The sequence below is a fragment of the Hevea brasiliensis genome, chromosome 11 (assembly GCF_030052815.1).
Source record: "Hevea brasiliensis isolate MT/VB/25A 57/8 chromosome 11, ASM3005281v1, whole genome shotgun sequence".
NCBI lineage: Eukaryota > Viridiplantae > Streptophyta > Magnoliopsida > Malpighiales > Euphorbiaceae > Hevea > Hevea brasiliensis.
Genome location: NC_079503.1, coordinates 6,097,349 through 6,198,841, shown reverse-complemented (window position 1 = coordinate 6,198,841; position 101,493 = coordinate 6,097,349). Strand labels below are relative to the sequence as shown.

At 32.5% G+C, this 101,493-nt stretch overlaps 5 protein-coding genes, 2 non-coding genes and 1 pseudogene across 8 annotated transcripts; 2 read left to right on the top strand and 6 right to left on the bottom strand.

The window, feature by feature from the left end:
* Positions 1-16,051: 16,051 nt before the first annotated feature.
* LOC131170799 (small nucleolar RNA R71) lies at positions 16,052-16,158 on the top strand. Its single transcript, XR_009141566.1, has one exon. It is a non-coding gene; the product is annotated as a small nucleolar RNA R71 (small nucleolar RNA).
* Positions 16,159-30,756: 14,598 nt separating this feature from the next.
* Positions 30,757-46,547, top strand: LOC110670269 (uncharacterized; annotated as a pseudogene).
* On the bottom strand, positions 34,133-34,239 carry LOC131170949 (small nucleolar RNA R71). Its single transcript, XR_009141712.1, has one exon. It is a non-coding gene; the product is annotated as a small nucleolar RNA R71 (small nucleolar RNA).
* Positions 46,548-47,442: 895 nt separating the features above from the next.
* On the bottom strand, positions 47,443-50,040 carry LOC110670013 (cytochrome P450 CYP72A616). Its single transcript, XM_021831937.2, has 5 exons — positions 49,378-50,040; positions 49,075-49,295; positions 48,683-48,927; positions 48,196-48,586; positions 47,443-48,029 (listed from the first exon to the last, which is right to left on the bottom strand). The coding sequence occupies exons 1-5, from the start codon at positions 49,652-49,654 to the stop codon at positions 47,604-47,606; spliced, it is 1,560 nt and encodes a 519-aa protein (XP_021687629.2). The 5' UTR covers positions 49,655-50,040; the 3' UTR covers positions 47,443-47,603.
* An 8,246-nt stretch (positions 50,041-58,286) lies between these two features.
* Positions 58,287-61,710, bottom strand: LOC110670022 (transcription factor MYB1-like). Its single transcript, XM_058129760.1, has 3 exons — positions 61,330-61,710; positions 61,079-61,208; positions 58,287-59,528 (listed from the first exon to the last, which is right to left on the bottom strand). Exons 1-3 carry the CDS (start codon positions 61,463-61,465, stop codon positions 58,850-58,852), a joined length of 945 nt encoding a protein of 314 aa, XP_057985743.1. The 5' UTR covers positions 61,466-61,710; the 3' UTR covers positions 58,287-58,849.
* Positions 61,711-67,005: 5,295 nt separating this feature from the next.
* Positions 67,006-68,434, bottom strand: LOC110670174 (transcription factor MYB1-like). The gene is made up of 3 exons (XM_021832141.2): positions 68,114-68,434; positions 67,886-68,015; positions 67,006-67,789 (listed from the first exon to the last, which is right to left on the bottom strand). Exons 1-3 carry the CDS (start codon positions 68,244-68,246, stop codon positions 67,297-67,299), a joined length of 756 nt encoding a protein of 251 aa, XP_021687833.2. The 5' UTR covers positions 68,247-68,434; the 3' UTR covers positions 67,006-67,296.
* A 3,029-nt stretch (positions 68,435-71,463) lies between these two features.
* On the bottom strand, positions 71,464-73,502 carry LOC110670028 (stress-response A/B barrel domain-containing protein UP3). 2 transcript variants are annotated; one of them, XM_021831965.2, is made up of 2 exons: positions 72,694-73,502; positions 71,464-72,178 (listed from the first exon to the last, which is right to left on the bottom strand). In XM_021831965.2, exons 1-2 carry the CDS (start codon positions 73,429-73,431, stop codon positions 72,143-72,145), a joined length of 774 nt encoding a protein of 257 aa, XP_021687657.2. In that variant the 5' UTR covers positions 73,432-73,502; the 3' UTR covers positions 71,464-72,142. The 2 variants fall into 2 exon arrangements, with proteins under 2 accessions (XP_021687657.2, XP_021687650.2); XM_021831958.2 differs by lacking the exon at positions 71,464-72,178 and having other exon boundaries at positions 72,502-73,502.
* Positions 73,503-89,264: 15,762 nt separating this feature from the next.
* LOC110670181 (uncharacterized) lies at positions 89,265-90,038 on the bottom strand. Its single transcript, XM_058129460.1, has 3 exons — positions 89,906-90,038; positions 89,691-89,822; positions 89,265-89,608 (listed from the first exon to the last, which is right to left on the bottom strand). The coding sequence occupies exons 1-3, from the start codon at positions 89,918-89,920 to the stop codon at positions 89,432-89,434; spliced, it is 324 nt and encodes a 107-aa protein (XP_057985443.1). The 5' UTR covers positions 89,921-90,038; the 3' UTR covers positions 89,265-89,431.
* Positions 90,039-101,493: the final 11,455 nt, after the last annotated feature.

Here is a 101,493-nt window from a genome sequence, read left to right as displayed (position 1 = left end):
TATGGAAGTAAGTAAGGAAATTCAAGCTTTCTAGTCCTTAAAAATGGTGGAACAAGTGAGTGAGAATGAAAGGGAGAGATGGGGCAGCATAAGGGTGAGGAAGATGACTTTTTCTCTTTTTTTTTTTCTTTTCCTTTATCTAATTTAATTTATGGAAGACCACAAAAAAAATCCCAATTAAATAATTCAATTTATTAATTTAGTTATGGCATCATCCATGATGTCATAACTTTTGACTTTTTCATTTTCATCTCTTTTTCTTTTTTTTTTAATTTTTTTTAGTTCTTTAATTTAATTCTCAATTCCGAAATTTTCTTTTCTCCGATTTTATTTGACAGTTAGGTCAGGAGTCAGCTCTCGGGGTCAATTGACCAAATTGCCCCTCGCCGGTTCATCCCGGTTTGCAAATAATTCCATATTTCTTTCGACTCCCTGACCTAATTATTTGGTAAGCTTAACGATTCTTTTCGTGATTTTCTTTTTTCCTGTGTTCATAAGGGTCCTAAGGATCATGCGGCATCACATTTTACGGTTGAAATTTGAGTTTAAAATGACTTCGCGATCGTTCAGAAAGGTCACCCATCGCTGTGACTCTCGGCTCGTTTAACTTCTTCTGTTCTGTTTTTCTTATTCATACTTAACTAATTGAACATTACTAATTATTAGTGTTTATGGCTTATCTAGTTATCTTAAGTGTGGTTCTAATCCCCTTAATTGTCCGGACCGACACCGGTCACCGGAACTGTGAAATCTACCAGGCTATGCAACCGGGGGTGTTACAAGCCAAGAAGGAGTCCTGCGCAGGTTATGCAATGAAAATAAACCAATCTTGGGAGAGTTAATGGATAAAATAGCAGATTAAGAGTTACTCCCCAGCAGTGCAATAACCTTCATCCATTGAAATACATCTACAAAGGACAAGATTTAACAATGTCAAAAATTGAATTTGGGGAGATTTAAGATAAAAACAAAAGTAATGCAATTAAAAGTAAATCAACAAAAGCAAAATAAAAGAACTTGGGGTGCCTCCCAAGAGTGCTAATTTATAGTCCTTAGCTAGACTCTTCATGCATCTCACTAAAAGGAGGTGAGGGATCAGAGAGCTTGTAACAGCTTGCTCCCTTTATTGGGTCTCCAGTCATGTAATGTTTCAATCTATGCCCATTGACCTTAAAATTCCCAGATTTTTCACTCCAAATTTCAATTGCTCCATAAGGGAAAACCTTAGAAACTCTATATGGACCAGTCCACCTTGATCTAAGTTTTCCAGGGAACAATTTCAATCTTGAGTTGAACAACAAAACTGAATCACCTTCTTTAAATTCCTTTTTCCTAAGATGCTTATCATGCCAAACTTTAGTTCTTTCTTTATAAATACGGGCACTTTCATAGGCATCCATCCTCAATTCTTCAAGCTCATTAAGTTGCAATAGCCTCTTTTCACCAGCTTGCTTGAGATCAAAATTCAAGGTCTGAATGGCCCAATATGCTCTATGTTCTAGCTCTATAGGTAAATGACAAGACTTACCATACACCAACCTAAAGGGAGTAGTTCCTATAAGGGTTTTGTAAGCAGTCCTATATGCCCATAAAGCATCATCTAGTTTGACAGACCAGTCTTTCCGACAATTGCTCACTGTTTTTTTCAAGACATGTTAGAGTTCTCTGTTAGAAATTTCAACTTGTCCTGAAGTTTGAGGATGGTATGGTGTAGCTATCTTGTGCACTACACCATACTTCCTCATTAAGCTCTCAAATTGCTTATTACAAAAATGTGAACCCCCATCACTAATTACAGCCCTTGGAGCTCCAAATCTACTCAAGACAAATTTCTTCAAGAATTTCACTACCACCTTAGCATCATTAGTTGGAGTTGCAATAGCTTCTACCCACTTTGACACATAGTCAACTCCAACTAGAATGTATTTATTACCATATAAAGGAAAAAATGGGCCCATAAAATCTATTCCTCAGACATTGAATAATTCCACTTCAAGAATATCATTTCGGGGCATTTGATCTCTCTTTGACAGATTTCCACTCCTTTGACATTTATCGCATTCTAACATAAATTTCCTCACATCCTTAAAAAGATTTGGCCAAAAGAAACTAGCCTGCAGAATTTTACTAGCTGTTTTAGAGATTCCAAAATGTCCTCCATAATCAGAAGCATGGCAATGATGCATAACACTCTGTGTCTCCTCATCAGGAATACATCTTCTTATTAAACCATCACAACATCTCCTAAAGACTAAAGGATCATCCCATCCATAAAATTTTGCCTCATGCAAAATTTTTTTCTTTTGTTGCCATGTCATTCCTAGAGGTAAAACTCTACAAGATAGATAATGTCACGACCCAACCTATGGGCCGGACCGGCACTAGGACCTGGGCCAGCTTAAAGCCCCCGAGGCCCGTAGTAAGCCTAACTGTTCATTAACCCAACTCTAAGGCCCATTTGGGCCCAATATCAAGAAAACAAACGGACAGAGTCCGGCCATAAAATGGACTTTCCAACGGGGAGTTTTCGACTCACCCGACCTGTAAACACAATATATAGTCAATTGGGGAGCTCAGCTCACCCTCCACATACTCATCAACATAATAATAAATGGGAGCTCAGCTCCCTCATCCCATCCATCAAACATGCATATCATTATACGTTTACAGGTCCAACATGATAATAATATTACAGACCATAATCAAATAAATACTTCTAACACATGCGGAAATTCTAGGAGTTAATAAAATTTCACAAACATTGATAAACAACCTGCGAGGGAGAAAAGCAGGTTAACCAAAATAAAATCCTCCTGTAACCTGAAAAAAATATTGAACAGGAGTGAGCGTTCGACTCAGAGAGTAAAATATCAATTTTAACCATAATCTCTATAACTATCTAAATCTAATGCACCCTGTAGAGTGAAATGCAACATCCACATCATTTTCACATCATAACATCAAAAAGGTAATTTGGAGCACTCACGCACCCTGTAACATCAATCATAATATATGGGAGCTGATCCCCTATACAGCTCTCTTAAATCCAACCTGGTGCCAGCGAAGAACTCAGCTCGGACTTCCACTTAAATACCAAATCGGGGTCCCAGCGAAGAACTCAAGCCGTGTCTACCCCGAAGGACCGGGTCCCAGCGAAGAACTCAAGCCGTGTCTACCCGTCCTATCCATAGTCCACACCACATCATACGCACGCCAACGCACGCACACTGCTCCAAATTACCACAACAACACACATGGCACTTTAACATTTATCAATGCATCATAAATCGTGCCTAGAGTTTAACTACATAAATATATGCATATAAGTGATGCATGGGCATGCTGAACATATAATAATATCGAAATTACAATTAAAATTAATATTTTACTCACAGACTTGACGACAATCACTGTGGCGGCTAGGCGGAGAAAGAAGGCTGTCCCGGCTCACCTGACAATTACATTACATCTATTTAATAAATTTGACTCAATACAAACAAAGAAAAAGATCAAGTACGTCCTAAGTCGTGCCGAAAATCCGGCAGAGTCTCCCCTATACCTAGGACCTACCCAACCTGCAAAAGGGCTAAAAAAACGCACTTCTATATTCACAATCCATATATCAACAGTTCAATCATATCACACAGCCCCTCCTGGGCCCATCAAATCAATCACCCATCACAATACGCAAAATTTCAATTTAGTCCTTATTATTGATCATTTTTGCAAAAACTGCCCAAACAAGCTCTAAAAATTATAAAACTTTGCCCCGCGGTCCTTAGCAATATTACTAAGCTATTGAAAAAAGAATCGTAATTTTCTAAGCTACCACGAATATTTTATGGTTTTTTAATCCTATTTAAGCACTAGAAAATTACGAAAAAGCAAGGTTCGGGTTTACCTTTGCCGATTCCGACTTCGGGAACGCGCTCGGGACATCTGACAATGGGGGGCTAGCCAAAACCTCGATCCAATTCGGGGACTTTTCCGGTAACGGGTCTGTCTGGCCCGAAATTTGCAGACCCGGTCAACTGTCGAATTTCCGTGAATCAAGGATACCTACACGAAGCCCATAACACGGGGGTTAGTACATAAATTTTTCAGAATTTTCTAAGCTCATTAAATGCTCGGAAAAACACTGCGAAATTCCAGGAGACCCACCGAAAAACGGTGTCGGAAAAATTCGAAATTTATGTCGTTGCGAAGCTCTCGACGAATGGAGCGTGCTGGTGGCCTCGGTTTTCTCGTGGGATTCACGGTTTTCGAGAAATCTAGCCCAAAAGTCGAAATGGGCTAAAATCTTCCCGAGCAAAAATCGGACAATTCGCTCGATGGATTTCGGCGTTCTTGGTGTCTATGGAAAGCTCTCGCCGAGTAGATGATTTTGGATACAAGACCCGGTCCAATTGGTGGCCGGATCGGCCGGATTTGGCCGAGGAAGGCGGCGGCGCGCAGGGGGTTTCAGCGTTTTCGGCCGGGTGGCGCACGGCCGCTGGTGCGGCGCTGGTGGCTGGCTGGCGGCGCGCTAGGGGAGAGAGAAACGAGGGAGAGAAGGGAGAGAGCCATCGCGCGCGGGAGAAGAAAAGGAAGAAGGAAAAAGGGCCGGTTCGATTCGACGGCCCGATCCGGCCCGGCTCGATTCGGCTGGCTCGATTCAGATACAAAATTTTGAATTTTTACTCGCCTCGACCGAAAATGAGGTCCAAAAATTCGAAAAAATTCCATAAAACTCGTAAAAATACGTAGACTCCAAATATTTTTTGTTTTGCCACGTGGTCTTTAAATTAATTTTTAAAAATCCTCAAAGTTTATATTTTTGGAAAATCGAACCCGATTTTTAAAATTCAAAAAATCTCAAAAAAATTCCTAAAATTTAAATAAAATTAAATACCAAAAATACTCATAAATAATAAAATTTAAAATCTTGGGGTGTTACATTCTTCCTCTTACGTAAAAATTCGTCCTCGAATTTTTACACAAGGCGTAATAAAGCACATGATTATACATTGAATGATAAGGGTACTTGCTACGCATGTCCCGCTCGACTCCAGTGCACTCTTCCACCGATCGACTCCTCCACAAAACCTTAACCATAGGGATCTGTTTGGATCTTAGCCGCCTTACTTGGTAGTCCACTATGGCTACAGTTGCTCCTCAAATGTCAAGTTCTCTTTAGCTCTATCACATCCTACGCATTACATGAGAAGGATCAAGAATGTATTTCTGAGCATGGAGATGTGAAACACGGATGAACGTGAGAAAGGTTGGGTGGTAGCTCCAACCGTAAGCAATCGCTCCAACTCTATCAAGAACCTCAAAAGGTCCAATATACCGAGGTGCCAACTTGCCCTTCTTTCCAAATCTCATGACTCTCTTCATTGGAGAAACCTTCAGAATACATAGTCGCCATCGCAAACTCCACATCCTCCGTCTGGGTCCGCATAACTCTTCCGCCATCTTAAAGTCTGTTTTCAATCGTTCCTCGATTAAAGGAACTACCTCAAGTGTACTTGCACTAGGTCTACATCATGCACCTTCGCTTCCCATTTCTCGCCCAACACAGAGGAGACCTACACTTTCTTCCATATAATGCCTCATAGGTGCCATCCCTATGCCTGGAGTGGTAATCGTTGTTGTAGGCAAACTCCACCAAAGCTAGTCGCTCATCCCATTGACGCCCAAAATCCAAGACACTCATGCAAAGCATGTCTTCCGATGTTTGGATTGTCCTTTCTGATCGTCCGTCTGTCGAGGGTGGAAAGCCATCAAGTTCAACTGTGTGCCAAGTGCTTCCTGCAACTTTCTCCAAAACCGAGAAGTGAATCAGGCCCTCTGCCGATATTATGGAAGCCGGAACTCCATGTAACTGACTATTTCGAATATAGAGGGCATACTGTGCCACAGTATGTAGTCTTTACTGTAAGAAGTGAGCTGATTTGGTCAAGCGGTCTACAATTACCCATATCGAATCATATCCTCGCGTGGTACGAGGCAACCTACCACAAAATCCATAGTAATCATTTCCCACTTCCATTCTCGGGATAGGAGCTCTTGCAGCCTTCCCCGATGGTCTCTCGTGTTCAAACTTCACCTTCTCGACAAGTCAAGCACTTGGACACAAAGTCTGCTATGTCTCTCTTCATGCCATTCCACCAATAGCTATCTTTCACATCATGGTACATCTTGGTGGAACTCAGGTGGACATCAGCAAAGGTGTAGTGTGCCTCTCGCATGATTTCATTCCTGAGGTTGTCCACATCGGGCACACATATCCTAGAACCTTGCACTAGGGCGCCATCATTGGCAAATCCAAACTCACCACCTTCACCTTGCAGTACTCTTTCTATGATCTTCATCGATTCTTTGGTCTCGTGGCTGGAAACTCTAACTCGCCCTCAAGTCCGCCTCACCGAAAAGTGAGCCAACAATACCCTCATCCGAAAGATCCGAGATTAAACCTTGATCCATCAACTCATGTATCTCTTGAATCGGTGGTCTCTTCTCTCTTGAAATGTGCGCTAAACCGCTGTAAGATTTTCTCGCTCAAGGCATCTACCACAACATTGGCCTTTCCAGGTGGTACCGATGGTGCAATCATAGTCTTTCGTAAGCTCCATCCATCTCCTCTGCCTCAAGTTTAAATCCCTCTGTTGGAAGATGTACTTCAAACTCTTATGGTCGGTGTATATCTCGCACACTTCACCATACAGGTAGTGTCTCTAGATTTTTAGTGCAAAGACTACAGCCGCCATTTCCAAATCATGGGTGGGGTTGTTCTGCCTCTTCAGCTGCCTTGAAGCATAAGCCACTACCTTTCCACTGCATCAAAACACACCCTAGGCCAACTCGAGGCGCTACAATACACCTGTATCCTTCACCACTCACGAGTAGTGTCAACACAGGCGTGGTTAGACACTCCTTAAGCTTCGGAAACTCACCTCACAATCATCCGTCCAAATGAATGGAACATTCTTCCCGGTCAACTTAGTTAGGGAGCCGCTATCCCGGAGAAATCTTGTACAAAACGCCTATAGTAGCTAAACCCGTAAAACTTCGCACCTCGGTGGATCATTGTAGGCCTAAGCCAATCGATTCATGACTTCAATTTTCTTGGGATCCACTTGAATACCGTCTCTAGAAACCACGTGTCCCAAGAATGAGATGCTTTCTAGCCAAAATTCACATTTTAAAAATTTGGCATATAACTGGTGCTCCCTCAAAGTCTGCAACACCATCCTCAAGTGCCACACGTGTTCTTCCTCGGTCCGAGAGTATACTGAATGTCATCTATGAATACGATGACAAACGGTCCAAAAATGGCTTGAACACCTGCTCATCAAGTCCATGAAGGTCTTTGGTGCATTAGTGAGTCCAAAAGACATCACCAGGAACTCATAATGACCATATCTTGTCCTGAAAGCCGTTTTGGACACGTCCTCATTCCTGATTCTCAATTGATGGTAGCCTGACCGCAGGTCTATCTTGGAAAAGAATCTAGCTCCTTGGAGCTGATCAAACAAATCATCGATCCGAGGAAGTGGATACTTGTTCTTCACAGTGACCTTGTTCAGCTGTCTGTAGTCGATACATAACCTCAATGACCCATCCTTCTTTCTCACAAATAGAACAGGAGCACCCCAGGGTGAAGTGCTCGGACGTATAAAACCCTTGTCCAAAAGCTCCTGTAGTTGCTCCTTCAGCTCTTTCAATTCTGCTGGTGCCATCCTGTAAGGTGGCATCGATATGGGGTTTGTACCCGGAATAACATCAATGCAGAACTCTATTCCCCTTTCTGGTGGCAACCCTGGAAGCTCTTCAGGGAAGACATCCATGAATTCTCTGACAACAGGAACATTTTCCATGCTGACACCTTCTGGATGTATCTCTCACCAATGCCAAATACCCTTGGCATCCACGCCTCAACATTTTTCTGGCACTAATTGCTGACACCAAATTATATGGAGCCACGCTCCTGTCACCATCAAAGCTAAACTCTTCCACACCAGGTATGTGGAAATACACCTTTTTGTTCCTGCAGTCTAAGGTGGCATAATGAGTTGCCAACCAATCCATCCCCAGGATTACATCGAAATCCATTACTGGTAGAGGAACCAAGTCTGCTGGGAGGATCTTTCCATCCACTACCACTGGGCTACCCGGAAAAACCATATCTACATCTATGTTGTCACTAAGTGGGGTAGCTACTGACAAAGGGCACTCTAAAGTTGTGGGGTTTCTACCCAACCTCATGGCAAACACAGGGGAGACAAATGAGTGCGTAGCACCCGGATCTATCAAAACACGAGCCTCATAAGAATGCACTGTAAGAATACTCGCCACAACCGCATTGGAAGCTCGAGCATCCTGGTGGGTCAGGTGAAAACCCAGCTTGACCCTACCCCGAGTGGCGTAACCTTGATATCGACTTCTACCTCCGACCGCCTCCAAATCCACGCCCCTCTTGTCCTCGCCTGTACATCGAATCGATCGCCGCCATGTTGGAAGTACCGGATACAATCGCGAGGAACATTAGCAATGTAACCCCGTGACTTATCCGTGGCTCATCAAAACGGGCATTCTCTCTAGCAAAGTGACTGGTTGGCCACACTGAAGCATACTCGACCCCATCAAACAAGGTCCTGAATGTGCTCTTCCACACTGCACACGGTACAAAGAGGATCTGAACTGCACCTAGAATCGCTGTACCACGAACTGTTACCACTGCTGGATCCGTACCCTGGTCTGAACCCTCGGGATTTGTGTCTAAAACCACTCCTCTTATTCCTGCTTCTTCCTCTGTAAGTAGTTTGGCCACCACTATCCGTAGTACCCATGTGGGGAACACCTGAAGAACCCTCTGCTCTGTTTTTCTTTGCTCTCCCGCTGTCATCCACAGCATAGCTAATCTCAATCTGTCTGGCTCGATCAACCACCACATCAAAAGACTGATCAGACATCATGGCCAGGTTCGCATACCTCCTGTCAAGCCCCTTTAAGAATCTCTTCACCTTCATAGCTTCTGTAGCTACTGCTGTAGGGGCATATCTGCTCAATTCCAGAAATTCTGTAGCATATTCATCTACAGACCTGCCATTCTGTCTTAAGGCCTCAAAGGCCCACTGTTTCTGATCTCTGAAGCTTTCTGGCACAAACCGATTGATAAAAAGTTCCACAAACTGAGCCCATGTCAATCCCTCCATCCGAGGTAACACGTAGTCATTCATCCATTGTCTAGGTATGGGCCCCATGACATGCTGCATACACTCTATCAATCTTCTATCGATCCACCACTCGTTCTCTGCCGTCATAGAATCCAAAACCGATATGCATCGCTCGACACATCATAGGTACCGTGCACCAACTTCTTGAAATTTATGATCTGCTTGTAAGATTTCTCTCTTGGTGCGGTGGATCTGCTTTGTGGAGGGTGGACTATGTATCGTGCCATCATGTCGATGGTTCTCTGCAGACCAGAGTAGCCGCCATGGGGTCCATGGGACCGTGCCATGAAAGACTGTTTCTGACCGTGGGTAGTCGCTTCTACTTGAGCAGCTCTAGGCCTCCTACCCCGCCTCCTGGCAAAGGCGCCTCATCTGTGCCGACACCTCGAGCACATCTGGTTCTGGTGCAGTGGCAGCTCTCCTGCTTCTACGCATTTTCCTGAAATTCAGCAGCATTAGCCCACAAAATTCAAAACTGCACATTACACAGCTCTATAGACTCATATTTACACACAATATATGGAGCAGAAACTAGAAGCAAAGATGACAATGCAAGACGAATATGGACCCTATTTTTCCGCATGTGACTCCTAGTAGACTCTTCCCAACACTTAGACAATTTTTCCCTAAGAATCTGGAGCCTAAGCTCTGATACCACATTTGTCACGACCCAACCTATGGGCCGGACCGGCACTAGGACCTGGGCCAGCTTAAAGCCCCCGAGGCCCGTAGTAAGCCTAACTGTTCATTAACCCAACTCTAAGGCCCATTTGGGCCCAATATCAAGAAAATAAACGGACAGAGTCCGGCCATAAAATGGACTTTCCAACGGGGAGTTTTCGACTCACCCGACCTGTAAACACAATATATAGTCAATTGGGGAGCTCAGCTCACCCTCCACATACTCATCAACATAATAATAAATGGGAGCTCAGCTCCCTCATCCCATCCATCAAACATGCATATCATTATACGTTTACAGGTCCAACATGATAATAATATTACAGACCATAATCAAATAAATACTTCTAACACATGCGGAAATTCTAGGAGTTAATAAAATTTCACAAACATTGATAAACAACCTGCGAGGGAGAAAAGCAGGTTAACCAAAATAAAATCCTCCAGAACTTTGAAAAATATTGAACAGAGTGAGCGTTCGACTCAGAGAGTAAAATATCAATTTTAACCATAATCTCTATAACTATCTAAATCTAATGCACCCTGTAGAGTGAAATGCAACATCCACATCATTTTCACATCATAACATCACAAAGGTAATTTGGAGCACTCACGCACCCTGTAACATCAATCATAATATATGGGAGCTGATCCCCTATACAGCTCTCTTAAATCCAACCTGGTGCCAGCGAAGAACTCAGCTCGGACTTCCACTTAAATACCAAATCGGGGTCCCAGCGAAGAACTCAAACATTGACTACCCCTCAAAGGATCGGGTTCCCAGCGAAGAACTCAAGCCGTGACTACCCGTCCTATCCATAGTCCACACCACATCATACGCACGCCAACGCACGCACACTGCTCCAAATTACCACAACAACACACATGGCACTTTAACATTTATCAATGCATCATAAATCGTGCCTAGAGTTTAACTACATAAATATATAAATATAAGTGATGCATGGACATGCTGAACATATAATAATATCGAAATTACAATTAAAATTAATATTTTACTCACAGACTTGACGACAATCACACCGTGGCGGAGGAAGAAGGCTGTCTCGGCTCACCTGACAATTACATTACATCTATTTAATAAATTTGACTCAATACAAACAAAGAAAAAGATCAAGTACGTCCTAAGTCGTGCCGAAAATCCGGCAGAGTCTCCCCTATACCTAGGACCTACCCAACCTGCAAAAGGGCTAAAAACGCACTTCTATATTCACAATCCATATATCAACAGTTCAATCATATCACACAGCCCCTCCTGGGCCCATCAAATCAATCACCCATCACAATACGCAAAATTTCAATTTAGTCCTTATTATTGATCATTTTTGCAAAAACTGCCCAAACAAGCTCTAAAAATTATAAAACTTTGCCCCGCGGTCCTTAGCAATATTACTAAGCTATTGCAAAAAGAATCGTAATTTTCTAAGCTACCACGAATATTTTATGGATTTTTAATCCTATTTAAGCACTAGAAAATTACGAAAAAGCAAGGTTCGGGTTTACCTTTGCCGATTCCGACTTCGAAAACGCGCTCGGGACGTCTGACAATGGGGGGCTAGCCAAAACCTCGATCCAATTCGGGGACTTTTCCGGTAACGGGTCTGTCTGGCCCGAAATTTGCAGACCCGGTCAACTGTCGAATTTCCGTGAATCGAGGATACCTACACGAAGCCCATAACACGGGGGTTAGTACATAAATTTTTCAGAATTTTCTAAGCTCATTAAATGCTCGGAAAAACACTGCGAAATTTCGGGGGACCCACCGAAAAACGGTGTCGAAAAAATTCGAAATTTATGTCGCGAAGCTCTCGACGAATGGAGCGTCCGTGGCCTCGGTTTTCTCGTGGGATTCACGGTTTTCGAGAAATCTAGCCCAAAAATCGAAATGGGCTAAAATCTTCCCGAGCAAAAATCGGACAATCCGCTCGATGGATTTCGGCGTTCTTGATGTCTATGGAAAGCTCTCGCCGAGTAGATGATTTTAGACACAGGACCCAATTGGTGGCTTGATCGGCGGATTTGGCCGAGGAAGCTAGCGCCAGCAGGGGTTTCAGCGCTGCGTTGCTCAGCGCGCACGGCTACCGGCTGGTCTGGTGGCGGGCCGGGTCACCGGGCTAGGCGCGCTAGGGGTGGAGAGGAGAGAGAAACGAGGGAGAGAAGGGAGAGAGCCATCGCGCGCGGGAGAAGAAAAGGAAGAAGGAAAAAGGGCAGGTCCGATTCGACCGGTCCGGTTCGATTCGGCCGGTTCGATTCAGGATACAAAATTTTGAATTTTTACTCTGCCTCGGGACCGAAAACGAGGTCCAAAAATTCTGAAAAAATTCCATAAAACTCAGAAAAATACGTAGACTCCAAATATATTTTTTGTTTTGCCACGTGGTCTTTAAATTAATTTTTAAAAATCCTCAAAGTTTATATTTTCGGAAAATCGAACCCGATTTTTAAAATCCGAAAAATCTCAAAAAAATTCCTAAAATTTAAATAAAATTAAAATACCAAAAATACTCATAAATAATAAAATTTAAAATCTTGGGGTGTTACAGATAATTCACCAAGTCTGTATACCAAGGTAGTTTAGCAACAAGAGAGAAAAGTTATTCATCCAAGAAAAACTCATTAATAGGGACTTCATCTATTTCTTCATCATCCAATTTCAACCTACTAAGATTATCCGCAACTACATTTTCAGCTCCCTTCTTATCTCTAATCTCCAAATCAAACTCTTGTAGCATCAGAATCCACCTAATGAGCCTAGGTTTAGCCTCCTTTTTACTGAGTAAATACCTGATAGCAGCATGATCTGAAAATATAACCACTTTTTAGTCAATAATGTAAGGTCTGAACTTTTCCAATGCAAAGACAATTGCTAAGAATTCCTTTTCAGTTGTTGCATAATTTGTTTGAGCCTCATCCAGTGTTCTACTAGCATAGTAAATAGTATAAGCCCTTTTGTCTTTTCTTTGACCAAGAACAGCTCCAATTGCATAGTTGCTAGCATCACACATAATTTCAAAAGGTAGGTTCCAATCGGGCGATTACATGATTGGTGCAGTGATAAGAGCTTGCTTTAACCTACAAAAGGCATTCAAACACTCTTGGTCAAATACAAATGGTATGTCATGACTTAACAAATTAGACAAAGGTTTGGCTATTTTAGAAAAATCCTTGATAAAGCATCTATAGAACCCGGCATGCCCTAGAAAACTTCGAATTCCTTTGACATTGGTAGGAGGAGCCATCTTCTCTATCACTTCAACCTTGGCTTTATCAACCTCTATTCCTCTGTCAGACACCAAATGTCCAAGCACTATCCCTTCCTAAACTATGAAATGACACTTTTCCCAGTTTAACACAAGGTTAGTATCTGCACATCGCTACAAACTTTAGAAAGGTTAGCCAAGCATATGTCAAATGAAGATCCATAAACAGAAAAGTCATTCATAAAAACCTCCATTATATCTTCAACGAAATTTGAGAAGATTACCATCATGCACCTTTGAAAAGTGGCCGGTGCATTACACAACCCAAATGGCATCTTCCTATAAGCAAAGGTTCCATATGGACAAGTAAAAGTGGTTTTCTCTTGATCATTTGGATGGATAGGGATTTGAAAAAATCCTGAATACCCATCTAAATAGCAAAAATAAGAATGCCTAGCTAGTCTTTCTAACATTTGATCAATGAAGGGAAGTGGAAAATGATCTTTTCTAGTGGCAATATTTAATTTTCTGTAATCTATGCACATTCGCCAACTAGTCACTGTTCTGGTGGGAATTAATTCATTATTTTCATTTTTGACCACTGTCATTCCTCCTTTTTTTGGGACAACATGTACTGGACTCACACAAGTACTGTCTGAGATAGGATATATGATCCCTGCATCAAGCAACTTCAAAATTTCCTTTTTAACAACCTCTTTCATATTTAGGTTCAACCTCCTCTGATGTTCAATAGATGGCTTACAATTTTCTTCCAAAATAATTCTGTGCATGCAAAAGTGTGGACTTATTCCCTTAATGTCATCTATGGTGTATCCTAAAACTTTCCTAAATTGCCTCAACACTCTTAACAACTTATCAACCTCTAAAGTACTCAAGTTTGCATTTACAATTACTGGATAAGTGTTATTGGTGCCAAGAAATTCATACCTGAGCTGAGAAGGAAGTTGCTTAAGTTCTACCTTAGGTGCATCTTCTTCCTTGAATGATGGTTGCTTAGATTCAACTATTTCCTTTTGTGTGAGTTGAAAAACTGGAGCAGAAATGAATGGTGGACTACCCTCTAAATGTTGAGCATATGCAGCCACATGAGGGTTGTCATAGTCTATGCTTCCTCCATGAACCAAGCAATTTTCAAGTGGATCTTCCGGATATCTCTTTCTGAAGTGTTCTTCAACCAGCTCATCAATGATATCAATTCTCAAACAAGTATCAGCTTCAGAATGATGCTTCTTCATAGTGTTATTAATATTAAAAACCAATTGATCTTCACCAACTCTAAGAGTCAATTTTTCTCCCTTAACATCAATCAATGCTCCTGTTGTAGCTAGAAAGGGTCTTCCCAAGATAATTGGGATATTATAATCCTCTTCCATGTCCAAGATGACAAGGTCAACAGGTATATAGAACTTCCCAGCCTTCAGAGGCACATTCTCTAAAATCCCTTCAGGATACTTAATTGATCTGTCAGCTAACTGCAGAGAAATGTGGGTTGGCTTAAGATCTCCCATATTGAGTTTCTCATAAATGGAGAGGGGCATAAGGCTAACACTAGCCCCTAAATCACATAAAGCTTTTGTAGAACATGATTCCCCAATGTGGCATAAAATTGAAAAACTCACTGGATCCTTGAGCTTTGGAGGAAGTTTCCTTTGGAGGATAGCACTGCATTCTTCTGTCAAAGCTACAGTTTCATGGTCTTCAAGTTTCCTCTTGTTTGAGAGAATTTCTTTTAAGAATTTTGCATAAGAGGGCATTTGTGAAAGAGCATCAATAAAAGGAATATTTATGTAAAGCTTCTTCAAAACCTCTAAGAACTTTCCAAATTGCTTATCAAGCTTGGCTTTTTGAAATCTTTGTGGAAAGGGGAGTTGTGGTTTGTAAGGCTCTGGAGGTATATACTTCTCTTCCTTCTCTTCAATTTTCTCTTTACATTTTTCTGCACTTTCTTTCTCACTTTCTTGTTTTTCTCTCTCATCAATTTCTTTCTCATTTTCTCTCTTCTCACTATTTTCACTTTTCTCATTTTTTTCACTCTTCTCATTATTTACAACTTTCCCACTTCTTAAAGTAATAGCTTGACACTGCTCTCTTGGGTTTTCTGGTTGACTTGGAAGTTTTCCAAAAGACTTGGTACCTGAGGAAGATGCTTATTCTGTAATCTGATTTTCCAATATTCTGTTATGTGTTTGCATCTGTTCTAACCTTGCTTTCATTTCTCTCATTTCTTCATCATGCTTAGTTTGGTTAGCAAGAATCTGTTGTAATAAAGCTTCTGTGGTGGAACTTTGTTCTTGTTGTTTTGGTGGAGGTGCAGGATTCATGTTTCTCTGCTGAAAATTAGGCAATGGTTGCCTATTTTGGTGATATGGAATTCCTTGTTGCTGTTGTGGCTGAAGATTCTGATTTGGGACTTGACTTTGCTGATTTCCCCATGAAAAGTTGGGATGGTTCCTCCAAGTTGGATTACAAGTTTGAGAGTAAGGATTCCCCATTTGTTTGTTTCCATAATTACCAACATATGCAGCTTACTCTCCATAGTCTACTCCACAGCTGGTAGTTCCCTCTGCATAAGCAACTTGTTGTGAACTTCCAGATGATGATGATGAACTAACCAACATACTTAAATCTTTCATCTTCTTAGCCAAAACATTTATAGGTGCATCAAACTTTGCATTAATCATGTTGAATGGATCAAGGTTATACATTCCAGCAGCTTGCCTCTTTTGAGTTGGAGCTGGTCCTCTTGGACTACTCCAAAGATGAGTATTCTTTGCAATTTTCTCTAATAGCTCATAAGATTCATCTTCATGCTTCATAATAAATTCTCCTCCTGTTTGAGCATCAATAATCCCTCTAATTGCAAGAGTAATATTGATGTAAAAATTCTAGTTTATCATCCATTTTGGAATGGCATGATGTGGGCATTGTCTCTCTAATTCCTTCCATCTCATCCATGATTTATAGAGAGTTTCATCTTCTCTTGGTCTAAAAGCTGTCATTTGATTCCTCAATTCTTGAGTTTTTCCAGGTGGAAAATATTGTGCAAGAAATGCATCAGTGAGTTGCTCCCAATTTGTAATGGAGTTATGAGGTAAAGAATCAAGCCAATCCAATGCTCTATCCTTCAAAATGAATGGGAATAGCTTCAATCTTGCTGCATCATCAGATACTCTAGGTTGTTTTTGCATATCACAAATCATAACGAACTTCTTTAGATGTGTGTGTGGATTTTCATAAGGATGTCCCCTAAATAAGGAATTTTGAATCATTTTCCCCAAAATTCATCTTGTAGCTATTTGCATCAATTCTTGGTCTTGCTATGCTCTCTCTCAAGTCATCAAAACGAGGAAAAGCATGATCCATCATACTTCCCCTAGGCACATTAGCATTTACAACCTCTTCACCTTAGGCTACATTTTCATTGTTTCGATCATTTCCAGCATTACCACCAACAATTCTAATTCTTTCATCAGCCATGTCTGCTTCAATTTCAGTTTCTCTCAAGGCTTCTTTCCTTTTTCTGGTTTCTTTCTTGTTGGCTCTACAAAATTTCTCAATTTCAGGATTAAACAATAAGGATATGTCACTTGTGCTTCTAGCTCTTCTCATAAAAGATTAAGAGTACCTAAAAAAAAAAAAAACAAACACAAAATGAAAAGATAACAAAGATAAAACTATAAACAACTAAAATAATCAAGAATTCAATCTTAAACAAACAACTCCCCGGCAATGGCGCCAAAAACTTGATGTGGCCCAACCGCAAGTGCACGGGTCGTACAAGTAATATAGACAAGATATCGTTCCCACGAGGAGTTGTGTTAATGATTGAATTTTTGATATAAAAATTCTGACTAATTTGAACTATTTTTGAAATTAAAGTAATAAATTGATAGATATTGAAGTGTGAATTCTATGTGTGTAAAATTAATAATCTATTCAACAATGTAGTGATTTAACTAAATTTACATCAAATTAAAATAAGCAAATTGAAATATGGCAAGATTTAAAATGGCAAGTAATTAAATTCAATTAGAAATTAACAATAATAAAAGAGGCGATTCAAGAGTTCGGGAGTTCATATTCAAGCTATTTTGGGATTTTTAAATTGGTTATCCAATCTTGTGGAACTTACGGGTTTTAAGGAGATTAATTCTTAAATCCTTTGAATACCCTTTCGAGTGAAACAAAGAGTGCCTTAATCAATCTAATCCTACTTTCGTAGAGTTAAAATTAATCAAGACCCATTAAGTTCCTTAATTAATCTGTAAATCCTCTTAATCCTTAGTCTATTTCTAGATCTAAGTTAATTAAGTCCAATTTCTTGATTATCTATCACAAGGCTTTCTCCTTTCGGTGCTTCAACCATGGATTAAGAACATCACTTAATGGGATCCTACACTAAGCATGTCATTGAGCACACAAGAAATGAATAAAACTCATTAAGACCACAAAATATGGATTACCCAATCAAAATCCACAAAATATCTCAAATATTACATCCCAACTCCAGAATTTAATGAAAACTACTCACTATCCATAATATTTACAAGATATTCCGAGTTAATATGGAAATAAAACCTTAATCTAAGCTAAGAACTAAGAAACCCAATACAAGAAAGGTAGGAAATATGCAATAAAGGAAAGAAAACTTCAAATCTGTCTGGAAATGGAGGAGGTGACGTTTTTGGCTCCCTTTTTTTACTCTTCAACTGCTGCTCTTTTTCTTTTCTTTTTCCTCCCTTTCTAAAATGGGATAAGGGCCTATTTTTATCTTTTTTTTTTTCTGACAAGGAGCCCTAAAATGGTGTGTTTGAGGTGTGTTTTTATGAGGGAATCTTCTGCCAGCTCATTATGAAGACTTTATGGAACTACATAAGTGGACTGCATAAGTTATGCAATCCCTTATGCAGTTTTCGGCTGGTTCCTGGGCTCTCTGTGCAAAGCTGCATGAGCAGGGTGCAAGACTGCATAAGTTATGCAGTTTTCCGTGAGGTCGCATAAGCAAGGCACGAATCTGCATAAGTTATGCGGCAACTTATGCACAATTTAGCCAATGCATACTTCAACTTTGAAACTTATTTTTGACATCTTTGGCTGTAGAAATCACTCTTCAATGGCAAAATTTCTTTTTAGTCCCTTAAAAACATCATTTTACCTACAAAACAAAGCAAAATTACAAATTAATCCAAAAATTGGCAATTATGAAAAACTATCTAAATAACTAATGAAATTAGCTAAAAGTGACTAATAATCAAATAAAATGGCTATGAAATTAAACCTAAATGACTATGCAAAATGTATGTATCAAATAGCCCCAAACTCAAGTTTTTGCTTGTCCTCAAGCAAACTTTAAAATATAATGCAATTTTTAGGGGTGCCTTGTCCAAAGAGCTATGAAAATCACTAATTAAAGTAACTTAACATACCTTTAGCCATACCAACATTTGCACCTGAGTCACATTTGCAGCCAATGATTCTATTGGTTCAACATTTGTTTGTTCTGATGAATTTTTCTTTCTGGGCAGGTTGTCTTCTTACGTCCATTTTGGTTGCAAATACTGCAATAGCTCTTGCTACCATGCTTAGACAACCTGCCTTGCTTTCTCATATTCTTTGGTTCATCTTTGCTCTTATTTCTATTTTTCTTCGGTCTTCTAAGCTAGCTTTTGTAATTGGTGGATCAACACTTTGGTATTCTTCAACCCTCAAAAATTGCTTTCCCCTCACAGGCTAAATTGCTAATTGATAGCTCTTCAAGTAAGTTTATTTACGGTATAAGTGATTTATATAGTTCATTGGATCCTTTTTTCATGATAAATGGCACAAATTGCATGAGGGCATGGAATACCAGTTAAGTCCCATGGATGGACACACCTTATTACCCAAGAAAACTATGTGTTTGTCTCCCCTGTGTGTTATCTCAAATCCATTATCTCCATTAAAGTAAAATATGCACTGACTTGTAATTTGTATGTTATCTTTAAACTTCCTCATACAATTTGGGCTCCAATCATTGATCCATTTATCTACACATTTCCTATTCTCAACAATCTTATTCATAACTTGTATTCTAATTTGCTCAAGCATTGAAATAATTGGCTTGTCCCTTGACTCTTTAATCCTAGAGTTGAATGTCTCTAACATGTTATTATCCACCATGTCTGACCTACACCTGCTGCTACAATATGCCCTTACCCAATTTTGAGGTGGGTAATGAAGCACGTTTTCAACACATTGCTTCCCATATGCAGCAAGTCTCTTTAAGTTATCTTTAAACTCCTCCTCACAATAACTCCATGCACCAAGAAAAAAAATTTTCTTTTTTAATTCTCCACCCCTCCATCTCTTGCACCAGTTTGCATAGATATGCCTAGCACAGTATCTATGCTCAACTTATGGCAATACTTTTTGTGTGGCTGCAATTAAACCCTGATCATCATAAAATATAAAAATTATACATAACTGTTTAATTTCCATGACAAAATAACTTAAAAAGAAAGAGAAAATGAAAGGCAATTTACCTTTTGCATGTTAGAAGCAACTGTAATTCTGGAACCATCCCCCAATTTAAGCTGAAGCATAAGCCATTACAGAAACCACCTCTAATTGTCTTTGTTTTCAGATTAACATATAGCCCATGTAATGGGAAACATATGATTATTGCCATCTTTTCCTACTGACATAAGACCTGTTCTCTACATAACCCTTTTTAAAAACTCCCATCCAATCCAATGATAGGCCTACACCCATTCATCCAACTTCTTTTACATGCATCAAAACAGATAAATATTTTGTCAAATATTCTCTAACCCTGTCTCAATCCTTCCTTGATTAACTTCACTCTACAAACAGATCCTGGGTTGGATCTTTCAATTTCAGTTACATATCTTTAATATGAGAATATTGTTCTTTGTAACTCCTATCCATCACTCTCAATAATAATTTTTTAGCTCTCTTGTACTTAAAGTATGTGACATGAACCCTTAATTCCACTTTTGCAAAATGCTTCAGCTCTCTTACCTTTGTGTTAACATTCTAATAAATTCTAGCCTTAAAGTGATTTGCAAGGTATTGAGAACTCACCCTTTGGTTTTTAAATACTCTGTAACACTTGTGTGAACCGTTAAATGTTCTAATAACTAAAGGCTCATCCTTATTATTTCTACTAACAAAAAAAAAAGGGGCACTTCTCCTTACATATAGCCCTAATTCTATTTACTTCATTCTTGCTATACCTAATCTTCACCCCTCTTACCATTGAGTATTTTGGCAATTGCATTCTTAAACTCAGTTGCATCTGAAAATTCCATTCCCAAACTAAAACATGGCAACTATGCATTACTATCATATTTAGCTCTCTTGCTCTTCCTTCTTACAAACTCATCTCTACCATTTTCATAATCTTCATCACTAGACTCAAAAAGACCCATGATCATCTAATGATAAATACTCACTTATATTACTTTCACTATCCTTACTACTGCCACTATACTCATCCTCTTTATACTCATTATTTATTTCTTCACTACTGATTTCTCACTCTTGCTGCTACTATAATCAACTTTTATTTTCTTCCCTTTCCTTATTATTGCTTTTTTCCTTTCAACTGCTCTCTTATCACATAAAGTAGCTTCATTATTGACTACTATATTATCCTCCACCCCCACGTACCTTTCCTCTACTCCTCACTTCCACTTACCTCAGTGGTATCTATGTCCTTAAATAAATTGCCATTACTTTTTTCAATGTTTACTCCACTGCCTTGTGTCCCACAAAAGGTATCAAAACCAACTGGATCCTCAGCTCTGTTACCCCATATCCTTACCCCTTCACTTTCACAAAATCCAAGATTCTCATTGTCCACACTAGATCCAGCATCTAAATTACTTATAATACTTGGCCAAACAAGGAATTCATAGCTTAAGTTTGGTTGGTCCACAGGATGCTTAGAATATATGTGGATTTCTTTAATATTTCCTATGTATTTCCTAATATGCATTATGGCAGTATCATCATTTAACAGAATTAAACCATCCTTTAATGACTTAAATGGCTTTGTTATCCATATCTTACTAACATTAGGATATTTTAGGCGCTCATTAAAAGTTTCCTTAATGTCCCAATAGGATATATAATATGTATCAAAATTATCAACTATAAATAAATCCCCTCCTTCTTACACAACTTCACCATTATTCTCAATAAATCTCCCCCCATGATGCAATATCATATCAATCAAAAAATCCATTTTCAATCTGCAACACATAAAATACAAACCAAACAAAATATATAAATCCCACAAATTCAATTATACTACCATTATTACTAAGGACTAATTTGTTATGTCATTATCATTTATTCACAAAAAGACAAAACTGGACCACTTCCTTCACTGTACCCCACAAACACAATAAAGAATTAAATATGTCACAACTACCTTTAACCCATTTTTGTCTAAACACCACACATTATTGTAAAAATCAAAATAGCAAAGCAAATTACCAATGCAAATGATAATCACAATATATGATTGGGATAAATGGGTTTACCCACATGCAAATGAAAACCAATAGTTGCTATACTATTTCACCTTCTATTGTTTCAACTTCTTCACCTGGGTATCATATTCTTCCTTCTCAGCAATCGATTGAAACACTCATTAATGGCAGATGCCTTGATAATTTTGGAGAGAAACGCTAGGATTTGGGGATTTTACTCAACGCAATAGGTTTTACAATGGGTGGGTAGGTTCCATTATGTTACTCGTGGGAAACGAATTAACGTGTGGGCCATTCTTCTAGATGGGCTTAACTTCTGTTAAATTTAAAGCTATTTATACCGTTTTAAGCACTTAAAGGGACACTTAAAAAACTTTAAGGGTTTAAATGACTATTGACCACAACTTTAAGGGCCAAAAATGGCCTTTTTGCCTAATATTTCCTTAGGATTCCAAAAGAAGCAATGATGTTTGTATAAATCGTTATTAGTTAATATTGCAAGATCCATTTTAAACTAAAGATTCATTTAAACTAATTATTTGAAAAAGCATATTTTTTATTTAATATTTTGTAAAATAACTATTTAAATACAAAATTAAAACATTGAAATTATTTTATTAATAACATAAAATTTTAAAATTTAAATTATTTTAAATTAAAGAATTGATTTGCCCTAAGCCTATGTTTGGTAACTTTATTAGAGAGGAAAGAAGATAAATGAAGGAAAATAAGGAAGGGAAATAAAAGGGATTAATTATTAAAAAAATGTGAAAAAAAAATGCAATATGAATCTCAAACTATTTACAAAAGAAGTGTTTACTTTAAAAAAAGCCATTGGGAAGAGAGGTTTCAAAGAAAGCCACTCCCAATAGAATTTTCATGTGCATCAAAGTTTATATCAAAGGCTCTGCAGAGAATTTTTCTTTGCTCCTAAAAACACCACTACGAATAAAGTTTTTTTTTTACAAGTCAAATCATTAGTTTTTTGGTAAAATGTGAAGTTAATACTCTTAAAAATGTCACTAGGAGTAGCATTTTTAAAGTCATATCACATCACTCTCTACAACTTCTGCACGCCTAGTATGACACAGTAATTAGAGAGAGAATGGCTTATGAAAACGCTATTGAGAGTGGCATTTTCATAAGCATACTCCCAATGGCGTTTTCAATTGCTCTTTCCTTCTATAAAAGACCAGTTGAATTTTACTGTTTTCTTTTACTACATTCATTCATTTCTTTAGTTAGTTCTTTTCTCTCTTTTTTTTTTTACTATTATGTACTAGTGCTCTTAACAATTTTATTATCTTCATGTCATTTGACTCTCCATCGATTGAAGAACACCGATAATTAATTTTATATTTTAATACTTTTTCTTAATAAATTTTAATATCATTGTGAAATATTTATAAGTTTGTAATTACTAAAATTAAGCTTATAAATATTTCACAATGACGTTAAAAATTATTAAGAAAATGTATTAAACTATAAACTAGGATATTAGTATTCTTATATTGATACAGAGCCAAATGACTTGAAGATAATAAAATTGTTAAGAGCACTGCTACATAATATTAGGGAAAAAAAATTCAGGAGAAGAGAACTAACCGAAAAAATGAATGAATATAGTCAAAGAAAATAGAAAAACTTGGCGAATCTTTTATAAATAGAAAGAGCCACTAAAAATATCATTGGGAGTGGCATTTTCCTATGCTTATGAAAATGTCACTTCCAATGGCATTTTCATAAGCCATGCTCTTTCCAATCACTCTTCAAGGATTGTGTCATAATAGGCATGTAGAAGTTGTAGGGAGTGATGTGACGTGACAATGAAAACAAGAGTGATGTGACATGACTCTGAAAACGCTACTCCTAATGGTGCTTTCAAGAGCATTAACCTTAAATTTTGTCAAAAAGCTAGTGATTTGACATATTAAAGAAAACTCTATTCGTAATGACGTTTTTAGGAGCAAAAAAATATTATTTGCAGAGCCTCTGATACAAGTATTAACGCACTTGAAAATTTTATTGGGAGTGTTGTTTTCTTTGTTATAAATCTTTCTTTGAAACCTCTCCTACCAATAACTTTTTTTTAAGTAAATACTATTTTTATAAATAGTTTCAAATTTATACTACAATTGTAAATAGTTTTCTCTTTTACATTTTTTTAATAATTAATCCAAATAAAAGTGATGGAAAATTTTATTTTTCTCTCTTTGTTTGGATATTAGGGATGAAAATAAGATGAAAGTATTTTTTTTAAATAGTAAAATATTCATTTTATCTTATTTATTTAAAATTATAATTAATAATTATAGAGGTAAAAAATAATTTATTTATTTTTCACTTACTTTCTTATCAAAATGGAGAGAAAATGAATAATAATTTTTATTTGATTTTGTTATTTTTATTTTTCTTCTTTCTGATATTCTCTCATTCCAAATAAGAGAAGAAGAAAAATATTTTTATTTTCTTTTGTAATTTTCCTCCTCTTTTTATTTTCCTCCAATCCAAACATAACTAGGTTTGATAACAACTTGCATTTTGGTTGGCCGTTTTATCATTTCTTTCCTTACAATTGCCTTCGGCTAGTCTCCTCCTCAAAAGAACAACCTTCTAACACTACATGTTTGAAAAGATGGTACTGCATACAGTGATTTAATAATATTATTTGTTTGATTAGATAACATGAAATGGAATGGTGAAATAACTATAAAAATTATTAAAATCGACGAGGGAGAAATCCCAACCTATTAATGATTGGAGAAGCTATAGTGGTAGAATGATGGTTAAAAACCATGATTTTGCAACCAAAAACCACATTGAGCAATCTTTCCAAGCAATTGTTTGAGAAATGATACGGCAAACCATGATCCAAATAGGGTAAGTAGAAAGACAGGTTCCGGTATTCTATCCTGCCTCTTTCAAGTCCTCTTCTCTTTCTCTCTTCTCTCTTCTTCTTCTTTCTCCTATCTGCATCTGATTTATCTCTCGTTACTATAGTCACCAAATCATCTATTGTATAATGAATGAAAGTGATCATTATGTGTTTCTGTATTGAATGATGCAACCTTTAATGGCATTTGGTATGTTCAATCTAGCTTCAGATAGTTTCTTGTGAATTAAAAATCAATGAGTAGAGTTGTTATTATTGTCATTCAAGTTTGTTTACCAACAAGCTATTAATTCCTTTCGCATAATTTACAAGCCATGAATTTACTGAAATATATTCTCATTTTTTATAGAAGTTGACAAGTTCAATTCTAATGGAGTCAAAACCTCCTCAAAATCCCCCTAGGAAGGTTTGTTTCAATGTTCATTTTTCTTTTGATAATACCCAATTGAAGAGCGTTTATATGAACTAGCATTGCGCTTGACATTGGTTGACTTTATTTCCTTCAACCTTCTTAACTTTAGGTTGAGAATGTTGATGCTCAGGCAATGAATTTGATGAAACAACTCCAGGTATGCTTGGCCATCAATTTTTCATTCTTTTTTTTTTTTATGAATCAGCGAAACATCTGATTCAATTTAATTGTTCTTTCATTTTCTGATATTTGGCTTTTCTACCTCTTAAACAGGAAAGGTCCATGAAGGCAAAGCCTAAAGCTGAAAAGAAAGGTAATACCATTGGATTGAGATTAGAATTAGTTTGTTCTTCCTTTTTATTTAATTGAATATACTTAGTTCATTCAGTTTGCAATTTGTTTTAGTTCATTCAGTTTGCAATTTTTTTATGCAGAAAATGTAGTTGGCTGATGTTCATGTTCTCTCTGTACTTGTCAAAAGAATAGAAAAATGATGAAAGAAAGAAAGCAATGCCTGTTGTTCTATTAGTCATCTTGTTGCTGCAATGATCTACAACTATACCTCAATCTCATAAGTGAGGTACCAAAGAAAATACAAATCTAAGAGAAATTATAGTTAAATATCACATTGAATTCAGCCAGAAGCCTAGAGATTTCTTCGTATGTTGTAGAATATTTTAAACTAATAAATTTTTCACAGAAGAGTCTTGTGATTATTTTAGTTGTAAGATACTCCTCATTTTTATTGTTTGACCTGGCATTGCGTATTGAAGCCTAATGCTAGTTTGATTTCTTTTTGGTTTGAATATCATGTTGATTTTGATATTTTATTGTTGGAAGTTGAAAGACAGATAAATTTGAAGTCTGCGCTTAAATCTGTTAAAAAAAAGGCTTCAGAATTATCTTTGTTTCTGATAACAAAACCTTGAAGTGGAAGTTTAGAATCAACAAAAACAAATTCGGTGCCATAAATACATATTGACATTCTATAATGTATTGAGAAAATGGACAACTGTTTATTTGTTTTTTATTCCATCTCCTCTCCCCGCCCCAGAGGTCCATGCTCTATCACTGCCTCTATTAAGTATTGGTTGAAAACCCTTCCATGGTGTCTCACATGTCTTTCTGCTTCATTCTTGTAATTTTTTAATCTAGGATTTCTTGATGTCATGTTACTAGATCAATCTATAGGCTATCACACTCCTCTTTATGTTGTGTTATTCCTTGCTAAATGTTGAAGCTTAACTCATATGCGTACATGCAAATATATAGAATATTGAAAGAAGACATGTGACACCCCTTACCAGTCTACTGTGTAGCCGAGCAAGATATGCCATACAGTGTATCGAAATACCATATTTTATCTCAATTATTTTTATTTTTCCTTAATTTATTTCTTTATGGTTATGAAGCGTAATTTGTGAAATTTAACTCATTTAAGTCATCTATTGAAATTATAAATTCATTTGAGGTTCCGAAAATTTTATAGAAAATCCAGCAGAGTATCGGCTAAAAATAGATAAAACAATTCTTTGGAATCTGTGAAAAAAACTTTCAACACATTTTCAATCATTCTCAAACTCTATTATATCAATATAATCTCAATATTTCTCAACCATTTCTCAATAATTCTTCTATTTATCATTCATTCATTTCACATGATAATCATATATAAATCATAAATAAATACTAAATTTTCATTTATAAACACAAATTACAAATATTTGCATTAATACCAAAATATATTATATGAGTTTCAACTATACATGAGAAAATAAAAGTTTAATTACAAAATATAACTAGTACAAAATACCCAAATGGGACCTAGTATCCTACCAGTACACTGAAGTCTGTGAGGTGACACGGACACTATGTAGATCTATATACAAGTCTCACCCAGTTTGTGGTTTGCTAGGCTCTCTGGCCAAATCTTCAGTACCTATGTGTTGCAAAAGCGACGCGCTAAGCATAAAGCTTAGTGGTGCCAATAATACAATAAAATATAATATGCAAATAAAAGTAAAAAAAAAAATTCCTAGTTATTGTGCTTATAAGAAATAAATAATTACTAACTTATTATTTAGTCGAAGGCTAATTATATCTTATGATATTAACTCTTTCTAGCATTTTCTTAATCGTTTTCTTGATTATTTTGAGCCTCTTTTTATTGTAATTATTCTTGTTCTTTATCTTGATATTAAATTTTCTTACTTCCTTTAATAATCAATTCAATTACATTTATACTTTTCCATGCCCAAGTAACTTATACAAATTGAACGGACTGGATAAATGGGTAAACTAGCACTGGGTACCAGGTACCACGGGCCATCACACCATCGGTCACAATGTGTCTCCTGGTGTGCAGATAGAATGGCTAATAAGCCATAAAAGCAATAAGACATAAAGCCAAGTATAACATCATAATCAGTATAGCCATAGGTATCATATCACAGAATGGCATGAAGCCATATGCAGTACTGCTATCAGAACGCTATTGGCATGCCAACCTATCCAAACCAATCACATCGGTGTACTAGGGCACATTACAAAGTTATTTCTTGAATATTTGTACTTAACATATAAGGTTACTATTTATTTAGTCATTTAAGTCAAAATATTGACTTTCTCATAAATAATAGTTACATGTGTTTTAATCATATAGATTTACCACATTTTGGTTCCCAAAAGTGTTGGCATTAGTTTCCAATCATTGCTTCTAACCAATGGAGAATAAATCAGAAATTTCAGTTTTGGGTGCTAGAGTTCATTATTCTATTAGGCCATTCTACAGTGAGAATTTGCTCAAATGTTCTTCATCAAAGTTGTTCCTTATTGTGTCTAGTTACATTTCACTTTTTGAATACCCATTTGGAGTTTTCTAGCTCATGTTATGGCCATTTCACTATAATTGGTCGGATTGCCTTTACCCAGTATTTCTGGTCAATTTTTGGTTCTGTCAGATTTGGTAGTTCAACTTTGGCTAGCAATTTCATTTAGTTAAGTCCAGAATTTGAGTTTTTGTTCTACATGAAAGTTGTTCTAATTTGTCTAAGCTTTCCATTGATATAAATTTCAAGTCAATTGGACCTTTCTACTCTGAGTTATGACCAAATGAATGAACATTATTCATTTGGTCATTTTGCCCAGGCAGAATGTGTGTTACCCGGATTTAGTTAATTTTTTGGGGCATCCTAAGTTTATTTTCTGGATAGGGTTCCTTCATCAAAGTTATGCCATTATATGTCTAATTTCATGTCCAATTAGCTTTGCACTAATTGAACCTACACAACTTAAGTTAAAGCTGTCTAACCTTACTGGACTCATACCTAACCCTGCAGGTCACTCAAGACAGCACACCCAACCTCAAATCCAAAGCTGCAATTCACTTCAATTCCTCTTTATACTCAGCCAAATAGTCACTAATTGACCATTTGAACTTCCATTTACCATCAATATGGCCAAACCCTAATATAGCTCAAAATCCTAATTTCCAATACCTCAATTCATGCATAAGACCTTATAATTCAACTTCTACCATGTACAACTCATCAAGAACATTACTAATCAAATTTAATTCCATCAAAATCATAATTTCCTCAAGGTTCCTCATGGCTGTCGAAATTTATGGCTTTCAATTCCTCAACATATTCTTTCAATTCTTTAAATTTCTAACTCATTTCATACTCCTAACATCAATTTTAAAGAGAAAAGGAAGAGATATGGCACTAACCTTGTGAGCAGAATTTTCCCTTAGCTAGCTTCAATTTTTCCTTCATTTTTTTGGCAACCAATCACCTTAGCAAGACTCTAGGACAATTTTTAGTGTTGGGACTTAGGGTTTTTATGGTGAAAACCTAAGGGAAATTGAGCTAAAGAAAAGAAAAATGGTCGATGGGAGAGAGGGATGAGTTTTGGCTGAAATGAGGAAGAAAACTGCTAGAATGTTTTTTATTTTTGTCTCATTTTATGTCATATTTATCCCTTTAATTTATTTATCAAGTGGTGATTGGGTGGAGGCATTGTAATGGCATAAGCATGAGGTCATAATTTCAAATTTAACTCATTTTCTCTTCTTTTCTTTTCTACTCAATTTCAGTTTAATTTATAACAATATTTATTCATATTTTATGTCATAATAATTATTTACTTAACTGGACAAGTCGGTCAAAAATTATCTCTGAAGACGAAATGACCAAAATGCCCTCCGTTTGGCTTATTGAACTAAAATCGTCTGAACCGATCGAAAATTTTTTTTAAGTATTTTCTTGGCATTCTAATACCATTGAAACCTCAATGACTCTTCTCTGGAGTCCCAAAAATTATTTCATGAATTTTCTCTCGAGTTTAGGGCTTCTAGCTGCGAAGACTGCAACTTCCCTCTAAGTTACCCATCGCTAGGGCACCGGCTCATTTAACTTGGTTGTATTGTATTTCTAAAATTTTCCTAAATTTTTCTTATTATTATTTGAGTTATTTATGACTCCTCACTCTAGTCTAAATATTTTTTCAGACGTTCTAGCTGTCTGAACTGACACCGATCACCGGAACAGTAGAATGTACGGAATAGCTACAGTGAGGGTGTTACAAGACATGTAGCTATATATTATGTAGAAAAATGTACAACATAAGTATGTGTAAGTTTCAACTAGGAATTGAATGCCCTTTCTAAACCCTAAACGGCTATGGAGCTAAAATGTAATTAATTGTAGTGCAATGCAAGCAAACTTCCATATACAAAATTATGTTAATATTTTGAAAATGTGTTGAACCATGATAGATTAACTGAGCTAAAATTTTTCTAGAGTTGCAAGTTCAATAAAAGCCGAACTGGTGATAGGGAAGGAGTTAGTTTGGATGGAGTGGTACTACCCCAAAGTAATCACTTTAAATATCTTGGCTCAATCCTTCAAGTAGATGGGGGATGTGAGGAGGATGTTAGTCATAGGATTAAAGCGGAATGGTTGAAGTGGAGAAATGCCACGGGAGTTTTATGTGATCGCAAAATTCCCAATAAGTTGAAAGGCAAATTTTACCGTACAGCCATACGATCGGTAATGTTATAAGGTAGTGAGTGTTGGGCACTGAAGGAGTCGAATGTGTCTAAGATAAGAGTTGCGGAGATGAGAATATTAAGGTGGAAGAGTGGTCATACTAGACTAGATAAAATCCGTAATGAGAGTATTAGAGAAAAGGTAGGAGTGGTGCCAATTAAAAATAAGTTGAGAGAAGGGAGATTGAGTTGGTTTGGTATGTGAAGCCTAGACATATGGGTAGACATAAACTGACTTAGTACAACATGACTTAGAAGCATTACACATTTCCGAGGATTTAACTCAAAATCGTTTAGAATGGAGAAAGAGAATCTATATAGCCGACCAAGAGAATCTATATAGCTTGACCCTAAACTCTTGAAATAAAGGCTTAGTTGAGTTGAATTGAGTTGTCACCTGATGCCAATAATGTTAGAAAAGAATTATTTTTTTGGATATAATTGTCGTTATACTGAAGACTGAGCATATCCAACACATATAAAGGTTAACAATTAGTTTCAACTGATTTTATCTATTGACACCAGGATAGTCCTGGCAAGCCGATTATGCCATTTTTGGAGGACTTGTGGATAACTTATTCTGTATGATGGATTGTGCTAAAATAGTGAAATTTCATATTAATCATGTATGTTCTTTACACAACAATGTTTAATTTGTAGTATTTTATGATATGAATTCTAACTTGTTGATCCATAAACACTGCATGATTCTCAAAATGCCTTTGGTTTTTGGAGCTGCGTCTACTGGCTTGAAATCATATGGCGTCCCCAATGGGGGGGACTGCAAGTAACCAAAATCAGGGTTCAGCTTTCAATGGTATGCCATATGTGGATTTAGTGATATATGATTTTCAACTAATGAAGTGTTCAAGTGATTTACACTGCCCTGTTTTTGCAAGTAGTGCTTATTCTTCAGGACTTGGAGAGAGAATACGCGGAACCATGGGTGCGCAAACCGTGAACCAAGCTTGAAGCTCTGTTACTCTTTGCAGTTATTGGTTTTCGTTTTCTGTGAGTATGAATGTGCGTATAGACGGCTTTCTTCTCAATTTTATTCATGATTTGTTGATTGTTGCAGTATTATTACAGTTATTATTCTGTTACCCTTCCTTTGAAGAGGCCATATGCAGGACATCCCTGTATCTTTTGAGGTCCACATTCTAAGAATAATAAATGCACTACTTTACACAAGGAGCATGGGATAATTGCAATGAAATTGTTGTGCCCAATTTAGAATGACCAAGGCCTGTATTTTCCTAATTAGAAGGCCTGTATTTCCCTAATTAGATTAAACTGCACTGGCTGTCAGCTTGAATCTCTGCTACTTCTTTCAAAAAGTTTATATATGCATATATGTTTTGTGGCTTGTAAATCTGTTTTGCATGATTACATTTTACTTTCATATTTATTGTAGCAATTCTTGATGTGGAGGAATTTGGGGAAGCTTATGATGAAAATTCTATAAATCCTGCAGCTGATCTTGGTTTAATGGTTAGTAGAAATTATGATTTGAATGGTTCTACTCCTTTCTCACATCTTTTAAGGTTTGGTTGGCAGGAGGAAAAGATTGAGCCAAGTATGTTCTTTCTTCAGTTACCACAAATAGTACCCATGATAAAGGGATTGGCTACTGCTGATGACCATGAAATCAAGGAAAGCTCAAAGCCTTCAGTAGAGAAGACCTGTAAATTAAAAGAGTTACCTGCTGGCCAAATGGGCAAAATGTTAATGAACAGGGAGTGGTGTAGTTAAGTTGAAGCTTAGTGGTACCCTTTATGATGTTAGCACTGGTGAAAATTATCATGCATAACCCCCTCCTCCTTCCTCAACAACCAAACCATCACCACCACCACCCACACCACAACCAACCACAACACCCCCCCCCCCCCCCACTCCCTCCCCCAAAAAAAAAAAATGTATGTGATGCATACATTTTGTATAGTCATTTAGGTCTAATTTTATAGCCATTTTATTCTATTATTAGTTATTTTTAGCTAATTTCATTAGTAAATTAGTTAGTTTTTCATAATTGTCGATTTTGGATTAATTTGTAATTTTTACTTTGTTTTGTAGGAAAAATGGTGTTTTTGAAGGACTGAAGAGAATTTTGCCATTGAGGAGTGTCTTCTACAGCCAAAGATGTCAAAAACAAGTTTTCAAGCTGAAATATGCATTGACCAAATTGTGCATAACCTGTGCACCAAGTCATGCAGTTTCGCATAAGTGACTCAGAACCAGCTAAAATCGCATAAGGGATCGCATAACTTATGCGATCCACTTATCTGATCCCATAAAGAGTTCATTAATGAGCTGGCAGAAGATTCCCTCAATTAATTCCTCCTAGAACATACCATTTTAGGGCTCCATGTCAGAAAAATGCTATAAATAGTCCCATTTTCCCATTTTAGAAGGGAGACAAGGAGCAGAAAAGGAAAGGAGAAGAGAGGCAGAATTTGAGGAGTCACTTTCACCTTCCACACCATTTTCAACCAAGATTTGCAGATTTCTTTCTTCCCTTACATTTTTCTACATTTCTAGTGTTTAATTTCTTACTTCTTAGCTTAGATTAAAGCTTTATTTCCATTTAAACTCATCATATATCTTGTAAGCATTATGGATAGTGAGTAGTTTTACTTTGATTCTGGAGTAAGGGTTGTAATATTTGAGATATTTTGTGGATTTTGATTGGGTAATCCATATTTTGTGGTCTTAATGAGTTTTATTCATTTCTTGTATGCTTAATGACATGCTTAGTGTAGGATCCCATTAAGTGATGTTCTTAATCCATGGTTGAAGCACCGAAAGGAGAAGGCCCTGTGATAGATAATCAAGAAATTGGACTTAATTAACTTAGATCTAGAAATAGGCTAAGGATTAAGAGGACTCACAGATTAATTAAAGAACTTAATGGGTCTTAATTAATTCTAACTCCACGAAAGTAGGATTAGTTTGATTAAGGCACTCTTTGTCTCACTCAAAAGGGAATTCAAAGGATTTAAGAATTAATCTCCTTAAAACCCATAAGTTTCATAAGATTGGATAACCAATTTAAAATCCCAAAATAGCTCGATTATGAAATCCCGAACTCCGGAATCGCCTTTTTACCATTGTTAATTTTCAATTGAATTTAATTGATTGCCATTTTCAATATTGCCATATTTGAACTTGCTTATTTCAATTTGATGCAATTTTAGTTTAATGCAATACATTGTTAAATAGAATATTGATTTTGCACATATAGATTTTACACTCCATTACTCATCAATTCACTTCTTTAATTTCATAGATACTTCGATTTAGTCAACTTTTATATAAAAAATTCAATCATTAACACGACTCCTCGTGGGATCGATATTTTTCTATACTACTTGTACGACCCGTGCACTTGCGGTAGGGACGCATCAAGTTTTTGGCGCCGTTGCCGGGGAGTTGTTTGTTTAATATTGAATTTTTGATTATTTTAGTTGTTTATAGTTTATCTTTGTTATCTTTTCATTTTGTGTTTGTTTGTTCTTTTTCAGGTACTTTTAATCTTTTATGAGAAGAGCTAGAAGCTCAAGTGATACATCCTTATTGTTCAATCCTGAAATTGAAAAGTTTTGTAAAGCCAACAAGAAAGAAACCAGAAAAAGGAAGGAAGCTTTGAGAGAGATTGAAATTGAAGCAGACATGGCTGATGAAAGAATTAGAATTGGTGTTGGTAATCTTTGAAATGGTCAAAACAATGAAAATGAAGCCCAAGGGGAAGAAGTTGTTAATGCAAACGTGCCTAGGGGAAGTATGATGGATCATGCTTTTCCACGTTTTGATGACTTGAGAGAGCATAGCAAGACCAAGGATTGATGCAAATAGTTACAAGATGGATTTTGGAGTTCTTCAAATGATTCAAAATTCTCAATTTGGAGGTCATCCTTCTGAAAATCCACACACACACCTGAAGAAGTTTGCTATGATTTGCGACATGCAAAAACAACCTGGAGTGTCTGATGATGCAGCAAGATTGAAGCTATTCCCATTCTCTTTGAAAGATAGAGCATTGGATTGGCTTGATTCTTTACCTCACAACTCCATTACAAATTGGGAGCAACTCACTGATGCATTTCTTGCACAATATTTTCCACCTGGAAAAACTCAAGAGCTGAGGAATCAAATGACAGCTTTCAGACCAAGAGAAGATGAAACTCTCTATGAGTCATGGATGAGATGGAAGGAATTAGAGAGATTATGCCTACATCATGCCATTCCAAAATGGATGATAAATCAGAATTTCTACACAAATGTGACTCCTGCAATCAGAGGAATTATTGATGCTCAAACAGGAGGAGAATTTATTATAAAGCATGAAGATGAAGCTTATGAGCTATTGGAGAAAATTGCAAAGAATACTCATCTTTGGAGTAGTCCAAGAGGACCAGCTCCAACTCAAAAGAGGCAAGCTGCTGGAATGTATGATCTTGATCCATTCAACATGATTAATGAAAAGTTTGATGCACTTACAAATGTCCTTGCTAAGAAGATGGAAGACCTGAGTATGTTGGTTAGTTCAACATCATCAGCTGGAAGTTCACAACAAGTAGCTTATGCAGAGGAAACTACCAGCTGTGGAGTAGACTATGGAGAACAAGCAGCATATGTTGGTAATTATGGAAACAAACAAATGGGGAATCCTTACTCTCAAACTTACAATCCAAATTGGAGGAATCATCCCAACTTTTCATGGGGAAATCAGCAAAATCAAGTTCAAAATCAGAATTTTCAACCACAACAGCAGAGTCAAGTTCCATATCAGCAAAATAGGCAACTACTGCCTAATTTTCAGCAGAAAAATATGAACCCTCCACCAAAACAGCAAGAACGAAATTCCATCACTGAAGCTTTATTGCAACAGATTCTTGCTAACCAAAATAAGCATGATGAGGAGATGAGAGAGATGAAAGCAAGGCTGGAACAGATGCAAACACATAACAGAATGCTGGAAAACCATATTGTACAACAAGCATCTTCCTCAAGTGCTAAATCTTTTGGAAAACTGCCAAGTCAACCAGAAAACCCAAGAGAGCAATGTCAAGCTATTACTTTAAGAAGTGGGAGAGTTGTAAATAATGATGAGAGTGAAAAACACGAGAAGAGTGAAAATGGTGAGAAGAGAGAAAATGAGAAAAATACTGATGAGAGTGAAAAACAAGAGAGTGCAGAAAAATGCAAAGAGGAAATTGAAGAGAAGGAAGAGAAGTATATACCTCCTGAGCCCTACAAGCCACAACTTCCCTTCTCACAAAGATTTCACAAAGCCAAGCTTGATAGGCAATTTGGGAAGTTCTTAGAGGTTTTGAAGAAACTTTACATAAATGTGCCTTTTGTTGATGCTCCTTCACAAATGCCCTATTATGCAAAATTCTTGAAAGAAATTCTCTCAAACAAGAGGAAACTTGAAGATGATGAAACTGTAGCTTTGACAGAAGAATGTAGTGCTATCCTCCAAAGGAAACTTCCTCCAAAGCTCAAGGATCCAGGGAGTTTTTCAATTCCATGCCACATTGGAGAATCATGTTCTACAAAAGCTTTATGCGATTTAGGGGCTAGTGTTAGCCTTATGCCCCTCTCTATTTATGAGAAGCTCAACATGGGAGATCTAAAGCCAACTCACATTTCTCTTCAATTAGCTGACAGGTCAATTAAGTATCCTGAAGGGATTTTGGAGAATGTGCCTCTGAAGGTTGGGAAGTTCTACATACCTGTTGACTTTGTCATCTTGGACATGGAGGAAGATTTTAATATTCCAATTATCTTGGGAAGGCCTTTTACAGCTCTGCAGGAGCATTGATTGATGTCAAGGAGAAAAATTAACTCTTAGGGTTGGTGAAGAGCAATTGGTTTTCAATATTAATAACACTATGAAAAAGCATCATTCAAGTCGATACACCTTGAGAGTTGATATCATTGATGAGCTGGTTGAAGAACACTTCAGAAAGAAATATCCAGAAGATCCACTTGAAAATTGTTTGGTTCATGGAGGAGGCATAGACTATGACAACCCTCTTGTAGCTGCATATGCTCAACACTTAGAGGAAGTCCACCATTCATACTGCTCCAGCTTTTCAACTCACACAAAAGGAAAAAGTTGAATTTAAGCAACCATCATTCAAGGAAGAAGATGCACCTAAGGTAGAACTTAAGCAACTTCCTTCTCATTTCAGTATGAATTTCTTGGCACTAATAACACTTATCCAAAGAATTGTATATGCAAACTTGAGTACCTTAGAGGCTGATAAGTTGTTAAGAGTATTGAGACAATTTAGAAAAGTCTTAGGATACACCATAGATGACATTAAGGGAATAAGCCCACACTTTTGCATGCATAGAATCATTTTGGAAGAAAATTGTAAACCATCTATTGAACATCAGAGAAGGTTGAACCCAAATATGAAAGAAGTTGTTAAAAAAGAAATTTTGAAGTTGCTTGATGCAGGGATCATATATCCCATCTCAGACAGTACTTGGGTGAGCCCAGTACATGTTGTCCCAAAAAAGGGTGGAATGACAGTGGTCAAAAATGAAAATAATGAATTAATTCCCACCAGAACAGTGACTAGTTGGCGAATGTGCATAGATTACAGAAAATTAAATGTTGCCACTAGAAAAGATCATTTTCCACTTCCCTTCATTGATCAGATGTTGGAAAGACTAGCTAGGCATTCTTACTTTTGCTATTTAGATGGATATTCAGGTTTTTTTCAAATCCCTATCCATCCAAATGATCAAGAGAAAATCACTTTTACTTGTCCATATGGAACATTTGTTTATAGAAGGATGCCATTTGGGTTGTGTAATGCACCAGCCACTTTTCAAAGGTGCATGATGGCAATCTTCTCGGATTTCATTGAAGACATAATGGAGGTTTTTATGGACGATTTCTCTGTTTATGGATCTTCATTTAATATATGCTTGGCTAACCTTTCTAAAATTTTGCAATGATGTGCGAATCGACCTTGTGTTAAACTGGGAAAAGTGTCATTTCATGGTTCAGGAAGGGATAGTGCTTGGACATTTGGTGTCTAACAGAGGAATAGAGGTTGATAAAGCCAAAGTTGAAGTGATAGAGAAGATGGCTCCTCCTACCAATGTCAAGGGAATTCGAAGTTTCCTAGGACACGCCGGGTTCTACAGACGCTTTATCAAGGATTTTTCTAAAATAGCTAAACCTTTGTCTAATTTGTTAAGTAATGATACACCATTTGTATTTGACCAAGAGTGTTTGGATGCCTTTTGCAGGTTGAAGCAAGCTCTTATCACTGCACCAATCATGCAACCACCTGATTGGAGCCTACCTTTTGAAATTATGTGTGATGCTAGCAACTATGCAATTGGGGCTGTTCTTGATCAAAGAAAGGACAAAAAGGCTTATGCTATTTATTATGCTAGTAGAACACTGGATGAGGCTCAAACAAATTATGCAACAACTGAAAAAGAATTTTTAGCAATTGTCTTTGCATTGAAAAAGTTCAGACCTTACATTATTGACTCAAAGGTGGTTATATTTTCAGATCATGCAGCCATCAGATATTTGCTCCGTAAAAAGGAGGCCAAACCTAGGCTCATTAGGTGGATTCTGATGTTACAAGAATTTGATTTGGAGATTAGAGATAAGAAAGGGAGCTGAAAATGTAGTTGCTGATAATCTTAGTAGGTTGAAATTGGATGGTGAAGAATTGGATGAAATCCCTATTGATGAGTTTTTCTTGGATGAACAACTTTTCTCTCTTGTTGCTAAACTACCTTGGTATGCAGACTTTGTGAATTATCTATCTTGTGGAGTTTTACCTCTAGGTATGACATGGCAACAAAAGAAAAAGTTTATGCATGAGGTGAAGTTTTATAGATGGGATGACCCTTTACTCTTTAGGAGATGTTGTGATGGTCTGATTAGAAGATGTATTCCTGAAGAGGAGGTACAGAGTATTATGCATCATTGCCATGCTTCTGATTATGGAGGTCATTTTGGAATCTCTAAGACAGCTAGTAAAATTTTGTAAGCTGGTTTCTTTTGGCCAAATCTTTTTAAGGATGTGAGGAAATTTGTGTTGGATTGTGATAAATGTCAAAGGAGTGGAAATTTGTCAAAAAGAGATCAAATGCCCCTAAATAATATTCTTGAAGTGGAATTGTTTGATGTTTGGGGAATAGATTTTATGGGGCCATTCCCTCCTTCATATGGTAATAGATACATCTTAGTTGGGGTTGACTATGTGTCAAAGTGGGTGGAAGCTATTGCAACTCCAACTAATGATGCTAGAGTGGTAGTGAAATTTTTGAAGAAATTTGTCTTGAGCAGATTTGGAGCTCCTAGGGCTATAATTAGTGATGGGGGTTCCCATTTTTGTAATAAGCAATTTGAGAGCTTAATGAGGAAGTATGGTGTAGTGCACAAGATAGCTACCCCATACCATCCTCAAACTTCAGGACAAGTTGAAATTTCTAACAGAGAGCTCAAGCATATTCTGGAGAAAACAGTGAACAATTCTCGGAAAGATTGGTCTATCAAACTAGATGATGCTTTATGGGCATATAGGACTGCCTACAAAACCCCTATAGGAACTACTCCCTTTAGGTTGGTGTATGGTAAGTCTTGTCATTTACCTGTGGAGCTAGAACATAGAGCATATTGGGCCATTCAAACCTTGAATTTTGATCTTAAGAAAGCTGGTGAGAAAAGGTTGTTACAACTTAATGAGCTTGAGGAATTGAGGATGGATGCTTATGAAAGTGCCCGTATTTACAAAGAAAGAACTAAAGTTTGGCATGATAAGCATCTGAGGAAAAAGGAATTCAAAGAAGGTGATTTAGTTTTGTTGTTTAACTCAAGATTGAAATTGTTCCCTGGAAAACTCAAGTCAAGGTGGACTGGTCCATATAGAGTTTCTAAGGTTTTCCCTTATGGAGCAATTGAAATTTGGAGTGAAAAATCTGGGAATTTCAAGGTCAATGGGCATAGATTGAAACATTACATAACTGGAGACCCAACAATAGGAGCAAGCTGTTACAAGCTCTCCAATCCCTCACCTCTTTTCAGTAAAATTCATGAAAAGTCCAGCTAAGGACTATAAAATAGCCCTCTTGGGAGGCATCCCAAGTCCTTTTATTTTGCTTTTGCTAATTTACTTTCATTTTCATTGATTTTGTTTTATCTTAAATCTCCCCAAATTCAATTTTTGACATTGTTAAATCTTGTCCCTTGTAGATGTAATTCATTGAAGAAAGGTCAGAACTGTTGGGAAGTAATTCTTAACTTGAAAAATTTTGTCCTTCAAAAGAATCGATAAGTTTTTCTTTGCATAATCTGTGCATGAGCTGCAATCTAGTTCATGCAGAGGAAAAATGAAATCTGCAGCAAAAAGGGTGTCTGCAGCAAATGGCTTGTATTTTTGGTGAGGTTGGATGTATATCAATGGAGGAAGGTTGGTGAACTGCTGAAGTTGCTATCTGGTTTATGCAGAGCAGAAAAATAAAATCTGCAGCAGATCACTCAAATTCTTGGTGAGGTTGGGTGTGTATTTTTTTTAATACTTGTGCTTATAATGTTAATATGGTGGTAAGTGAGTCATTTTTGCAGTTTTGAGCTTCTTTGGGTTATAGGATACAAGGTAGAAATGCTGCATTTTCTTGGCAAATCTTGGAAACTTCATTTCTCATTTGTGGTTAGATGCAACTTCATGCAGATTTTATGGAGTTTTATGTGCTAAATGTTGATTCGCAGAATTTGACTTAAAATGGCATAGTTCTCAAAGGTCTTTTATGTAGGATCCATTTTTACATGCTTGTGTGATGCCTTTTTGATACACTTTGTATATATTGATGTGTTTTTAGTGAAAATTTCTCATAGTTTATGCTTCATGGAATTATATTTCTTCATTTTAGGGTATTTTTCACACTTGCAAATCATGTTCCATTGCAATCTTAATTTTGTTGAATTGTGCATAAGCAACTGCATAGCTTATGCAATCCTGCATAACCACAATTCTTGCCATTTTCCACCTTTATTGCAAATGCATAAGGAGAGTGCATAGCTTATGCAACTCTGCATAACCTCATTTTGTCAAATTTCATATCTGTCAAAACTTGCATAAGGTGAGTGCATGACTTATGCACATTTGCACAACTTCAAATTCTGCATTTTCTCTCTCTGTAAAATGCATAAGCGAGTGCATAACCTATGCACTACGCATAACCAAAAACTCAATTTCCAGTGCCGAGGGTGCATAAGCGAGTGCATAACCTATGCACTACGCATGACCGAAAACCGAAAAATCAAACTTGCGAGGGTGCATAAGGAAGGTGCATAAGTTATGCACTTCCGCATAACCAAGAACTCCAAAAATTCAAACTTGCCGAGGGGTGCATAAGCAGAGTGCATAACCTATGCACTTCTGCATGACCAGAAACCCAGAAAAACCAAAGTTGCCGAGACCTGCATAAGCAATGTGCATAGCTTATGCACTTTTGCATAACTAAAGATTCTGAATTTCAAAACCCACCAAAGAGTGCATAAGCAGAGTGCATAGCTTATGCACATCTGCATGACCACCAACCCAAGTTCCAAAAATTGCCGAAGAGTGCATGAGCAGAGTGCATGACCTATGCACTTCTGCATGACCAGATTTTCTGAGAAACCAATTCTGCCGAGAGATGCATAAGGGGAGTGCATAACTTATGCACTCCCGCATGACTTCGCTCCTCAAAATTTCAAGGGTCACCGAAACATGCATAAGGAAGGTGCATGACTTATGCACAACTGCATGACCACCAACCTAAGATTTCAATACCAGCCGAACAGTGCATAAGGACAGTGCATAGGTTATGCATAAATCATTTTTCACTTATGCAGTCTTTTACATAACTCATTTAAATCAAAATTTTTTCCTTTTTCTTTCCCACCTTCACCCCGATAAACTCTGTTCACTTCCCTTCCTCTCTCACAATCCTCATTCCGGCATAACTCCTTCTCACACCTTCTCCTCCATTTCGATTCTCACTACATTTGCCCTAATTCTCATTCTTCCTCGATTTTCTTCTTTCCCCCTTATCTCTTCCATCTTCTCCATCGGAAATGGAGTCCCCTCCACATTCCCGCCCCGCTTCCCCTCTCCAAGTTTCACCATTGTCATCGATACACCCCACTCCCAATTCTCCTCCACAAACGACACCCCCACCACCTCCACCAACCACATACAAACGCAAAATCCGGTCCAAATCTGTGCGACCCATGTCCTCTGCCCCTCCTCTGTCCAAACGCAAAGACCCACCCACCCCATTGTCGGAACCGCCTCCCAAAAAGCCAAAAGCTCCAGCCTCTACACCCTCTTCCAGCAAAAAGACAATTTCGGCAACCTCATTCGTATCAAAGCTACCCTGGCCTCTCCCTGATACGATTCAAAAAGCAGCTTTTAAGCGACTTAAGGATAGGAAGGTACAACCCACTAGGTATATATCTGCTGATGCTTTACAATCTCTTGGTTTATTTGACAATGTAGTTGCATATCTTGATGGTATGGGTTGGGACAATTTGTGCATAAGCAGGAGATAGTTTATCCAATTCTAGTTTTGGAGTTTATTTCTTCATTCTCTGCTACCCTTAACTTGCATGATGTAGACCATAAGCCAATTATGAAATTTAGATGCTTGGGGCAAAATAGAGAGCTGTCATTAGACCAATTTCATAGCATTTTTGGTTTTGCAATTGATGGGTTATTTAGAGTACCACATCTTTGGAGTAGAGGTAGCCAGAAAGGCATTTGGAATCTGCCCAATTTTGGCGAATCATCACAAACCAACCTCAAACTTTCTCTGCTGGAAGATCAAAACATCCCAAATACTTGACCACACTTAGGTTTATTCATAGGTGATGGCTAGCACCATATTGGGCGGAGGGACTAGTTACAGTCTTTGTGGGCAAATCTGAACTATTTATGTTATGGTGTGCATTTCACAAAGTTAAGGTATCTCCTGGTTATTTCTTTTGTGAACATGTGCTGCATATTGCCACCAAATCCATAGGTGACATTGTTTTGGGTGGGCTCATCACTGTCATAGCCAAGCATTTTGGTTTTAATCCTGTAGAGCACTTAATACCAGCACTTGAGGACACTTCATATTTTGATACTGCACACTTAACCAAAACAGGGTTCAATTTGTCATGTTTTGATCATCCACCTGCAGTGGCCAGGCCCCTTGCACAACCGAGCAAGCTTTCCCATCCGTCCCACGGCACCCTACTACACCTACCCCACCCCTCGGCTGCTCGGGACATCCCAAAGACCTCTGCTCAGCCCATACCTCCTACAGCTGAACCTTCCTCATCCACAGCCCCTCCTACATTCAATACTAAAGCCTTATTCACCTATCTTGAAAGGCTTAGTGATGATATATTCTTTGTGGATAGGAAGCTTGACGCTGGTCTTGATACACTCAAGGATCGTCATGATCACCTATTTGACCTTGTCATGGAAACCAGGGACAAACAGAAAGAACTGAAGGAGATGGTGAAGCAACTCATGATCTTTTTGGGCATGCCACCCCCACCTCCATCACCTCCTCCAGCACCATCATTTCGACAGCCAGCAGCAGCCACCAGCCCCTTAGCAACATCCTTGGACAAAGGAAAAACAATAGACATAGATTAGCTTCTGTTTTACTTTTGTTCAATCTTGTAGGACCTTTTCTTTGTAAATATGTTCAAACATTTATAGTTTGTTTTGGATTATGTTTGTTTATTCTGAATTAGTTTGTTTTAAATTCTGTTTTTCTTGAAGTTTTATTAGATAGCTCTAACATTAGTCTTCTTTGATTTTCATTGCACTTATTGCCCTTTTGTACATATTTGCCCATACTATGTATATATTTCAATACTTCTACTGTTGGTTGTACATCCCCCTTGCCAATTCCCATGCAGCAGCTTTTGTATACACTGCACAGGTTGTATTCCCCTTATGCAACTGTCCTGCATAGCCTATGCAACATATATTGCCTCTTATGCAGCACCGCATGGCTTATGCACCTTACCTATGCACATGCTCTGGACAGCACTTAACTCTGCATAACCTGTGCAGTTTCTTATGCATCCCTTTATCTTGAATTCTCATCTGCTACATACCAGGTAACTCTTTCTTTTTGCTCTTAATCTTTATAATTCCTGGTAATTACCATTTCCTTTGACTTTTGATAACACATTGCATGAGACATTGAGGACAATGTCCAATTTTGAGTTTGAGGGTGCACATTCTGATTTTTGCTTAATTTTTGCTTCATTTTTCACATTTTGAGTATAGGAACATCTCATCCCATTTCATTTACATATATTATAAATATTTTACATATATTTCCACACATACATATACATAACACATTTACACACACATTATACATTACTTAGAAATTGTACACATTGCATACAAATAGACTCCCTCCATTTAGTTAATGCATTACTCATTTTAGGAATCATGCATCATGCATTAAAATCTTTTGCCAAATCCCTTGAGTGTTGAAAAGTTGCCTATGAGAGTGATTTGACTCACCCTTTAGTTGGGTTTGTGGATTGAAAGTTCCTAAGAGGTGCAAAGTTTTGAAGTGTTATCCCTTGCCTATATCTTCTTAGCCAAAAAGCCACCCAGCTAGTCATTTGGAGATGGAAGTGTTTAGAGGGAGTTATTGGATATAAGATAGTCAAATGATGTCTCACCAATCCTAGAACAAATTTTCTAAACCTTTCAAGGCGAAATACCAGCTTGTACTTGAAGAGAGAGATGATTAGGCATTCTTTGATTTAAAACCTTCTCATTTTAAACTTTTGGCCCTTTTTCCCAATTAAAATTTACCCTTGCAAACCCCTTTGAACCTTTTTATCCCTAATTTTTCTTGAAATCCTTATTACCACCTAGCCAATGAACCAAACACTCCAACCCTTTTCATGAGAATAATTATTCATAATATTAGGTATATAAAAAATAAAAAAAATAAAAAAAAGAAAAAAAAATATACAATAAAAGGGAGAAGAAGTGCTTGTCATCTTGTAAAAGTGCTACTATATGTGCTTTTCACTATTGTCATTCAAATTGAAAGAAATCCACTCAAAGTATTAAAAGGAATGAGTTTGGGGGTGGCAATTTTAGGGACAATCATAAAAAAGAAAATGCAAGATACAAGTTTAAAGTATCAAAATGTCCCTCCATTTTTATGTGTTTTGCTAGCACTTGACAATTCTCATTGTGTACTTCTCTCCTCCACATATACAAAAAAAAAAAAAAAAAGAAGAAAAAGAAAAAAATTATAATAAAATAAGAAGTGTACCTTATGTTGTTAAGATTTGAAATATTCTCATGCTTTGAATCTTTTTTTACCCATTCTTCTTCTTAGCCTCATTTTGAACCCCATGGCCCCATTACATCCCTAAAAAGACCTTTGATCTCTTGATAGTATTTGCTACATTAGTGGAGATAGGAGTAGGGAATTTGCCTATGGGATTGGAAAATTATCCATTCATTCATTTAATTCCATCATTCTATATAGAGACACTTTGACTATTGATTGTTCTAGAATTCCTTTTGAGCATGACTCTCTCTCTTTTGATTGGTTGGTTTGGGGATTTTGAATGATAATTGATTTGATGGCTAAGCGGTGAAAGCTTGGATAAGCATTAGATTCTTTGCATTTTGAAGGATGGGTATATGGATTGTTGGTATGGCTAAAGGTGTGTTTAGTTACTTCAATTGGTAATTTTCATAACTCTTTGGATAAGGCACCCCTAAAAACTTTGCACCACATTTTAAAGTTTGCTTGAGGACAAGCAAAAGCTTGAGTTTGGGGGTATTTGATGCATACATTTTGCATAGTCATTTAGGTCTAATTTTATAGCCATTTTATTCTATTATTAGTTATTTTTAGCTAATTTCATTAGTAAATTAGTTAGTTTTTCATAATTGTCGATTTTGGATTAATTTGTAATTTTTACTTTGTTTTGTAGGAAAAATGGTGTTTTTGAAGGACTGAAGAGAATTTTGCCATTGAGGAGTGTCTTCTACAGCCAAAGATGTCAAAAACAAGTTTTCAAGCTGAAATATGCATTGACCAAATTGTGCATAACCTATGCACCAAGTCATGCAGTTTCGCATAAGTGACTCAGAACCAGCCGAAAACTGCATAAGGGACTGCATAACTTATGCAGTCCACTTATGCAGTCCCATAAAGAGTTCATTAATGAGCTGGCAGAAGATTCCCTCAATTAATTCCTCCTAGAACATACCATTTTAGGGCTCCATGTCAGAAAAATGCTATAAATAGTCCCATTTTCCCATTTTAGAAGGGAGACAAGGAGCAGAAAAGGAAAGGAGAAGAGAGGCAGAATTTGAGGAGTCACTTTCACCTTCCACACCATTTTCAACCAAGATTTGCAGATTTCTTTCTTCCCTTACATTTTTCTACATTTCTAGTGTTTAATTTCTTACTTCTTAGCTTAGATTAAAGCTTTATTTCCATTTAAACTCATCATATATCTTGTAAGCATTATGGATAGTGAGTAGTTTTACTTTGATTCTGGAGTAAGGGTTGTAATATTTGAGATATTTTATGGATTTTGATTGGGTAATCCATATTTTGTGGTCTTAATGAGTTTTATTCATTTCTTGTATGCTTAATGACATGCTTAGTGTAGGATCCCATTAAGTGATGTTCTTAATCCATGGTTGAAGCACCGAAAGGAGAAGGCCCTGTGATAGATAATCAAGAAATTGGACTTAATTAACTTAGATCTAGAAATAGGCTAAGGATTAAGAGGACTCACAGATTAATTAAAGAACTTAATGGGTCTTAATTAATTCTAACTCCACGAAAGTAGGATTAGTTTGATTAAGGCACTCTTTGTCTCACTCGAAAGGGAATTCAAAGGATTTAAGAATTAATCTCCTTAAAACCCATAAGTTTCATAAGATTGGATAACCAATTTAAAATCCCAAAATAACTCGATTATGAAATCCCGAACTCCGGAATCGCCTTTTTACCATTGTTAATTTTCAATTGAATTTAATTGATTGCCATTTTCAATATTGCCATATTTGAACTTGCTTATTTCAATTTGATGCAATTTTAGTTTAATGCAATACATTGTTAAATAGAATATTGATTTTGCACATATAGATTTTACGCTCCATTACTCATCAATTCACTTCTTTAATTTCATAGATACTTCGATTTAGTCAACTTTTATATCAAAAATTCAATCATTAACACGACTCCTCGTGGGATCGATATTTTTCTATACTACTTGTACGACCCGTGCACTTGCAGTAGGGACGCATCAGTATGATAGCTGTAGTTACGTGGGGATATATCAGTTTTGTTGCATATCTAATTATTGGAATGGGTGGAGGCCTCCCCAGGCATGGATTGTGCGTTTGCCCAGGATGTTGCAAGAGAAGCATTGTTGTGTTGTTGCAGGGATCAACAAGCATGCCACAATAACCCCTGATGTGGATGCCATTATCAGTGGTATGGCTCATTTGTGACGACAATAATGGTCCGTCTATATAGATGAAAATGATAAATCTATAATTTTTTTTTCCTGAAAAAAAAGGTATAGAATTTTGTGTTCGTTTATTTTAACATTTCTTCATGAAAAATAAAATATGAAAAATTACTCTTTGGACTATCATTTGAATGAAAAATCAAGAAAAATATGAATTTATATTCTTCTCTATTTGGTTCGTGCTAAGTGCCTTAGCATGCTTTTCTCCTAGGCATATCCTTTCCCCACCCCAAACGCCAAACAGAAGTAAATTCCACTTACAATGATTGTATGCAAATGCAATTTTATTTTTTGCAAACATCATGATCTCAACACATGAAATTTGTAATTGAGAATCATGATTTGACTTGATGAGCCAGATTCTAATACAGAGAATTTCTTCTTTTGAGTTCTTGAACACATTTATGAATTTTGAAATTCATGTGTAATTGTGTGATAATCACTTATATGCTTGCAAGTAAATGGTTAATTATGTTTTGAGACAATTGATATTATACATGATATTCTTTACATGATAATGATAACAGAAAGCTCCCATTATTTCCTTGATCCTTTTGATCCATGTTACTTGATCTCCCATTCAGTGCGATTTTCTAAAGAAATCCCATTGTTTCACTGCAAAAAGTTCTTATTGTCAGTCAGGATAACATATCTATTAGTAGTTGGCACATAAGTTCTCCACTTTAGGAGTAGTTGATGGAGAACCTCATGTATTTCCCCTTTCTAAATCCAGAGCAAAAAGTTTCGATGGTGCCACCATTACGTTAGAAACTAGAAAGTGAAATAATGATGGTAGCACGTGTGCTTTGATTTATTGTACAGGAAGCATAGTGGGACTACAGAAGTATTAACAAACTAGGAAAATAATAGAACCGTTTAGCTGGGAACACTATCTTTGGGATTTATTTCTGAAATTCAATATTGGAAGTGATTACAACTCTACGGCAGCAATCTGACACGCGAGAAAATTAACTTTCTGCAAAGAAGACATTGTTCACGAGATGCAAATCATTATGTTTGTGAGAAAGCTTATAACTCATATTTGGTGTATTATGATTTGAGCTCCATGCTGTGGCTGCAGCAACGGAAAAGCATAAGGAGCATGCGCGTAGGAAGGTGAAAGCTCAAAAGAGAAATGCTGTAGAATTCTAGCCAAAACTGTCTTCGCTTCTAACATGGCAAAGTTTTGGCCAATACAGGTTCTTTGACCCCCACCAAAAGGGACGAATGCTAAATGATTTTTAGATGCCTTTGAAATTCCTTCGGAGAATCTCTCTGGTCTGAATTCTTCAGCATCATCACCCCATAACTCAGGATCACGGTGAAGGAGCATTGTGGTTAGCACAAGGTCAATTCCTGCTGGAATGGTCATGTCTCCTATCTTGCCTTCCTTGTAGGTATGTCTATGTTGAGCAATTCCTGGTGGATATAGCCTTAGGACTTCATTCAGGATCATGGTTACCTGCATGAAAATTTACATGGACATGTGATGAAATAAATCTTTCCTGCTCTACTTTTAGTATTTTAGAGAAACAAGAAGCAGCATCAAAACATTGCAAATTAATCTAAGACTGTACTGTGTCCTTGGAATACCTTACTGAAAATTATATGTAGAAATGGATACTCACAACTTTGAGATGACTCAAAGCTTCAAAATCAGGTTCACTCTTCCCACAAACTTGTAGAACTTCTTCCCTTGCCTTTTCTTGCCAGTCTGGGTGCATAGATAAGACTATCATTGTCCATGTCAACAGGCTAGAGGTTGTTTCTTGGCCAGCGAGATAGAAAACCTTGCATTCCTCTATTACCTCTTCAATTGTCAACCCATTAACTTTTTTGCCACTTGCATTTCCAAGAATGTTCTGTTCATTAGATTGCAAGAGTAAGCTTAGCAAGTCATCAACCCTTGATTGTCCAGTTCTCATAGCATTCTGTTTCCTCTCAACTAAATCTCTCAGCATTGATGTGGTCTCTGCGACCAATTTGTATCTCCTCCGATTCTTCTTTGTCGGAACAAATCTATAAAATTAGGAACAAATTATTTAGATAATTCCTTTTTAACAAGATTCAAAAGCTAAGTTATATATAAACATTGTTAGTTCTAATAGCCAGTACCTGAAACCAGGAATATACACCATCTGCATAGCTTCAAAAGTCAGCGTCAGCGACTCTTGCAGAAGTTTAAATATCTTCTTTCCTTCTTCATAATTACTTCCAAATGCAACCCGTGAAATGATATCCATAGCTATTTTCTGAAGCTCTGGCCAGACATCCACTTCACAAGTTTCTTGATCATTGACCATCTCCTGCCAATGTTCTATCATCCTGTTGCAACTGAGTGAGAATACTGGTATCATCCCCTTCAAAAGAAATTCCAGGTAATCATTGCAGAAGTTAATATACAAATTCCAATTCAGTTTCATCATCAATGATGAGAATATTATGAAGTGAGCTTAGTGTGGTCTGGTTCAATATGTATAGAAAATCAAAGCAGGGGAGAAACTAACCTTAAGTTTCTCTAATTGGAAAGCAGGATTGATCACTCTTCTGTGTTCAACCCACTTCTCCCCCTGTAATTCTGTTACCCCTTTAGCAATCGAGGGAACAAGCGGGTTTAATGGTGGCTTCTCAAAGTTACCTAGCTTATTAGACAGCACTTCTCTCATTAGTTCCGGATCAGAAATGATCAACCTCGGTGTTGTCCCATACCAATACATTGATATCTTCCCTGTCAAAGACATAACCACCAAACAATAATAAATCCACACAGTCGCATACTGAACTGATTTCATTCAAAAACTGATGCTTACCATATTTCCTAACAGTATTCAGAGTCAAGGGATCAACACGTTGCGCAATTTGATGGGTGAGATTAATGGGTTTGGACCAAGCCTCAGTTATCAGCCTTACGTGCTCCTTCATGTCCCCAACCCAGAGCTTGTAGGGTGTGCCTCTTATCCCCTGTTGCCTCAACTTCCTGGCTAGCCACTTGGGTTTCCACCAAATGGGGTAGGAAACTCTCCCAACCCCATAGAGTGCAAGAAGTAACAAAGAAAGCCCTAGGGAACATAAAACAAGGTCATCCATGGGCAAAAACAGAGTTTATCTTTTAAATTCTGTATCTGGGGTTTCTTGGACTTGTTCCTAGTTTGCTATAATAGAGAGCTCTAGCATTATCCGTAGGAGAGGGTAGTTAAACTTCTTTCCTTTGAAAATTAAAATTATATTTCTGGGATTTTACCTGATATTCCAAAACATGATGTAAGACTTAGAAGAAGCTGAGAGCCGGGTCATACTAGATAAGCAGGGAAGCTTCTCTGCTCATTCCTCTCGATCTATGTTGGCCAACCAAACGTTCATTGAACTGATTTTGACTTGCCAACTGTCCAGTTTTAGAAGGTCATTATTTTTAATGAAAATTTTAAAGAATTCAAATATCTAGTGTTCTTATAAAATTTTCTCATCCCTCTCAAACACGACAATAAAAAAAAATATATATATATATTTTTCATTATAAAAATTTGCACAGACCCATTTAACATTAAATATATATCACCCATCTAATAAAATATTAAATTTGAACCTACGCTCTTTCAGTCTCCCATAAGAATAAAAGTCGTATACCCTCAAAGTGATTAGAACAACTGAGAAGAAAAAAGCATTTGGCGTAATTTCAATTCTCATAGGCAGTTGGTTCCTTTGTTATCTTCTAATAATACAACACATTTAAGTTAGAAGCATAACGTCTACTATTATTTATTTTTGGAATTCAAAATTGGTACAGATTACAATTCTATTGCAGCAATCTGAGACACAAGGGAAAACTCTTCTCCTTATTCACAAGATGCAAGTCAAAACCCCTTTCTGAAAATTAGAATTAATAAAATTTTATTTTTTTATCAATTTTTATATTTAAAATGAAAAGAATTCAATTCTTTTTAATTAAAAAAATTTATTTAAAAAAAATAAAATTAAATATAATTATATAAAAATTCAATTGATTTTTTTTTTAAATAATTTGTTCTAAAAAACTCCGCCTAAGTAGTTTGCGCTTAGCCGGTCCCAAGCCCGGATAAAAGAGGAGGGTTGCGGTAGGTGACAACCAGCGTAAAAATTTCGTCACACCCTATGATATGGATTCAAATGATATAAACGTTGGGGCGTCCTCTACTAACGACGCGCTACATCGGAGCCTGGGTGTAGTGATAAATATGCAAGGGTGTAGGGCGTTCACCGAAAGCGACGCGCCATGCCGGCGCCCGGGTGTGGTGTTAAGTGAGCAAGGGTTCCCACATCATGGACGGGTGTGGGTAAAGAAGTTAGTCCATAGGACAGATAATAGAACAAATAGTGGAACAGAACACAAGATAGATATAGAAAACAATAAAAGATATCATAGAAGGAGACCAATTAGGAAGGAGCAGGATAGGAGGAGGATCAGGGTTGGTACTTGGAATGTTGGATCACTTACAGGAAAATTGATGGAGCTTGTGGATACCTTGGAAAGGAGAAGGGTGAATATTGCTTGCATTCAGGAGACTAAATGGGTAGGAGAGAAAAGTAAGGAAGTGGGTAATTCAGGGTACAAACTGTGGTTTACCGAAAAGGAGAGAAATAAGAACGGAGTGGGTATAATCATAGACAGAACATTGAAAGACGCATTAGTATCTGTGAAAAGAGTTGTAGATAGAATTATACTAGTAAAGCTAATACTAGATGGAGAAACAATAAATATAGTTAGTGCTTATGCCCCACAAATAGGACTAGATAGTGAGAGTAAACAAAGGTTTTGGGAAGATATGGATGATCTAATGCAAAGCATACCGAATGAAGAGAACGTTTTCATCGGTGGAGATTTGAATGGACATTTAGAAAGTGATAGGTAAGGTTATGAGAATGTTCATGGAAGTTTTGGTTTTGGCGGCCGAAATGAGGAGGAAAAAGCATCATGGATTTTACTATGGCATACGACCTAATACGAGCAAATACCTACTTTATAAAAAGAGAATCACATTTAGTGACTTTCAAAAGTGGGCAACATAGAAGCCAAATCGACTTCCTCTTAACCGGGAAGACAAATAGAGCTCTATGCAAGGATTGCAAGGTCATTCAGAGAGGCTTTAACAAGTCAACATAGGTTGGTGGTCTTGGATGTCAAGTTTAGGAACAATTCAAGTAAGGTTAGAAGAAATAGTGTAGCTCGAACAAAGTGGTGGGAGTTCAAAGGAGTAAAGCAAGTGAAGTTCAAAATGAGCTTCTCGAGTCCAAGTATGGAAGCTAGATATGGAGGCCAATGATATGTGGATACAGATGGCATCAAAGATTAGAGAAGTAGCTAGAAAAGTACTTGGAGAGTCTAAAGGACATGGACCACCCTCAAAGAGAGATGGTGGTAGAATGAGGAAGTACAAAAGGCGATGAAGAGAAAAAGGGAATGGTATAAGAAATTACCTAAATGTGATAATAATGAGGCATATGAACAGTACAAGATAGCAAAGAAAGAAGCAAAAAGGCGATTAGTCAAGCAAGAGCACGGGCCTTTGAAAAGTTATATAAGAAACTTGGAACTAAAGAAGGGGAGAAAGATATTTATAGATTAGCAAGGAGTAGAGAAAGGAAATGTCAAGATCTCAATCAAGTTAGGTGCATTAAGGATAATGAAGGAAAAGTGTTGGTAAAAGATGAGGACATTAAAGAAAGATGGAGAAATTATTTTAATGATCTCTTTAATAATAGTCAAAATGGTAATAGCGTGAATATAGATTATAGAACAATAGAAAAGAATGTAAATTATACGGAAGGATTCGATCTTTAGAAGTAAAGGAAGCACTTAAGAGAATGAAAGTGGGTAAAGCTCTGTGGACGATGAAATACCAATTGAAGTATGGAAGTATTTGGGAGATATGGGAGTGGCATGGTTAACTAAATTATTTAATAAGATTCTAAACTCAAAGAAAATGCCTGATGAATGGAGGAAGAGTAGTTTAGTACCTATTTTTAAAAATAAGGGAGACATACAGAGTTGCTCAAACTATAGGGGAATTAAACTCATAAGCCATACTATGAAGTTGTGGGAGAGAGTTTTGGAGCATCGACTACGTCATGATACTTCTATCTCTCTCAATCAATTTCATGTCCGATCGTTCAACTATGGAAGCGATCTTTCTCATTAGAAGCTTGATGGAGAAATATAGAGATGTGAAGAAAGATCTACACATGGTTTTTATTGATTTGGAGAAGGCTTATGATAGTGTTCCAAGAGAGGTCTTATGGAATGTGTTAGAACAAAAGAGGGTATCTATTAGGTACATACAAGTATTGAAAGATATGTATGAAGGAGCAACTACTATTGTGCGCCAGTGGGAGGGGACACAAGTGATTTTCCGATCTCAATTGGATTACACCAAGGATCAGCCATAAGCCCTTACCTTTTTACATTAGTTTTAGATGAACTGACGAAACATATACAAGAGAGTATTCCTTGGTGCATGATGTTTGCGGATGATATTGTTCTGATAGATGAGACACGAGAAGGAGTCAATAGGAAGCTAGAACTTTGGAGAAGTACTCTAGAGTCAAAGGGTTTTAAGTTAAGTAGAACGAAGACAGAATACATGCATTGCAAGTTCAGTGAAGGCCAAACTGGTGATAGGGAAGGAGTTAGTTTGAATGGAGTGGTACTGTCCCAAAGTAATCACTTTAAATATCTAGGCTCAGTCCTTCAAGTAGAAGGGGGAATGTGAGGAGGATATTAGTCATAGGATTAAAGCTGGATGGTTAAAGTGGAAACGTGCTACGGGAGTTTTATGTGATCGTATGATTTCCAATAAATTAAAAGGAAAATTTTACTGCATCTGACCATACCAGGCTATGTTATATGGTAGTGAGTGTTGGGCCTTTGAAAGAGTCGTATGCATCTAAGATAAGAGTTGCAGAGATGAGAATGTTAAGGTGGATGAGTGGCCATACTAGACTAGATAAAGTCCGTAATGAGAGTATTAGAGAAAAGGTAGGAGTGGTGCCAATTGAAGATAAGTTGAGAGAAGGGAGATTGAGGTGGTTTGGTCATGTGAAGCGTAGACATACGGAGGCTCCAGTTAGACAAGTAGAGCACATTAGGTTAGAGGATAGAAAGAAAAAAAGGAGTAGACCTAAATTAACTTGGAGGAGAGTAGTACAACATGACTTAGAAGCATTAAACATTTCTGAGGATTTAACCCAAAATCGTTCAGAGTGGAAAAAGCGAATCCATATAGCCGACCCCAAATTTTTGGGATAAAGGCTTAGTTGAGTTGAGTTGAGTTGAGTTGTTCTAAAAAAAATCATTACGTTTGCGATACAACTTGTAGCTTATATTTGGCATATGATATTTGCACAGTTATGAAATCCAGACTAATTGGATGACCCAGTAGTTGAAACGATGACTCATTGAACCCAATGACCTCACTAATTTAAATTTTTTTAAATTAAAATTTTTTAAGAATATCAATTATATTAATATTTTAACATTTAAATTTAAAGTTAATCGTTTAATAAGAGGTCATTTAGCTATTTTCTTTTTAATTAAAATAATATATAGCGGATTCTATTTAAAATTTAAATATTTTTAATATTTTCATATAAAATTTAAAAGTATTATTAAGATGTATATAAATATAATCTAATAAGTGTTAAAATATTAATTTTAAAAATAAATTTTAGTTAATTAAATTTATTTTATTATATTAAAAATTACATATTTAATTAATTTTTAATAAATTAGTGATTAAATCGTTAATTCCCTGATTGAATTAGTGACCTTCAACTTGATTTCGAGCCGATTTTAATAAATATTTATGATTTGAGTTCTGTGATGTAGCTGCAATATCTGAAGGAAATGGTTTTGAATCATTCATAATGAATTAGCTCTGATTTTATTTGCATAAATGTCAAAAACAATCTAAGCCTTTGTATCCATTTGCTATTAGACTTAAACTTTTTTTAAATAATTATATCTAATTTTAAAATTTTGTTATATTTTTTAATCTATTATTAAAATTGGAGAGAAAAAAAAAAATTATTATAGCATTTGATTTGGTTAGAATATTAGTTTTTATTTATTAGTCAAGCCAATCAATTGAGAGATATTACTTTTTATTTCCCACAATGCCCTCATCCCATTTCTATGCAAAAACCATATATTAATAAATTTATTATTATTAAAATTTTAAATTTCTCATCCATGATTTTATTAATAAAAAATTATGGTACTTTACTTTTTTTTTTTTTACTTAACAAACACTATAAAAGATTAAACTGACCTAATTTCATCATAAAAGCTAGTTTAAGGAGAAGTTATTTGCCTAAGTATTATATATAATACAAACACTAATTCTAAATCAATGTGGGATAATACACCATCTTATACTTAGTATGAATATTTTGACTGTAAAATTTACAGGTAAATACATTTGCAGGTGATCCAATACTAAAGCAAGGTATACTCTGACGATTGGTAGTTTCATATCTTTTATGAGCCATAGAAATAATAAATTTCTAAAAAGGTAATATTATAAAAATTTTCTTTAGTCATAAAAATTCAAAAAGAATCGATTATTACTTGAAATGTTATTTTATTCTATCTAAATCATCTCTAAATAGAATATTTTAATTATCTATATTTATATTTTTTTTTCTTATAAAAATATTATATTATACTTATTTTATTATTCTTATTAATGAAATATCAAATTTTCTACTAAAAAAATTTAAGTCGAGTTTCAAGGATTGTTTTGGAAAATCAATTATCCTTTTTAACCCAATGATAACAACATTCAATGTTTTTATATATGTATTTTTTTATATAAAAATAAAAATTATTTCATTAATATAAATTGTTTTAGCAACTCCGCCTAAGTAGTTTGCGCTTAGCCGGTCCCAAGCCCGGATAAAGGAGGAGGGTTGTGGTAGGTGACAACCAGCGTAAAAATTTCGTCACACCCTATGATATGGATTCAAATGATATAAACGTTGGGGCGTCCTCTACTAACGACGCGCTACATCGGAGCCCGGGTGTAGTGATAAATATGCAAGGGTGTAGGGCGTTCACCCGGGCGCTATGCCGGCGCCCGGGTGTGGTGTTAAGTGAGCAAGGGTTCCCACATCATGGACGGGTGTGGGTAAAGAAGTTAGTCCATAAGACAGATAATAGAACAAATAGTGGAACAGAACACAAGATAGACATAGAAAATAATAGAAGATATCATAGAAGGAGACCAATTAGGAAGGAGCAGGATAGGAGGAGGATCAGGGTTGGTACTTGGAATGTTGGATCACTTACATGAAAATTAATGGAGCTTGTGGATACCTTGGAAAGGAGAAGGGTGAATATTGCTTGCATTCAGGAGACTAAATGGGTAGGAGAGAAAAGTAAGGAAGTGGGTAATTCAGGGTACAAATTGTGGTTTACCGGAAAGGAGAGAAACAAGAACGGAGTGGGTATAATCATAGACAGGACATTGAAAGACGCAGAGTATTTGTGAAAAGAGTAGGAGATAGAATTATACTAGTAAAGCTAGTACTAGACGGAGAAACAATAAATATAGTTAGTGCTTATGCCCCACAAATAGGACTAGACAGTGAGAGTAAACAAAGGTTTTGGGAAGATATGGATGATTTAATGCAAAGCATACCGAATGAAGAGAATGTTTTCATTGGTGGAGATTTGAATGGACATGTAGGAAGTGATAGGCAAGGTTATGAGAATGTTCATGGAGGTTTTGGTTTTGGCGGCAATGAAATGAGGAGGGCAAAAGCATCATGGATTTTGCTATGGCATACGACCTAATACTAGCAAATACCTACTTTATAAAAAGAGAGTCACATTTAGTGACTTTCAAAAGTGGGCAACATAGAAGCCAAATCGACTTCCTCTTAACCAGAAGACAAATAGAGCTCTATGCAAGGATTGCAAGGTCATTCGGAGAAGCTTTAACAAGTCAACATAGGTTGGTGGTCTTGGATGTCAAGTTTAGGAACAATTCAAGTAAGGTCGGAAGAAATAGTGTAGCTCGAACAAAGTGGTGGGAGTTCAAAGGAGTAAAGCAAGTGAAGTTCAAAAATGAGCTTCTTGAGTCCAAGTATGGAAGCTAGATATGGAGGCCAATGATATGTGGATCTGGATGGCATCAAAGATTAGAGAAGTAGCTAGTAAAGTACTTGGGAGTCTAAAGGACATGGACCACCCTCAAAAGAGAGATGGTGGTGGAATGACGGTACAAAAGCGATGAAGAGAAAAAGGAATGGTATAAGAAATTACCTAAATGTGATAATAATGAGGCATATGAACAGTACAAGATAGCAAAGAAAGAGGCAAAAAAGGCAGTTAGCCAAGCAAGAGCACAGGCCTTTGAAAAGTTATATGAGAAACTTGGAACTAAAGAAGGGAGAAAGATATTTATAGATTAGCAAGGAGTAGAGAAAGGAAATGTCAAGATCTCAATCAAGTTAGGTGCATTAAGGATAAAGAAGGAAAAGTGTTGGTGAAAGATGAGGACATTAAAGAAAGATGGAGAAATTATTTTAATGATCTCTTTAATAATAGTCAAAATGGAAATAAGCGTGAATATAGATTATAGAACAATAGAAAAGAATGTAAATTATACTAGAAGGATTAGATCTTTAGAAGTAAAGGAAGCACTTAAGAGAATGAAAGTAGGTAAAGCTGTGGACCCGATGAAATACCAATTGAAGTGTGGAAGTATTTGGGAGATATGGGAGTGGCATGGTTAACTAAATTATTTAATAAGATTCTAAACTCAAAGAAAATGCGATGAATGGAGGAAGAGTATTTTAGTACCTATTTTTAAAAATAAGGGAGACATACTGAGTTGCTCAAACTATAGGAATTAAACTCATGAGCCATACTATGAAGTTGTGGGAGAGAGTTGTGGAGCATCGACTACGTCATGATACTTCTATCTCTCTCAATCAATTTGGTTTCATGCACTGGTCGTTCAACTATGGAAGCGATCTTTCTCATTAGAAGCTTGATGGAGAAATATAGAGATGGGAAGAAAGATCTACACATGGTTTTATTGATTTGGAGAAGGCTTATGATAGTGTTCCAAGAGAGGTCTTATGGAATGCGTTAGAACAAAGAGGGTATCTATTAGGTATATACAAGTATTGAAAGATATGTATGAAGGAGCAACTACTATTGTGCGCACGGTGGGAGGGGACACAAGAGATTTTCCGATCTCAATTGGATTACACCAAGGATCGACCATAAGCCCTTATCTTTTTACATTAGTTTTAGATGAACTGAAACATATACAAGAGAGTATTCCTTGGTGCATGATGTTTGCGGATGATATTGTTACGATAGATGAGACACGAGAAGGAGTCAATAGGAAGCTAGAACTTTGGAGAAGTACTCTAGAGTCAAAGGGTTTTAAGTTAAGTAGAACGAAGACAGAATACATGCATTGCAAGTTCGGTGAAGGCCAAAGCGGTGATAGGGAAGGAGTTAGTTTGAATGGAGTGGCACTGTCCCAAAGTAATCACTTTAAATATCTAGGCTCAGTCCTTCAAGTAGATGGGGGATGTGAGGAGGATGTTAGTCATAGGATTAAAGCCGGATGGTTGAAGTGGAGACGTGCCACGGGAGTTTTATGTGATCGTAAGATTCCCAATAAATTAAAAGGAAAATTTTTATCGTATACCATACGACAAGCTATGCTATATGGTAGTGAGTGTTGGGCACTGAAAGAGTCCTACGCATCTAAGATAAGAGTTGCAGAGATGAGAATGTTAAGGTGGATGAGTGGCCATACTAGACTAGATAAAGTCCGTAATGAAAGTATTAGAGAAAAGGTAGGAGTGGTGCCAATTGAAGATAAGTTGAGAGAAGGGAGATTGAGGTGGTTTGGTCATGTGAAGCGTAGACATACGGAGGCTCCAGTTAGACAAGTAGAGCACATTAGGCTAGAGGATAGAAAGAAAAAAAGGGGTAGACCTAAATTGACTTGGAGGAGAGTAGTACAGCATGACTTAGAAGCATTACACATTTCTGAGGATTTAACCCAAAATCGTTCAGAGTGGAAAAAGCGAATCCATATAGCCGACCCCAAATTTTTGGGATAAAGGCTTAGTTGAGTTGAGTTGAGTTGAAATTGTTTTAGCAAGATGAAAGCGTTAAATTTTCGTACAACGTTTATGAATATTGAAAACCACTAATAAAATCTAACATTTATTAAAAAAAAACAGAGAAAATAATTTATATACGAGATCATTGGTTATAACTCAATCCCCTAGCCATACCCTTCCAGAATCAAGAAATGAAGTGAAGGGACTAAGACAGGAAAACCCCTGAGGTTGAACATAATCGGTGGTCGTAGTCAAATCCTGCAGCATTTCCTCTGAGAAGAGCATAGGCGACGATGGTGAAAAATCATCCCCATTGTTGTTTTTGTTGCCATAATTTAAGTCGTAGGAAAATTCAAAATTGGCGAAAGCATGAGCATCTGCAGGTTCTAACATGAAAAGCTGATGATCTCCATCTCCCATTTCAAAGTTCATCAATAAATTCTTTGGATCATCATTATTTTCTCTGCTAGCAAGCGAAGGTACTTCCATGAAGGGCTGATGGTGCACATGAGTTTCTCCAACCATTACAGATGATGCTGGTGGTCTTGTCTTTACATTATTATCATTGTCGCTCTCAGTTCCATGATGTTGTGAGTCTTGGCGAACAAAATCCTTCGAACAATTAAATGCCTTGGGGCGGAACACGTGTGAGGCCATTTTTGGAGATGATGAAGGTGAGGCTCTGTTTGCAGATTGGATTTCACTATCAACTACTTTATCATGAGCCGAGGCTTTATTGTAATTTTTCAGTATTTTTTTTCCCAGTTTGGTGTTCCAGTAATTCTTTATTTCATTGTCTGTTCGTCCCGGAAGCCTCCCAGCTATCAGGGACCATCTGTTTAAAGATAAATAAATAAATAAAGCTTCGTATATCACAAAAAAATTACACAATAAAATCGATGTTTGTATAACCATTCAGCCAGATAAAAATTCTATGCATTACTCTCTCTAGACTCCATTACACACTCACCCAAAAATAAAATTTCACATAAAATAATATATAAATTTTTAAAATTCAATTTTTAAATAATTAAACAATTTTATAATTTTTTTTCAACAATTTAAATTTTTTTTTAAAAATAATTTGTAGCCTTTAAATCCCAATAACGAACAGAAATTTAATATATGAAAGTAATAAATTTTGTTTTTTTTTAATGTACATTTCACTAATATTTGGTTACTTATATTAATTACTCTTGATTATAATTGATTAATAATATATTTATTAACAAAAATATTCATTAGGTATAGATAAACTAATAAATAAATTAATTTTAAAATGGAAGTATATTATAATTTTATAGGAATTTTAAAAAAAAATTATAAAACTAAAAATATAAATATTTATTTATTAATTATTTTATTACTATTTATTAAATTTTATAAATAAAATATGTGTAGAAAATTTCACTATTAACTTTTTTTCCAGTCGTCCCTCAACTTTGAAGTTTGTTTTACTTCTGTCCTTTATTTTAATTTTGTTACTATAAAATCTCTCAACTTAAAAAATGTTACCTAAAAGTCACTTATGGCAGAATTTTTTATATCTTCAACCAATTTGATACGTGACAGTACTACGGTATAAAATAAAAAAAAATTAAAGAAATTAAAGCATCACATATGAAATTTATATTAGTGTCCCTCTTACAACCTCTAACTCATATCCATTAATCATATTGAAAAGTTCAAAAATTATATTTCTTGCCTAATTAAAGATTGGGTTATCATACCACTCGAAATACCCACAAAAATTAAAACTTTGTAATTTCATACTTAAACACACAAATAAGATATATTTAGTATAAAAAATTGTTCCATCGAAAAAACAAATTCTCGCTTTAAAATAAAAAAACTCATCTAATATACTTACTCTATATTTTTTGCCTTTAAAAAAAGTCTTTAAACCTGTTTGATATTGAGTTTCAGAAGCAAAAAAATATTTTTTTTTTAAAAATCACAATTTTAAATGCTATTGAAAAAAACAGTTTAAAAAAATATATCAAATTTATTTTTAAATCAAATTTTAATATTCTATAACTAATATATTTAAGAAAATATATTTTTTAACCGTAGTTCTAACAGTAATGTCAACACAAAATCGACCTTTTCATTTTACAGTATGACCCTGTCACATATTAAATTGATCAAAGATATAATGAGCATTAGGGATTTTTATGTAATATTTTTTAAATTGAGAGACTTTTAAGTAACATTTTTTCAGTTGAAAGATTTTATGATAATAAAATGAAAATAAATAATAAAAATGTAATAAACTCTAAAATTAAGGGACTTTTAATAAAAATTAGACAAAATTTCGCTGTGTGAAACTATATTTATACCTTGTAAATTAAATGCAAATAAAGAAAAATTTCCAAGTAAAAAAACCTGTTTCCCAAGAGCCTATGAAGCCTGACGATGAGATCTTCCTCGTCTGGAGAGATGTTTCCTCTCTTGATATCTGGCCTCAGATAATTCAACCACCGAAGCCTGCAACTCTTGCCACATCTTTTTAAACCTATATATACATGATCCGCGAGAAGTATATAAATATCTCAATCATATGTGAATTTTCTTCAGGAGAGAAACCCAAACAAGAAAAGTAAATGAATTGGTTGATACACGCATGGAAAGCTCACCTGCTTTTTGCGGTAGGTCTCTCCATTTGCCATCACCATGGACTTGAATGTAATCTGCAAGAAGTTTGTCTTCATGGGCAGTCCATGCACCTCTGTTCAACCCAGCATCCTTAGCACAACAAGGCCTCCGCCCCATCTGTATGTGTATACTTCCCCCCTCTCAGAACTGAACAAAAACTATTTCCCAGTGTCTTATGTTTCCTTTAACCTAGGAGAAGACATGATATGATACTTATAGGACCAGAACTTTATGAAGGGGTCCAATCAACCTTCAAATTATTACATGATTACAAAAAAAGAACAAGCTGTAAGTTAAAAACCAGGAAAGAGAAAAGAAAAGAACATTTTTTGTTTTGGTTGTACGCAAGGACTTGAGAGTTGGGACCATTTGTTCTGGGGACGAGGGGCAGCCAGAATCCGCACGTGATTTTTAATCATTTAAATATTAGATTTTTCTATGGGATGCCATTTTTGTCCTTGAATATTTTTATTGATGTCCAATCTTACTCATTTTTAAATTTCTTGATCTAATTTACTCAAATCTTTTAAGTCTATTCTCTATAGAAATAGTGCATAAGATATTTTTTTAAATATTTTTTAATATTCATAAATAAAAATATGGGTTAATTACTTTCATAGAAAAGAGGAATTAATTTAAACTTAAATATAAAAATTTAAATTAATGACAAAAGTTTAAAAATAGACAAAATTAAACATAAACAAAAAAATTTAAGGGCAAAAATGAACTTTCCTCCCCTTCCTAAGCCATCACCCCAAGCAAGTTGCACCACTTGTAACATTGTCACTTTCTAACATTATTTAAGTAATGCAAACAAACAAAAATTATGATATTTTTTTTAAATTCTGTTATATATAATTAAATTCAAATATGAAATTTTATAATTTTAAAAATAAAATTAATATTAATAAAATAATTATTGCTGTCATTATCTATTTTCATTTCTTTAAAAGTTACATATAATTGTTTGTCATAGCAGTGTCTCTCAATTTTGCCTCTTTGGATCAACTGCAAAACAAAATGTCAAATGAAACGAACGGCTATACAAGTTTTTTAAAAACATTAGAACTGTTAAGGTATGATTTAATTTTTTTGTGGAATTTGGAAAAGATTTTTTTTAATTTAAATAGTAGAAATTTTTTTAATAAAATAAAAAATTATTTTTTATGTAGAATATAAACTTTATTTCAGTGTTAATTTTATTTGTGTATGATTTCTATGAGAATAAAATTGAGACTAAGACTTCGTTCGATAATATTAATTATTCTAATAACTGTTAACTGTTTTAGTAACTGTCAGCTATTTTATTAGCTGTTATATCAAACACAATATATAGTCATTTCCTCCACATACTCATCAACATAAAAATAAATCATCCAATCCATCAAACATGTCCCAAAATAATAATTTAGTTTAAATCAAATAAACATTTCTAACACATAGATTTAACAAGTTTATACAAATAATTGACTGTTAACCTCAAAAATATCCTGTAAAATATCAATTTTAACCATAATCCTTATAACTATCTAAAACTAATGCAAGTGAAATGCAACATCAACAACATTTTCACATCATAGCATCAAAAAGGTAATTTGGAGCACTGTATCAATCATAACATATGGGTCCATAGTCCACACCACATCACCAAATTACCACAACAACATCCATGGCACATCAATAGTTATGAATGCAACATAAATGTTTAACTACATAAATATATGCATATAAGTGATGCATGGGCATGCTTGAACATATAATAATATCGAAATTACAATTAAAATTAATATTCTACTTTTATTACAATCATTTAATAAATTTGACTCAATACAAACAAAGATATCCACAATCCATATATCCACAACTCAATCCATCAAATCAATCATTCATCACAATATGTAAAATTTCAATTTAGTCCTTATAATTGATCACAAATAAGCTCTAAAAATTATAAAACTGAAATATTACTAAAGAATCGTAATTTTCTATATTTTATGGATTTTCAATCCTATTTAAGCAAATCCATAGTGATCATTTTTTTGGTATTGTTGGTATCATTTCAATTTATTTCTTAGTCTTATCTTGAATACTAGATTTACTCTTGCAACTAGTCCAAACCTCTGCAGTGTGCAAAACATAGTTAGATATTAATGATTTGTGATTAGTTATTAAAATATAAGTTTTCGATAAAAATTAATGTTAAATTAGCTATTAAATATAAAAATAGTAATATAATCTTATTCATTTTAATCAAAATGCTCAAACATATAAAAGTTAAGAGAAGTAACTTTTTATGAATCACTCTCTCAGTCTTTAAACACTAATATAAATATTATGCCACTGAATAATATAAATAATATAAATAAGAGAGTTAACATTTCGACTTTAATCAAAATACTAAATGCTGCTTTAAAAATTATTGTTAAAGAGAGCATAATATTAAAAATAAAAAAATTATTTATATTTAATTTATATTTATTTTATTTTTTATTTTTTGATTTAACATATTTATAGTCATAACAATTAACAAGTCAATGCTCATTAAATAAAAATACATGTATTTCAAACCTAGTAACTATCACACCAATTGTAAAACAATTTAGACCAATCAATATCTTAACATAAAATTTGTATCATTGAAAAAATAAACATGGAAGAAATTTTAATTAAAATTAAAAGAATATAAAATTTTAATTTCTTATAAAAATTAAAGAAACAAATATATATATAAAAAATCTATAATGCAAATATAGATATATCTAAAAGACAATTGGTTGTTAGCTAGCTAGAAAATGTGAAAAAGTGAATTTTTTATTAGAAAAAATTACTATTTAATTTTTTTATTTTAATAAAATTAATAATTTAATTTTTATATTTTAAAAATATATATTTAGTGTCTATATTTTTATTCTGTTTATTATATAGTCATTTTAGGCAGTGTAAATTTTATTTAGCTACTATATTTTGAAAAACATAATTATATAGTCTCTTTATTTTGAAACCTTAAACTATTTAGTTTCTATAAAAATAATTTATCTCTAATTTGAATAAATTTGATTTAAGTAGAATAAAAAAAATTAGAAGCAAATAGAATAAAAAAACCTAACTAATATATTTTTTAAAATAAAATACTAAATATTAATTTCATTAATATAAAAGAATTAAATAATAATTTTTAATTTTAATTAATATTTTAATTAAAAAATTAGTATGATTTAGGGCTCCTTTAACATTAAATTTTAAAGATTAAAATTATTTTTTAATAAAAAAATTATTTTAGATATTATTAAAAAATAATTAAAAATAATTTATTTTTGTTATTTTAATTTTTTATAATTAAATTTATTAAATTTAATTTTAAATTATTTTTTAATAATTTCAGTAATAATAACAAATAAACCTTTGCAAATAACATGATAATGTGATATTGGTGCATTAAAGAAGTTGACCTGGACAGTTGTGCATCAAAATCACTCCGACTGGCAGGAGAACCGCCAGCCGGCAGCTGCCCCAGCTTGCATCATGTAAAACGACTAAACGTTTAGCCGCCTCAACTTTGGCTTTTCTACATAAATTGTGTTGATTTTAATTAATTCCGATATCAATTTATGTGGACATGGTAATTAAGTAATTATATTAAAAGAGAAAATTTATTTTTTTTGTTATTTTCATAAAATATTTAAATAATAAAAAATTAAATTTTCTTTTTTTAATATATCTTCATTTATCTATTTTAATTTCTCCTATTTTTTCTGCACAATTAAGGATTTAAAACAAAAGGTAAGTGATTCTCATCCAGTTTTAGATCGATTTTAATTTTGATTTGTAATTTTTTTTTATTCCAATTACATAGTTTGGTTTGATTCTAAAATAAACTAGAAAAATAAATTATTTTGAGAATTAAATAATTTTGATTCATAATTTAACTAAAAAATAAAAGTAAAGTTTTTAAATAATATTTTCATGATTTTGGAAAATACAATTCTTAACCAAAAATGGGTTAGATAAGAAGAAAGTGCTTTTCTCGCGTAGCTGATAAAGGTTCATAGAATTGGATGTTGATTTTTCTGTGCAATAAGATGATCATTATGAGTTTTAAAAAATAAAGATTTGAAATTGTTTTCTGAAAAATATTAAATTCAAATTCTATTCGGCTGATAAATCATTTACGATAAAAGAATTCTCTCATAATAATGCATACATTTTATTTTTTTTTTAAATTAAAAAAAAATTATTTTAAATATTAAAATTAACCAAAAAAAATCAATTGAATTAAAATTTTGTAAAATTCTGCATCAATTGAATTCTTGCAAAATTCTCCATTGCAAACAAGGAGATTAAGATCAGAGCTATTAAGCTAACGAGAAATAAAGAACAAGAGAATTTTTTCATTTTACTTTTAAATTTACTTAAATTTATTTTTTTAAAATAAATATTTTTATTAATAAAATTCATGAAAATTTTGACATATTAAATTCAAACTAAATCCAAACTAGCAGGTTTTCTCGATACGATTAATTTAGAACCTAAAATGTTAACCGAAAAAACTTCGAATGACATTAGACAAAAAAATAGAATAAAAAGAGGTTCATACCAAAAAATGGACTTGCATGAAAGTAATTAAAAAAGTTTTTTTATTCCACTTTAAAATTTACTCAAATTTATTAATTTATTTGGTTTTGGCTATTATAAAATTATTCTGATGGGATTTAATTAAGTTTTAATTGTTTTCTTATTCTAAAGTAATTAAAGAAATATGACTTTTTGTAAACTCAAATCCTTACTTTTAAACTATTATTAGTAGATTTTTTTTTATTTTTTTTAGGTATGAACTAGCTATTAATCTTTGTTAGTTAATAATATATGTGATGTGAATGAACAAAATAATATATTAATTTTTAAAGATCAACCTTTTATTTAGTAATAGTAATAATTTTTTTGTTAAAAAGGAAATCCATATAGAGAAAAGGATATATTAATGCCTTTAATTTCTTCATTTCTTTTCCATGTTCAATTAGTAGAATTTTAAGAGAATTTGGTAAGTAATAAAATATGTTCCAAAATTCTTTTTATTCTCTTTTATTCAGATACTTATTTTGTAGTAGATTCTATATATGAGTTATTATTTTGTTTAAAAAAAATAAAATTATATTAATTTGTATAATAAAAAGAATATAATTTTACGAAATTTATATTTTATTTTACAAAATTATGTAAAGTAATCATTTCAAAAAACACATATTTGATATATAATTTTAATATTTTTAATTTATAAGTTATTATAATAAATATTATTTTTAAATTAATATCAATAATAATTTGAATTGTTTAAATTTAAAGAAAAATATAAATAATATTTTTATATTTAAAATAATATTTTTTATATTAATTTTATAAATATCATATATATATATAATTATGTTTATTTTTTAAGTATCATAATTTTATGTTAATCTAATATATATTTTTCATGAAATAATTACTTTAAAAAAATATTATTTTACATAAAATTTATAAGATAATATATTTTTTTTGTGAACATATTAATATTTATTTTAAATATTCTTTTACTTCTCATAATTTTTCTTTTATTATAAGGGCTATGTGAAAGAAGTGTTCTAATTTGATATTCACATGCTATATTTTAATTAGTAGAATAACAAAAAATAATTATAGTGTAATTTTATTGATTGTGTATATGGAGAATACTACATGTTAATTTCAAAAAAAAAAAAAATGCTACATGTTAAACCATTTATATGTCTAAGATGAATTGTACTAATATTTTCTTATTCTTAAAATAATTCTATATGATTTTTCTTGCCTAAACTCAATTTATTATAAATATAAGATATGTTGGGGTCTTGAATTGACGATATACCAGTTTAAGCAAGAATTTCTACAAGTAAATATTCTTCTAAGCTTGCAGAAGTCTATCCATGCATCCATCAATAGTAAAAGCTATCGACTGTTGAGACTGGAAATTCTGGCCAACATGATGACAAGTTATTGAGGCCATAGTCTCCAGGACCCAAAGCATTTCCATTAATATTCAGTTTAGCTTGGTCCAGCTCTGAATTGGGAGCCTCCAGTAAAAGGAAGTCATCAATGTCAAAATCCAGGTCCAATGAACTGTCTTCCTGCTGTAAAGCTGAACAAGATGGAGTCCTCTTGCTCTCTGCTTTCTTCTGAATCACTTGTTCCTTTTCTAGAGCTTGAGGAATTATGACGACTTTGCTGCATGTTACTGGTTTGGTTTGCACTGCTCCTGGTGGTGGCGGGGGTGGAGAGTTCTTCTTTTTGCTTAAATTATCGAACCGCAGTTTGCTGGAACATCGACTACCCTTTTCACCTTTAACTCTCTTTCTCAGATTGGAGTTCCAGTAGTTCTTGATTTCGTTGTCGGTTCTCCCAGGAAGCCTCCCAGCAATAAGCGACCACCTGCAACAGCACAGCGTCAATTTGTTTTTAATGGAAATTTTTTAAGGGAAAGAAGAGCTTTTAGGGTTTAATTCCATGTACCATATATATACATACCTATTACCAAGAAGCTTATGGAGTCTGATAATGAGATCTTCTTCATCAACAGAAATGTTGCCTCTCTTAATATCGGGCCTCAGATAGTTGAGCCATCGGAGTCTGCAACTTTTTCCACATCGCTTCAACCCTAATAATAATTAAGTACACAATCACTTTGATAGTTTCTGCAGCAGAAAGCTAAAGATATTAAAATTGAAGCAAATCAAGAAAGGTATTTGTATATACCAGCTCTTCGAGGAAGGTCTCTCCACTTCCCTTCTCCATGGAGTTCAACATAATTAATGAGGACTTTATCTTCCGAAGCAGACCAAGCTCCTCTTTTGACACCTTCTTTAGCACAGCAAGGTCTCCTTCCCATTTTGTCTAATCGATCGATCCTATCTCTCTGCTACTTGTGTTAAGTGTTACTATTAGAGGCCCTTAACCATCCTTTATATATATATTCCACCTTTATGAAAGGGAATTGAAAAATCTTGAATTTGAGTCATTTCATCTATATATTTTAAGATTATTTACTTAATAATGAAAAATAGAGATGAATACTACTTCTCATTGTACAATTAATAATATACGTTCATTAAATTTTTTATGAAAAAAAAAGTCAAATAATTCTAAAATCTGAAGTTTGATATTATAATTTGGAATATATTACAAAAACATAAACGAATTGAGTACTATGAGCAAAAATTTACTTGTAATATGAAAAAAATAAAATAAAATAAATATATATGCAAGCAAATCAATTTAATTATTAGCATGTCATGTCATTTGATTTAGCTCATTACTTGAATTGAATCAATTATTTTAAATTTTTGTTTTATACGAATCCATTTAAAATAATTCATTTATTATGTAGATAAACAAGGGTTTAAAATAGAAAGGTATTTATCAATCAAATTACACTTGGAGTTTTATGTAAACTAAGCATCAATCTATTTATGTGGGCAAACTTTAAAAGGGCACCGTTCATGCACTTCCCATGAATGTAAAAGACCAACTCAATTCTGAATTGTTTGCGTGAACTAAATGATATCAATCAATGGCTACCAAAGGAAAGAAACCACCAAGAGACGAATGCTTTTATGCTGTACATTCTAGGATGGCAATGGTATCTAAATTTTAATTTTATTTAATAATTTTAATATATTAAAATTCAAACATACTCTAAATAGCCCCCTTTAAAAAAAAAAAAGAAGGAATCGAAGAGTCAGTCGCCATCGTTTCAAGGCCAGCCTTTGAATATCCTCTTCTAGAGTTGAAGCCGTCATCAACAATCTTGATTTGGAGGTTTGTTATTGATATAGCTTATGGTCCTCAGATACTTAATTTAGTTTATGGCCTGCTTTGCTCTATCATTATATCATTGTCTGTAGTTTGCTTAGGTGATGTGAAAATAAGGGTTTAAGGGATGTATTTGTAGAGGAATTATTAGGTGCACCCGGTGCACATACACCTTCTCTAATAATAACGTGGGATTCATTTCTTATATAATAGGAAGGATTCATTTCTTATATAATAGGAAGGACTCACTTTCTGTGAGAGAGGGAGCACTATTTTTTAGTGCTCCTGGTGTACCTAATAATTACCCGTATTTGTAAGTGATAGATAATGGTGAGTTTGAGTTTCAAAATACTGAGAAGTTTTTATGATCTCAACCTTTTTAATATGATAAAAACTTACTATAGTCTTGTTTAACATTACTGTTAAAATTGCTATTGAAAAAATTATTATTTTTTAAATATACTAATTAGAGAGTGTTAAAAAATAATTAAAAATTAAATTTGATCAGTTTTAATCATACAAATATTAAAATAACAAAATAGTTTTTTCCATACTGTTTTTCTAAACAACATTTAAAATGATACTTTTATTTAGAAAAATAGTTTCAGGCTCTGATACTCAATGTCAAAGGAATTTATTTTTGTTATCGTTTCTAAGAATGTGGGCCTTGTTATAGTTTTCTCGTCATGTTCATGAACCTGCTTGTTAATGTTACGTCCTTGATATGTTTTCAATTAATTATAAAAAAAAAAAAATTGACGTCCAGACGCCATTTGTTTAGCTTACATTTGAAAAATATTTTTTCTGAAAATTATTTAAAAAATATTTTTTTATTATTTAATTATAATATTATAGTAACGATATGTGTATTGTTAATTTATTTCTTAAATATTTTAAATATTAAAAATATAAAAAATATATATATTATTTTAAAAAATATTTTTAAATAAATAACCGTAACCCTAATTTGCATTTCATTTTCCTGTGATATTGTTGCAGGGAACTTTGAAAGTAATGGAAATACCAAGTCATAGTGAAAGAATATGTCCAACACAAATACCTGCTTGTTTTGATCATTATCTCTGCTTTTATTTTTTTGTTTTTCTAGTGTTTATCCTTTTCTTTTCATTAACCCAAATCACTTTGTTTGGGAGGAGTGTAAGAAAATAAAATAAGATAAAAATTTTTAAAGATGAGATAAAATAATAAAAGGTAAAATTTTTTAATATTATATTTGTTGAGAGAAAAGCCAAGTAAATAATGATTTATTAAACTTATGTTGCATGAATTATATAAAGATAAAAATTGATAATAATTAATATTCAATTTATAAAAATCTTTTGAATGCTCTAATTTTTGGTGGACTGAGAAGTGGAGGATTTTTGAGATTTTTAAAACCTCCAAAAGCACTTAAAAACTTTACTTTTCCCGTAAAACCTTCCTCTCAAATAAATTCACACGTCTTAATTGCATAATAAAACTTTACCTCACCGCTAAAAACTTGCCCCAAACGAAGTGTTACTAGCAAGTTTCATTGATAGGCAAAAACTTGCTTTCTTCCCTGCTTGTTCCATTAATTGTGACCTTGCAAGTGGCTAACGCTTATATACTCGATACATAAAATTCAGAATATTATACAAGAATTATTTTCTAAATTCAAATATATCTCAAATTTATTTATATATTACTCGAACACGTTTCAATAGCTAAAATTCGTTCAGATTGAATACTCAAAAATATATATATCTGATTCGTTGCCATGATTACCATCCTGCCGAGAGTAGAAAAATGGCAAATCATATGGACTATATATTATTTAATTATTTTATAAATTAGAGTCTCTCTTTATCCATAAATATCTCAACAACACTAGCACTGTAGTACTCCTGTTATCTTTCAAAGTGCAAAATTTGGTAAAGGTTCAGTTATAGAACAATTTTGCGCTGACCCCAGTCTAATGTGGGAAGTAGAGTAGAGCTTCCTTGACCAACAGAGTAGCTAAGCATGGATGAATTAGGATACCAGAACACAAGCATCCATGATATTGGCTTCTCATAAGCATCTCAACATTTACTTGCAGATAAGCATCACAATTTGGGCAATATCCTCTTTAGAATTTATGAGAACTACAAAACTCGCTGCAATTTGCTTCCTCCTAGCTTCCCAGATCTTTAGGCAGTTTTGCTAACCACTGTTCCGACTATGGATCGAACTTATTGAATGACTAGATGCTATATGAAAATCTGTTTACTTCTGAAAACTAGTGTATTAAAAAAAAAATCAATGACATTTATAAAATTGTAATTTTTTACTCAACTCAGCAAAGCATTTGGCCTATATTGAAGGGCTGCATGAGTCCTTTTTCTTTTCTCACAATCTCAACATCAAGGATAAAACATCAGAGTATCTGATGCAAAAAACGTAAGAAATAATACTATCTTCAGGAACTTTCAAAAGTTCACAGACATATTCATTATCAACAAGCAAATGCATAAACTCTAATTGACCGAAAAGCTTTCATGTGCTACTGAAACTCTAAATATCATAGTGCTGCACTTATGGCAGGGCATTACATACATGAATTTTCAAGTGGAAAGCAACTATAATCTCATGCTTAGCAGAATTCTCCCCATGTCAGTATCTGAGTAGGCATCTTTGCTTAATGTCTATTTTCTAACATGGTAGTCATCGCCATTACCTCCCCTCTCTCGTCGCTGCCCCAAGAATTGATAACAGCATCAGTCCTAAGATAACAGATATAACTATATGCGCTCACAATCATTCCAGTAAGCGGTCGCTATTCAACTACATTGGAGTCTTCACAGCAACGCAATCATTATAAACATTACCTAGTCTCAAGAACCATGAAAATACTGCCAGCCCAGCACAAAAGTTTCAATTATCCATTTAGCAGTATTCTCAGTTCTTTACTTTCATTAGGATTGAATATCTAATTTTCATTTCACCTTCAAATCACCATGGGAAAAATCTTTCCATAGTCCTCAAAGCCTGCAATCTCTTATATAGTTAATAATACTCAGACATTCGGAGACAGTTCCTTATTAATTTTAAGCACAAACAAACAAGTATCCAACTTCAAGATTTCAAACATTCCAATGTAACAAAAAGAACCTCCAAAATTCAACATGGGAGACTGAACACAAATACACAACAAAACCATTCCGATGATTTTCGAGAACCCAAATGGAAACAATTAATGATCACGTAATTTCATCCTTAGCCAAGCCAAGCTCATCAATAAGAATAGAGTTAAAAATGCTCTAAATCAGGCAGAGCAATCCAAAACCAAATGCAAAGCATAACGAAATATGTAAACAAAAATAAAATATCCAAAATTATGGAATCCCATAGTTGTTATGCAAAATCAATTATGGAGCAAATTTTAATCCAGTTCTAGAACAGAAATAGCAGACATGAAATGTATGTGAAGATTAAAGACTTGCAGATTGTAAAGATGGAACTACATAGTCAACAACAATAACGCTGTCTAGATAATCCCTGACCTTCTCTTTCTGCAAATTCACCAGCTCTTCCTTCGAATCCACCGCTTCCATTTCACTCACAGCAGGAAAAACAGCAAGCGACGCGATTGAATAACCTTTGGCTCTCGCTGGAGAGAAATTCTCTCCACAAGTGATCTGATTGATCTCTCCAAAACTTCCCTTAATCCCTTTAATAACGGCCAAAATCTCATTTTTCACATCCTCGCCCAAATTTTCCTTCAATTTCAGAAAGGTCACTCTTATCGCAGAACCCGGAGCTGGAACTACTGGCCCCTGGAGATCATCGGCAACCCAATCGACGGCCATCACGTCATCACAGATGGGGAGAACAGACTCTTTAACGGCGGTGACGTGGCTAGGGTGAGCAGAGTAGGCGTTAAGGTTATCTTTTGAGGAATAGCGGCTGTGAAGCATGTGAGTGAAGGGAATGGGAGAGGATTTGGTGCCGTAGAGTGGACCGGCGGCGAGGTGGAGCACGGGGTCAAGAGAGACAAGGCTGTTGAGGGAGCTGAGCATGGTGTTGACTTTGCCGTGGTCGGTGTCGTCTTTGACTTTGAAGAGGACGATGTGTTCGATTGTTGTTGTAGACATCTGGATTGGAGATTTGGGAGGCGAGGAGTGAGAGTAAGGCTTGAAGTAGGAGGAGGAAAGCTTGAGGTGGCGTTTGGGTAATAAGAATGTGAGGGAACGTGAGGAAGAAACGAATGAGCGAGCGGCTCCCAAACACAGCATCCTCATCTAATAAGCAAGAGGGTGGCTGAAGCTCTGAGGTTGATGATTTCCCTGTTTGCTGAATACTGATTGTGATAGACAATGCCTCACGCTTTCATCACGTGAGAATATTTCAAATTAAATTTTTAATTAATCTAATTATTTGTTATAACATTGCACAGGATTTTTTTAATGGGAATTTCAATTACCGATGAAAAAATCCATAAATAATGTGACAGACAGAACAAAAAAAAAAAAAAAAAAAAACATTTTAAGAATTTCATGCCTAGTTTTTTGTGACGCGTGTGTGCGTCTTCTCTTTTTAATATATTTTTAAATTATAAATTTTTATTTAAAAAATTATTTTTAATTTATTTAACTTTATAATCTAATTATAAAAATAATAAATAATAATAAAATTTAAATAATTAATTACAAATTAATTTAGAATAAAAAATATTATACTAAAAATTCTATACTAATAAATTATATTTAGCATAAAAACATACGGATGATATACGAATTTTATTAAAAATATATAAAAATAATATGTCATACTTTCTTTTAAAATAAATAAATATAATATTTATTAAAATAAAAATAGATAAAATTATATATATATATATATATATATATATATATATATATATATATATATATATATATATATATGTATGTGCACAAATATGTATTCACATATTTATATAAATAAAAATTATATAAAAAAATTAAAAAATATACCATATAATTTATTATTTAATTATTTAAAAAATAAAATTTTATTTTCATTAAATTAATATTTTAAAATTTATATTATCATATTATTTTTTTTATCAATTAACATAATACTAATATGACTTTTTTTTTAATTAGTGTTATTATTACGTTATTACTCTAGTTAATAACTTATGGATAACATGATGACATAAAAATTTAAAATATTAATTTAATAAAAAAAAGGTTTTATCAATAATGATAACACACTAAATGTCACATAATATATTTTGAAAATTATGTATACTTTATATAAAAGTCAATAAAAGTGAGAGAAAATTATAAATTAGAGTGAATGGTAGAAAAAGAAATTTATAATGAAAGTTTTACAATAAAATTATATACAATAATTATTAAAAATTTATGCATGAAGTTTTTTATTAACTACTTATATATATACAACTCAACTCAATTCAATTAAGCTTTTATCCAAAAAATTTGAGATAGGCTACTTATATATATAATTAAAAATTTTAATTATTTATATCTATTAAAATTTTTTAATTTTTATTTGCTTAATTCTATACTTTTATTATTAATGTATATATCTTAAAAAGTTTCTCTCAACTTTCTCCGGACTTTCTCAAAGGTTTCAGTTCTCTTGGGTTAACCAAGCTTATTCATAGTTTGCCTCCCCTGTCCAAACAGCAGGGGAGGGCTCTTTGTTTTGTACCGGCTAAAAATGGGCACCCTTCCCATCTCGATCTGGTGTGGTTTTACTATTGTTTTGTGTTTATTGTTTTGTTGATCTTGGAGTTTCAAGGTGAGGGTTTTAAAAAGATAATCAACATACAGGATTAGGTAATTAAGCTTTGTTGGGTTTGCAAATTATTTGGGTCTAGAAGTTGTTGCTACAGGGTGGGGAGGGTTTATGCATGTCAAGGACGATGGTATCTCCATGGCTAAAGCCTTCCATTTCTTGCTAAAGGTGTTCCCCTAAGGCTAAGAAAGGTTGGTGAGCTCTACCTTGTCACTCTTTTGACTGTTGATGATGACTCTAAGTTAATGAAGACAGGAGGCTTGGTGCTGATTGAGTTTGGAGCTCTTGTGATCCTTTTGTGCTCTTTGAGCTGTGGGACCTCTTTCATCTCAATAGGTAGTCTTGCTTGGTGCCAAGTAAGGTGGGACAACGCTTATGGTTGGGTGGTTAGGTCTCCTCCTTCATGTCGACAATGCTGTGGGGAGGAGGTGGCTGAGTCTTCTACCTTTGCTTAGGGTTTCTGGATGTAAGGGTTGGGCTGAGGAGCTCATTATTTGGGCTGTGATGTATTAAGCTTGACCATGGGCCTTCTGTTGATATTGTTTATGTTGTTGGCCCTTTCCTTGTAAGTGTGCCCCATGGGCCTTGTTTATGCAAATACATTTGCAAATAAAAAAAAAAAATCTACCCATTTTTTATTTTTTAATTATTGCTTTCCCTTTTCATTTAAAAAAAATTAAGTATAAGGTTTTACAAATTTTATATTTATTTAAATTATTAAAAATTTTAATTTTAGTGACTAATTTTTTTAATTTATCTCTAAAAATTTCTCTCAAAATTTAGGAATAATAATTTATCTAATTAATTAATATTTAAAATTAATTTTATCATCAATTATGAAAATAGATTAAATATTAGGCAAAAAAAAATCTAATTTTAATGCTATAAAAATTTATCTCTATTTATTTATTCTCATAAAATCAAATTTTTTAATTACTATTTACAATAATAATTATAATTTATTATTTTAAAATAAAACTTAATTAAAAATATATCTATACACTTTTAAACTCTTAAACCTCAAATTTAATTTTTCTATTGCACTTTAACTTTTTAATACTCAAATCATAAATTAAATTCTCTAAAAATTAATGTTTTAATTGACAGATAAAAAAAATTACAATGAATATTAATTATAATTTATGTAACTTTTTTATTAAATTATTTCTGATTATTTAAAGTAAATAAAATATATTATTTATAAAACATCATAATTATTGTTTGAGAAAAGTATCATTTATAAACTTTTATTAATTATAATAATTATATGACTACTTAATTTTGTTCCTCCTCCTTTTTTAATTTTGTGTCTACCCCTAATTATAAATAAAAACTTTTATCATATTTATATAATGTTTTTAGTAAATATATTTAAAAAAGTAAATAAAATATATTATTTATAAAACATCATAATTATTGTTTGATAAAAGTATCATTTATAAATTTTTATTAATTAGAATAATTATATGACTATTTAATTTTGTTCCTCCTTTTTAATTTTGTGTGTGCCCCTAATTATAAATAAAAACTTTTATCATATTCATATAATGATTTTAGTAAATATATTTAAGCTACCAAATTACATGCATCGTTAACAAAGATTTGAGAGAATTTTTTATTTCTTTTATTGCTGAAACCTTTTTATAATTTTATAAATTTTCTTTTCTTTTAAATAAGTATAGTATTTACATTTTTTATCTGAAATTTAATTTTAATTAAGTTAAAATATAATTTTATTAATTAAAATTTAGGGAATTAATTATTAGTATAATGAAAAATATAATTTTATTAACTAAAATTTAGAATATTAATTACTAGTATAATTAGAAGTCATTTAAATTGGAATTATTTTTTTTAAATATAAATTCTCTTTTTTTTTAAATGAATTTATTAATTATTTTTTTATAAAATTTTAACTTAAGTTGCATAGAAATTTTAGTTAAATAGAATTATAAGAAAAGTTAGAAATTTTAAATATATGAAAATTTTAAAATTAATAGAAATAATTAAAAATTGTATAACCATAAATAATATAAAATTTACAATATATATATATATATATAAACTAAGGAAATTGAATCACAATTAAATTGAAAAAAAATTAAATAATTATAAATATGAGATACGTGCAATAATAATAATAATAATAATATTATTATTATTATTATTATTATTGGGTTCCATACATTGAAGCTTGCTCCGGTTCAGCACCAACTTAATTAACCCTATCTTCTCCTCGAAAATGCTGCGTGGGAAGTGGCAATCCCACAGCAGCAAATTGAAAACGATGCTCCTGCGTCTCAACTTTCCGCAAAACAACATCTGGGGCTATCTACCAGATTTACTAGTAATTTGTTTTTACTGCTCCAATCTTTGTATGAAATTGTGGCTACATGTTCATTTGTCATCTTCTTTAATTTGGGAGCATCAGCGGAATGAATAGTCATTTCTGTTAATCGTTTTCAACAACAGTGGTTTAGTCTTGTTTCTTGTCTTTTCATCCTGTTGATTGCACTCTAGCTTTTGTTCTGATCTGTTCTCTACAATCAGTTATAAAATTTCATTCTTTCTCATTAAAGAAAAAGACATTCACCTGGTAAAGTTATAACCACTGATGAATCCTTCATAACATTCCAGAAAAAAACCACATTATTGAGATATATATATATATATATAGAAGACGGTGATCCTTACAATTGTTGAGGCAGTGAGTGTAGAATAAGTTTTGAAGCGTGATGAATCACTATTTATATATATATATATATTATGTAGAAGACGGTGATCCTTACAATTGTTGAGGCAGTGAGTGTAGAATAAGTTTTGAAGCGTGATGAATCACTATTTTTAAGGTATTAATTGACCCCATTAGATTACTGCAGGATTATACCAATATACCTCCAAGATACAACAAAGCCTGAAATCTGCAGACAGCAACTCCTGAAGATTTTTCTTAAAAACTCTTTATACGAACCAAATTTAGAAAGATTAGAAGAAAAGAAGAAGAAATAGAAATAGTATATCTCTAGATTGAAAAACTCATCCATATTTATAAAGAATGAAAAGTTATAGCACATTTTCTAGATAGACACATCTATCTATCTTCAATACATACAACTATTTGTGTAAAAAATATGTCTGTTTATTAACAGAAACCTATATAAACAGTTATGACTGTTTGTATTGAATAGACATATCTGTTTATTAACAGACACCTATACAAATAGTTATAACTGTTTATATAGAATAGACATTCTGTTTATTAATTAATATACATATCTACTTGTTAATAAACACATCTGTTTATAATTTATTTATGAAAATTACAATAAGATAATTATTTTATTTCACACATATACATGCCAAGTGTCATAATATAATAATATATATTTATTTATATATATAATTCCATACACATTTTACTATTGTCATTCATTCACTTTCTTATATTTTAATAATATAGGAATTTTCTTTCTCTATACTATCTAACATACAAGCTATTTATAACAATCCCCCACTTAACTTGTATTGTTAGATCCCATTATTTCATGTATAATGAAAAGTATCTTTCGATTTAAACTTTTCCTTAGTGTAAGTATTTCAAAGTTCTAAAGAAATCATGGTGGCCTTAGCTTAAACCTAGATTCCTATTAAATAGAACCGGAAATACTACACATACGAATCAATTAGTTCGACTTAAAAAGTTTACCAAAATTTTAGCATGAATATGGCCTTATGCTACCTCTTGTTTTCATGAACATTTACAAAAGTTATTCTCACTTTTGTTAAAGCGGCACCACTTTCTATATTCATATAGGTGAAGTTTCATTTGTAATAATTTTAAACTTCATTAAGAGTATAAATACTCATCCTCATTCCATTAACTTAGTACACTAAGTACTTAATTACAACATTTATTAATGACTTGTTGTTACCCTTTAAACTTGATTTAGTAATAATACTATAAAGTAGGGTTCCTATCATTAGTAAATTTAATGGAATATTTTTAATCCTAATCCAGCACACATATTTTTTATCATATCTCTCGAAAGCCCTTTTGTAAACGGATCTGTCAGATTATTACAAGACTTGACATAAGTAATAGTAATAATTCTATTAGAGATTAATTGTCTCACATACTCATGTCTTAAGCTAATATGTCTAGACTTTCCATTATAAATTTTATTATAAGCTCTAGACATTGTTGCTTGACTATCACAATTTAAGAAAACAGCAGGCATCGGTTGTGGCCACAACTTGATATCTAGTAAAAAATTTCTCAGTTATTCTGCCTCCTTACCAGCTGCTGCTAGAGCTATAAATTCTAATTCCATTGTAAAATGAGTTATACAAGTTTGTTTTTTTAATGTCCAAGAAATAGCACATCCTCCTAAGGTAAAAACCCAACCGGAAGTTGATTGATTATCATTAATACTAGTTATCCAGCTAGCATCTGTATAACCTTCTAACATACTTGGAAATTTATTATAAAATAAACCAAAGTTTATAGTTCTTTTTAAATAACCAAGAACTCTTGAAATTGCTTTCCATTGTTCAATACTAGGCTTACTAGTGTATCTTGATAATTTATATATTGTAAAAGCAATATCAGGTCTGGTGCAATGCATAGCATACATTAAGCTACCAATTGCACTAGCATACTCAATTTAAGCAATTGCCCTGCCAGAATTTTCAGTTAATTTGGAAGAAACATCATATAGAATTTTTGCTTCTTTAACTTTTAAATTATTAAATTTATTTAATATTTTCTCAATATAATGAGATTGGTAAAGAGCAAAACTCCCAATATGTTTTTTACTTTGATACCTAAGATTGTATCCACCTCTTTTAAATCTTTCATTTTAAATTTTGAGGTTAGATACTTCTTTGTATCATTCACACCTTCCATATTTGTTCAAATTATAAGCATGTCATCAACATAAAGACAAATTATCACACCAAAATCATCTGTAAACTTGGAATAAATACATTTATTAGCACTATTATTTTTAAAGCCATATTCCAAAATTGCATAATCAAATTTCTCATGCCATAGTTTCGATGCTTGTTTTAAACCATATAAAGATTTAATTAATTTACAAACTTTTCTTTCATTCTCTGGTAGAACAAATTCTTCTGGTTGCTCCATATATACTTCTTCTTCTAAGTCACCATTTAAAAAGGTTGTCTTAACATCCATTTGATGTACATATAAATTATATATTAATGCTAAAGATAAAAGTACTCTAATAGATGTTATTCTAGCCACTGGTGCATATGTATCAAAGTAGTCAATTCCCTCTTTTTATTTAAAACCCTTTGCAACCAATCTAGCTTTAAAAGTTTGAATCAATCCATCTATGTTATATTTTCTTCTGAAAACCCATTTACATCCTATTGGTTTGGAACCAGGTGGCAAATCGACTAGAACCCATGTATTATTAAATAATAATGAATCCATTTCATCATTAATTGCCTCTTTCCAAAAAGCCACATCCCTTGTAGTCATAGGATCATCTTTTACATTTAACAATATTGGTATTTTATTAAGTACAACTGACCTATTGCCTTCTACTAGAAAAACAATAGCTTGAGAATATATAAAAATTGGATGTAATTTCTTTTCTTTTCTAATACGTTGACTATTTCTAATTTTAGTAGAAGAATCTAACTTTCTTTTATTGCTAGAAGTCGATTCAAAATTAATATCAATACTCGAACCATTGCTTTGACTTGAACTATTCATGGGCTCATGTATAGGGTCATTATGAAATTTATTTTTAATAAATTCAACATCTCTAGATTCTACAATTACATTTGGGTCTAAATTTAAAATCTATAAGCTTTGGAATTTTCGGCATAACCAACAAAAACTCCTTTCAAAGCTCTAGGACCTAATTTAGTCCTTTTAGGATCTAAAACTCTATAATATGCTAAACAGCCCCATACTCTTGGATAGTTCAAGTTAGGTTTTCTATTTTTCCATAATTCATATGGAGAAATCTTAAATTTTCTAGAGAGAATTCTATTATATAAGTGACAAGCAGTAAGTAAAGCTTCTCCCCATAAGTTTGTTAGTAAATTAGATTTCACAAGCATAGAATTAAGCATATCCACTAAGGTTCTATTCTTTCTTTCTGTCAACCCATTTTGTTGTGGTGTATAGGGTGCACTAATTTGATGTATAATTCCATTTTCTTCACAAAATGAAGAAAATTCAATGAAAAAATACTCACCACCTCTGTCACTTCTCAACATTTTGATTTTTTTTTCTTTTTGATTCTCAATTTCAGATTTATAAATCTGAAACATTTGGAATGCTTGATCTTTATTTTTCATTAAATAAACATAAGTATATTTAGAGAAATCATCTATGAAAGTTATAAAATATCTATTTCCTCCTTTAGTCAATATTCCATTTAATTCACAAATATCAGAATGCACAAGTTCTAATAACTTAGAAGATCTTTCAACTTTTGGAAAAGATTTCTTAATCATTTTTGCTTGTATACAGATTTCACAAGATTTTTTATTGTCATCTATATATGAAATTAAACCATGTTTAGCTAGAAATTTTAAAGATCTAAAGCTAATATATGCTAAATGATCATGCTATAAAGATAAAGATGACTCAACAGTATAAACAGAAACATTCATATTATTATTAATACTGAGTTTAAACATTCCATCACATGAGTAACCTTTTCCCACAAATAGTCCATTTATGTACACAATTATTTTATTAGATTCCAGAACAGCCTTATAACCTTTCTTACACAATAGACTAGCAGACACAAGATTTTTCCTTATTTCTGGCACATACAACACATTTACTAATAATAGCTTCTTTCTAGAAATGAAGTTTAATTCAACACTTCCTTTTCCCACCACTTTAGCGGAATCATGATTGCCCATTAGAACTTTCTGCCCATCTACAACTTCTTCATAATTTTTAAATTGAGTATTGTCATTGCAAACATGAACAGTAGCCCCAGAATCATACCACCAATCATTGGATTTGGTTATTGTAGCCATATTGAGTTCTGTTGTCACACCTTACCCCTATGTAAGGGATAACATGATCCCATAGTATACCTAATGAACTATCAAATTTTACCTACCGATAGCCCATTAAATACACTACAAGAGATTTTAAAATAATTTTCTTACTTTTTGAAGGTAGTGAGCATTTTTAGCGGGTATTAAAATGTTTAATTGAAGTTTCAAAGTTAGGTAAAAATTTTGATCATTTGGATTTTTTCATAAATTTTGTAAAAATTTTAGCAGAGTGCCGGCTGTAATTGAGAAAAACAAAAAATTTAGACCTGTAGAAAAGTACTTCCAAAGGTTTTTCAATCACACCCCAACCTCTAAATATCTCAAACCAACATCAATAGCAACAATTCAATTCAAAATCCACAATTTTAAATAAAAAATTGTCATCTCAAAATATTTCATAAATTCATGCACATTGTATTCAAAATAAATAATTTGCATTCACAATTTAATTTACAGACATAAAAATTCAAAAGATAATATTATTATAATTTACTGTACAACTGCTCAATTTTACATTAATACATATGTCACTAAACTATTTACATCAAAATAAATTACAAGAGTATCAATAAATACCCGTACAAAAATCTCCAAACTGTGCTCCTCTATTACTGTAGCAACTCACTCTGCTGCTATTTTCTTTTTCCTAGCTGCGATAGCAAAATTAAGCTATCACTGAGTAAATTTTACTCAGTAGTGCACAATGAAATTTAAAAAGCTGAACATAAACCATTCATTGTCAAATCATAATTTAAACATTACACAATCATATTTCACAATTTTCAAATCACATTTATAACAAATCACAATTTAAATATTTTACAATTTTTAAAGCTCAATATAATACAAATTTGATCAAACAATTTAATAAACACAGTGTTGCTAATCAATAATACCACTTAGGTCATGACACAAAATTTTCGAGCATGCCGTGTTGTACACCACGACAAGACAAACTCACCCCACTAATCGAAATCAATGAGGGAGGTGGCTAGCTAGCTAATGAGTACTCATCCAAACTCACCTCAGACTGGCAAGCCAGAGAGGTAGGAATAAAATCAAATATCAAACTCAACCCTACAAGTGGAGGAGGAACATAGTAAGGGACTGTCATGCCAAGTGTGAATAAAAAATAATTTCAAAATCATAATATTCAACATTTCATATAAAACATTAATTAATTTTCATTTCAATTTTCCATTTACAAAATAGGCAACACAACTTTTCTCAAAGGATTCATAAGCACCAATTAAATACAAACATGTAAATAAATGTTCCAATATCAAACAAGAAGTAAAAAACATTTATTGTGCACAAACCTCATAATTAGTCTTTCTTTATTTCACTCCTGTCGATTCCTTTCCTCGGAAGGCCCTTTTTCCACTAAAGCACACAATTAAGATGTTTCAATATTTATCCAAATTATGTTTAACCATAATTTTAGCAATTAAAATTTGCATTTAAACTTTACTTATATAATCCCATAAATTGAGTTCTTTGTGTTCTTGATGATGGTGGTTACTATTCATTTGACCATTTAGTCAAAATGTTGACTTTTCCACACTAAATAGGTATATCAATTCTCATTATACTCACATGCCACATTTTGAGTGCCTAATTTATTAGTCTTTGTTGATATTTCAATTTCTAGGTCTCCTAAGAGAAAATTCAATTTTTCAGTTTTGGTGCCTTGTATTGCACTTCATTGGTCTAGTTACTATGGAAATTTGGCTAAGTGTTCTTCATCAAAGTTATTCCTTATTGTCTTAGCTTTAATTTTCTTTTTGAATCACTCCATTTAAAGTTTTGTAGCTCAAGATATTGCCATTTTCCTAAGGCTGGCCGGATTTGTTTTAACCCAGAATTCTGGGCATTTTTAGGTTCTGGCAGTTTTGGGCAACTAATTTTGGGTGGCAAAATGACTTGGTTATGGGCAGAATTTGGGTTGGTGTTCTTCATGAAAGTTGTAGTGATATGTCATACATTTCTAATGGTTCAAAAATCAGGTCATTTGGACCTACTTAGGCCAAGTTATGGCCAAATGAACTATTCATTTGGTCATTTTGGTACAGTGGCAGTGCACAATATCCGGGTTTGACCTAATTGTTCACTATCTAAATGTCATTTTCTGGGCATATTTTCTAAATAAAAAATGTGTCTTTATGTGCCTAATTTTATTCCCAATTGGCCTCACACCAATTAGGTTAGCAAAATTTTAGTTTTGATCCCTGAAAGGGACCTAGGTCAAACTGCCAGATTGGGACCCTTCACAAATCCGAATTGCATTTCATTTCTATTCATTCAAACACATCACAATTGGTCACAATTGACTATTTCTAACCTCAATTAAGGTTATTTGCATCAATTGACCATTTCCTTCAATTTTTCCCCTAATTTCTTATGGCTCAAGAACCCTAAATTTGACAACTTATGCAATTGACACAATTAAAGTGCATAACCTTCTTATATACACTTAATTTGACTTAATCATATGTTCAATTGCATCAAACTCAAGCAAATCTTAGTTCCTCTAGTGTAGGTCGAATTTCCCTAATTGGTCTCACCTATTTGATTTGTTTAATTTCCCCATAATTTCTAAACTAATTCATGCACATAAACAAAATTCTAAAGAGAACTTAGGTGATTAATCACTAACCTTGAATGAAGCTTCTTCAATCTTAAATTTCTTCAATGTTTTTCTTCTTTCTTTCTCCTTCACTCTTCTTTCCAAGACTTAAAATCAAGTTTTGATTAGGAAATTTAGGGAATTCTTGGTGGAATTTAGGGTTTAGAAAGCTTGTACATAAGCTTTCATGGTAGAAAATTAGAGATAGGGAAAAGAGAGAGAGAGAGAGAGAGAGAGAGAGAGAGAGAGAGAGAGAGAGAGAGAGAGAGAGAGAGAGAGAGAGAGCTACAGCATATAAGAAGAAGATGGGTCTTTTACATTTTTTTTTCATTTTATGCATTAATAATGAAGGAGCAGAAGTATGAAAAATATAAGTTTAGATCATTGAATTCAAAATTTTTTCATTTAGGGTCACATGCATCATGCAAGATTCATTTTTTATCTATTTGATTTCAATGATAAATAGTATATTAAAACTCTTTTAATATATTTTTGGATCTACATTTACCATTTAAGATTTTAGAATTAACAGATTAATTCATTAGAACCCTAGATTAGATCAAGAATAAGTGCACTAACATTTTGATGCACTACAGTGTGTTTTGCAACTTTGGGATGCGCCTAGGACACCAGATGTTGCCCCTCTAGCTTGTCCACACCAAGATCACCAATGACAGCCCTTGAACAGATTCTAAAGCTTTCCCAATCAATTAGAAAATCAAGTTTTGCCTTTTAAGAGATTACAGATGTAAACAGGACACTAGAAATAATTTCTAGTATTTTTAATTCAAGGGATTGTTGGCTAATCTCTTTGAATTGTTGAGAGATGAAGAAGAAGAGAGGGAGAGGCAACCAAGGGTGGGGGCACCAAAGAAAGAATGAGCAGCTTGTGTTTTTGTTCTTTCATCCTTACACTTATATAGCTAGGTCACCACTTAAAACCCTTGTCACATATCACCCTCTGATTGGCTTTAGGTTTAATTGACCCAATCACATTGTGCCAAGTGTCAAACCTATATTTAATCTTGACTTTGATCATCTTACATGATTAAAAAACATATGGCAAGTTTATGTGTAGTGCCATATGTCACCCATCTCATGGTGCCACATGTCACCCTGTGAAATGACCAAAATACCCCTGTGTCTTAATTTTGAGTTCTCAACCCAAAATAATTATTTCTCTTCTTCTAATCAATTTATATCAAATATAAATTAATTAATTAATCTTTATTAATTAATTTCTCATAATTAAATTCATATTTAAACACTTTAAATATAAATTTAACTTATACTATACATCCAATAACCTAGATTTGGTTTCAAGCCATGCTAGGGACTTTGCAATCTAATTGCAAATCAAACCTATTTAATTAATCAATTAAACTCTTTAATTAATTAATTAAATCATATTTAATTTAGTGATTACTTGTGTATGTGTGTGACTTACTTAGCTCATCACTAATTGGCAATGAGACATGATATCAACTCTTAATATCATCAGAACTCTTTCTTACCATTAATGATTTCTCTAAATCACTTTACGCACCTCATAGAACATGGTTAACACCTAGCATAGCATGCCATGGCCACCCAATCAGTAATAAGGTTTACCTTAAATGAACCTATAATCATATGTTACCATGCACTAGAATCTCTCTGTTACAAAATCCCAATTCGAGCTGGAGTCATGGTTTATGTCAAACCCCATTTGCTATGAATATTATGTTCTCTTTTAATTCCAGTTCTTGATTAAAAAGATTTTCTCATCAGAAACTCTTTTCTGATTATATCCATCTGTCCTGGCCAAGAACTTGAAACATCAAGAACAATTAAATGAATATAGGATTTTATCCCTATTTACTTAGGGTAACAGATTCTATCTTGATCAACACCTGCCTCCATATAAAACTAGTAGGAGCCAAAACATGCCCATATACCCATACACAGTACAAGTATGAAAGCAATATCAAACTCAAACTACCTATATACAAGATAACTGTGCTATCTCAGGTCTAAAGATTATATGCACTGATATGATTTATGACAATACGTTGACAAGAGTAAACTCCATGTGCTTGTCATAAGTGTCACTGGTTCGGCCTAATTATCATGTATAAGTGCCTATCATATTTGTTATATGGCATGAGACTCACCATTCCATCTTATTTATATCTCATTTAAATAACTTGAGAACAAACATGATTACAATCTTTCTGGATAAGTCATGTTCTTATTGTGAAGTATCCTCGATTGTGAACCTATTTATGATACTTTGTGCTAGAAATACTGTCACTCATATTCTTAACAACTTAAGAATAGAATTTCTAACAAAATATCAATGAACCTTTTCTATTACACATAAATGTATTATGTAAACGAAAAAGTAAAAATACCTTTTATTAATAAAACATTACAAGATACATATTAAATGATATGCTCTAGGGCATACTATTAACAAATAATTCTAAAATTGACTTAGTTAAAAAGTCAATTAAATAAATTTCATTTTTGACATCATAGTGAGGTCACTAAGGTGATGTAATAAACCTATTTTCATTTCTTTTTCTTTTTCCTTTATTTTTTCATAGTTCTTTAATTTAATTCTATATTTTGAAATTTTCATTTCTCCAATTTTATTAGACAGTTAGGTCAGGAGTCACCTCTAAGGGTGAATTGACCAATTTCCCTCGCTGGTCTGATCCGGTTTGTAAATAATTCGATATTTCTTCCGGATCCCTGACCTAATTATTTGACCTACTTATCAACTCTTTTCTGTGATTTTCTCTTTTCTACTAGGTTTGCAATAGTCCTTAGGACCGCGGTGTTACAATTTTCTGTTCAAAATTAGGGTTAGGACTGACCTCGCAGTCACTTCCCGGTAAGGTCACCCATCGCTGTGACCCTCGGCTCATTTAACTTTTTATGCTTTTTTTTTCTTACTTAGACTTAACTATCTGATAATTACTATTTATTTATGTTCAGGGCTTTTCTAGGTGACTTAATTATAGTTATAATCCTCTTAATTGTCCGGACTGACACCGGTCACCGGAACAGTAAATTACACATAGCTATGCATACAGGGGTGTTACATCTGTTACCATTCCAATATGCAAATCTGATATCATTGCAATCAATTCAGTAGTTTGTTCAATTATATTTGCTTTATTGGAATTTTGAGCACTATTATTCGTATCTTCTTTCTTATGTTTCTTTAGAAACCTGCATTCACGTTTGTAATGCCCTTTCTTGCCACAATTGTAACAAGTTCTTCCTTTCTTTGATTTGTTGTTGCTGCCTTAACTAGTACTGTTGCCTGTTGCTGTAGAAAACTTTCTCTTACTTCCAGAATTTTTCTTTTGAAAATTCTGACTTCCTTGCACAAAATTAACTTTTGTAGTAGATTCAGAAACAAATTTCTTATCACGATTTCTTGTCTCTTCTTCAATGTGCAAGTGTTTCTGAATCTATTCAAGAGAAAATCTTCTGTAGTATGCAGTAATTTCTTCCTGTAATCATTCCAACTAGGAGGAAGTTTTGCTATTATTCCTACTATTTGCAATGATTCAGGAACTATCACTTTCAAATCTTTAATTTTTGAAATAAGGACATGTAACTCATAGACTTGATCCATAACATATATATTATCAACCATTTGGAATTCAAAATATTTCATGATGAAAAATTTATCCACACCTTATTTTTCTGAGTTGTATTTGAACTCCAGTGATTTTCAGATTTCCATTGGAGACTTGACAGAAGTAAATAGATCATATAGCCTATCTGACAAGTTTTTAAGAATATGACCTCTGCATAACAATTCATCTTCTTCACATTTATCTCGATCTGTTTTCACTTGTTCAGAATCTTCTGGAGTTGGTGGTGAAATGGCAGGCAGACTTGGATCAAGTATATAAGAAATCTTCAATGTGATGAGTAAGAATAGCATCTTGTCTTTCCAGCGAACATAGTTTGTCCCATCAAAACGATCAAGTTTCACGAACTCTTAATTCATCATGGAAACAGCCTTGGACTCCATTACGATTAATACCTTAAAATTTTTGAGGCAGTGGGTTGTAGAATAGGCTTTGAGGTATGATGAATCACTATCTTTAATGTATTAATTACCCCCACTAGATTGCTGCAAGGTTATGGCAATATACCTCCAGGATACAACAAAGCTTGAAATTTGCAGACAGCAACTCTTGAAGATTTCCTTTAAAAACTCTTTATACGAACCGAATTTAGAGAGACTAGAAGAAAAAAAGAAGAAGTAGAAGTAGTATATCTCTAGATTGAAAAACTCATCCATATTTATAAAGAATGAAAAGTTATAGCACCTTTTCTAGATAGACACATCTATCTATCTATCTTTAATAGATACAACTGTTTGTGTAAAAGACATGTTTGTTTATTAACAGACACCTATACAAATAGTTGTGACTGTTTGTATAAAATAAAAATGTCTGTTTATTAACAGACACCTATACAAATAGTTGTGACTATTTGTATAGAATAGACATGTCTATTTATTAATAGACATATCTACTTGTTAATAAACAAACATTTCTATTTTATACAAACAGTCACAACTACTTGTTAATAAACATATCTATTCGTAATTTATTTACGAAAATTACAACAGGATAATTATTTTATTTCACACATATACATGCCAAGTGCCATAATAGAATAATATATATTTATCTATATATATAATTCTATACACATTTTACTATTGTCATTCATCAACTTTTTTATATTTTAACAATATAAGAATTCTTTTTCTCTATACTATCTAACATATAAGCTATTTATAACAGCAATTGCTTGACCTTGGTGATGCATTCAATCATAGCTTGTTGTTTGGTCTTCCCAGAAAATTCCAAATCGATGAGCAATAGGAAAATGAATGAAAAGATCTTTAGCTTCAACTGCTTTCCAAGCATCCCATTTTGCCTTCTTTGTGGGGCTGAAAATTCCTGGAGGATCTGCTCATATTATACAATATATCAATTACCGATCATGTATGCATGAATTGAAGGGTAATGAATTAAGGGAGAGACTACTCACTGGTATTAACAGCTCCAACAGTTGCTTGCTTAAATAATCCATAGAGGATGAGAATCCATAAAGGATGAGTTTATCTACATCCTTAGTTGGAGGCAATGACTTGGCCTTCTCAGCATATTCTTTGAACTCTCCCTGTCACGTACAAGAAGGAAAAATTTCATTGATATTTTAATTAATTTACAATGGAGAGCTGGAACGAGCGAGAGAGAGAGAACCTCTAATGTTGCCATTCTAAATCTGATTGAAATTGCTTAGCTTTGTACCTTCTTCTTCTTTCTTCTTCCTCTTCTGCAACTACTGATATATATTGTACCCACCGCGCACCCAGGGATGGCGCATAAATATATAGATGGGCTTGGGCGAGATTAACAATGATGCTTCATCCTGTCAGATATGTTGGTCGTTGGCCTACTTGTGTCTACCATCTATATGTAATTCTCACAACAAAAACAACTGGGCTTCTCCTAAATGCGTTTTTTTTTTAAGAAAAAAAAATTTTGTTACTGAGGGTGGCTAACTTTAAGCTGTAACTGTGAGGATTTTTCTTATATAAATTCAATTTATTGTAAAATATAAGATATATGAAAAAATTATATATTAAATATATAAATTTTATATATTTATTTTTTAAATTTATAATTAACTGAGGTTATACAAAAAATTTTATCTACTTAAATTATGTTTTGTCAAATATAATAGATATATACAATTAAATTAGGATAATTAATATATTAATTAAATTATAAAGTGTCTATGATCATAATTATAATGTCGGAAATCAAGATTCAGATATTGATAAACCCATCCTTTTAGTTAAGAAATTTTGAAGGAAAAAAAAATTGAATCTCTAACTCTCATTTTGCATCTTTATATATATATATATATATATATACATATATAAACCCATCCTTTTAGTTAAGAAATTTTGAAGGAAAAAAAAAATTGAATCTCTAACTCTCATTTTGCATCTTTATATATATATATATATATATATATATATATATATATATATATGTTCATAGCCAAAATAATATAATATACGTTATTATTTATTATCACACATATCAAATAATTCGTATAATATATAATTTATCAGAAAAATTCAAAAACATAGTAAATAAAAAAAAATGCCATTTCTTATAAAATTGAATTTCTTTTGTCTTATTGAATTATTTTTTATTTATAGAATTTCTAAATATAAAATTAATCTTATTAATTTGTGTGGTTGTTCTGCTGATGGATGTATACATGGGCAAGAAAAGCGAGTTGATTGGGCGAATGTTGACCTAACATAAAGAGAAATATATATATATATATATATATATATATATATATATATATATATATATATATATATATATATATATATATATATATATATATATATATTTCTCTTTATGTTAGGTCAACATTCGCCCATATATATATAATTTTTTTTATTATGAAATAGATAATCGATTATAAAAATTATTAAATTAATAATGAAAAAGATGGTATATATTATTATATGGCAGAAGAGTCTATCCAATTGCCCATAGAGGAAGGCGCAGCAGATTGATGACAGGATAGACTTATAGAAGATAGATGTATGTTTTAGTATAATTATATATATTGGATAAGCTGTGGTCACATCCCTGCTTATATCTTGGCTGACCTAGTACTCATCGTCCACATCTCTTTTCCCCTCATCTGTGACTTCAATTCAACATCTCCCCCCACGAAAATACTTGTCAATCTTTTGTTTTCTTCCCCCATTGCTTATTTGCGAAACTAGCTTCATACTTTAAACAATTCAACAATAATAAAATTTCAAATTAATTAGAATTAATTATATAAATTATTTTTTAACATTCAATTTTATTAAATAATAAATTCACATAATATCCAAGACTTATAAATACTTTGATATTACTTTTTTCTATTTAATATTTCGTCTCTTTTTTTTTCTGATAATTTTTTATACAAGTGGTATTATAAATGAATGACATGTGAATAGGGTGTTAATGTGTCATGAAAGTTAACCGAGGTGATATGGGTACTTTCCCTACGCAAATGACCACTTCAAGTACTTACACAATTATTGAAATCTCCTATTACCTATGATCTGCTAGACGGTATTGGGTTAAAGGGCCAAGGAGCTTTCCCAACTTGGCAATCTGAATTCAATGCTTAAGTTAGAACAAAAAAAAAATGTAATAACAACTCATGGAGAATGAATATAAGGAATAAAAGTTCAAAACATGTCTATGCCTATTTCAGTTAATGCTTATATGCTAATTCCCGTCTAATAAAATAGTACTGTTTATGATAATTTATACAAGTGAGCCTGTAATAATTATAATAGATTTTAGAATGTCATAAAATGTCTCTCGTAAGGTGTCATCATTTTTAAAATGACGGTTATTATGAGTCTAACACATATGTATTTGTATTTTTTAAATTTTTAATTACTATTTACTATAATAATTATAATTTATTATTTTAAAATAAAAATTAATTTAAAAATATATCTACACACACTTAAACTCTTAACCTCAAATTTAATTTTTCTATAACACTTTAATTCTTTAATACTCAAATCATAAAATAAATTCTCTACAAATTAATATCCTAATTGATTGCTAAAAAAATATTACAATGAAGGTTGATTATAATGTATGCACCTTTTCTATTAAATTATTTTTAATTATTTATAGTGAATAAATTATATTATTTATAAAATATCATAATTATTATTTGATAAAAATATAATTTATAGATTTTAATTAATTATAATATTTTTTTTTAACTATTTAATTTTGTCCTCTTTCATTTTTATTTTTGAGTCTGCCCCTAATTGTAAATAAAAACTTTTGTTATATTTATATAATGTTTTAGTAAATATATTTAAGCTATCAGATTATATACGTCGGTAACAAAGATCTCAAAGAATTTTTTTTTTCTTTCATTGCTGAAGCTTTTTGTGATTTCATAAATTTTATTTTCTTTTAAATAAGTATAGTATTAATTTTTTTTATCTGAAATTTAATTTTAGTTTAGCTAAAATAGAATTTTATTAATTGAAATTTAGGGAATTAATTATTAGTATAATGAAAAATATAATTTTATTAATTAAAATTTAGGGTATTAATTTTTAGTATAATTAAAAGTCATTTAAATTGGAATTATTTTTTAAATATTAATTTACGTTTTTTAATATGAATTTATTAATTATTTTTTTATAAAATTTTAATTTGAATTGCATAGAAATTTTGGTTAAATAGAATCATAAGTAAAGTTAGGAATTTTAAATTAATAAAAATTTTAAAATTATTATAAATAATTAAAAATAATATATCAGTAAATAATAAAAAATTTTAAGAGTATTTTTGTCAATTCAAAGTTTTTATTACTAAACCAATTTGAATCACAATTAAATTGAAAAAAATTAAATAATCATAAAAATGAGATACGTGCATATTAATATTATTATTATTGGGTTCCATGTATTGAAGCTTGTTCCGGTTCAGTACCAACTTAATTAACCCTATCTTCTACTTGAAAATGCTACGTGGGAAATGGCAATCCCACAGCAGCAAATTGAAAACGATGCTCCTGCGTCTCAACTTTCAACAAAACAACATCTGGGGCTACCTGCCAGATTCACTAGTAATTTGTTTTTACTGCTCCAATCTTTGTATGAAATTGTGACTACATGTTCATTTGTCCTCTTCTTAATTTGGAAGCTTCAGCTGAATGAATAGTCATTTCTGTTAATCGTTTTCAACAACAGTGGTTCAGTCTTGTTTCTTGTCTTTTCATCCTGTTGATTGCACTCTAGCTTTTGTTCTGATCTGTTCTCTACAATCAGTAATAAAATTTCATTCTTTCTCATTAAAGAAAAAGACATTCATCTTGTAGAGTTACGACCACTGATGAATCTCTCATAACATACCAGAAAAAAACCACATAATTGAGATATTTTTTAATGTAGAAGACAGTGATCCTTGCAATTGCTTGACCTTGGTGATGTGTTCAGCCATAGCTTGTTGTTTGGTCTTCCCTGAAAATTCCAAATCATGAGCAATAGGAAAATGATGAACATATATGAATGAAAAGATCTCTACCTTCAACCGCTTTCGAAGCATCCCATTTTGCCCTCTCTGTGGGGCTGAAAATTCCTAGACGATCTGCTCATATTATACAATATATCAATTAAAGATCATATATGTATGAATTGAAGGGTAATGAATTAAGGGAGAGGCTACTGACTGGTATTAATAGCTCCAACAGTTGCTTGCTGAAATAGCCCATAGAGGATGAGTTTATCTACATCCTTAGTTGGAGGCAATAACGTGGCCTTCTCAGCATATTCTTTGAACTCTTCTTGTCACGTACAAGAAAGAAAAATTTCATTGATATTTTAATTTATAATGGAGAGCTGGACCGAGAGAGAGAGAGAACCTCTAATGTCGCCATTCAAAATCTGATTGAAATTGCCTAACTTTGCACTTTCTTCTTCTTCTTTCTTCTTCCTCTTCTGCAACTACTGCTATATATTGTAGCTGCTGCGCACCCAGAGAGGGTGCCTAAATGAACAGATGGGCTTGGGCGAGATTAACAATGATGCTTCATTCTTGGCCGATGTGGTGGTCGCTGGCCTACTTGTGTCTACCATCTCCATCTGTATGTAGATTATTACAATAAAAACAACTGGGCTCCGCCTAGATGGGTTTTTTATTTTTTAAAAAAATATGTTACTGCTGGATGGCTAACTATAAGCTATAACTATCAACTTTCTCTTTTTATAAATTTCCTTTTATAAACTCAGTAATATAAAATATATGATAAAATTATTTATTAAATATATAAATTTTATATATTTATATTTTAAATTTATAATTAATTAAGATTATACAAATATTTTCATCTATTTAAATTATGTTTTGTCAAATATAATAGATGTATACAATTAAATTAAATTAGTATAATTAATACATTAATTTAATTATAAACTCCCTATGATCATAATTATAATGTTAGAAATCAAGATTCAAATATTGATAAACCCATCCTTTTAGTTAAGAAATTTTGAAGGCAAAGACAAATCGAATCTCTAACTCTCATTTTGCATCTTTATATATATATATATATATATATGTGTGTGTTCATAGCCAAAATAATATAATATACTTTATTATTTATTAGAACACATATCAAATAATTTGTATAATATATAATTTATTAGAAAAATTCAAAAACATAGTAAATAAAAAAAATTGCCATGTCTTATAAAATTGAATTTCTTTTGTCTTATTGAATTATTTTTTATTTAATTTGTACATCATATATAATTTCTAAATATAAAATTAATCTTATTAATTTGTGTTGTTGTTCTGCTGATGGATATATATATGGGCAAGAAAAGGGAGTTGATTGGGCGAATGTTGACCTAACATAAAGAGAAATATATATATATATATATATATATTTGAATTTATTATTATTAAATAGATAATAGATTATAAAAATTAATAATTTAATATGAAAAAGATGGTATATATTATTATACGGCAGAAGAGTCTATCCAATTGCCCATAAAGGAAGGAGCAGCACATTGATGACAGGATAGACTTATAGAAGATAGGTGTATGTTTTAGTATAATTATATATATTGGATGAGCTGTGGTCACATCCCTGCTTATATCTTGGCTGACATCTTTACCTAGGACTCATCGTCCACATCTTTTTTTCCCCTCATCTGTTACTTCAATTCAACATCTCCCACCACGAAAATACTTGTCAATCTTTTGTTTTTTTCCCTATTGCTCATTTGCCAAACTAGCTTCATACTTTAAACAATTCAACAATAATATTTAAGTTTTAATCTCAAATTAATTGAAATTAATTATATAGATATTTTTTAATATTTAATTTCATTAAATAATAGATCTACATAATATCCAACATACGTGCATCTATATTAACTGTAAGTCTAATATATGTGCATCTGTATATATTAATCTACCCGATTAACATCTTATTGTATGAAAGATAATAAAAGAGCCCTTATTAAATAGACGGGACATTTCTATTGTGTTAAATGAGTTAGTTCCTTACACAATAAGCCTTGTTTACTTAGGCTTTGAATATAAACAACCACTCATTAGTGGTTGTATGAACAAATCATTTTAAATAATCCTCTCATTTTACATACATTATTCAGCGGGTGTGGTTAGATTTCAACTTCAACTGAAAAAGGTAAATGTATGCTTATTTACAAAGGCTCAAAACCCACATGATGTTTCCTCCTAAAGAAAGTGATCATGACCTTAATATACTGTGATTAACATATAATTAAATACATAGCACTAAAAATCATAATTATATATATATTAATAATGCAATAATATACATAAGTTCAAAAAATAATATATAATATGAAAATTCACAGGCACATGCAATATATCCACCCCAGAAAAATACATAAAAAAAAATAATCTAAGCATGATTACCAATTGAAAGTTGAAGGAAATTGCCGTCGAATTGTCTCCCACTGAGAAAACCAAGTATGGAGATTACAGATAATAATCTCTGAAATCATTGGAGAGCTTAAAAAAATACTCACAAGAAACAATATCGTGACTTGCGTATGGTGCACGGATGTGTACCATAGGCCTAGTCTTGCCTCTTCGTTATAATTATTATTTACTGAGAATATATATATGGGGGAAGGAATCCAGAAAGCGAAACTCCCCTTTTATATATTAATTATATATAACAATGCAGAAAATAATAGGACCCAAATGATGCTCTTTCTCCTTTATTAAAAAAAAAAATATTCTCTTTCTCTTAAAAAAAAAAAAAATCTCTTTCCTTGACCAATATGCACCCATTAAAAATATGAATGTGCAAGATTACTTAATTATGATAATGCTTTGAGGTTATCTTGTACTATACCTGCTAGGTATTATCTGGTGTAGGTTCTAACCTTTATTTTATATATATATATATATATATATATATATATATATATATATATATATATATATATATGTTTCCCTAATTTAATAAATTAAAATTAATTATATTTACGTCGAATCGATCTATTAAAATGGTAAAATCAATGACCAAACTAAGGAGTAACAAATAGGGGCTTACTGCCTCCCTTAGCCAAAAAAAAAAAAAGTTAAAGAGCTTATAAATATTTGTTCTTGTGTGGATTCATTTTGTTTCCCTAGCTGCACTCATAATTTAACTTAATTTTTTTAATATTTAAATTTAATTATTTTCAAATCCTAACTTAAGCACATTTTATAATTTACATTCTTAATTAAATAAATATTTTAGTTCATTAAGATAATAAATCATATATATATATATATGTGTGTGTGTGTGTGTGTGCGCGCGCGCGCGCTCAAGATCTCAAGACACAAAATTCAATTTTCTTTTATATCCATTCTCTACTTTTTTTTTTCCTTTTCATATTATTTTATAATTAAAATTGATAATTTCATTTATAAGATTATTATTAACATTGATATTTATGTATAGATGGATGAAAAATTTGATGAAAATTTTTATTAAATTTTAACTACTTATATTTTATTTTGGTAATTATATTCATATATATATTGTGAACTTATAAATTCGTTACTTTATAATTTAAATGGTAAACTAATAAAATTTTAAGTTAACATCACGAATAAAAATAAAATTATTAATATATATTTTATGAAAAGAAGTTTTAAAATTTAAAAGTTATTTTTTCAACTTTGATTAAAAGTGATCATGAAAAAAAAAATTATAAGATCTTTGCCATCCCTAATGTCAATTCCTGATTCCATCGCTGGGTAAAATATTTTCAATAGGTATTTTCTCCATTTACGAGAATCGAATATTTATTCTCATTTAAAGAATAAAAACGTCGAACCACTCATACCAAACACTCATTAATAGGTTTTAACATTTATTAATCATATGTGTTTTATGCAATTTTAATCGAAAATAATGCTATAACTCAATGATTGAGTATATATTTTATTATGTATAATGTAAAATGCATATTATTCCTTTTTTTTTAAGTATCTTTGAGAAATCAAAATAAGTTAAGATCTTAGAATTTTATAAAAAAATTAATTTTTTACTTTTTAAATTTTAAAATTTTTAGAAAAATGAAAACTATTGATACAATGAAATATATAGCAATTCCAATACCACTTTAATTATTATTACTATTAATAAAACTTTTCATCATTTAACTATTTTTTTTTACATAAGTTGTATATTTTCTGTACTCGTTATGTGTACTTATCATTTAATATTTTTATGTATAATTTTTTATTATTTTTCATGAATGATGTAATATATTGATTATTATTATGATAATATAAAAATTTTCATTTTTTATGACATACGTGTTGTATGTGCATCTTATGAAAATAAAAGTATATCAAATAGAAATAAGAAATTATAAAGTTGTGAGTAAATATGATAAGAGGTGAAATTTATAATAAAAAATTTACAATTATAATATAATTTTGTAATTTTAAGAGTTTTATAAATATATAAGTTTAACTATTTATTTTTTAATTAGTTGATATATTTTTGTGTTAAATTTCTTCAATAATAAAGTATTGAGTTTATTAACACTTAGCTTTTAGCATTATATAAGCTCTGTAAAATATACATAATTTGCATGAAAATTTTAAACTTTTTTTACCATGATTAAAGAGTTTATATATATCACAATAAAACAAATTTAATTTAATTTAATGTAATTTCATATAATATTGATCTATTTTAATTTCAATTATTTTCAATTTGATTTTTTTAATTTTATTTGATATAATTAATCGTGCACACCCCTATCAATAAATATCAATATTATTAATTTTTATTTAATATATGATATTTTATATAATTTCATATTTTCTTATATAATATAGAGAAAAATTTTAAAAATAAGTTTGATAATATATTAATACTACTAATAAATTTTATAAAAATAATAAATTAATAACTAAAATTTTCTTTTCATCTAAAAAAAAAAAAAATTAATGCTAATATATATATATATCAACATCTTCTAAATCATATGACTGAAGGGATCATTATAGAACAACATCAATAATAACAATAAAATCAAATTGATTTCTTTTTAGCCATAGAAAAATGACGATAACTTGTAGTTCAGAGGATTAGAGCACATGACTACGAGCCATAATGTTTCCACAAAGCTTATCATATGAAAAGGTTGGAACAAATTAATTCATAGTACACGTTAATTTGTAAAAAAACTTGCGATCTAAAAAAGCACAATATGAAAAGAGAATGTAAAGATCTCAAAACTGAAACATAGTTACACATTGTTCATCTTTGCCCTAAGCAAATGATGAAAATACAAAAGATCACTACCCCTTTAGAACTTAGATGATTTTGAAGCAATTTAAAGCAACAATAAACAAAAATTATAAGGGGAAAAAAAAAGTAAACTAATCTGTTTCCAAAACAAATCTGCAATATGCAAGAACTAGACTTACATGAGGGTAGGAACACAATATAGCACCTTAGCTAGAAGCCAAGCTTGCAACTTCATTTTGGCCGTTATCATTTTATAATATAAATAGGATTTTAATCAAGCGAAAATTAAGTATAAATATAATTAAGAATTTAAATTTATATAAACACTAAAATTAATATAAACAATAAATAATACTATAATTATAAATAATATTTAATAATTTTTTGACAATTTCATTATTCTCTTTTTACTTTTTTATATATTATAGATATATTATGAAAAATCATTTAGATTTATTTGGGTAGATGATCATTTAAAATAATTATAAATTTATATTTATATTTAAAAAAAATGGAAATCGTCAATACAATGTCAAAATTATTAAATCATTTCAATTTTTTATTTATATCTAAATACGTAATTATTTGAATAATTTATAGAGCATATAATAATAATAATAATAATAATAATAATAATAATAATAATAATAATAATAATAATAATAATAATAAATGACATCCCAACAACACTTAAACTGTTAAAATCCACTGTACTTAATTTATATGTTGATATAGATGTATTCTTTTTAAAGTTGATTTTCGAGATAATAATAATAATTATGTTATTTTTTATTAATTAAATTATTATTTTTTCAATTTTTAAGCATTCCTAAAGTGCTCGGGGAAAAAGAAACCGTAATTTTAGGATTTTTTTTTATATTAATGTAATTCTACCCTAACGAAATCCAACAATATAATGATCTAAATAAATGTTTTGAATTATAAATAAACTTAATTAAGTAAAATTTAAATATAAATAGGATTAAAATTTTAAATATATAAAAATTATAAAATTAATTTAAATAATAAATAATAATATAATTATAATAATAAAAAAATATAATTATAAATTATAAAACTAATGAAGGGTATTTTGAGCAAATTCAATATTTCCACTCTCATACATTTATTTATTACATAGAATATTGATATCGATAGATTATAAACTAATTCTTTTTTTTTTTACTTATTACTTTTTATTTTAGTTAATTATTTTTATAAAATTTTATATTTAATTGAAATTAAATATAAACAGAAATAAAAATTTTAAATTTATATAGACATTAAAATTAATTTAAATAATAAAAATATAATTACAATTAATTTAAAAAATTAAGAGAATTTTTTACAAAATTAATATTTTTTTTCTCCCTTTCCACACACACACAAAAACGCGCGCGCGCACACACACATATATATATATTATTAAAAATAAAAGCACTCACCAACTTCAATTAATTTATCTCTATCCAAAATAAATATAAATTAACTTTCATCTCATCTTCTTATAAAATACTCACCGTCTGCTTTTATTTATAATTTTTTAAAAATTATTTTTTAAAAAAATATATGCCATTTAGAGAAAAATAAAAATTAATAATTATTTTTTTTCCAATTTTATCTTCATCTCCATTAAACATAATAATTATTTATATAATTTTTTAAAATTTATTTTATCATTTTTTCTTAATTGAGTAAAATAAATAATAATTTTATTAAATTAAAAAAAATATTTATAATGTAATTAATTTAATTATTTTACAAAATTTTAAAAATATATAAAAATAAATGAAGGTAGTAATTTAATTATTGTCTGAATTTAACAAAGGGTTGCGCATTTTGGACATCAACGTTATTACAAAGAAAATCATCTGCCAATAATAATTGAGGTAACTTATTGAAGTCAACTCAACTAAGGTACATAAGCGAAAGAGTAATAATGGAAATAAATTATAAAAGTCGTTTTTCTAATTTTTTCATCATGTTAAAATTTAAAAGGAAACCATTTAATTAAATATTATATGATTTAAAATAATTTCAATTTAAATATTATTTGTGTGACATTTATAATTATTTAATTTTAATAGAAAATTCTATTACGTATAAATATTGTAAATATAAAATTTTAGTTCAATATTATATGTTGATTATTTATACCATAAATAATTATCTAAAATTATAATTTAAAAATAAATATGAAAATTTTTAAATCTAAGTCTTTAAATATCAAATTTATCATATTTATAATACAAATAATTAGAAAAAAAATAATGAAAAATTGCCTTCAAATTGGGTAAATTATATGACCGTACCACTAGGTTACTTAAATTTTAGTTTATAATATAAAATTTTATAATTTTTTAATTAAATAAAATAAAACTCTTTATATTTTTCAATAGTAAGTTTTTTATGTTATTTTTATGGTGTGACACTTATTATATTAAAAAATTATTTTTTCTCT

Bases quoted from the DNA above. Each gene is read 5' to 3' on its own strand.
- LOC110670013 (XM_021831937.2), bottom strand. From the start codon at position 49,654: ATGGATGACCTTGTTTTATGTTCCCTAGGGCTTTCTTTGTTACTTCTT. The intron at 48,928-49,074 runs GTTAGTTTCTCC...TTTCTTTTGAAG, and splicing joins TCCAATTAGAGAAACTTAAG to GGGATGATACCAGTATTCTC. The intron at 48,030-48,195 runs GTGAGTATCCAT...ATTTTCATGCAG, and splicing joins CTTTGAGTCATCTCAAAGTT to GTAACCATGATCCTGAATGA.
- LOC110670022 (XM_058129760.1), bottom strand. From the start codon at position 61,465: ATGGGGCGGAGGCCTTGTTGTGCTAAGGATGCTGGGTTGAACAGAGGT. The intron at 61,209-61,329 runs GTGAGCTTTCCA...ATGTATATATAG, and splicing joins AGACCTACCGCAAAAAGCAG to GTTTAAAAAGATGTGGCAAG. The intron at 59,529-61,078 runs GTTTTTTTACTT...ATCTTTAAACAG, and splicing joins CATAGGCTCTTGGGAAACAG to ATGGTCCCTGATAGCTGGGA.
- LOC110670181 (XM_058129460.1), bottom strand. The intron at 89,609-89,690 runs GTGAGTAGTCTC...TAATATGAGCAG, and splicing joins TGTTGGAGCTGTTAATACCA to ATCCTCCAGGAATTTTCAGC.
- LOC110670174 (XM_021832141.2), bottom strand. From the start codon at position 68,246: ATGGGAAGGAGACCTTGCTGTGCTAAAGAAGGTGTCAAAAGAGGAGCT. The intron at 68,016-68,113 runs GTATATACAAAT...AATTATTATTAG, and splicing joins AGACCTTCCTCGAAGAGCTG to GGTTGAAGCGATGTGGAAAA. The intron at 67,790-67,885 runs GTATGTATATAT...GTGCTGTTGCAG, and splicing joins CATAAGCTTCTTGGTAATAG to GTGGTCGCTTATTGCTGGGA.
- LOC110670028 (XM_021831958.2), bottom strand. From the start codon at position 73,431: ATGAGGATGCTGTGTTTGGGAGCCGCTCGCTCATTCGTTTCTTCCTCA.